Below are 107,793 nucleotides of genomic sequence, written 5' to 3'. Positions count from 1 at the left end.
GGTGTCAATGGCGTGACAGGTGATGCTTGAGCCGAGTGTGTAGCCTACTATAGGGTGCCTGTTGCCTTTCAACGTTGCCCCTCTATCTTTTGCAATTAATGCAGTGGTGGAATTTTCATGTTTTTCCTTTAATGTCCAGAGTTGCAACATGAGACTGTGTGGGCTTGCCCAGAAGTACATCTCTATTCAAGCTCGTGATTAAAATGCAAATGTAATTCTGTGTTGGCTTTCACTACACAGGCAGACATGCTGTATTTCCATTCACCACACTGTTTTATACATTTTTTGGGATTTTAGTGTTTTGAGTTTGTGCAAAAACTTTAAAACGATGTTGTGAACTTCTGAGCAAAAAATCTCAGCACCAGCAACCGTGCATTTGTAGCTGCACTCTCATGTAACACCAGGCAGGCTCCCATAGTTTTTGGCCTTTTTGCAGCCGAAACCATGGTGATCATCAGCAGGGGGACAGAGAGCAGAGAGGGCCCTCCACCAGACATCCCTGGCTGGTACCAGACATGAAAGAGAAAAAAAATAGTGTTTCTCTACAACTCCCTGTTACAGAGGTTTTGTTTTGCGTCTAGGGCGCACTCACACTAGGCAAATCATCTCTGGGCTTTTGCTGAACTCTCATTCATTCATTCAACAGCACTGCATGTTTTTTTTTCTTTTCTTTTGTTTTTCAAATCCAGACAGGGGATGGGGATTGGGATGCCAATGTAATTTATAGTCTTGTGATGTAAAAATAACTCTGGCCAATCAGTGGTAACAGCTGCGATGTGCTGTATAGACCCAGCCGGCCAAAACGCAGATTGCTCTAGTAACTCAAGTAAGTGCTTGTGTTTGGAAACGTTGCGTGACAATCTGTTCATTCGAGGAGGACATAAATGAACAGCACCGTCCACTGTGTTTCTGCTGAGCTACAGAAATAGACTTGTCATGTAAATAAAAGACTAATAAGGCTTTTTCTTTTGTTGTTGTTGCTGCTGGCCTGGGGTGCAGTTGAATATTTGGCGGACAGAAGTCCGTACAACATTGAAAGATATAGAGTGAGTCTTGACCGTGGGACCCTTTTTGGCAGTGCTCAGCCCAGACCATTCTCCATGCATGCAGTGTTAAAGGGTATATGATGATTTGCTCTTTTAAGGGCAGTTATTTTTCCTAATGCTGCCAGTGTGACGGTGCCACGGAGAAAGACTAATGTTTGCTGGGCGTGTGCCAGCAATGAGGTTTGGGGTCTGCAACTGGAGAGCCAGTAAAGCCTCTACAAGAATGTGGAGCCTTCTCATTTGTAGTTAAAGATAGAGACAGCACACAGGCTGTATCCCAGCTGACCGTTTCTAATTTCAGATGTGTCCAGTCACCTCCGTCCATTTGGAGCTGCTTTTTGTTGTGATGTTTTTTCATGTAATAGAAGTGTTTTGTCTTGCGTGCTATTGTTTCTGGAAGGAGGACTTGGCTCTGTAATAACTCGGCTCATTGCAAAGGAAAGGGAAAGGAAAGGAAAGGAAAGGAACACGACCATGGTGCTCTATGAACGGTATGTTGATCGTCTCGTTCCCCATGCCGAGGTATGACTGGCACTGGCTGTGTTGGTTTTAATATCTGCTCTTGCAAGATTGTATCAATCTCAGTTATTTTTCCGAGCAGACTGCTGAAGGTCACATAGCTGGCACTTGGGATGTGTTTGTCTGTGATGGGGGGAAAGGATACCGATGTGAATCTATAAACTAATGTGTATTTGTACACTTACATTCAATCACTGTGATGATGAAGAATGGGCTCATGCATATCCAATACTTTTAAGATGACACTGGACGACTGTGCTGAAAGTGGCCTGACATTGCTGTGTATTGCACACAAATCTAAAACTGCTGTTTATGTAGTAGGTACATTCACCCTTGCTTTGATTACTGATGTAACACTCATTTATTATTTGTGTTACGACAGGGTTGTGGTTTGCATCATCAGTTTGTAATATCATTTTAATTCTGATGTAGGGGAGAGTGGCCTAAGTTGTGCCACTTTTTACTCAAAGTGATTTTAAAATGAGGCCTTGACAGTAAAGTCTCCAATTCAAATATGTACATATATTTCAGGATGTTGTGCATCCCTGGCAATACAAACTTTGGATCTGGAATAAACTGTTTAAGAAATATAGCTTTTGGAAATAAAGTTGTCTTGTGGCACAACTTGCCGGTGTGGTGTAAATTGTGCCACAAGAGAGAATACCATGGGGCCATTGTGCCATTGATATATATCTCATGAACTGTAATGCAAGACAAATCCATAAGACAATTACTTATTTAAGGTTTATTTAAAGTAAATATTTTACAAAGATTGAAGGTCAATTTTCTTAAACAAGGCCTAGCAGATCTAGGTGGTTTTGCCTGCAAAGCTCACAGTGACAAAGTCACCATCATCATCTTTCTGGCAATCTGAACTCTTGTCAGTGGTGTCGTTAAGTGGAATGGAGATGTCAGTCTCTTCTGAGCTACTGTAGACGATCACTTTCTTTTTTGGTGACCAGAGTATACAGATAGAGATAGAGACACTGTAACAACTCTCAGAAATGAACTTTGCACTGTTGCTCCGTGCTTGTGGAACCAACTGCCACCTGACAAATGTAATTCCCGCTCCATTTCTGCCTTTACATCAAGGCTCAATACCCATATGTACAGCCTGGCTTTTCCTCCCCATTAACTAGCTTACCTCTGCACTACTATCTTTGTTTATATGTGGATGTATGGGCTTTATGTCTTTTATTTTTGTTATTGTTATTTTACCTTCATTGTTTACGTCCTGAATGCACTATGTACAGCAATTTGTATATTGCAAACTGTCATAAATGTGCTTTTATAAATATATTTTACTTACTTACTTACTTATAACTCACCTAGGCCTTTTGGCACAAATCACCCCAACCCCAGAATTTTGGATAATAAGCATGATGCAGCAGTTGTAACGGTTGGGTCTGGAGGACACAGGCGCGGAGACAGTATAAGTAAAAGAAGATTTATTTGAGGAGAAACCAGCAGGGTGTTAGGACCGTGATCCGGGGAGGGAAACTGGCTGGCATGGGGGTCCAGGGAGAGAGCAACGGAGCAAGTCCAGGGGGCTGAGTAGGAGCAGGCTAGAGCAGGCAGGCAGGAGGGGTCCGGGAAGTAGTGCTGGTGAGCGAGGGCTGGAGCTGGTGGCTGGAGTCAGGCCGGGAGAACTGTGGCAGAGGAAACAGGGGTTAGCCAGGAAAAAGTGCAAAAAAGCGGAGCTGTAAACAGGTGAGCAAGAGAGAGAACTAACTGTGTGAAAACAGAAGCTACAATCTGGCAGTGTCTGGAAGGTAGGCCCGGGTATATGTAGAGCAGTTGATGATGATTGAAGGCAGCTGTGAATGTTGGTAATTGACTCCAGCACACCTGGCTCCACCCCTGCAATTAGCTCAGCACAAAGACAAAGGTGAAAGGGAAAACACACACAAGGCCAAGGGGCCCAAGCGGGATGATGACAGCAGTTTAGGGCTGACATTGTGCTAACTGTATAGACTCAAAGTATAGCATACTAAAGCACTAAAACATGTGTCAAATGTTTTCAAACTTGTCTATAATTGTTCAGACACAATAATCAAAAAACATTGATCATGGAAATTTTACTTTGAAAGGCAAAACACCGTTTTTGTTTTAGCTTAAATGTGTTTATATCTTGTTCCTTGTGTCTCCCTTCTTTACAGGATGAGTCAAATGGATGGCTCTTCTTAAATATGTGGTCACATTTCCAATTTCTTCCACAGTTTTCTAGAAACAAGGGGTGGCACAACTTCCCCACCGTCACAACTTAGACCACTCTCCCCTACTGTAGATGTTCTATTTCATCTTGTCGTGATAATACCATTAATAATTAGCTATGATTTCTGTTGTAGCTCATACTTCTCTGCCGCGAGGTTACATTTTTGAAATACCACACTTGATTCTGTAATTCTAGGTTAATTTATTAGCTTAATCTTTTCCCTCTTAGACCGGATTTCAAAGATTCCTAGAGCTCTCCATAATTGACTGCTTATGCTGTTATTTGTTTTTTTAACACTGGTTGAATTCTAATTTACACACCATTGGTCTCGGCAGCGTAATATAATGTTTGGGTCTACCAATTACTGTCAAAGTAATTTGCAATAGCATGCCTGAGTGACTGCCTCGCTGTAAGAAGTGGTTTTCGGGGGCCCAAGTAGTGCCACTGTGCTCTGAGCTATCATCCCACACCGAGCGTTATATCATAAAATATATTTACTAGTGGAATAAACTTTTAACAACTAACTTTTCTCGCCCGCAGTGGGAGGTGTCTTGTGTGTGTGTGTGTGTGTGTGTGTGTGTGTGTGTGTGTGTGTGTGTGTGTGTGTGTGTGTGTGTGTGTGTGTGTGTGTGTGTGTGTGTGTGTGTGTGTGTGTGTGTGTGTGTGTGTGTGTGTGTGTGTGTGTGTGTGTGTGTGTGTGTGTGTGTGTGTGTGTGTGTGTGTGTGTGTGGGGAGGGAGGGAGGGAGGGAGGGAGTGAGTGAGTGAGTAGCACTATGTTTTTACGAACGGAGTAGTTGGGATCTTTACTGCCATGGCAACAAACCACATGACCAAGTGTATTAGATTGCCTCGGACAGTGTGCAGCGAGGCATGGTGTGAGCTTTCTCTCTGCTGCTCTGCCCTCTTTGAAAGTCTTGTCCTTGTCTTGCTTAAGTTCTTTTGCTCCCCCCCTCCCTTCACCACCCTCCTCCACCCATCCCCTTAACATTTCTGATAAGCACTGTAGTGTGTGCTACATTCAATTTGCAAACGTAGCCTACTCAAAAAAAAACATTTAAAAAGTGAGGTCATTGTGTTAATACCATGCAGTGCCAGATTAACCTGCTATGGTGAAATGAGCTGTGGACCCCAAACACAGGCAAATACTATTACCAAACACGTGATGTTTATTAAATTATCATAATCTGTATGATTGCTGGACTCCTTCACCTAACATCAATTGTCCAATCATATGGCTTATAATTAGGCACTGAAGGACATGTGGTGTCCCTTTTGTTGTTGAAAATATGCTCTAACTTAAGCTGCAGTCGTTACCATGTCACCATGCAAACTTGATTTAGGGAGGTTCACACTCTAGCAATCGCAGCTAGCATTTGATTAAATAATGATACATTTATCCGTTACACACATAATGCTAAAGCTAAACAATGCTGTTCTTTCAATTTCCATGTCTTCTACATGGGTCAACAATGGATGAGTATGCTAAGTTTTTCCCTGGGACATAAGATACTGTGTGCATATTCAAGACCCAGTTTTCTCGTTGTCAGATGAGCCAGCTAGTTGTCGTATCAGCCAACGAAATTGACGATTTGCAGCTAGAAATCTGCTAAAATCAGTGTCTAAAATCATTGTTTCTAGATGTACTATGGATATCGACGGGTAAAGCTGCCGCCTTTTATAGCCGTAGACCTAGTGACCACCTAGTGAATCTAATGCCTTTGGGCCCTTTGAAGGTCTGGGGCCCCTGGAAAGCTGTCAATGCTGAATATTATCTAATGTCCAATACTAGAGTTTACATATTTTAAAATGTATTATATTAAATTAAATTAATCAAAATAACTCCGAATTACATCTCACATCATCTCAAATGAGCAACTAGAATTAGGCTACAGTACAGTTGGAAAAAAAAAAGCTTTTTGAAGCTAAAGTTCACTTTAGTAGTTATTATATGCAGAATAAGGCTGATAGCGATACGGTAACTGAACAATGTTTTGAACTGTTTCTGATTAAATATGGTGCACACATGGCTCTAAAATCTCTCTCTCTCTCTCTCTGTCTCTCTCTCCTTGATCAGAATGATTGAAGACTACGAGGGGAGCGGTGACAACATGGCAGATAGAAGGCAACTGTTAGTCGAGATGAGTAAGTGCTCAGGGCCACAGCTCGGCGTGATCTATCCCAGACCGTTTTATTCACTGACCGTAAAAATGGCAAATTCTTGTCTGCAACGTTCATGTAAAGCAAATATCATGAAGATCAAGTGTCCCCACCAGTGTCAACCAGATTGATGTTAAACACTAACATACACCAATATGGCGTCATGCTATCTCACTATTTATGCAGCACAGCAAAGTATTCAATATTTTTAAAGATTAATTTGGTTATTTAATTAAATATTACAATCTATATTTGGTCTGTATTTATTCATATGACTATTTCATAGTGTCAAACAGTCTCCCTTCAGGGTCGCATACTATCTATGAAATAGTGTTGATATTTTTGATGTCATTCTTCCTCAGGGGCTCAAGATTTAGATTCCATTCGATTATCGACATACAGAACAGCCTGCAAGCTCAGATTTGTGCAGAAGAAATGCAACCGTGAGTATGATTTACGTTTGACAACATGACTACGCTCACAATCCTCCCCATCCAGATGTTTGTTTACAGTTTTTCCTGTTTGGTTTCCCAGTGCATTTGGTCGACATTTGGAATGTGATCGAGGCTTTCCGGGAGAACGGCATCAACACCATGGACCTCACAGAGGAGTTCTCCGTGGCTCGTCTAGAGGTGGTACTGTCCACCATTTTCTACCAGCTGAACAAGCGCATGCCCACCACCCACCAGATCAACGTGGAACAGTCCATCAGCCTGCTGCTCAACTTCCTGCTGGCAGCCTATGACCCGTGAGTTAAAGGGTCACATGACGGTCGGCCGGTTGTGTACTTTAACGTTTGTGGTTTTCACATGCGCTGATTTATTTTTAAAATGTGTCTCTGAATTGTCTGCCAAAGCGCAGTGAAAAAACAAAGACTATTTACCTTGATAATGTCACCACATGCTCCTGTGTAAGTTTACATATTTTATTTTAGAGATCCCAAAGGCCAAGACCAAATTTTTTTAAGGCAACGATCACTGTTTGTCTCTGAAGGTTGTGCCGTTTTAGAAAAACAGTTGAGTTCATAGGCCTTGACAGCTTTATTGAAAAGAATATATGACCATAATGTAACATTTATTTGCTCCTTTCAGGGAAGGCCATGGCAAGACATCCGTCTTTGTTGTTAAGATGGCTGCGGCAACCATCTGTGGCGGGAAAATTCTGGATAAATTAAGATGTAAGCAGCACAACAAAATCCTTATTTTCCTTTTTAATTGTGAAAAATGGAATTTGAATAAACCATTTTACCTGCAATAAATCAGGTAATTGTCTCTGTAAAGTTCATATAGATTCTAGTCCAAGTAATGTACTGCTTTGCAATTTATAAAACAAATTGCTTATTAGTGTCGGTATTATCTATACCACTGTCTGCTTAGCCTATTGCTCTTAAAAGAAGAAGCAGTACTGGCCTAGCTCTTTATGGCTGAGAGAAGACATTATTCATTTTCTGAAGGATAGAGTGTATTACATAATCTACAAAATCTGTGGGAGCAGTGTCTTGTGAATAGGGGGGAGGAGGGAGGCTTATGCTGCGGGTGTATTATAACAATTGATTTGAATAACTGCTTTACTTTGATTTGTTTTCACAAATAAGTGGGATAAGTGTATTGTGTGGTGCTGTAATTAGCCGACTGTGGTGGCAACCGACGATTAGTCTGATTCATTTGTAAAACGTCTCCCCACAATTGTTCCCAGATATTTTTTCACAGATATCAGATTCCTCTGGAGTAATGGTGCCCTCGCAGTTTGACCAATTTCTGAGGGAGGTTCTCAAATTACCCATGGCGGTTTTTGAGGGACCTTCTTTTGGTTACAGCGAACAAGCCGCAAGACAATGCTTTTCACAGCAGGTGAGGGGCTAATTAACCGCAGAGTGTAATACGACTCCATGTGATTGTTTTAGTATTGGCTCTATGCTGGATTTCCCCCTGTTGAATCTCTCTCTCTCCTCTGCACCCAACAGAAAAAGGTCTCCCTCAATACATTCCTTGATACGTTGATGTCAGACCCACCCCCTCAGTGTCTGGTGTGGTTGCCGCTCATGCACCGGCTCGCCAACGTGGAGAACGGTAGGACACCACACAGAATATTTATACACGGGAAAGCCAGCAGGGCCGGGAGCGGGAGGGAAAGTTCAGCTTTTGCATCATAATCTTTAGTCACAACACACATAAACAGTCAAGCAGACACACACACACACACACACACACACACACACACACACACACACACACACACACACACACACACACACACACACACACACACACACACACACAGTGAAAATGACCCAAAGGGACCTTACACCCTGCAAGTGAGTGTGTGTGTGTATGCGTATATTGTATATGCCATGCACTCATCATCACAAGTCACCTCCGTGCAAGCAGAATAAACACTGTCACACACTCACACATGTTCAGCATGCTGGCGTCGTACTACAGCTCTGTGTCTACTCAAACAAATGCTGCCAACAACAGCTTCAATAGCACGGTTGTATATATCATGAATAGAAATGTATATATCTTTCTATCTCTACTCTTTGCATGTGCAAAACATCTGGATTTAAACACATCTGTTTGTGTGTGTGTGTGTGTGTGTGTGTGTGTGTGTGTGTGTGTGTGTGTGTGTGTGTGTGTGTGTGTGTGTGTGTGTGTGTGTGTGTGTGTGTGTGTGTGTCTCCTCCTGTCCTCCCTGCAGTCTTTCACCCGGTCGAGTGCTCCTACTGCCATACTGAGAGTATGATGGGCTTCCGCTACCGCTGCCAGCAATGTCATAATTACCAGCTCTGTCAGGACTGCTTCTGGAGGGGGCATGCCAGCGGTTCCCATAGCAACCAGCACCAAATGAAGGAGTATACGTCATGGGTAAGGAGAGGAGAGGGGAGGGGCGGGCTGGGGGGGAGGTGTGTCTGCACTGGACCAGTCATTGTGGCTATTTACGTTCTGCCTAAGGATGCTGAGCGTTCGATGCAGGTGGCAGCACTGCTGCAATGACGCCATGTGTTTTTCGAAAAGGAATGATTGCCCTTGTGTCCTCAGGCTTGGCCCCTTTTACTCTGTGTTTTATCTTCTAGAAATCCCCCGCCAAGAAGTTATCCCATGCCCTCAGCAAGTCACTGAGCTGTGCAGCCAGCAGAGAGCCTCTTCACCCCATGTTTCCCGAAATGCCTGAGAAACCTCTCAACCTAGCTCACATTGTGTAAGTTCATCCTCTCGCTTTATCTATTTCCTTTGTCATACTGCCAGAGGAATCCAGTTCTGTTGTCCTCCTGCATCCAGAGAACTTTTTGATTTGAAATCATTGATTTAATCCCTTAACTGATTATTATCTTGTTGGTTCTGGCTTCTAAGTGATTCCAGTCAATGTCTTGGGTCAGCTGATCAATGAGGCTTAATTGTAGCCTTGGGGATGATTGTGTTCGTCAACACTGCTGCTACCTCTTCCTTGACTAGACTCATGTTCTGTTTTGTTTGTTTATGAATAATGAAACTAAAGGCAACACAAGTGCGTATAGGGGAATACAAATACCCTAAAATTGAAGGTGAAATTTCAAAATCTTCCCTCAGTTGTTGCATCTTTCCGGTCATTCCTAAGATCAGGATAATATCGTGAAGCGCAATTATTCTGACCAGGATAGCTGTGATATGAAATTCTGAATACCTAATATATAATTTATTGAAATATCTTGTTAGTTTGTGTATTTTTAAACTTAAATTTCTACATTTAATTGAGTGTTTGCACTGCTAAGCTGATTGTGATGAATTATTTCCGTTCCTTTTCTTGTTCTGTGCTTTCCTCAGAGATACGTGGTGAGTTTGCTTTGATTATTCAACCCATTTAACGGTATCCTTTGTATTGTGAAATCCCATCCACCCTAGCGTACTGACAGTCGCTATAGTTACTTTCTTTCTAAACCCTTTAGCCGTGTTTGTTAATTCATGGAATCTTCATACCACCAATCGTTGAATGTTTTCATTGTGTACCAGAACCCTTCATAAATAATCATATCCCACTTTGTTGCCACATCTTGATATATCTATGCAAAGCTGATCATCTGCCAAAATGGAAATTCAGATATTATACAGTTGGATGAAAGAGAAAACAAAAAGACAGGGGTGTTTGCTGTCTCTTTAACTCTTAAAAACAGCCTTGTCAGTTTTGAATTAAAAAAACAACAACAACATTTGTGTCCTGTCCAGGCCACCAAGACCAATGAACTTCACCAATGACTACGCACTCTCCCACTCCATGCCTACGTCAGGGAACCCTTACTCCACCAAAAAGTGAGTGCAACAGCCGCAACAATGGATGTCCTGGTTTTTACTGCAGATCTTTTCAGTTTCTTGTGTTCCCTAAAGGCCTCATTCCCCATAGACTATGTGACCCACACTGTCTTTCTTTTCTTCCCTTTAATTGTGTGTGTGTGTGTGTGTGTGTGTGTGTGTGTGTGTGTGTGTGTGTGTGTGTGTGTGTGTGTGTGTGTGTGTGTGTGTGTGTGTGTGTGTGTGTGTGTGTGGGAACATTTGTGTATCACTGCCCTTTCTTTTTTTTCCTCCTTTTGTGTTTTTTCTTGTGCCGAATGTAAATATCTTGCCTTCCAGCAAGAGTAATGATGTTGAGCAAAGAAAGCCTTTGACTGGGGCTGCTCCACATCTGTTTAAAGGGATAGGGTAAGTGCCACAGGTGTGCAAAACATGAGAATGCCTTTTTAGGTCAAACGCACTTGTGAACTAATATAGATGAAAATCATGGGGCATAAAGTAGAGTGCTTATCGTCCTGATGAAACTATTAGGGAACTAGTTTTCGTATATAGCATTTAAATAGTATAAATTCCCAGGCTCATTGTTTATGATGTATGTGAATAGGTTTACCTGGGATTACCTTGTTTTTTACGTTTCCATGTATGTTTTATTTTGGAAGACAAAGCATTGTTGATACTGGTTGGGTTTATGGTAAAAGGCCTCGAGCTCTTCTGCACCCGCACTTGATGAAGAAAGTGTTTCTTTAGGGAACACAACTCTCTTTCATAACTCAGGCTTATAGAAAAAACATACAGATGTGATGAGTGAGTGGCATTGCATATCAGAGCACCTGACACTGCAGCTGAGACGGTATTTTATTATACAGAGCTTTCAGGTGATGTGGCCTATCGAGGATGACTGGATAGCTTATGCACAACAATGACAATACCTGATTATGTCCCTAAACGCAAGTCTTGACTTTAAGGAACTGGAATAAAGAGTTAAAGGTTCACTCTGGCAATTTGGTATTATTGGGGTTGAGAGGCAAAATGGAGTAACTTACTGGACTTTCATTCATCAGGAGGAAAGAAACACGACTCCCGAGCCCATTTTTTTATTAAATGAATGGTTATTGTGAACATTCAACTAACCTCCCAAACTGTATTAACAAGCTAGTTATGGTCAGTAGATGTGTCTGTGTGTTTAGATCATATAACCTCTGCTAAACATGTTATTAATTCTGCTTGGACCCTCCATACCTTCGGCAGGAATGGTTGCTATAGGAGTTTGTGATGCAGGTGGAAAAACCTTCATAAATATATAGGAGCTACATCAAAAAGACTGCATGCTTCACATATCCTCCTGAAGGGGTAGATTGTTTGAGAAAAAAAATAATGACTTTGAATACTGAAGAGACCGTAGAGCACTGAGTGATTGATGCTCACAGAATGTAAACAGTGCATGTAGCTTGTAGAGTTTTTTTTTCTTGGCATGTCCTTAATCATACTCCTAGCCTTCATCAGTGGTGTGTCTCGCCCAAACATAATATGGCTTTGTTCCTCTCTAGTCACCCATGAATGGCTGCTTTTCAGCCCCTCTCCTCCACTCCTCTTTTGTTGCGTTTCTCCCCTTCTCTCTCTCTCTCTCCCTCTCTGCTTCCTTTTCCCTGTCGTCTCGTCCTTTCTATTGTCACCTGTCTAACCTCTTGTTTTCTTTTTATGTTTTGTGAAACCCTGCACTGTTCCAGGTTAAACTACAACCTTGATGTTGCCGATAGACTTGCTGATGAACATGCTCTGATAGGCCTCTATGTGAAACTACTCCAAAACAACCCCAAATCATGGTCAGTTGGTGTGTTGTGCTGTATTTGCATAAACACCGGTGGAAAGTATGTGCCCTGATAAACTTGCACATCTCAATGGCTTGGCTTCCCCCTATGTGTGCGTATGTGTGTTACAATCCTACCTCTGCATGCTGTCAGTTTAACTACATTCAACCTGAGTAAGCAATGGCTGTTAATGACTGATTTTCATCCAAAATGGTATCAGTTTATTTCTATCAAGTGAACAGTAGATTTGATTTGATTCCAAGAGCAAACACTACAATCATAAAATGTTAATTTATTTCAACTTAATTGTATAACTAAACATGCTTTAAGATTAACAGATTAGTTGGTTGATTGGTGCTAAATACTTTTAACACCTTTAGCTTCTGTTTTCCACAGATTTGACTGCCCTCCTTTTATAAATAAGATAATCTTTAAAATGAGGCTTGTGTGGTCCAGTAAATCTCTCCAACATTTTTCAAAAGCAAAACAAAACTTAAGTTTAAGCTTTATTTTATCACTTGGAATATGGCATTATTAAGGAAATAACTAACTCTATAAACTGCATGTGCAAGCTAAGGAAATGTATTTGTATAGCTTATATTATACATAGGCTTTACGAATTATATTATGTTTTCTTTGAAGCATTACTTCTTATTTCCTTACCTACAAGCAACTTAAAAAAAATTAATAAAAAGGGACACCTGTATTTTTCCGTTTGTGTGTGCACTAATATCCTTGTTGTTTGTGTGTTTTAATGCTTGTTGCAATTTCATCTACCACATGCCGGTACTACATTAGCAGCTCTGTCGGACCCCGAAATATTCCTGTTTGAATGCATTTGATTGCTTTTACCATATGTGTGCTTGGAAATATATAACAACCTTTATTTTTTGCAAATATTATGAGTAATCATCAGACTGTATGTAACCCCTCTGGTTTTTCTATAGAAATTATTGTTTCACCTCCACTTTCATGTAATAACCAAACTTAATTCCTGCTTTTGGTGGTTTGACATAAGTAGCTTACATGGTTACGCAGGGGCCGGAGCGGTCAGACTTTGGAAGCTTTTCCTGCAAAAGTACTAATCTGACTCTTGAACAAACTTTCTTGGATTTCTTTTGCTTTGCGTCTGTGTGGCTGCGTATAGCAACTGTTTCACGTGGTGACTCCCCGTCTCTATTTTTCCTCTTGATCAGTTTGCTGGAGAGCAGTAACCATCAAGATGATGAGCACAGTCTCATCGCCCGCTATGCTGCTAGACTGGCTGCTGATGCTGCGGTAAGATATATTGTACAGAAGACATTTATTGCACACAGTATCGTGGCATCTTTCATCTGTGTCCACTGGCGGAAAAAAAAATGTGTTCTTGATGAGAAGAAGGTTTAACAGACGCCGCTGCTCTCTGCCATTGGGGGTTGCGGTCCTTGTCAATGCTCGGATGATGAAGGGATTTACAGCTGGTGATCAATCTCTAACCCGACTTGTGTGCCTGTTTATGTTCTGATCAGGGCTTGAAGGATGGCCTCGTGACTGTACTAGTTTTCTCTGTGATATGAGATAAGGTGTGTAGTGGATGACATCATACAGAGGTAAAGCGGCCTCACGTGATGTCTCTCTCACTTGGTTTCACCGACAGGCTCACCAGCAGAGGGTCCCCACAGACCTTCCCTGCTCGCTGGACACCAATAAACTGCAGAGGCAGCTCATCGCCGAGCTCGAAAGCAAAAACAGGTTTGGGATGTTATACAGTTATCAGCCAAGGTATTACATATTATTTATTACTAAATGTTAGCACTTGTAATGAGGTAACTAACTTTATAAAATGTATGTGCAAGTCAAGTAATGTATTTGTATCGCAAATATCATTCACACACTTTACAAAATTATTGAATTGATCCTAAATAAACATTTAAATTAGTCCAATAAATAATAGTGAATCATTTTAATACCTGAGCTTCTCCAAATATCTATCTGGTAAAAGGTCTGTATTGCTGCCCTATAAGAACCCACTGTACACATACCTGCCCAGCACCCAACAGCAGAAACAAAAAAGTGACTAGCTGGAGTTTTTAACAGCTAAAGTGTCACATATTCCCCTCAGGAAGTTTTTAGAAATCAAAAAACCTCTGAGAGAGATTGAATATTGGATTCACTTTAATCAGGTGGACACACAATTTATGTCCGTAGACAGGACGTGTAAACATCCAAGCTGATATAATGTTGCCGTTCACAGTTTGTTTCCAGCGCCTCCAGGTGGAAACATCAGATATTGCAGGTTGGAGGTTTAGATTTAAAACAGATTTGCTAGATTTAGACAGTGCTTATACTACGATCACCTGGGAGGTCGTTCCAGTGTTGAAAATATGCAGCTATTTTGTGTTTACCCAGGGACATACGGACAAATATAGACTGGTTTTGTAATGGTGTATGTTTGTGCCTGTCGTAGAGAAATCCTGCAGGAAATCCAGCGGCTGCGCGTTCAGCATGAGGAGGCCTCCCTCCAGCCACCACTTGATAAGGGTCAGCAGCAGAACCCCACTCTGCTGGCTGAGCTACGACTTCTCAGGTAACTCTGCCTGCTATTATCCTGCACCATGATATCTTTTAATGTAATTATTGCTTGCCTTTTTCCCCAGACAAATTAACATGGTATGAGTCTACAGATACCTGTGTTTTTAATAATTTGTATGTATTTCTCTATTTAAAAAAAAAAAGTTATATATAATGTGTGTTCTGTTATTCTGACTATGTTTGGCTACTTGACTGTGCAGCAACCCTTGTTTTTAAATGTGCTTTATAAATTAAGGATTAGATACAGATCGTTTTTTTCTGCCCCCTTTTTCCCTTGTTTCTTCCATTAGGCAACGCAAAGATGAGCTTGAACAACGAATGTCTGCGCTGCAGGAGAGTCGCAGGGAACTCATGGTGCAGCTGGAGCAGCTAATGACGCTTCTTAAGGTAGTGCAGACGAGCCTTTTTTATATCTTTTGACTTCAAAGTACTCAAGATACAGGTTAAAATGCCTTCGTGATCACTGAACAAACACACGTTATGTTTTACTCTGGGGAACAATTCAATTGGCGTCATTTTTGTTTCAAGTTTTCTTCAAGATCACTTCTGTTGGTTGCAGGTGTTTTCATAAGACTACATGGACATGGGTACTGCGCTCTATCTTTTCTCTCTTATTTTGAGGCAGGTGGTAAGCAATATGGCCAGATGATGATTTCCCCTATTACAATTTCTCCCAGCTGTGGGCGATCACTCCAGCTAATGTAACGCAAACAGTGCACTTTGCAGATGAGGAACCGTGCGCGTGGTTACCCAACATGCCCATTAGAGGGCATACATTTTCAATAATGAAGCTCTGCTGGGGCCAATATGTAAGTTTGCATGAGATATAGTGACATATCATTTCAGCCATAGATTAACATGTGCTTTTTGCGTGTTTCTATTTAATATATATGCCTGTTTCACGATATGTTTTTTGGATATAAACAAACCTTTAACAGTATCAGAAAAATGTATTATTCAGTCAGTTTCTAATGTGAGACCTGTTTAAAGACCTGTATGTTGATTTGTCAGTGGCAGCAGGCTCCATTGCCTTGTCTTAGTTCTTCGCTCCATCACATACAAGACAATTTGTCTAACCCCTCTCCTTCTAAGGAGGATAACTTTCAGTGCGAAGATATCTAATGCAGTCGACAAGACGGGAGTTGTCTCGGAAGCCGACCTAAACTGCTTACTACACTGGCTTAAGTGGGGAGGATATCAATCTAATTAGCCTAAAAGGATCAATGTTAAGCCATTAAACTTGCATGAGGAAGCCACATGCTTGTCACTTCCCAGAGGAAGCACCGATTGGATTCTTTTCAGAAATACTCAGCGTAATGTGGTGGTTGTTCGGTGAGCCATAAAATATTTGTCTTTCAGCTGGAGGAGGAACGGATGAGAGCTGTAAGTGTGAAGAAAAAAAATAGACAGACTGCAACTTGGATGCATGTTAGAATTAAATACTTTGCTGTTTTTGGGTGAAAACTTTGTATCAAAAATATTTTTTTTAAAGACTGAAGAGGTGAACGTGCTGTAATTCTTCAGTTGATCTAATGCTTTGGAGATGCATGGTGTTCACTAGATAGGGCCAACTTGTGGTTTGGTTTGTGGGAATAATTAGAATAGCTTTTAGATCTAGAAAAAACTGGTTTAACAGCATGTTAGAGTATATTTAGAAAATGCTACTTAATGACTCAAGCACTCACATACCGTACATTTCTAGCAAGCCTGTAATGTTTGTTACTTATAAAGCTATTGTGTTGTACTATAAGGACAAATTAGTATCATCTGTTGTCTTAAAACATATTGGCTTGAATTATAGCTATTTGTTTGAGTGCTGAAAGTGAAAACATTTTTGTTGTTCATTGCTGTTGGAAGGTTTGCTTTGATAAGAAATCCTCTTTTGATCCAGACTGTACAGTATTATATTCATGTAACAGTCCTGACACTACAGCATGAGTTTCTCTGTTAACATTGCCACTTGTGAACACGGTGTGTACATGTTGCAGACTCAGGGTACTACTGGGTCTCCCCGCTCGTCCCCCAGCCACACCATTAGCCGGCCCATCCCTACACCGACCTACTCGGAGTCTGCCGGCACGACCCCGACGCACACACCTCAGGACTCTCTCATGGGGGTGGGAGGGGATGTTCAGGAGGCCTTCGCTCAGGGTAACTTACACTGAAACAAGCAATGCATTTACTCGAGGATAGAGTGTCCAAATGATATTTTGCTGGTTGTGAGGACATTTTCTTGTCGTGTTTCAAAAGGTCCACGGAGAAATTTGAGAAATGACTTACTCATTGCTGCTGACTCCATCACCAACACAATGTCATCATTGGTTAAGGAACTCAATTCAGGTAAAACAAAAAATAAAAAAAATTATGAAGAAACAAAGGCTTGTATTTTGCCTTCTGAATTTTTACAAAAATAAATTGTGGGCCCCACAGAGGGTGGAAGCGAGACTGAGAGCACTGTGGATTCAGACTTTGGACGTGGTGACCTATTGGCTGCAACCTCTTCAGATCACCTCTTCACATATAATCCAAGGTACTTCTTTTTTTTCTTGGCTAAATCATCCCTCCATCCACGCTAAAAACTCTTCCCAATTAGTGTCTCCTTCTACTCTTTACCCGCTCATCCATTGTCACTGCTTAACCTGAGAAACTGCTTTGACACAGCTTGCTGCTTCCTCCTGACAGTTGATTTGCTCTGGTGCCAGCTTTCCCCGTCACGATACTTTGTTTCATACAGACGTGCGTGTCAAAGACTTCATGGCCTAAATAAGAAAACATTTAAAAACACTGCTTTGAATAAAAAGTTAGGACTAGCTCTTGCTCTTGTTTTTCAATCTTGAAAAAAGGTGGAGTCAGGGATGCTGGAAAATGTTTGTTGTCAAAATCACACAGTGAATATCTCCTCATGATCTGCTACTTGTACGTACTGTGGTGTTAATACAGAGCATAGGCTCTGCAAGATTTGTAAAAAATCGGTATGTAAACAAAAAGAGGCCCACTGTAGCTAGCAACATTCCTGTTTACAGAGCCTGGGCTGTGTATTAAAACTGGACTTTTTTTCAACGTTCAGCCAGTACGGACAGGTAATAGATAGTGAGGAGATTTTCACTGATTTTAACAACAAGCATTCTCTTGTATTGCTGAATACAGCTTTTAATTGTGAAGGAAAAAAATATTTATATACGGTATACACACAATTCCTATTATTCTCGTCATTGGTCACAACACCTCCAGTTTCCAGAAACACCTTTGATTTGGTGTCTGGTTTTAAACTGTCATATGTCACAGCAGTGCCAACGCTGCAGAGGCCGAGAGTTTCGAGAACGATCTGGAGCAGCAGCTGGAGGACGAGCTCAAGATGGATGAGCTCATGAAGCACAGGCAGGAACCAGACAAAGCGTGCATGGTGAGTTCTAGCTTCCCAAGATCAAAGTGGTATAGGTGAAAAGGTGGCATAGTTACTTTGTTTGAGTAATCAAAATAACTAACTCGCAATATTTTATCTAACCTGCTGTGTTTGTACAGGTGAAGCTGCAGCAGTGACTTTGTCAGTCCAGGTGACTGGTAAGTATCCCAGACTTTGAGTGTTTGTATTATTACCGCTAAATTGAGCTGTCAGTCACTTACCAGTTCTGTCTTCTTAACAGGCGAGCAATACGAAAAGCAACAATAGTAGACGACACTGGAAGAGACAACACTGGGCCGACGGTACAGAGCACTGAAGATACGAAGAATCAAAGTTGGAACAAATTGCTGACTCCAACCATAGAATACATTTATGTAAAGATATATTTTTTAACCAACTACATATTTAAAAGTACTACTGTGAGCTGATGTAAAGAGATTCATTAGTGAGCTGTCTATTATACCACAGGTGCCATAAAAACCACATGACTTCGGGGGAATTACTTCTTAATTTTGAGCCTTTTTATATTAGTTGTCGTCAAACAAATGTGCAACTGCGCTGTTAGTACAGGGTGGAAAAGCTGAATCTTTCAAATGCTTGTGTTTCTGAAAACACTGAACCAGATTTACATGTTTGTTTGTCATTTGATTTAAAATATATAAACCTGACATTAAACCGGGGTTGAAGTTATAGGGGATAGAATCTGCAATATTTTGTAAATGTGTATGTGACAGATTTGACCACTATTCTATAGGTTTCTTACTGTTGCTGTCGAGTGGCTTTTGTATTGCTTTATGACTTGTTTTTGAAGCGAGCCAATCAGAAAAATTTGTTTTCGTTTGATACATAAGTAATAATAAGAATGCACACTACCTTAGCTGATTGGATGACCTCCTTTAAAAAGGAGCTCATTCAAGCTGCAGCAGTTAGCTAACAAAGAGACACGCCTGTTGAGCAGCAAGGGTGGTTGTCTTCACTGGGCAAATGAGGCTAAACTCATTCAATCTGATGGTGGGACTTTGTCTGCAGCGAGATTTGGCCTGCAAATATACACTGTCTACATAGAAATGTGAATTAAATATGATTTGGATTGGTTCCAGATTCTGAAATTCAAAAAGGTTTACAGTGGTAAGGGCAATGATCAAATTGTGTTTACTATCAATGGTTTATGAATTAAGGCTCGACCACAGATCATTTGCCATCGTTTCATTTGTTAACGTCAATGCTCCCGCTCACAAAATCCTTGCGTGACTTGCACAGCGACATACAAAGCCTCTCGGTGTGTTTTCTGAGCGAGCGGGACACGTTATTCCGTCACTCTGGGGACGGTGGCAAGCCAATCTAAAATCGTAAATGTGTGAAATATACCTAGTTTGATTTTTCAAGCAAGTTCATAGCAGTGATTTTTGCATGGTGGATGCATAATAAAGTGTTGACAGAATATCACAATTTTTGCCTATGAACTCTCCTTTCTCTTTCTTTTTCCATTCCAGAACGGCACACTTCAATTGGCTTGGTTTGGCAGTGCACATTTATTATCTGTCATAAATGCACCGTTGGCTGCCCTCAACCTATTGTCTATAATTCATCACGTAGTTCCACCACCTGAGGTAACACAAAAGCAGCAATCCAATGTATTTTACAGCCATGGGACTATTGGGAGCTCCCAGGCTCAAGCAATATCATCAGCATATGAACTTACTGACATTAGTATATATTTAGTAGTCCTTCAAAAAGACATCAATATAAGCTGGTCCTTTTCTACATTTAAAGACAGGTTTTATGAGGTAGGCCTACAGCATTCAACGCCACAGTCAAAATGAAGTCTTCCCATAATATGTTCTTTCTTTATCGGATCTGTGTTCTGTCTTCTCTATCAGCATATTTAGCAAAGCAGCAATAATAGAGAGGATTTTTGTACCAAGCCGCTTGCAGATATCTTTTGTCAAGTGCATGACTGCGCCCTAGTGTTAAAACATGAGACATGCAGTTGTGTGAGCGGCAGGACATGGGGTTTATATTAATCAGAGTTGCAAACTTTGTGCACTTCATTTCCCTCTGTGAGGAACAGTTTTGCCCATTTCTCCAAATACATTTGGATGATTAGAAACAGTTGGAGGCTTTCTTTCACAACAAATTCGACTCGCTGGCTTAGCTAGGCCCTATTGGGATAATAATATTTTCCCCGCAGTAATTTAAGGAATTAACATTTCATCTGTAAATCCTATGCATTACCAAATAACTTTCACTGTCAACTCATGTTTCTGTCAATTCATAATTTAAGTTTATGAAATGCCCATAATTAAAACTAATTAGCTGAAAAGTGGCTATCACACACAGCCCAAAACTGTTTAGAATACTATTAAAAACCAAGTCAAGCAGCAAAATGTTAAGATTTGAAAGCTGGAATCAGAGATTTGTCTTTATATTCCTCTATTTTTTGATAATTGTTTTTATACATAGTGATATTTTAGTGATTTATTAAAAATAATTCTAAATGGTCGTGAAATTCTGCGTTAAATAAAAATTTACCAGTTTACAGATGTTATGCGCCACACAGCTGAAAGACGGACAGATGTCTATGTTCTGAATGATCAACGCATCAACGAGCGATTGGTCCAACTCACGACAGATGTCACCAGCGGGCCAATCAGCTGCGGCTTCGATGATTCGTTGCCCAATCAGGTGCCAGCTCTCGGCTCCTCGATTCCTTCGTGGTGAGAAGGGGCGTTCGAGGGTGGGGTGACTCAGCCGGAAAACAGCACATTTTTAACACCTTGTAACCTGCGCGGTTCGGAGTTCACTGGTGAGTCTCATTTCATTTGCAGAACAATTCCAAGGTGTAGTTTGACTTGAAACCTACAAAATGGTGTGTAAATGTTAGAAGACAATACAAAATAAACCCGCCCCGGATCTTTGACGTGCGTGGCGCGGAGGCAGCTCGCTCTCGTTCGGTGATGTTGCCCGGGTCAGGCAGCATATGTCGGCTGTCACTATTTCTAACAAAGTGTTGGCAGGAAGAAAATTAGCTTACCGGAAACAAGACTAACTGCGGCCACTGAAAGTAACAGCCTGCACGGTGAAACACTTACATTTTCCTTTGGCGTTTGACAGTATTTATAACAGCTTTGCCTTAACCTATCAGTCGTTGTTTCTGTCAACTGTCATTCAGAGCCGAGTTCACCAGATGTAGCTGCTCGCCGGTTGACAAGGTGCGTTCAAAATCTGAGACGTGTTTTACCTTTTTACCTCCATAACCAGCGACAGTTGAGCCTATAATTATTGGCCAGAAGAGCGGAGTCGGGATGAGGGGACCAATGGGACCATGATCATCCTCGGGCTTTTGTCTTGGGTGCAAAATTGCCCCTTTTTTCAAAGTGCAAATTACAACTTTGCTTCTCTAGACCTGGTTTAGAGATTATTCATAGAAACGGCTTCAGATACCCATGTTAAAGTATGAGAGATCAGTGCTCCCTACTCTTCGGTCCTGGCTTCGGTTAGGCTTGAGGTCCCTTCCTCAAAGCGACCTGTGCACACCCCCTTCCCATGTAAAAAACAAACATTTTCTTTTCTTGAAACATCAACAGCTTTAAGCATACACTTAAACCTGTCCTACCTGCAATTCGTGGCAATGGAGACCTCCATTGGGGCTATTTCTTTTCTTTTTTTGATGTTGAGGGCTGGATCTGTAGGGTGGAGCTGCCACCCCTCACCCACCCACTTGAAGACCCATGCAAGCAGATAAAGCTTGGTGAGATGTATGAATGGAGACAGTAAAGCACTTAGGCCCAATTATTCAATAGCCTAACATACATCAGCCTGACAGAGACTGGGAGGCACCGTCCTGCAGCTGTGCATTACCAACATGTTAACCCCACCCTCACAAAATTGTAAGCAAGCGACATGACCATAAAATCTTAACAAAGCTATTGCTGTTGTAACCAATCTTACTTGCATTATGCTGTGTTTCTAGACTGTTGCCCACTTGATTATACCATCTAGCTGCCCGAACCCAGTCACCCACCACTCTCAATATCGACAAAGAAGCCTGCTACATCACACTTAAAATTCAAAACACAACCTTTGTGATGTGTGTATGCATTTAGGTCAACGTTTCCCTGAAATTAATTATTAAATACTAGATTTGGCACACAGTGCTGCTGACTTTTTTTCTTCTTTTTTCTCCCTTTACTGCTGAAGGCCTCCTGCATTGTATAGCTCAACAGACATTACCACTGTGTAAATGAGAAAAAACAACAACCAAAAAGTAAACACGGCAGCCTATTTTATTTCAGAGAGCGTTGTCTGACAAAAATGTTGAACCCTGACTCTGTGTAAACTTTCACTGCAACAAAGCCTTCTGGAAATGTGTTGGGCAGTCAAGTATGTTTAAGTGCACATTCCATTTCCTTGTAGAGTACTTTTCACAGCTGTATAATCCTTCCTCCTGCTGTAGTATAATGCGGCCATTATATCATGTTTGGCATTTTATATCACCTTCATAGTCAATACTAACTGGACTTAGAATGTATGTTATTCATTATCTCAGTGATACCATAATCTACAACACTGCGATATTTTCAGTCTTCAGATAACACATTGACATTCATTCTGTGTTGAAATATAAAAAAAAAATATATGTTTTAATGCAAGCCAAGGAGGACGACCCTCCTACAGGGGAAGGCGATAGCAAAAACAAGTCTTAGGGCATCTGTTTATCTTGTTATGGCCTCTGTGGTGAGTGACTTTGAGGCCCGTCAGACTGGGAAGTGTAGAGTTCTTTTCAATGACGGCTTGGCGATATCAGTGGCTGCCCATGAGAACAAGTACAGCATAGAGCTGATGGTGTGTGATTGTGATGAAAGGATCCGTTGTAGTTGTCACTTTCCAGTCTGGAAGCGCCTTTAGCATTACTGTAGTAAACGTAATACTATAGCAACGTAGCACTGCATGCTTTTGATTCTTCGTGGCGAGGCGTCATTTCATCGTGTCCAAAGTTAATGAGATTAGCCCTTGGGTTGTGCCTTGTGTTTGGATTTGCAGGAGTTTGTGTAAAATCCAAAGAGTGCTTTTGACCCAGTTAAAGGAAGGGGATCTTGGATATTTCTGCTTACACAAGAGATGGATATGCTGCTGTAAAGCCAACACTGTCTTGATTTATTTCTAATATATTTTCAAATATTCTAAAAACATTTCTGCACATTTCAGTACAGGGGTGAATGATTGCAGTCAGAGAAGTCAAATGTGAAATCCGTGGCACTGGCACATACAGTAAGTCCAACTTACTTTGCTGACATGTGACTTTTAAAACCGCCAATGTGATTAGTTTAAGCTGAATGAATGAGAGTGATTATGCAAATTATGGTCACAATTCTACAGAGAAACACACATTTTTATAAGTGACGTAATGTTTTCAAAGCAAGGCTTTGCACAAATCCCTGCACCAATTAATTTGAGAGACAGCAACTTTACATGTGGAGAATGAAAATCCTTTTGGATAACAAGATGGTCTTAGTGTAGTGAAAATTGGATTACTCACAACAAGATGATATGACATTAATTGATTTATACATTTATCAGATTTATCAGAGATCAAAATAAAAGAGTTAGTCCTACAGGCTATCTGTGTTTTGGTACATACTGTACATTGAAGACAAAGAATGACCTCAACTTTGGCCTCATGGTGGCACCAGAGGAACTGTTTTAAGTGAACACATGAGCTTCCAAGAGTTGTGAGACTATTTGATATCCTTAACTAAATGTTTAAAAGCATTGAAGGACAGCTTGAAAGATTATTATTAACTCAATAAGTGAGTTGAACTCTGGACTGATGGTGGAGCTTGATGGATTCTTGTATTGATCTCAAAATCTCTACCTGCATCTTTTGATTGTCTGTTTTTAGAATTTGTTTTAAACACGAAGGACCGCCACAGGATTCTCTCAAAGAAAGGGAATAAGTATTTGGCAGTATGAGTAAAACAACAGGAAAAAAAGCAAGGGCAGCAGTACTACAATCATCTGTGCTTTATGCCCTGAGCCTTTTGCTGCCACAGCGTCAGCATCCTGACTGCAATGAAATTGAACTTTTTTATTTAACCAGGCAGGTCATTAGGAAACATTCATTATTAACAAACACGGCTGGGGGGGAGGGGAGGGGGTGTAAATTTAAATATTATTAAGGGCTGTGAACATACTTCTTTCATAAAATTCCTGCATAAAACATCAGAGCACTGTTATGTTTGCCTGCGGTGCTGTCTTAGAGATGTGTCAGTTTTCCATCAAGCCTGTTAAATAGTTGACCCTAATAGTCCACATACAGTAGCTTATGATTGATCACTAACCATGTTCATATAAGGTTGGACTGAATTGGCCTTGCTGCTGACTCTCAGATATTTTGAAATTATCAATGTAAAGAGTAATGGGACATTTCGATACATTGTTGGCCTCTCAATTTGTAAAAAAAAATTAAAAACTTTGTAGCAGAATATACAACAAAAAAAACAAAAGCGGTGTTTTAAAAGCATAAAAACAACTAATGTGGTTACACCAACATGGACACAGCTTAGAAACCACAGTCAGTCCTTCATTGTTCATATTTCAAACACCATGTGTACTGAATTTAAAAAATGGCCAGATACATTATATTGGTACCCTCCTACCTATCAAGCAAAAATGCTAAATATTTTCTATTTCCAGCTTCTCAAACATGATTATATGTTGATTTTTCCATGATGGTCAATAAAATGGATTTGGGGTCTATTGGTCAGACATCAGATGACGTCACCTTGAGCTTTTGGAAACTTAGTAATGTGCATTTTTCACTATATCTTGACATTTACAAAAAACTGAAATATATTGTATGGATTATAATATTTTCTTTAATGTACATGGCAGTAATAAATAATACACTATAGATTATCAGAAAGATTGTTGCTGAGGAAGATCCTGTTGATTGACATAATGGACTACTAACCACAGTCGCTCTATGCAACTATAATAGTTGCATCCCTATAAATATTTAGGTGACAATATAGTTCGAGTAGATGAATGGAAATACTTTTATTGATTTGATTACTATATGGTGTTGGTAAGTAATCAAAACATTCCTTATCTGTTGCCATACTTCCCACTGCTTTCCTCTATCTATTATTTTTACTCTGTCTGCTTTTTCTATGTTTGAGCCATAGGTTTGAGCCACATCTGTTGGCTGCTGTAGCGCCAAGAAATAATCTAATAATCATTCTAAGTGATTTGAAGGTGAAAGTAGGTGGGCTGCTTTTTTTTTTTTTTTTATGCAGTAGGCTAAATCAGATCCATCCTCTCCGGTTTATATTGAGTTTTGTCTCGGAGCATTTGATGATTGTGCTCGTCAAAGTTGTTCTGCATTTGAAAAGCGAGAAGCATCGATCAGTCCGGTGATAATGCTTGTTTTAATCAATGTATTTTGGTGTACTGAAATAAATAGCCCACCATAAGGAACAGGCAGCCAACCCCATCGGTCACGTGATGCAGGGTGCAGCAACGTCATTAGGGCAGAGATTTGTGAAGAATAAGCAGACAGAAGGAAGGATCCCCGGAGGTGCGACTCTTTCATTGCATCGCTCCTGTTTGTTTTGTTTTGTTTCCCACTCGGCCAGACAGAGAACAGAGTATCTGTTCCACATTTTAGAGACCCAAATGCCCGGTCCCACCCAAGCCCTTTCCCCAAATGGAGAGAATAACAACGACATCGTCCCGGACAACGGAACCAACATCATTCCTTACAGGAAAAATACAGTGCGAGGAGAGCGCGCCTACAGGTAAATCAGTGTAACGTCGCATTTGATTTGATGTAAGACACAAAATATAGCCTATAATATAGGACAAGACACTGCTGCAGACCGAAACCTGCATTCTGGCCTGGTCCTCCTCCTCGTCGTGTGTTGGTTTTTGCTTTGCACCCATCCGCAATTTTTTTTTCTCTCCCTCTCTCTCGCTCCTCTCCCCTCCTGTAGTCTCCTGTCATGTTAGCTTTCCGTGACTATGGCGTAAATCGCTCTCAAGTTAGCTTAAACCCTTCCTCATCTGTTGTCATGCAGGCCTACCTAGCCTCCAAAAAAAAATAAAAAAATCATTTTCAAATCATCACTTGCAGCAGTTTAATATTGAGTGTTCTGGTGCGCAGTGGCACACGCAGAGATTTTTGGAGGAATGGATCGAAAACGGTCCGTCCGGCTTGTCAAATGACAGGAAAACACATACGCCCCTGTTGCCGCTGCTGCTCGAATATTCCTCCATCGTGACATTACACTATGCAGCTACATACTAATTCCCTTATATCACAGCGATGTGCTTCTTGGAGTGACATTTTTATGTGTGAACCCCCTCACGAGCCGCTGCGCGAGCCCGTCCCCCCTCCTCCTCCCCATATATGAATCCAGGCATCAGCCCGGCCCTGCCCGGCTAACAAAGCATGCTAGCAGCTCATACATCCGCTTTGTTGACATGAGATCGGCTGGCCAAGTTTTCCTTCCTTCCTTCCCAGAGAATCAGTCATTCCCGAGGCTCTGCTCCTAGCCTCCAATTTAAACGCTGAATCATTATTTTTTATCCTGCATACCCTGGTGTAGGCTAGTTTGACAGTGATGGTGATTTAGCCTGATTTAATATTATAACAGTCGCTGCCATACACACAGGGGGTCTTTTAATACAGCTGAGCTCTGTCAGTAGGCTATAGTAAGCTGAAATGGTTAAGCAGCAGTGTAATTGAACAGGGTTTCACACTTGATATATGATGATTATTACTGGGTAGTAAACTATACATGCTAATAATATACAGACCTTATAATGTATTCATTGGACATTTTTTTTTGCATTGCAGTTAAAAAGGATGCATGTTGACAAGAACTGATAAATATTAATAGACATACCTATAGGGCTTTTCGACAAACTCAAAGTCGCTTAGAATAAAAAATGTTTTTTTCTGCACGATTGATAACATTGCTAATATCTGGTAAAATATGTTTCTGGAATTTTTTTTGTGATGACTTGGCCTGGATGTTCAGGTATGCTCATTCTGTCAGAAACACTGGAGAGTTAAGGGTTAATAACGGAAATGTTAGGCATTGATTCATTGTGTTGTGGCCATGCTGTGTAACTTGCTTAATCTGTAGTTTAAGGATCAAAGTTTGACTTCCCTGATGAACTTTTTATCACGTGGTGCGTGGTGGTATTCTATGCTCTATATATAGACCTGAATATCCCTAATGCAAGTGGGGCAGGTACCCCCCGGGGCAAGCAGGTAAAATTGCAGCATCTTTCTCATACAATTTTGCTACGACTTTCTATTTACCATCCTGGTAAAATCCAATCATAGCATCCCCAAGGCCTGCTGCAACAAAGATAATGATATAGCACCACCATGCTCTGTAAATGTTGTCCTAACTCACTATCAAAGAAGACTTATGGCTAAATGTATTTGAATGGACTGAAAATGTTGCAGCTGTTGCCAAAGTTAGCAAACACAACAAACTCACTGTTACACTTCTTGTGATCATGGCGTGTAAGTCGTTAGTGTAAATTGTGTTATTATCTGGAGCTTTGATTACTTAGTGTAATTGTTTGCCTGACCTGACCTATGGCAGGATTTACACTCTACTCAGTGGGGCACACTTGAAGAAGATGGGGTACTTTCATGGTATTGTAGAGAATGGATAGCATACTATTGCTAACACTGGTGCAGTTCTGAATTGTGTACTTATTTGCAGGTCAGTCTTGCGGAGTGGATAAATACTAAAGATTATATCAATCATTAATTTGTCGACGTATTGACCTGATTTGCTATTTGTTTTTTGATTAAAGGCCTTGTTGAATTGGTCTTTCAAAGAACACAGTTCCAAATCCTATGTGTCTTGTATTGGGGTTTAAGTGCTAAGATACACAGCAAAAGGCTGATATATTTATTTGCCAACATTTTGAAATCTGTTCATTTGAAAAGTATGTATTTGTGAGGGGGGGAAAAACTACACAGCAATTTTTCTTCTAGATGCATTGCTTTTGTTTTTTAAGTGTTGTTGTTTTTCTCTTGCAGTTGGGGGATGGCGGTCAACGTATATTCTACCTCAATAACCCAGGAGACTATGAGCAGGCATGACATCACTGCCTGGGTTAACGATATGTTCTGCCTCAACTATACAAAAGTGGAGCAGCTTTCCTCAGGTGACATAAAATAATGAAATGAAAACAATGCCGTTTTCAGTTTTGCCTGAAAAGGGTTAAAATATTTTTTTTTGTGTAAGCTGGCAGTTGAAGCAACCTGTGGAAACTTGTCCACCTCTCCCTGGCAGAGAGCCGGCTATAAATAAACTTGTAGTCAGCCGTGTTCTTCTGCTTTGACCAAGTAATCCAATTTCAATCACTCTCTGCCTACAAAATCACCCCTCCCCTTCCTAAGGTTTAGGCTGCTTGTTAGATGTAGATTAGTCCCTCTGTTCTCCTTACTTGGGTTTTAAGGGAGCTTTATTTAACGCTCCCCAACTGCCAGGTTGAGCTGCTACAGTTAATATTAGCCATGTAACCGAGAATGTGCATTAATAGTTTTCTTTTTAAGGAAACAAGGTCAATGATAGGCATGTAAAAAAGGCTCTATGGCCTTAAAAAAAAGTTTGTTCCTGTGGACTTATTTGCCAAGATAAATTCTACAGCCTAGGGTATACTTTGAGTCACTTTTCTGTCATTTGTTGTAATCTACTACATATTCTTGAGCAAATATATTATGCACTTACATTTTTAATGAAATGTTCAGGTGCTGCCTACTGCCAGTTTATGGATCTGCTCTTCCCTGGTTGCATCAGTCTTAAGAAGGTCAAGTTCCAAGCCAAGTTGGAGCACGAATACATTCACAATTTCAAACTGCTGCAGGCATCCTTCAAAAGGATGAATGTGGATAAGGTGAGTTTGCTTACACATTCATTTATTCTTGTTCAGGTTTTCTATTTTTCTGTCCGTAGTGTAGGTGCTTTAAGGAAACTGCATCAGTTCATATTGTGATCACCTTTTCCTTTTCATCTTCCTTGATTCAGATAATTCCTGTGGAGAAACTGGTCAAGGGCCGATTTCAGGACAATCTCGATTTCATCCAGTGGTTTAAGAAGTTCTTTGACGCCAATTACGACGGTAAGGAGTATGACCCAGTTGCAGCCAGACAGGGTCAGGATGCCATTCCCCCGCCTGACCCTGGTGAGCAGATCTTTAACCTGCCAAAGAAGTCCCACCATGCAGCCAGCTCCCCTACTGCAGGTAAGCATCGGTCCACGGCAAAATATGTCTTCATGCTATTCAAGTGTAACAGGCCTGTGGTACCCGGTCAAACCCTTTGTCTGCTAATAGGAGCATCGAGGGCAAGCGCTGTGACCCCCAAGTCCTTGACACCGACATCCAGACCCTCGTCAGCCAAAAGGATCCCCACATCAACACCAACTCCTGCCAAAGGAGAGAAAGAACTGGAAGCACAGGTCACACATCTCACCGAGGAGGTATGTTTATAAAAATCTCAATTCTGACGATTGGACTTCAGATTTAACTATCATTCTGAAACCTGTGCCTGCAGTGCATTTAAGTCTGCTTTGACTTTGCTAGCTTTGTTGACTAACATTTGTGAAAGCAAATGTATGGTTGTTGACAGATAAACTAAACAGATCAATAGATTATCTAAACTATGGTTAGGTAACGAGTGAGTTCAAATCCATAGAATAATCAATTGAGCAGTGTTCTCTGGACTTCACTAGTTACATGTGATGTGTGCAGTTTATATCCGTCGTTATGACAGAGCTCAAAAAGAGGGACTATTGGACTTGCATTCACAAGGTGGACACAAGCAAGACTCCAAATGAATGAAAATGCTGCCATAATAAAATCCATAACTGTTTAATGTGTAAACAAACTACAGATTCCTAACAAATTTACCATATCATATCAAAGGTGGCGTGTCAGAGGTGTGTGATCACAACTTGTTTCCGCTACCCCAAAACAATCAGCACTTGTCTTGTCTTGTGACATTGTATCTGTTGCCTTTTGTCCGTAGCCAAAGTCCACGTCTAGTGCATTTAACTGTTGATGCTAAATAAATAAAACATTTAATTTAAATGTTTTGTTGTTGTAGGTGAACACACTAAAGTCGGCACTGGAAGGAGTGGAGAAGGAGAGGGACTATTACTTCAGCAAGCTGCGAGAGGTGGAACTGCTGTGCCAGGACCAGGGGGAAGAAAGTGCCCCGTTTGTGGACCGGCTAATGGAGGTCCTTTACTCCTCGGAGGAACAGGTCAGTACGTGACCCCTACATTGGTCAAGAAACAGATTCCGGAGAATTGGAGGCTGTTTTTTTGTTTTGTTGTCTTAGATATGTTTTTGAAGAAGTAAATACAGTAAAATGTTGGGAGTATGAATTTCCTGGTGGTAAAATCATGTGGAAGTTATTGTGCGGTTGAACAAGATAAATGTCAGTCTTTGTGTGTAATCACATGTGTCGGGCCTCGGAGCATACGTCAGCAGCACTGTTATTAAGCTGTCTGTGCCCCCACCCATCCATCCCCTCTCTTAGGAGGGAGCGGAGCTGGCTGAGGGTGACGGAGAGGAGGTGGACCAGCAGGGCCATGAGGAGGTGGCAGCAGGGGATCAGCAGGAGGAACAGGATGAATACTGACACTGCCATCATCGTAGACTGCAGAAAAACACCGCTCTTTTTTTAATATGTGAGAACTGTTACAGGATTTAAATTTTTTCCTCATTTGTCCTCTCAAAGACTGAGCACTTGAAGCAACCTCCAGAATAAAAGCACCATCACGGTTTTATTTTTAATTTTTTGTATCCTTCTACTCTTACTGTTTGATGTTTTTTGTGACTTTTTGGTGAACTGCTGTGGCATGTGTGTGGAGACGACCTCCACCAGCCAGACAAGCTCAGACCATCACAGATTTTTTTCCGAGGACTGTTTGGGTGGAAAGTCAATTCAAAACCTACAGTAGATGTTATGAAATGCTGAAGTTTTTAGACAGGTAACTGTAATCTGTCAGTGCAAGTGTTATCTTCCCAGCTTTTGTCCTTTTTCCCTCCCTCCCTTTTATTTTGTTCTTATTTTGCATATCAACAATATTAATTACATGAATGCAATAAGCAAAGCCCTGAAAGGGCTGGTAGTAGCTCTTATTTAACCTCCTTCCATATGTTGCACTGACATTGAACTCTGTATTGGACAATCTGTCCATAGACCCTCACCCTCACCGTATTTATTATTATTATTAAGCCATAGAAATAGTGCAAGATTCTGCATTGCATCCTCATGAAGGAGGACAATACAGTCAATGAGTTGTGAATAAAATGTAGTACAATGCCAATTTATGACTGTTTGATAGCTGTCCACACACATTCAAACTGTAAGATTTTAGATAATCAGTGTGCTCAACAATGTGCTATTCATACCATACACGGTGCTTTGGTGATAGTTAAGTTTGTATGCCATAAACATACGGAGGAGGAAACAAAATCGTGGATCAGTCCAATGATGCATCATTTTAAGTTTTAAACCTCAGCTGGAACTTGTGGTCTTTTCAGATTTCAACCGTTAATTTCGTTTTTTCTTTTGATTTTTTTCTTTTTAAACCACAAGTCTTAGGGAGTTGGTTCACTGCGTTATTTGCCATGCTATATTCCAGTTTGTACATCGTAAACCCCTTTCTTAGTATTGCATTCACTAATATTGAACTGGGCAGTGCACCATAATGCTTTAGTCACATATTATTGTGTAAATGAAAAAGGAATGTAAACATGTACTGTCAATAATTAATGAATGGTAAATGTTTTTTTCCATGTCCCACTCATTATGCATTCCCCCCAAAAAACGTGTTGCATGTTTTGCATTTTATTTGTGAATAACTGATCTGCTTTTTACATATTTAATAAAAAACAAGTATGTTAAGTGAGCTTTTTGTATGTTTAACCTGCTATTTGAAAGTTGTTGAGATTCGGATGGATTTGCTGTAATAAATTACATTTTGAGTCCATGGGAGTGTTGTCATGTCGCTCCAACAGCAGCAGCAAACCTTGGTCATATTTATATAAACATTATACTTAATAATACTTATTTATATTTTTAAGATCTAAATTAATTATCTACTGTAAGTATTGCCAAAATATGTCTCAGCTCAGGTTTGATGATGTTTATTGCTTCAGCTTAGAAGTCAGAAAGTTTCTCATACAGCATACAACTTCAGTTAAGAAAAGGGAGCAGGTGACATGTTCATGTGTTTACTTCATTAGATGATAATTGACTTGTTTTCATAATCAGAGATTGATTCATACCATCAGGAATTCCCGGTAGATGTACTCATATTTTTTATTTAGGTAAAAGTACTAATATTGCAGTGAGTAATTTCAGTAAAATAAGTTATATCAGTCAAATGTAGCCTTTTGAAATACAGTGGTGTAAAGTAAATGATATAATAATCAGGTTTGATTGAACAGCATACTATTTGGATTGTTTTAAATGAATTTAATAGAAAAACTGAGACAGCTTAAACAATTATACTACAAAATATTGTCTTAAATATATTGAAATATTAATAGTTTGAACGAGGGGCCCGCACACAGTGCCGCGTCCGGTCCGCGCCGGTGACTTATCGAACACACACCCCTCATTGAGCAACAGCCAAACTCCAGAGGAAGTAACCACAGGCAAACCGTAACTGCACAACGATGTTAATAAAAACATTTGACTTGATAACGTTGTGCTGACACGCATATATTCTACAACAGTTGGCTAAAATTACTTTTATGTTGTCGCCATGTCTTCCAGAAAGGTAAGAAACCTGCTTCCTAGCTGACTAACTTGCTAGCCATTTAAAGCTAACTGTAAGCTACATGCTAGTTAGCTTTGTCATCACAATGTTGTTCGCCTAGTACCCGCCCACAGCTCAGTGGAGCTAACATTTTATAATAGGTCCATAAAGCTATCTGTCCAAGGCTTCTAAAGAGTCTCACAGAGGCATTGAAAGAGAGAACTTATGGATTCATTCATTGGTATTAAATGTCTCAAATCAAGCTTTCATAGGTCTTAAAAGTGTTAAGACATGCAAAGTAGTATTTTAGCAATCTTTTAAATTAATAAACTCAAAATCTATCACTTATATTTAAAAAAAATAATTACAAATAAATGCATCTTCAAAGCAAGATCAGCATGGCATGCTCTATATGGTCACGTTGTGACATTTGTTATTATTTGCTTTTTTTTATACTTTTTTTTTATTTTGAATATTCTTCAGATCTCCTTTTACAGCAATTACTTTCACTTAGAAACAATATCCGTTACAAGGGTTCATAACATTCATACGCTCTTATGTATCTATTCAAGTCGACAGGAGAATATGTCCAGAAATACAAGAAAGAAGAAATAACAAATAATTAACAACATTGAAAATAAACAATGTAAACAGAACAAACATCAACTTAAAACAAAACATGGGTTGTATACAAGTTCACCTGGAATATACAATTGGGTCTAGTTCTAACGGTCCTCCATCACAGACATTAAAGGTGCAGTGTGTAATATGACATCATCAAGAAAGTTCTAGAATGCAATGCTCCCTGAGTAACCCCACCCCTTTCGAATAATAACAGAAGCTACAGTGGCCTTCAAGGACAAGAACAATTCTAAATTTTAAACAATGCACCTGATGACATTCCAACTATGACACTTTCAAGATGGCGGCACTAGGCTTTGGTCCAAAATATGCAGAAATATGGACATATGAGACCCTTTCTAAGGGAAAAAATAATAATTCAAAACATTTTGTTCAGCTATTATGCACTAAATGAAATGTACTTATGGATATTATAATTGCTTTCTACAAAATCTGCTAGGAAATAAAACCCAAAATTCTACACACTGCAGGTTTAATGGTGCCCATCTTTCAATGAAAAGATCCCTATATGTCATTTTTTCCATAGTGTAGATATTTCTTAAAATTGTTAGGCATTCAGCTTGGTTTGGTGACTCCTTTTTAAGCCATTTTATTGTAATTCTTTTCTTTGCTGCAACCAGTAATAAATACATATTTTTCCTACTGTGTATTACAACTGGTTTAATTCCTAGAATTGCTACCAGAGGGTCTCTTATCAATTCAACATTCAATACTTTATTGATATAGGCAAATACGGATTTCCAAAAGTTATCTAACAATGGGCATTGCCAACAAATATGTGAATGAGTAGCCATTGTCTCTCCACACTCCCTCCAACATTGACTGGGTTGATTCGGATTAATTTTAGCCAAAACTTGTGGTGTTCTAAAAAATCAGTTATTTATCTTCCATTGAAATTCCTTCCACAAATTGGCGTTCGTGACTTTGTGAGCCTGAGTACATATCTCCAACCAAACTTCCTCACTTATTTCGAGCTGTAGCTCTCTTATCCACTTGTCCTTCACATAACAAGAATTATCTTTTGTCATTGAAGCAATGATTCTATACACATTGGTTATTGGTTTCCTCATATGTTCTCCACCTTGAATCTTTAATAAATACTGTTCTAAAAGGGTGGGCTCTATTTTTGAATCCTGTGTCAAGTCTTAAGGGAAGAAAATCTCCAATGTAAATAATTGAACTCAAAACAGAGAGATCGCCTGTCAACTTAAACATTTTATGTATTTCCTTCCAAGCTACACATGTTGTGTTCGACCATTCTCCCAGAAGATCTCTGGTGGGTTTAAAGGGAATCGCTGACAAAGGCATATCAGGACTGTAACTTTTTTCTTATTATTTGCTTTTAATTTGTGTATTTTGAATAACCCGAAATAAAATTTGAGTAGATTTTCTCTTTTTAAAGGACCAAATAAATACTCGAAGAAATGAAAGGCGGGTTTCTCAACAGTTTTGGTTATTATAAAATGTGTCTTTAATTTCAGTACTAGTGCCTTGGCATTAAAAAGTCTCACATCTAACTTGACATGTTATGAACTGATTTGATTTCCAAACAGATACAGTGTTTGTAATTACAGTCAAGATAGCTGTCTGGCAACCAGAGAAGTAAAGAAAATAGAGTAAGAGTTGACTGTTTCATATAGTTATGTTTGTATAAAGTTTTTGACCTGAGTCCTTTTGCCTTTTTCTTAGCGTAGAAGATGCTTGAAGGATATAAAGTGTGTTTTCTTTCCGGATGATGTCGAACATGGTTTGAAAAAAGCGGGGAGAGAGCCTCCATCTCTGTCATCTGTATCTTCCGCCAAGAGCTGGAAGAAGTGTGGAGACAGTTTCCTGGACTCTCCAGTGATGAAGGTTGACTGAAATCCAATGAGACGCATCCTTACATTGTTGATACCAAATCACCACACAACTTTTTTGCTTTATTATTCCCCTGTTTCTCTAACTCTGTTGATGATGTTTGATAATGTTTTTTGCTGCAGAACCCCAGTTCATCAGGAAGGAAACTATCTGAACTAAGAAGGTTGGCAAAGTCACCCGCTTCAGGTAATTTTTTGTATATTTTATTTATATATATTATTATATTATATTCATAATGGGCTTTCACAGTCATTCTTGGTCCACAATTGTGTTGTTAGAATAAACCAAGCATTATAATGTATTATATCCACACTTAATTATAACATCAGATGCTACATAATATATGTTTGTCATACCTAAAAAAAACGAGAACTGTCATCAAATGTTTCAGATACATAATCTTGTTTACTCATGCTTTTTAATTTTAAACCCAAAATTTGGCCAGTTTTAACTATTTTGTTCTGACAATGTATGAGATGATCCTTATTTTGTAATAAAAAAATAAATGCATTGCGTATGAGTTTAAATGTAAGGTGTTACATTTTAAACAAATACCCACTCTTAATTTCTTCTGTTCTGAGTTTGGACAGTGGAAAAGGCAATAAAGGGACACAGAGCTTAGGTTGATGTGGACATGTCTCTCATATTTTTCTTGATCATTCATGAGTATGATATTTTCCTCTTGGGCACTCTTGTGTTTGCCCAGGGCAGACCAGCGCCGCCCACTGTAAAGAGGACACGGTGCAAATTGCGTGGAGCTCCAGTGACAGTGAACCGTCTGATGAAGAGACCCAGGAGCAGCAACAAGGTCCTCAGAGACCACTAAGACCCACGGCTCCCATTCAGTCTTACACCAGAGCGCTGCGCATGCTCAACAGTACTGATAAAGGTAAATGAAGTCTGGTGTGGCTCGCTGAGTCGGGAGTACTGGTGCATATAGGTGAAAAGGCATTCCGGACCTTGCGAACAGTTGTTTGACGAAACAAATCTTTAATCAATATTTGGTTTTATTTCCTCTCATCTGTACATTCAACCGGTAATGAATAGGAATATTTCTTCAGGGTAGGGTTGTTGTCACTGTGAGTAAGAAAATGGTCCCGCATATAACACATTTAACAACTTTAAAAAAAAAATGTGTTTGCATTAGGCAGAGACAATATACTATGGGAATTATTGAGGTTTAGTTGGTTTACAGTCCTTGAGCTAAGCTAAGCTAACTGACAGCATGCTGGTCTATGAGTTTTTCTCAGTTGTCATCCTGTGACCTACTTAAGAGTCTTTGGTCTTTTGAAAACAGCCGAGCAATCTGAAGAAAAAGCAAATAAATTGACCTTGGATTCAAATGATTATTATTATTTTTTTCATGTATTATTTGAGTTTGTTTCTTTCTTTCTTTTTAGATGATCTTCCTGTCATCGACACAGACAGTGATTTGGATGATTCTGAGGAAGACGTTGAAAAGGACGCTGGCCAACAGATATCTGACTGTGATTCAGAGTCCTTTGTTGAAAAAACAGAAGATTCACCCCTTAAAAATACAAATGTGAGTAAATTACCAAGTTCAATTTTCAAGTTTTCTTTATTTATCATATGCACGACAAATACAAGTGCAGTCCTTGTTAAGGGAGTTCTTAAATTACAGGCTCCCCCTACAACACTGCAATATATAAAGTAAATGTATTTAGAAGAACACACAAGATAATTTAAAACATAAGAAAGACAATTGGTGCCAAGAGACATAACAGTTAAAAAAAACAGATAACAAACATGTGTAAACGTAATGGATCTGCGTTGAGGTCTGAAATGTAACAGTATTATACTTATTCTAATGATCGCTAGCTTCATCAAAGCTGATCAAATTATATGAACTGCATTAGTCCATGAAACAGGCATGGAACAGTGATGCACAGCTGTCTGCTGACAGTACATTTCTTAAGGGTGTTATTAGTTTTTATGAACACTAGATGGGGCCACACAACCTCTAAAACTCTATTCAGCAATTTGAGTTCAGAGTGTGTTTCTAATAAAACATTTTTTAAAAGGCACATGCCGTTTTCTTAGAATTATGGACCTAAGTCTTGAGTCCAGTTAGACACCCCATAATATTTAGATCACGCTCTGTATTAAACCCTGATGTGCTTTAACATGACATTTCCACAAACGCACTTGTTTCAGTGTAACGTTTTTTATTGAAGTTTTCACATCAGTGCGGTTTAAGTTGTTTTGATTTTATTCGTTTTGATTTTGTGTTGAGGCATTATACCAGCAGGTGGAGTGTTGAAGCCTACTGCAGCCATGTTCTCCTGTTCTCATGCCCTGAAAGTGCCTAACAGGCTCAAACCAACTACGCACTACCTAAATTCAGGCTGCGATCCAAACTGTCAAAGTTCACAAGCTGAAGTTGCAATAAAGCAAGTGAGGGACTTAGCTGCCACTTATTCACTGATCCAAAGCTTGTATTAAAACGGGTAATGTGTGAGATTAAACTTTGCTGTTGATATTTTAAAATTCAAATATGTCGACAATTAAATAGTGTTATTTTATGGAAAACAAAATACTATAGAGCTGCAACACAGTCAATTACATTCCAACCCATTTACAGAAAGTTCACTTTATATTATTGTCTATTAAAGCTACAGTGCGTAACTTTTAAATCCATTTCGGTTACATTAAACCATCGCCAAACCGGGCCTTTCTACTGGGGTGGTACAGGAAAGAGGGCCGACCAGTAACCATGAGGTCGCTGGTTCGGTCCCCGTCACTGGACAGGAGGGTGTAATTTGTAAAACTAGTGGCTGTTATTGCCTCTACGGTGCCCACCATGTGTCCTTGAGGAAAACACTTAAGCCCAAAACTGCGAGGATGTACAACTGCATGTGTGTGTTAGAGATGTAGGAGGGGTTAGCAAATAACTCATTTTGATTACCATGTATGAGTTACCCTCTGTGACTAAGCATGTGTTAATTGAAAGATAAAGACTTAACTTAAAGTATTAACTTGCGAGTTCACAGTTGAATAAGCCTATAAGCTATTGATTAAGCCCCCCCCCCCCCAGACACTGGCCTAGCATAGAAAAATCCCAAGAAGCACCCAAGAAATGTTTCAGTTGTTGATTCTACTGCTAAGGAAAAACCTGGACATACAGCAGAATGTTTAAAATCAATGCACTATCACCAAAGGCTTACCTCCATGTAGATGCGCCAACATTGTTGTTGTAATTCCTCAGAATTCCTCATGGGGGCAACTGAAGTTACACACTAAAGCCTTACATAATTTTTCAATTAAAAATGCAAAACATTTGATGGTTCCCGTCCCGCATCCTTAATGTACAGATGTACTGCTACTACTTCTAGATTACAGTGAATTGAATATTTGGGCTGATTCAATTATGTCATCCTGAGCTCTCAGAAACTGAAAGGCTGTTTCACTGTTCCCTGTCATTTATTTTTTTGAGACAAAACTATCATCTTTGAAACTAAATCAGTAGATGAATTGTTAATCACAATAATCCCTAAAACTGTAACACCATGCAATATAATGCATTCGCTGTGGTTCACTGACCACATTTCCACTAGACAAATATGTTTGTTACTAAATTGTAGTCAATCTTTAGGCCCTCCTTTTTATGCTTTGTTGACTCGGATTGACTGTTCCTTCTTGGAAGCCATTCAGGAGCAGTGTTTGTGAAAGGCAGGGCTGTCATGGAGAGAATGTACAAGGAGTGGTGAAGGTGTTAACGCTCAGGTCTAAGACCACACACACTGCGTTTAGTCATTGCAGAAAGATGTGGCCAATAAATTGAGGTTTTGTGGTTGACTAGATAATGGTTCATGAAAATATCCTTGAACAGGATGCTGTAGGTTTAAAGGGACACTGTGTAATGTGTGACATCATCAAGAATGTTCTAGAAAGTTCTAGAATGCAACGCTCCCTGTGTAACCCCTCCCCTTTTGAATAATAACAGAAGCTACAGTGGCCTTCAAGGACAAGAACAATTCTAAATTCTAAACAATGCACCCGATGGCATTCCAAAAATATGGATTCCTCCATACGACGGCTCAATGGACAAAATGTAACATTAATATTTGTAATTCTCCGCTCAGGGGGATAATTCAGATTATTGGCAGAGGTGATTTTACACCAATGAGGACATATTTATGAATGAGGATATGGATTTTAGCTAATACATTACTTAAAAGTAATCACCTGAATCTGTGAAATACCGAGCCCGCTACTTAAAACTCAGTTATTCATACTGTAAGACACACGATGAATTGAAGAAAACCGTATCTTGAAAAGAACCTTGAGTTTGCAGGCTGTATGTTAAGAGAGGAAGCCTCTTTATAGATGAACATCACTTCTGCAGACCCAGCTACTTCCTCTTGTCACAGTTAATTTGCTGCTATCAGCTCTCTGGGGTCAAAGATTTAAGATCACCCAACAGGAGGCTTGTGGTTAGGGGCCTACAAGATAGACCTCTTCTAGGTCTTAATTTTTCAAATATAGTTGGGCTTTGTATGTGGTATTTATGACTGTTTGATTGCTCATGAGTCATTTGTGTATCCGTAGCATTTTTTTACATTTCAGTGTACATACAGTAGATTTTGATTGAAAGCTAAAGTGCTTAACCTCTGTCACCCCCATGAGAAATTCTGAGTAATTACAACATTGGCGCATCTACATGAGCTAAGCCTTCGGTGATTGCGGCGCATAATGGATTTTATACATTCTGCTATACTTCCAGGTTTTTTCTCAGCAGTAGAATCAACAACTTTCTTTGTTGCTTCTTGGGATTCTTCTTAGCTCCTGTGCCTGTGTCCAGGATGAAATCAGTTTGTAAACGCTGCCATACTGAGAAATACAGAGAGAGTTTTGTGGAGCTGATAGGCTTAATCAACTTTGTGTCAACTCATTTGGCAATGGCTGGATGTAACCGTCATTCATTTATATGAAAAAGTTACACACTATAGCTTTAAGTGGAACAGCAAATTTGTATAGCCTAGTTTAAATTCTTTGCTGGCTGGGAAGCGTGCTGATACACTGCCAATTGTAAATCAAACCGGATCGTACAGGATGCAGAGGAGAAGATACCAGTCCAAGTCCCAGTTTAATGCTCCAGATGAATGGGAGGCTGACTCACTCTGCATGTTCCTGCCAGATCTCTGTGTTATTGCACTAGCGCTGAGAGTGGACAGGCGGAGCTGTGAGGGCGACTTTGTGTTTCAAGGCCACTCGTTTGTGTTTGCTCGCTACACATCAGCCGCTCAAAGGGTCGACAACCTCCGCCACATCAGTGCTTTGCTAGATCAGGGCTGTGTCAACGGGGCAAGCCTATAAAAATCTTTTTCACTATTGTTTGTTCAGGAAAACATGAGCGCGGAGCTGTTTACTTACAATGCTTTCAGTGCCGGGTGAAAAAAATGTTGAGCCGGGGCCAGGAACATAATGTTCCTTATTCTCTGTAGCTGGTTAGAGTGTGACGTCTACTGGCACTGCGCCTAGCAGGGTCAAGTTGATTCAAATAAGAGCACTCGTTGGCTGACAGAGCCTGGTATGTTGGTCTTGTCTGCACATGACAGGAACTCAGGTTTCTTGTGGATTTTTCCATGAGAACTGATATCCCCAGGTGTAGAAGCAGTGATACAGCAGAAAAAGATTTGCTTAGTGCATCTTGTGAGTTAATCAGCATGACTGTATGTCAGTGTTGCATGTCCTACTGTAGGATTAAAGAATGGTGGAGTTTTTTATTGGATGACTCTTAACTTCCTGGCTGAAACCATTTTAAATGTATATTATCACTCATATATATTTGTGTTTTAGCTGCGATTTAACACTAAACATTTTTTTTATTTAATAAAAAAAAAATTCAATAAAAAGTGAGATTTAAAAATTCTTTCAAATATTTTCTTTTGAAATAAAACAATCATTATGAATTTATCCCTAGACGGAAGAGCTCGAGATCTCGGGCTATGTGTCTGGTGGCGAGAATAGTGGAGACACACCGGCCTTGGGAAGACTAGACTCTGAGAGCTTTCCTCTCCAAGCTGGTGATGGCAGCAAAAGGTCACTCAGTGACTGGGTCAGGTCTGCTCAGGCGATGCTGCAGACGCCTCAGAAACCATTGGAGGGGCAGGCCAAGACTCCTGAGGACTCCGCAAAAAAGAAAAGGAAATTTCAAAGGTGAATGTTTTTAAACTCCCATTTGATATGCACCAACTAATTTTTTTCTTCTTCCTTTTTAGAACATAAACACTGAATTTTATAAAAAAATATATTTCTCAACATGTAGCTGATACCTGATGCACTTTGTAAGGTGAAAAGATATGAAAGCTCACAATATAGTTTTTATCATATGTGTTGGTGTATTACTTCATAATAAGCACAAATAAAGAAACAAAACCTATTGCTAGCTGCCAGATGACAGTCAAACTTTGGGGCGGCAATGTTTCCATGGCAAAACTGATGATGAAAGGGACACCTGGTGCCGTGATGTGGGTGCTAAATGTCATTGTCATCTCCAAGCCCCCCAAATCTGACAGATGGCTATCTGTAGTCTGCGACGGCTTGAAAGAAAAAAAAGTATAAACATCAGATTTTTTTTTTCTTTGACATAAACCAATTCTACACATGATTGTGTTCATTCTGTGTGAGTTTATCAAGTAACATCATGTATTGCACGTGTGTGTGTGTGTGTGTGTGTGTGTGTGTGTGTGTGTTAATGACTCTGCTAGTGAAAGGATGGAGGTGGGGCAGAGGTTAGGAGGTTATCAAGATGACTTGTGTTCAATAAGTGTGTTTGTGTGTGTGTTTGTTTGTTGCACAGGGGGGGCCTCGCTGAGAGGCTGAATCGACTCCAGTGCAGACAGAGGTCAGCCATCAGCTTCTGGAGGCACCAGTCCGTCTCTGACACATCGGCAACAACAGGTGATTCACCCAAAACCTACTGTGCCTACACATTGATCACTCTCAAGACGTGGCACACATTGACCGTTCTGCATCGCCGCCGTTCACGTTTAACATTGAACTTTGATTTGTGTGTGGGATGAAGCCAGCCTCTAAGCGGGCGTGATTTGCTTTATGTATATGATTGTCGTAGAGGCCCCGCGAGGCAGTGCTGGCTGTAAGTTTGATCAACCCTACTCTGAAATGTGAACTCGATATGTAGGTGACAGGAAACTGCTTGTTTCTTTTTTTCCTTTCCGTGGCTTACAAAGCCCCTTGTATTCTGTCTTAAGTATTTCCTTATAATAGGACACAAGCAGTGGTTTAAAGGTGACAGTTGACTGTGGAAAAAAAGAAAACTCGCACCTGATCTAACTTTAAATTTGGGGTCATTTAATGGCTTAGTTAGTTACATTTTTAAGTTTTTGCACTTCTGTTTATGCCGAGCTTTCACACCATTGAACTCAAATGTCTCATCAGAATTATTTCAAACATGAAAACATGTAATTTTGTGCAATTCATTCATTAATATGTGTCCTGGTGCCATGTACATTCCTAACTATAACATCACTGTTACCAGATACATGTTGCTGTTTATCTTTGTTGTAGTAACTTTGGTGGGACTGAATCAGATTTGAATTATTTCCTGACATAATGCTCTCATTACCACTTAATCAGATCATTATAGGTCAAGAGGGACTTTGGCCTGCTGCTCGTGGTGGTTATTCTGATGATTTTGTAATCTGGGACCAAAATGTACAGAGCACAAGAGAAGCATCTAACTTACGTGTTTGGACAAATGCATGTAAAAACTTAACAACTCTCCAGTGATCCCTTTGATATGATTTACACTCGTCATATTGAAAATCCCCTCCTCCTGGCCACTTTCAATGTTTGCTGACGTACATAGACACTGAATGGCGTCGTTGGTGTGCTGTCACACTGCAGTTTTTACATTTCTGTGGAATCAGCTTTACACACACTAATTTACATGCCGTAGGGTACCTCTCTTATCTCCTTTCGAATGATAGTTTTCAGAGCATTGTGATTGCTCTACTTAATTATCTGCTGACTTTTTTGCTCAGGAGAAAAGCACACTCAGCAACGTGGCAAGGTTCCAAACATTTGCACCTTCACCCAGTTGGATTCACTCCGTTTTATATCATATCTAACTCGGCCTGAGTCAGAAGTAACAGCTTTACAGTACGGTAGTGCAAATTGTTCTGATGCTTAAAGTGAATTACTCTCATAATACATAACGAGTCCCATAGAGAGCAGGTTCTGTGAGAGTGGCAGTTGAGTACACACACAAAAGCACGCACAGTGAAACGACGCACGCTCAACATCTGTGTTGTTGTTGTTTTGTTCTCCAGTGGACAGGCCTGGCGTTCTGGTGCTGGAGGTGCTGGAGGTTCAGGAGGAGTCCAGCATGCAACTGGCCCACTGTGAGCAGCACCAGCCCCCCGCAGAGGGCCACCAGCACACTAACCCCGGCTCTGGGGATAGAGCTCGTATGCTGGTGTTATTCAACAGAGAGACTGCAGCCCAGTTGATTGCTGCACGCGGAGATATAATTCACATATACCCGCCATGGTGAGAGGATGCTACAAATTACTTTCCTTCATAGTCACCCCTCCACTCAAAATCATGTTTTCATTATTATTTTTACCTCACCTGAATGTTTGACCTTCACTGTGCATGAGAAGTAAGTAATAGGTTTCTCACTGGAATAATTATTTCACTCAGAACCAAAGAACCAAATAAGGCACAACTTGTTATCCAAAGCAGAGTATGTCATACAATGTGACTGGAGGGGATATTTAAATGTAAATCACATTTGTCTTGATTTGATTGATCCCTCCCAATGGAAAAGCTGAAACCAAAAACAGGAGACTTTTTTTTTTAGTAATTTGCTTATTATTATTTTTGCCAATCAATGAATCGAAAGATAGTTTCAAGTTAAATAAGAAAAAAAATATTTCGTCTTAGAACACGTTACCAATATCTGAAATAGCACTGGCAATGGGAAGGGTTAAACATTTCTGTGAAAAAAAGTGAGTACAAAACAAATGTCTTCTTTTCTTTATTTTGAAGTCACTTGTCTCTTTGCAGGGGATCAAAAATCAGACAAAGGGCATTGTTACTCATCACAAGACTGACCCACTGTGTGCAGGACAAAGAGGAACAGGATCTTAGAAAATAATGCTGAGGAGGCAAACCGAAAGAGAGAATAATGCATGTTTATATAACAATTAGATGAAAGTAGTTGTGGTTTTACATGTTAAAATGTACTGTTCTCTGCTCACCATAGTAAGCGGCCCAGATGTGAGGTCCTTCACACACAGGGCAGAGGGGCTCGGAGGTGGGAGGTGGGGCCGTGTGTGTGTGTGTTTTGGGGATTGTTTTGGAGTTGGAGCGAGGCGGCAGTTGACTCCAGCTGTTGGGAGTTTTGGGTTGAGTGTGCTCTGGAAATATCCAAGCTGGCGGAAGTGCAGGGGCCTCCTCAGCGCTCTGACGTCACAAACAGCTCCAGGGAATGCTTCACATTCCTCTTCCTGGCAGTAGTTAGGTCATTTCCAGCAAGCCGGGGAAAAAACAGTGTAGGATTATTTTCTGGAGCATTTGGGAGCAGGGAGTGAGATTGAAAACACATGGCGGTTTGAGAGTATCTCTTGCTTTAGCACCTCTCCTTCCCTGTTGTAATGCTATTCCTGAAATCCCAAGACTGAGAAGAGCCCACAGTAAAGCGAACACATGACCAATTAGTCTTTCAAAGAATGATATTTCACCTGAAAGGGCATCCTTAAATCATCTTTGTTTGTGTTAATTACTTTCAGCAGTTAAAACATTTTGTTCCACATGTAAAAACTAGTATTCTAACGCTAAATAAATCAATAAAACAAAAAAATCATAACCAAAAAAAAGTCAAGCTGAATTTTCTCATTAAGAGGTTCGAATTTATCCAAGTTGTATACCTACAGGACAGGCAAAGGTGGAAAAACACGGAATTTAAAGCATCCGTGCGTCTGCTAAAATTCCTCTTATCAGTTTCCTGTGTGACACCGGAGGGGGTTAGCCTCCCACATAGTTCCTGCATTGAGTAGGTTGGCTCCTCCCACCTCCCACGCCTCGCCCGTGAGTGGGCCGGGCGGAAATACCTGCAGGGTTTATTCACTTACGAGCTGTGACGCCAACAGCACCGGGCCACTCCTTAACCCGGCTACCTGTCTGATGATGACAGCTGCCCACTCACACCTGTTGACAATGGGGTCACACTTCCTGTACGGTCGTTGAACCTGTTTCGGTGTACAGTACGTTCTGCTCTGCTTCCATTCCTCTATGGCTCATGTTGATTACGGATCTCTGCTCAGATGCATGGACTGATAAACGCACACTATCCAGGCTTAATCATCGCATGAGTTTCATAGGTGAGCGATGTCAGTATTTACAGCAGTGGAGGAAGTATTTTTGCGTTGCTTACTTGAGTGAAAGTAGCAATACCACGCTAAGAAAATACCATACCATTTGCTTAAGTACACATCGCAGCCTTTTTTTTTATTTGTATTAACTACAAAAAGTACTTATCCAGATTCGCCCCTAGCAATGGCATAAACTTAATCAGACTTTATTAATAGATCTGTACAAGGAATTTGTTTAAGTGAAGAAAAATTAAAATGAAGATATAAAAAGCCAATAAAAATAGAAAAATAAGATCAATCTAAATTGATCATGTTTTAAGATATATTAATTAGGTAGGTCAACTTGATATCCGGTGTACCTGAGATTATTGACTGTCAGATTTACAGCTTTGTGTGTGGTTCATTGACTAATGGTTGAGTCATGCCAAGTGTCTGATCAAGCATAGTAGAGTAACTGTGCCAAGAGCGTTATGTGCAATTAAAAGCAATCAAGGATAATAACCCTGCAATAAATACTGCCTTTGTAAAGATGACACTATAATCTTCGTATCCCAGGTGTTGATGCAACTACTATCAGGGTGTAGTACCGGTGTTTGGGTAATTGTGTCCAACCTGTTTTTACTTGGTGTGCTATACATTTTTAATATCTTATCTAGAATATGTTCTTGTGAATATATAATCATTTCAATAGCTAATTATTATTAATAATGCACATGTTGGGTTTGTAAAATGAAACTATTCACAATTTAACAGACTGGCTACTAGAAAGGCCCCTGTATTATGCAAAAGATTTCAATAGAACAACAAACTAAAGCTGTCAACATGACCATAGCATTAAATAAATGCCACAAAAATGGAACTTTTTAAACTTTGCAAATATTGCGTTAGACTTCATTTTGTTTTCAAACCTAAAACTGGCAACTGATTGGAAATAATTATTTGGTTTCTTTTTTTCCTTTCTTCCTTCCCGTCTTCATTCAAAACAAATGTTATTTTTTCCCACTTTATCTGTGTCTTTGATTTCTCTGCTTTCAATATTCAAAACAGGTCTGAGACAAGCTGTGACATGTACTGCGGTTCTAGGCACCGAGTCTATTTGGTTCACACTATTATTCTTGTGACTTGGAAAAAATTAGGTCGTAACTCAAATTTACCAGAAACAACGTGCCATATATAATTACCTGGTCGTTTTCCAAGTTCTTTTTTTTTCTCAGGCTCGGCATAACTCAGGTGTGTGCCATTTATCCTTTTGAACTGAAGCACTCGACCAGGAGTGCTTCTTTTTTCCTCGGACTTAAAGGAGAAGTTAAGCATCTCCTTCTTGGCACACAGATGAGTGGAATCGTAGCAGGGGAGAATGAAAAAAAAAACTCTAGCACAAGAGCACTTCAGGACACGCATATGTAGTCTTTGCATTTGATTTGGTGTTTTCATCAGCATACTGTTGGCCTATCTTGATTGTGACGGGCGTTGAATTGTTTTTCAACAGTTGATGTCACATTTGGAAAGCGTTTTAATCAAGCTGTGAAGCGCTGTGAGGTTAAGCCTTTTAAGAACCTCGATTATGTCGTAAATGTATCTTTTACCACCAGCAAAGGAGGATAAATGCCTCCATCGTGTATTATCACAGACCTTGGAGGAGGCTTTACATATTTGAACTCATGCTCTGTGCTGAGAAGCACCCAGTGAACACAGACCTGTGGAGGTGGTTTTCACCTTATCTCAGTTTGACATTCCAACAGAGCTCTCGCCCCCTTAGGTTTGTGCAATAATCTATTCCATATAGTGTAGTGCTGTAGTGTAATGTAAGTTAGGGTTTATAATTGCCCAACACCATTTTAAATATGTCTGATATCATTGTGAACTAAAGGTCCCAAATATCAGTTATTTTGCAGCATGCAACAAGAAAGTGCAGTCAAGGTGCCCAATGCAATAAATGGCACTGCAGCAACTCCTGTATCCCCGAAATCTAAAACTCCTTAACTCCTCTTGGCAGGCAAAGTCTCTCTGTAGAAGGATTCGGCTCTGATATTATCCTCAACACACACTTCAGCCAGAAAGTCAACTCTGCCTCCCAACCAGCCAACAATTCCACCCCTGGAGGCCTGCTGTCGGCAGAAAGGTGCAGTCCGTATACTCTGTGTAAAACCTTTGGACTGCTGGAGGTATGCAGAACCACAGAGGACGCTAAACAGGTGTGTATGATTTGATATAATTCGAATCAAGTGCAATACATTAAACTCTCAGATTCAAAATGTACTGCGCTGTGAATACAAGTCCCTTGTTCCTTTTTAGTGCAAAATCAGTAGGTAACACAGAGAAATGCCATCAGTTCAGTCAATTGCCATTAAAAACAGCTGGTGTTGACAGCTACAGTATGGTAATTGGTAGTTTGGCTACTGGCCATAAAGCTTTACTCATGTTAATTTGTTTTTGTGCAAAAAATTTACAACAAAACTGAATTACCAAAAATAAGGGAGCTTGTGTCAGTAGTCCTCATAAAAGTTATATGAATTTACTCTTCATAATTTGCTCCTCTTAAATTCATATCCATAGGTTCAACTGTGTGAACAACACGTTTTGCTACAGGATTCATTGGTTTCAATTCACACTTTTTTCTAACACAGTGCATAATAAATAGGGTTCAACCCACGTCAGTCAGTACCAGGTGAATTCAGTCTCTGCTGTAGGGCCTGACCCACCACTTCATTTCCTAAATCTGAAACTTCATCAACATTGTCCACGTTTTAAAGCAGATTTATGATGCCCTGTAAAAATAAGAAAGGTGACTATGGTAAGTATGGTACTGTTGACAACAAACTTCATGACTGTGTGATGCCATGTTAGTGAAATTAGTAATGCGTCCGTATGTGGGCTTATGTTACGATGTAGAGCTTGGATTTAGGACTGTTGGTCTGACAATACCAGTCATTTGGAAATGTCCCCTTTGGCTTTTGGAAATTGATGAGCTATTATAGACTTATATTATAAGCAGCTGTATTATATTTTAGTGGGGGCGGGACCCGATAAGCCTTTGGCTTCTCCTGCTTCCCTTCGGACAATAACACAAAGTAATATGTATGAATATGCAATGAGAAAATTATGTATTATGTGTAATTGTCCGGAAGAATAATAATAATAATAAGAAAATAAATAAATTATGATATGTACATGCCATAGAAACAAAGCTAAGCTGACCCTCTGTGTTTTCAATGAAGCGTATTGCTTTAAAGGCATGCTCAGTGTAAAAAAAACCATAAAATTCTCATTTGTACATCTAAATGTTTATACTGAGAGGCTCACCAACAGCTCAGAACTTGAAAGTAGTTGTCATATTGTTGAAGCTGAAACAGGGATTTTTGCCTAGAAGGTTACATTGAACGAGTAAGGTGTCATCATCCTCTCTTTCTCCCCTTCAGGTTGCTGCCTCTGACGCTCTTTGCAGGATTGGAGGTTCAGGTTTTTTCTCCAGACATTGCCTCTCTCTATTGGAAGCCATTGAGGGGCTGGGTCAGGCAGGCTCTGTGGGGCAGGATGTAGAGGTGACGGTCCAGAGGGTTTACTCCATCCCTGTGCCCGACTGCTCTCCTGTGTCTCTGCTCAAGCCCAGAGTTCCCTCAGCTCCTCCTCCTGCAGCAAAAGGCAACACCAGGTACTGTTGGACTAGCTGATAATTGTTATCCCATTGAGGCCTTTTGTTTTTTCACTTGATCCCAGAAGAGACTTAAATAATTAGAATTAATCACATTTTATCTGCTGTTTATGCGTTTCTCCCACAATATAAATAACTCCATTTGTTAAAAAAAATGATGTTGGTCTCGGGTCCTTGCAGGCTTCTCTTGGTGCCACATTGTGTCTCAGTGGTCTAGCTGCTTTTCAGAGCGCAAACAGGCCCCACAAAGTGCTCACCCTGTCTCCAGCCATATGGCATTGTTTGACAAAGGACACAAACATTTCTAATTGGATCCAGCCCCTCTGTGAGCGATACTCAGCCAATTCTCTGGAAAGACAACATGAATATCGTGCACCGGCAAGCCAGAGTTGAATTGCTGCCCACTTGTGCTCCAGTGGGTGGAACAGGTTTTCAGCAGATTTTATTACCTCAATGCGTCTAAAGAAAACCACAAGTATATTCAATATGGGTGTGATAAATGTTAAATGTCAGGCCTTTCTCATCTCAGCATTTTACCACATGTACAGTAGTGTTTTTGGGGTCATATTAGTTTTAGCCTCAGTTACTTTATCTGAAAGTGGAGCTTGTACTTTGTTTCAATATTTAATGAAAAATAATCATTGGAGTCATTATTTAAGAAAATATACCCAAAAATGGCTGGTTCCAGCCTCTCCGTTTGCCTGATGAAGGCATAGCACCGAAACGTTGCCAGTTGCCACCGAATAAATGTCTTTGCAAGTAAGACAGTGTGCGGGAATCCACCTTTCTTTTGGAATAACTCTTTCCTCTCCTACGCTCCTAAGTTATGGATATGTGAAGTACTCTTTTGTTTTGGTTCCAGCTTCTCAAAAGTGAGATTCTTAGACTTTTCTTTGTCTTAGGGGACAATGAACTAAATATCTTTGGATATTTTACATTTATTTGACAAACCAAGACATTGAACTGTGGAAAATTGTAGAAATTATTTTCTGACATTTTATAGACAAAAATGGATAATCAAATAATTTGATGATCACGTACCCTCCTGTTTTGTATTTAAGTCTTTTTGCTAGATCACCAGGTTTTTTTAAGCAGTAGAATCAACAACTGAAACATGTTGTTGATGCTTCTTGGGGTTTTCAGCCATGCTTTCGTCTGTTACGGCATTGCTCTTTATCTCCAACTGGAACACTGCTTTTGTTCTTCCGTAAAACGCATCACTTCCTGTGTGCCTGAGCTCTTGCAATGACACCGGAATACTTCCACTGGACGTCAATGCTGCTTTTGTGTGGCAATGGTTCGAATATAGGGGACATTCATTTACTGTATATGAAAAAGTTACGCACTTCAGTTTTAAGCTCTAATTTGGTCTCCACCAACTCCTGAAGGAAATATCTGACGCCAAAGCTCCACTGAGTTCACCAGCTAATCACTACCTGTGTTTTTTATTTGGTGTAGGGTACAGGTTGTTTAACAAAAATGTCTGGCTGCCAATAGCTGCTGCATTGTGAGTTGTAATGATGCTGACTGGACAAGAGCGATGACAGTGAACCAAACCAGCTGTAAACCAAAGCACTGACAGCCTGACAGACACTATAGCATTTAGTAGAGCTGTAGTTTATGACGATGAGTGACGACATTTAAATGAGTTTTTTCCATTGTTGATGAATATTTCCATTGTTGATACATATATTGATATAGTGCAGCTTTAAAAATGTCCAATAATCAATAATAGTTTTATTTTGATAATAAGAACTGTAAAACAGGTGCATATTTGAATCCAGTAATGTACTGTTATGGAAATTCATATATATATATATACACACACACACACACACATTCACACAATATTAATTTCCATAACAGTACCCACTTTCTACAAATGTGAATCCATAGTCAACTCTTGGTTAAACACTTCCCGTGCGAGCTGTTCAAAGCATCCTGTGTTATTGAAATGACTCAGAGGTTTACTCGAGTGGTCTTGTTGTAGTTAATGAATCAGTGAATGTTCTATTTGAAGGCATATCCAGTGAAGTTTGAACTTTAGTTGCCTGGCCCTCCCCTGGCTCGTTGTTTTTGTCCTTTGCTGAGCAATAAAAGAAATGTATTGGTTGTTGTGAGTAGAGCGTCCCGATGGGGCACTCTGTGGTTAGGGGGAGGAGAGCCCTGGTCAGCTGAGACACTAAATGAGCATCAGCTGTAATCTAACACTTGCTCCTTGCCATGCTGCTTCTGCGCCTGGTAAACAAACGCCGCCCTCGAACCGGAAACACTCTTGCCCTACCCTCCGTTTCTCTCTTACTTAACCAGATTCAAAAGACTCTGTTAGTGAAAGGATAGAGGTGGGGCGGAGGTTAGGAGGTTATCAAGATGGCTTGTGTTCAATATGTGTGTGTGTGTGTTTGTGTGTTTGTGACGGATTTAAACATTTTCCTCAAAGTTGTATCTTTTTTTAAATCTAAATTCTTTATCTACATTTAATTTAATTTAATATCATCTTGTTTTTTCTAATGTAATAAGGCACTGAAGTGAATAAGTGCCTACTAGTTCTGTAATTGTCTATGTGAGGTTTCTGTTTCAATTGCTGCACGAAAAATAACAAAGTTTGGTACATTGTGTTGCTTATAGTACTTTTCCAGGATGCATGCCTGCTCAGAGGAGAGAGGAGGGCAGTTTACTTGGCAGCCCGCTGGCCCCATTCTGTGTAGAGACAAGGACAGTTTGTACGTCTGAAGTTGTGTCCCCAGCCCCTATGACTCACTCCCCTGGTCAACGTGCTTATTTGATCCTTTTGTTGTTTAGCCTCCATGTTAACACACAGAGTGGAGAGACGCCAGTATGATATTTATGCCTGAAGAAGATGTTAACTTCCCGTAAATTCAGACTAGAATAAACAAGAAGATTAACGGTTTGCAGGAAGTGGAGAGCTAGTGTTTTTTTTTCTTTTACTCTGTGGAGAGGGAACACAATGTGCTGCAGGGATCCTGTTACAACCGTGTTTATCACTCAGCCTCCACTGATTGGTGGACAACACAGAGGAAGGAATCCCGCCTGTCCGCCCCCCACCAATGAGGCCTCTCTGCTGTATTCCTAATGTGTGGGTCACTTACTTAGTGTGTTGCCAAGTAATGTGCGGGGGCTAGAATGCACACACAGTGTGTGTGTGTGTGTGTGTGTGTGTGTGTGTGTGTGTGTGTGTGTGTGTGTGTGTGTGTGTGTGTGTGTGTGTGTGTGTGTGTGTGTGTGTGTGTGTGTGTGTTCGCACAAGCTCAGTGGATCGTAGTTCCTGGAAGAAAACCTGAGTTGCTGAGAATTCTGTGATAGCTCACAATAACAAATTCTTGAAAACGTTGTAGCAGGGTTTTTGCTTTTTGGGTTGGGGGGTCGCTGGCTGAGGAAGTGGAGCCTTGAACGGCTAAAAGGAGGGACTGAATGGGTAGCTAGTTGTTTATGTGAGGCTGGTATCGCCACAATCACCCTTTTCGTTTTCTGTCAAGTATCATATCATGTTTCAGATTTTCAAGTTTTTTAGTTCAAGTTTGGGCACGCTCCACTAGAAGTTAAAGTGTGTTGATATATCCTCACCTAATTTGACTGTACCAGCTCTAGGTGTTATATACAACTCAGCTGAAAATATTTTCAAAGTTTTAAAGTTTGAGTAATGTTCGTAAACGCCATTGTGCACTGATGTTTTAATGAATAAAACTATTTTTTTTTATTTTTTATTTTTTACATACTAAAACTATTGATGCTTATTTTATTTTTAAATGTATAAATGTGCGTCTTTGGTCTGTGTATCACTTTAAAGGTCACATATTATGCTAAATGCACTTTTTAAATGTGTTCTAACATATCCATGGGTCCACGGTGTGCCTAGAGACTGCCAAAATATAAAAAAAAATAACAATATCTCCTTTTCTCACTCTCCCCCTTTCTGAAACCCCCACCCCTCCCCCCCAATATACTCCAGTCCGAATTCTCGCCGTCTATAACGTCATAGACGGCACAGCCACATCCCCATATTTTCTTTATATGTCCATGCAGACCAGAGGAACATCAGGGTATAGAGGCTTGCTACAATACATTATCTGAACGGGTTTTTCAGCAAACATTTAAAAAAAATAAGTATTAGGAACTACTTAGACCATATAAAATTGACAGCAAAGTGCATAATATGTGAGTTTTAAATGTAATGTCTTTCGATTTTCGACCTTTTTGACATTGGTTACACTAAACGGATATAAAATTAACAAATTGACGGATCAATTAAAGGTGGAGTCATCGATTGTGGAGAATGCTTGTTGTCAAAATCACTTTTTATCCAAATCAGGTAAAAATCTCCTCACAGTCCGCTAAATGTCCATACTCTGTGTGTGCTGAGGCTCTGTAAATGGGTGTGTTGCTAGCTATGGTGGGTCCTTTTGTTTACATACCCATTAAGAGAGCCTAGACTGTGTATTGGCACCAAAATAATTCAGTGTGCACACAGTACGGACAGGTAGAGGACCTTGAGGAGATATTCACTGATTTTGACAAAGTCATTTTGACAACAAGCATTCTCCAAAATAACTCAATCCACCTTTAATAATGAAAATAATTATTAGACAGGGTTCACACACCGGCACAGTGGCTTTTACTTACTCCAACCGTAGTAAGTCAAGTTTTCTTCTTTGTTTCTGCTTTCAGGAAGTACATTTTTCTTGAGGTATTTTCTTGTCTGACTGGTCAAAGTGTCCACCATGTCTTTGCCTTAATAGATGAATTGCTTGGGGCTGGTGTCTGTTCACTTTTGCCTTTGTGCCTACAACTGCATAAGCATAACACCTACAGAAAACATAATTTGTCACTGAGTTTTCATATGTTCACCATTCCTTGTTGTTTTAACAAGAGGAAGTTTAGATCTGTTTTTAGATTGTGGATGAGGCAAACAACTGAGAATAATCTTGGTTTAAATGTTGGCCTACACCACCAAATGTAACTTCAGGTCATGTTATTTAGATATCTATTTCAAGGTCTGTCAAAACAAACACACAGACCCCATGTTTACCAACAGAAGACATTAATAGGCTATCAGGTGGTTGAAAACAGTCTCAAACTTTCCCTATGTCTAGGAAAGGCGCAAGCATGCACATGCATGATTGGCATGCTGACAGTCCTCCTCCATCTTCTTTTTTCTCCCTCCTCTTCCTCCTCCTCCACTTCTTCTTCCCTGGCCGTTGCTTGTCTAACCAGTGGATATGAACTCCACTGTTTACTGTCAGGGTTGGTACAGGGCTGTGTCTGGGCTTGACTGGCTGAGATACTGGAGCCAGCAGAGAGCAGGACTGCACAGATGTTCACTACCTCCAAACTTTGTAGGCCAAAGGTCCCTTCTGTCAGCAACAGCCTGTCAATCCAGCCTCCAGCATTACTGCATCCAAATGTCAGTGCTAAGCTTCTGCTGAGTGTCATTAGTGTGTCACTGGGTGCAGTGATGTTTCATGCCTTTTTAACTGTTTAATTGTTTAAATGGTTCGTTACTTTTGTAAAACAAAAACAAAATCAGATATTTATGATTTAATTGGATAGTGTGCAAATCCATCCACAGTAGGGTAAAGTTGCAGCCAGGAGCTTTCAATACTTTGCATGCTTGAATGGACCTTTCTGGATTTTTTATTTTTATTTTTTACAATAAAAATATTCTCAACTTTCATCTGCCTGGTTTAGTTCAAAAATATTGCTTCCTGCAGTTGGGTAAGATCCACTCAGATCGCGTTTTCACTACAAACGGACCCCACCAGAGTTTGTTGGAGGCATACCGAGAACCAGTGGCGGATTCAGAACGTAATTTATGGGTGGGCCTAGGAATATTCTGGATGGGCTTTGTTTTTTTTTCAAAGATTAAACAAACACGTAGCCTATAGCCTACATAATATAAAATCATGAAGTGGAGAGAACGTGCAGATCGGTAGTAGGCCTACATGTTAATATGCCTTTTACTCATGTCAGAATATCACATAATAAAAACACAAATCCAACACTGCATAGCTCACGTTATATAGTGACTACAACCTGAACATGAACATGAAGATAGATCAAACGAATCGAATGAATTAATTTTCAGAAAAGAAAATTCAGAAACAGCAATAATGCCACGGCGGGCAAGCATACAAAAACCATATGACAAAAACCCGGTCTAACCGGAGCTTCTACACAAGGCGAGTCTTATATAGCCTACTACCTATATACAATTATGAAGTGGAGAGAACTTGCAAATCTGTAGTATTTTAATATGCCTTATAGGCTACTCATGCATAGCTCACGTTATATAGTGACTACAACCTGAACATGAACATGAAGATAGATCAAACGAATCGAATGAATTAATTTTCAGAAAAGAAAATTCAGAAACAGCAATAATGCCACGGCGGGCAAGCATACAAAAACCATATGACAAAAACCCGGTCTAACCGGAGCTTCTACACAAGGCGAGTCTTATATAGCCTACTACCTATATACAATTATGAAGTGGAGAGAACTTGCAAATCTGTAGTATTTTAATATGCCTTATAGGCTACTCATGTCATATCACATAGGCCTACCAGTCTGTCAGACTCGGATCAGATGTAGGATAATAACAAAATAAAAAAACAAATCCAACACTGCATAGCTCACGTTATATAGTGACTACAACCTGAACATGAAAATGGATCAAACGAATCGAATTAATTAATATTCAGAAAAACTTTCAGAAACGGCAATAATGCCACGGTGGGCCAGTCTTACCGGAGCTTCTACACAAGGCGGAGTCTCCCAGGCTTCGAGTTGAAAAAGTTGATTATGTCATCATAATCCGAACTGTCAATTAGTTCTCTTTCAAAAGACAAAAGTGTCAAATTGTTAATATGATATTCCTTTCGCGGACAAGTCTGCGGTCGCAACAAAGCCCACTGCCCGCTCTTTGATGACACCTCCGTGAAGGAATCGCACACACACGGCAACCGGCTCACGTTTAGCTAAGTCTTTAGCCTACTCATCTGCAAGTATGGCAAAATATTGTCCATGCAGTTCGGTCTTTATCTTGCGTAGCAGGATTGATGCTGCAGCGTCAAGCAGCTCATCCTGGATGTGGTGGCTCATCAATGTGGCATTTCGGGGTGGTATTTCTAGCTTGGCACAGAACGCAATATCAAGAACAACTTTGCTCCCGGTTTCGTTCCACAAATGACGGGGCGTCGCCGTGCAGCTGATTCAAAACTGTCCCGCGGCTTTGCGGTGTATGGCTGTCACTGTATGCTTTTAGTTTAGTTTGTGCAAAATCATGCGACTTGCTTGATTTCCTGTAACCATCTCTGATTAAAGTAAACTCTGCGTGCATATCTGTAAAATGCCTACACGCCCTGCAAAAGACTGCGTCCCGCTCTTGGCTGTATTCCATCCATTTGAATTGCTCATACCACCTGATGTTAAATGAGCGTGATTTCCAATTTATGACAGTAGCTGGAAATGTTTTCAGCTTTGGTTGAGTGGCGGGTTCCTCCAGGGCAGAGAGATCCGATGGAGTCCCGCCGACGGTTGTCTCTCTGGATGCCAGCGGCTGCGGCTTTATTCTAACATTAGCAGGACTGGTTGTGGCCATTTCCTCTGCAATCTCCGGGCAATCCTGATGCTGCGGAGTCTGCATAGCTACAACCTGGTCCAACGGTATTTCATCATAATTTTGTAGACGTCGTTTTTTTTAAAGTGACTCAAAGAGAGCAGTTTAGCCATTGCTAATTGAGGCTGCTATAGACCCCTCATCAGTCTACGTCACACAGCGTCACTCCCCGCTCTACTGCGCATGTCCGTTGCAGAAAGAGACGAGAGCGACACGAGCCACAATCATGTCTTGTTGTGCTGTTGGATGCACAAACCGTTTATTTTTTGTTTGAATGGTGATAAAGCTAGTAAATGCCCAAATGCACCGCTGTATAATTACATAAATGAGTTGTGAAATGTTTACAATAAGGACAGTGACCGGAGACGAGGCTATATCAATGGAAAGCAATGGAGGCTTATTTACAATGACCCAGACGTTATACATCTCCGTCCTCTTCCCTTGTGTTTGACTCTATGGTTTGACTAGGCAGTAGGGGTTTGCACGTGTACACGTGTAGCCGGTAAGTAGGCTAAATCATACCATTTAGGAAAAATCAATAAACAAAAACCGAGTGGGGTCGACATGTGCTAGCCTACTGTAGGCTACTAAAGCAGATAACACAACACATTATTTTGTTTGGTTATAGGCTAATATTTATTAATTTAACTATTTAACTGCTCCACCATAAGTTTCACTTTCCTTTTCATCTCCGTCTCAAACAGCTGGTCTGATAAACTGGTCGGCTCGTGAGCCCAACGCCCCGAAAGCAGGAGTCAGTCTAAAAACAGATGATCACTATAGGCTAGTTATGATCACTTTTAAATCAAAAAGCAACATTATGAAATAAAGGCATCTCTGCCTCTCTCTGTCTATCTGTCTGTCGGTCTTCACTGTCACTCTCCAACAGCAGTCCGGCCGCTGAAGTCGTCGGGGCCATTTCTTCTCATCATTTATCCACTCAACTGCCCGCAACGCGTATGGGCCATTAAGACGTTTCCTGTTCAATAGTGTTAATGTTTCCGCATAACCAATGTTATCACTCACTGATAAACTGTTAGTAAACTGACAACATCGCTATTTAACACCATGGACCTATAAAGAAACACCGCATCTGCAATACAACCAAACGGGTAACCATGGCAACCAGCCAAACAATTGTTATTTCTGCAACTATGCAGCGCGCGCATCCGCCGTGTTGATAAACAGAAAAAGGATCTATCTGATAGTGCACGAAACCGCCATCCGTTGTCTGCGTCGACCATGATTTTGCGTAAAGACGTCACTGGACAGAACTAATGAGTAGGCTACGAGAGGGGTTTCTGAATATTATTATATTTTAGTAGCTACTGTACATATTTTAAATTATAAATGTATTCAAGAAAAAAACATATATTGTATGAGAAAAGACAATTAAACATTAAAAAGATTTTTATTTTTATTTATTTTCATGAATCTGATTGGGTGGGCCCACTGTCAATCTGGGTGGGCCTGTACCAACTAGGCCCACCCGTAGATCCGCCCCTGCCGAGAACACCTCAACAAGGTTTCGGTTTGCTTTTTCGGTCCACTTTTGGTGCGCAATTGTTCAATTTCGGTGTTCTCCCCTGCGCAAACAAACCACAGCAAAGGTGGAAACAAACCCGAGTTAGTTTCATTGTAACCAAACGAGGCTGGTGTGAAAGCGCCCTTAGAGATTAAAATGGAAAATTATTATTTTGTTGCACTCTGTAAGCAACAATTTTCAAATGTTTAGATTATTGTAGTGTATCAATTGAGACCGATTTTGTCTCTACGTTTTGATATTTTTTTTTTGTTTTCCAGGCTCTGTGTCCTTGTCCAGGACAGCTACGGGATGTTCAGTGTGGTCCAGCTCCACCTCCTGCCCCACAAGGACTCCCTCCACCAGTACTGCCACATGTGGCAGGGGAGGACCTGTGTGCTGAGAGGCATTAAAGTGGTGCAGCGGGTCACTCGAGAAAGGTGAGAACCACATGGTCCTCTATACCCTTCGGTGGCCTTTCACCTGGATTTCAGTTGACAGCCATGGGTAAACTTCAACCTGTGACCGCTGCCAGTTTGTGGATTTCTGCTTTATGAAAGGTTATCTTATCTCTCTCCTTAGTCATAGTGGACAACAACCTGTGATAGACAGATCCAGATATGAAATGCTAGTTAAGTTGCCTCAGGGCCCTGTGTGCATTAGAGGCACTAAGTCTCAAGTTAACCATATGGAGATTGGTTTTAGTGCCTCTTGTGTGAATCTCCAGAATTACAAACAAACGCACTTCCCCACTTTTTATCCTCAAATAGCCCTCTCAAGCATCAACACCAACATTTACAATGCAGAGAAAGATTTATGTCTGCAGCTCATATGAACCCGATTATGCTGTTCTGCCAGCAGTGCGACTGTGTTTACATGTAAAGTGATACCGAGGTGCACACTCTGTGTTCCCTCTGAGTTTCCATAGTAAGGATCCCAGATTAGAAGCAGTTAGAAGAACTGACATAGGAACATGGAGATGGGGGGTATGTTTACATCCTTGGTATTTTCAATGCCCCCGCAGCCTATAATGCCTGTGAGGGTTTTCTGTGGTCATGACTGTGATGGATGGCTATCTCCAGTGCTCAAACACGTGGGTTGGGACAAATTGGGCAGTCACTGCCCCCCAACCGCAACCCCCCAGTTTCTTAGAAGCAGTAAATATTGGACTTCTAGGTATAATCCAACAATCTAGCCCTTAAAGGAAAAGCTTAAAATTTTGGGCTATACACTTTTTTGCATTTTCTGAGAAGATTGATACTACTCTCATCACACTCTTGCAACTAACTATGAAGCTACAGGCAGGACAATGTTAGCTAAGCTTAACGTAGCATACAGACAGGTTAGCTTGGTTTTTTCCAAAGGTACAAAACAACAACAACAACATTGCAGCTCCCCCTAAAGCTCACTAATTAACGTCACAGTGAAGACATGTGTCTAGACAAGTCACTGTGCCCATCTAAGCAATAATTTGACATAAGCGGATTAAACAAACAAGATGTGACATGTTTATCAGTGAAATTTAGGTGCAGGTAGATTGATTCTGTTACCTTTGGGGCGGAACTATGCTAGCTGTTTGCCATGCTTGCAGCCTTCATGCTGTGCTAGGCTAACTGTCTCCTCAGTTAGATGAGAAGTTTCAATCATCTCATCTAACTATCGGCAAGAAGGAGAATAAGCAAATCTCCCAAGATGTTGAACTAGTTGATTTAACATCATTAGTCAGTTAGAGGTGTGTGGTTTCTAAATAAATAATTAGAGGCCAGCCTGGTACATGTGTGAATAGTGTGTGTCCTGTCAATATCGTCTTTATGATAGGGAGATATTTTCACAAGCAAAGCTGTCCATTGGATCTATGCCAACTAAAAAGAAAATGAAAACAATCTGTACTGTGTACTGATCACTGCTTCAGCTCTTAACATAGGGAGACATTTAACCACAAACTTCAGCTGGGCTTTAAAGCATTTACCAATGTGCACTAAAGTTGTCTAAACATGAATATGTGCTCAGTGCCAAAATCACAATGTGTTGAATGAGTCCTGTTAGTTTTGTCGTTACTCATCCTTGAGCTGGCGTCGCTGGACTTGAATGGGCTGCAGAACCAGTTCCACACAAAGAAACCCTGTGATTACAGGCTGACTAACAGGTTGTTAACCACAGGCTGATACACACTGACTGGCCACTATGAACTCAACTAGTACTTCTAAGGAAAGAGACAATGATTCAAGAGATTGATGTGTACTAGTGGAACTAGTACTTGAAATGTTTTACCGTTGTACCTTTTCAATAGTTACCTCAGCATAACTTCATAAAAGCATATAACGTTTGATCTAACTTCAATCTGTGATTGTGAATGTGGTGAAAGAAGGCAGATTATATCACTTTACATATGTAGCTGTTAAAATCACTTCTACTTGCTATTCTAAACCTTGCTATTTTTGCACAACAATGATCTTGTGATTTATACAGGGTGTGAACAGTTTTCCCACGTTAAGTTTCTCAAAACGAAAGGGTTGTAAAAAAAAATTGTGTGTGTGTTTGCTCTACCAGCCCAAGCATGCTCCCAGCTTATTTGTGACGTTAAAACAAGCTCTGTCCTAGATACATGTTCAGTGGAAGTGAAACTAGCTGTGTAAGCTTTCTATCTTCAGATTAAAGTCCTGTATTCACTAGTTTCTCCTGCTTTTCCTCCCCTTTCCGTACCCCCTCTGCCTTACTCTTTTTTTCCACTTTTTTGTGTCTCACCTTCAGGCGTACCAGGCTCTTCAGCTTGATAGAGAGTCTATGGCCCCCAGTCATGCCTCTTCAAGATCATGGGAACACACCCAGTATGTCCAGTGTAAGTTCTTAGCATAACAGGAAACTTGTGAGGGCTTGGTTTGGGAATATATACTCATTTCTATGGTACAAATTGGGGCTGCAACTCAAGATTTTTTTTTTGACTTTCAATGAACTGACTAATATACCAAGTTGACAGATCCATATTCAGCATAACAGCACATGCTGCAAATGCAGAAAATGCAAAAATATCAGAAAACTGTTTTGTATGTTTTCTGTCATTGCAGTGCATTAAGCTCTCAATGCCAAAATAGAAAAAAACATATATATATTTTAATTTTTTGCGTGGACAAAATAGTCCCAGGACCCTGTGTATTTTGTTAAACATAAAACTGCCTTATAATAATAATAATAATAATAATAATAATTGATAAGATTTATATAGCGCTTTTTTGGAGGTCACTCAAAGACGCCTCGTCTTTTGTGTCTTTTTATAGGAAAATAGACCAACCGGTCCAGCTCCGAGTTTCTGCTACCTGCTGTCTGGTCAGGAGAGCTCAGTTGAACCTGTTGATAAGCAGACTGTGTCCCCCCTTTACCTTCCTCCCACACAACAAACCTTAAGAGACATACTGCAGGTAAAACGGACACACCCACAGAAAATGTACTAACAAAAAAAGCTGAAGATCTGTCTGTAGGTCGATCTCAGACCTGTTTCATTTGTGTTTTCAGAGTGAGCTTAAAACCTGCCGCTGCAGTTTTGTTGCCACTGTCCTACACAAGAGAATAGTACAGGTACTTTTTTCTGATTTCTGAAACATACTGATTAAAGGTGCACTATGCACCTGCGTGTGTTAGAGAAATGAAACATTTCTAAAGTTTATTCTCATAACTGAATAAACAAACTTTACTCACAGGAAAATTGGATCGCTTGAAGTTAGAAAGATACCTTGAAAGTTACTATTTCACCCACGTTTGTCTACAATCATATTCTAGTCTTATGCGCCTCAAAATAATTTTGATTATATGATTATAGAATTATTCAATACCAAGAGTGACATGAAGAGAAATTGTGCTTTGTAAACTAGCTGCAGGATCTGCAAATGTAAACAAAAAAAACCTCTCCTGGAACTGCATAGTGCACCTTTTAAATTTGACTTCATTCAGAAGGGCATAATGAACACTGTCCTAGAGCTCATCAGTCATTCTTTTGCGATCATTCAACCACTAAACAGATTAGATTGAGCTCTGACGACTCGAGCAGTGTTCGTATCGCTGTGTGAGGCCCAGGCGCTCTTTCCCATTGATTGGTGAGACCTTTACACTTTGGCCGAGATGAGATAGCAGCTCAGAACAAAGTGGTGGACTTTGCCGCTCACACCACTGAACACAGATACACATTCTTTTTTAAGTATTTGCACTCGTTACAAGCATTGTGTGTAGCTTGCTGACGTCAAAGCAGTTTTTTTCAGCTGATTCTTAGACAGAAAATTGTCATCTAATTTGTGCTTTGTAAGCTTTTGTTACGTTCAAGCCCTTTCTTTCTAGGTCAGTCTGTGTCTGATTCTTAGTAATTCTCTTCCCTTAACTCTTTTTGCTTCTCTGTTTTCTAATTGAGAGCAAGGATGTAGGCCAGGGTGAGGTTTGGTTGGTGCTGACAGAACCCAGTCTTCAGGAGGAACAGCCCGAGAGGCCGTGCAGGCGAACAGTGGCCCTGTGTGTGAACACTTCCTGCGTGCTCACTTCCTCTGTCCTCGAAGCACTAAAGGCCCCCACTGCCTGTTGCATGTCATTCAGAGATGCCATCAGAGAACATGGTAGAGCTTTATTAAGACCTGACATGCAGTTCAACAACTGTCTCATAGGGTGTTTTATCTTTGTAAGACAAGTCACATGACACCCTAACAGTTAATAGGTACATTTACCGTAGGACAAATCACAAATACTGAGTTTTTCCATTTTATGCTACTTTTTTTATTTTTTTTATGTATTTCAGAGGTAAATATTGTACTTTATACTGTACTTAAATTATCTGACAGTCACTATTAACTTGCGGTACCTTAGTGAAAATGCAAATACATACATCTAAAAGTACTTTTATTTATTATTACAGGTGAAAGGTTGTACTTACCTACTTGTAAGGCAGTATAAATTAAGTAAGTAGGTTAGCCTTCTGTACTAAAAGTAAAGGTAGTGGTTGTGCTAAATGCAAAAATACATTGTTGTATTGGTACTCATGGATCTGAATATTCCACCCTAACTAGTCGTATAGTTTGGGGATGAGTTCAATCAGTAGGGGACACCGGGGTAAGTAGGCACACTTTTTACTCTAGTGAGAATTGCTCATCACCTAAACATCTTTCAATAGTCATTCCTACATTAAATTGAAGCTTAAGGTGTTGGCTTGAAATGTGAACCCCTCACTTTTTCTAACTTATTGTAATAAAGAAGAAATTTACCATCAAAGACACTCTAACACATGGTGACAACCAACCCCATCAAGGGGTCGGTTGTCACACACTATGGGGTTGTTTGTCACAATGTTATGTTATCTTAATGGGAAAAATCTTAAAAAGAAGGCAAGAAAGCAGAACTACATTTGAAAGTTTAATTTCATTGTCAAGTTGAAAAATAGGTCTACATAACTTTATGCATCTTAACACAAAATGAGCAAGGAATAAACAAAAAGGAAATCCATATTAAGACCAACCTACTGTATGTAACAACATAAAGAACAAAACAAATAGGTCTAACAATAATAGCCTACTCAACCACGATACACACATTCACTATCTGAGTTGCAGTGATGGCAAATGTAGGGTCTGCTCACTAACTAAGCAGAGATTGTGCGCCCACTGGTTGCACACACAACACTTCTCCCTTACCTCCCCTGAACGGGTGCTGGAGAGAACGTTTCCATACAAACCAATCACAAACTATCCTCTTCATCTGATGAAGATTCCTCCTCCTGTCTCTTTCTCTTCTGTTTCTTCTTCCCCCGCTGGGGTGGAGTGCACTGGGGTGCAGTAGCCTTGGCAACTGGTCTAGTTTGGGATGCACTGGGTCGTTTTGACTTTGTTGCCCTTTTTCTCTTTTGCATGCTAGCTGCCTTTCCTGCTCTATTCTCTCCTTCTCTGGGGTGTCAGTGAGGATACAGCTTGACATTTTCTTTTGTTATTGGGTTCTTTTCCTGGCTGCACCCTTTGGATAACATGTGACAACCAACCCTCCAAAAAATGTGACGACCAACCCCAACTGGAATTTCTTGCTAGCATCACGGCCAACAACCATCTGACAACTCATTAGCTTGCTAAAAACAATCTAAACTATAGCCTACCCTTCACACTTTTTAGGGTAACAAGTGTTTTGTTATAAACCCAATTGTGTAAAAGCCTAGAAGAAAAATACTGAGGAGCTAAATATTTTCAATTTGACATGAAAAACTCTAACAGTCCTCTCACCTCAAATTCAGCAGTCTAACTCCAAGGAAGACTATGTAGGTGACCTCTGATCCCAGTTGTGGATATTTACATACATACCAAAATTTAACAGACAGCAACTTCTGGTTCCGAGATATAACGATTGTGGCAACCTACCCGTGTGACATATTACCCCGTTCTCCCCTACTCTAGTTTTTGGCATTTTTAAAATAACGTTTCAATTTTAACATTTCCAAATGTAGACGTTCTCCTGTGTGTGGAGCAGTCAGTTATTGAGATTTCCTCTGTGGATCCTGAGGGCTCAGCCAGGTTAGAGTCACTGTCACAGTCGACAGCCGAGCCCCAGGCAAAGACCCTGCCCCAACCTGTGAGACTGGATCCCCTGGGCCCTGAGATCACGCCCAACTCCCTCTGCTCTCTCTCAGGTTAGTTTCACCCCCCCTTCATTTCACTGGGCCCTGCGGTTTTTCCTGTAACACGCTTCATCTCTAGTGATTCCTGCGGAACTTGCCCAATGTGTTGTTTTCTTAGGGGGAAGAAAGACCACTTGTTTTCTCATATATAAATTTATTCATTGTCCTCGGGCTATCATTGTTTAGTGCTTTATGAAATAAAAACACATGACATTTTGTTGGATTTGCGTCAATTCCCATGTCATTTTGCATTAAAATGAGCATGCCTGCTTTAAATCAGTGCAACAACGTTGTTGAGGAGCATTTTTCCCCACAAATCTGTATTGCATACTTTCAGCATGCATTCTACTTTAACATTTATTTGATTCTGAGAGTATCCATTTAAAATCTTTTCTGCACCGAATTGCTTTCTTTGATTCTGTCCAGTCATGTAAATGTAGTGCAGCAACGAGCGGCCTTAATCAGATAATGATCTGCATCTGTCGACACTGTGTCACAGTCGAGGGTAAAGATCAAACTTTGAACCCTCTTGTTTCAAGCCCCTCTGGCCGTACATGTTTGGTCAGGTGGCTGAAAAAATAAATAAAACTAACGTGTTATCTTTTGCAACTCGTGCGCGAATACTATCTTCTGGAAATTACCAGTCGGTAAAAAAAGGCTCTGACAGGAATGTACGAGAGCAATTTATCAGTATCTTATTTAAGATCCTGTGTTCTGTTTGTGGGGCCGGCAGCTATGGTTGTTAAGTGAGAGGGTGTATAGTACTCTGCTGCATTTATCTCCTCAATCTCAGATAAAAATGAAAGGGATGCGTTTATCTCTTACACCCTGTCACAAACATACACACACTTTGAAACCTATGCGTAGATCATTTATCAGGGGTTTCTCTAGTTAGCCATCAATTTGAATCCTTTAGCCTCTACCAGTTGAGAATAACTTGAATAGAATGAATAATAAAGTATGCCATGTAGAGTGTACATGGATGATTCATTAGGAGGTTTTCTGTGTTAATTTTAAATGTATCTGTTTAAATTCTGCCTGCAGGTGTGATAGTTGGTGTGGATGAGAACACGGCTTATTCGTGGCCTGCTTGCAACCACTGTGCAAGTGTCAACTTAGAAACGTTGGCTGAAAGATCGTAAGTTCTCAAGTTGAATCAAACTATCTAAATGAAAAAACATCCTGGCAATTTCTAACTTAATTTTTGTTTTGGGGTTTTTCTCTCCACAGTCAAAGCTTCCGTTGTGTTTCCTGTAAGTTGGTGGTGGACAAGCCGGACATGAGGCTTCACCTGGAGGTGTTTGTGAACTCCTCATTAAGTAACTGCACTCTAAAGGTTAAGGTAAGAACAGTTTTGTGACTTTTGAATACCAGCATTTTGATCAGGCGTTTTACACTGTGCATTTAGCTTACACATACTCTTAAGAAATAGTTCAACATTTTGGAAAATAGACTCACTCACTTTCTTGCAGGGTTAGATGAGGAGATCAATACCACTCGCATGTCAGTAGGGGAGATATGAAGCTGCAGCCAGTTAGCTTAGCTTGGCACACACACTGCAGCCGGTACAAAACAGCAAACAGTCACCACCGTTTTCCCAGGCAACTTAGCCTACAGACATGAGAGTGGTATTGATATTTTCATCAAAACAAATAAGCATTTTTCCTCAAAACGTTGAACTATTTAAGAAGACCGTACAAAGAGCAGCAAGAGAGCTTGTCTTCCAAGTGTGCTGGTGTGTGGGTTTGAATCTTTGTGCAAAGAAGCATCTGTCCTGTTGAAGTGTCCTTGAGCAAGACACTGAATCTTCTCATGCTCCACAGGTGCTACTCTTTAGTGAGACTGTAAGAGATGAAATTAATATTCTGCAGCATATGTGTATCAAAGCCGCCTTGTCAATATGGAAGACGTGCTGTGACTTTGTTATCACAAAACTTAGCGAGCCAAGCTGATAAAACGATCTGTGTACTTCTTATCAGCCGACTGATATTTGAACACCCTGAGTCTATCAGACTGTTGCTCGCCAGTGAGCGCAGTATGTCAGTGTGGAATCAATTTTTTTAAGTTTACAACATTAAAGATGAACAGTAAAAACATGTAGAGGTTCCGCGCCTTTCATGCATCATCATCATCTTTCTCCAACAGTTGCAGCAAAAGACGATCACGTCCATCCTCAACACCACAGCACTGGAGGGTAATGAGGTATGTGTTTTTTTTAACTGTTACATAACATGACATGGTGCATTGATCTTATGTCAATATATCCTGAAAGCACAGTCATCTGTTCATGTCAGGGTGATACAGCCTGTACTAAACACAGAAATAATCCCTGAGTCACGCTACTCCTTGATAACAGTTGTAAGAATTTGCTGCCAAAATACTGACGTAATCTTCCACCACCTCCTGTATTTAGTTATTCTTTTAAAGTTTGCATGCTAAGAATATATCAAGTTAATTTACTCTATCACCTGCAGGGGGTGGAGATGTTCATAATCTTATCAAATCAAATGCAGTGTTATTTCAGTGTAAATTGCAGTTGTGGGCATTAATGCTCTTTATCGTTCGAAAAGTAGTATATTGATGTATTAACAGAAATCCTACAATGTGCAACAGTCATGACCTCAAGTGCACTCAAATATTCCTGCAACATCATCAGTTAAAAAAAAAAAAGAAGATGTTTGCCTTCAATTTTCACATGCAGAAATGCATTTTTTTATACTGTAGTTGCTTAAACATATAGTAAATAAAGTGGGTTTCAGTTCCCAGGTTACGATGTGGAGAATGTCCTGGGGAAAGAGGTGGGCCCCCTCGCTGTTTACGTCCGAGTCGTCACCAGGAAACCTGCCCTCTACATCGGTCTGGAAGAGATCTGCCTCTGACGCCGTCAGGGCAAGTAGCTAACGATATCAATCCTCAGCTGGCTCCAAGGATCTGCTCACTAGGCCTTGGGCAGAGCCAGTTTAGCCCCCCTCCCACTCATCCCTCCCTCCCTCTGAAGGCCTCCCTGACAGCTTGAGGCTGCGCCAAAGTGAATGAGCGACAAGAAGACAAGGTCTTGTTTGTGTTAATGATACGTGATCCTGTGGACCAGGAGTTGACAGCCCAAGGGTAGAGCAGTGGCATGCATTCTGTCAAAGCAGCCCACGTGGTTCATCAACTGCGATGGGACTTTTTGAACAGGACTTTTGGTTGTCAACTTGTATTTTTAAAGTGGCCTAAAATATATTGATATATATTTGCAACTCATCTACCTCTGTATTTAAAATGACTGACGCTGTCAATAAAAGCCATTTTTGCTGATTTTACTTTCTATTTCCTGTTGCACTTCCCGACTTCTTGCAAGCGCACCCGTCCTTCAACATGACTTGACCAATATATGCAAAGACTACTCACAGACCAGGGTGTTTCTGCACAGTTTCAGTAATTTTATTATAGATTCCATAAACAAATGTTTTCAAGGTTTTATACAAACTATATAAAAGATCATGCTCTGGGTCTTATACAAAGTTTGGAATTATAAAACATGTACCATGTCAGATATAATAACCATGTAAATGCAGTGGTAAAATAATTTAATACAGAAATAAATCCCACAAAATATGGCAGCAACATCATATTTTCCAGTGCCATTATGGTAAGCTTAAAAAACATCTGGTACAGATGGTATAAACAAAAAAAATGTCTCTTGAGGTATGTCTCCTAACACTCAGTTCATAGGATAGTGAATTTGTCACCGACTTGCTGCACTCGAGGAACTCGTGAAGGGGGAGTTGGGTATCTGCTTGAAGAAATCTCTGAGCCCCGAGAGCTCTCTGGTTAACTGATCGATGGTTTTATGAAGCCTATCGTTTTCGGAGCCCAGTTCCATCATCTTCTGTTGCATGTCCAAGTTGCGCATCTTTGCCTTGTCCCTGCTTTTCCTCACTGCAATGTTATTCCTCTCTCGCCTCTGTCGGTACTCCATGCTGTACCTGTCAACCTTCTTTCCCTTTTCCCTCCCGATCTTCCGCGGGGAGGACTTGGCCGAGCTCGCGTTGGAGACGGGCTCCGGGGTGGTGGGGGGAGTCGGCTGGCCCGTGGGGAGGCTCACGGAGGTCTGGGCGCACGTCTCGATCTGCGAGGGCAAGGACGAGGACATGTCGCTGTCACTCCAGTCGGACTCCTGCTTGATGGGCGCGTTAAAGGACCCTTTCTCCATCCCGCTGTCCGCTCTCCTCTCCGGCGTGTACGGGGCTGACAGCTGGTGCATGGTGCCCGAAAGCGACGGCGGTGGAACGGAGCTCTGCAAGGTGTACAGATCTGCCTTCTCCTGCTTCACGGTGTTGAACAGGTCGAGGAAGAGCTCGTCGTTGCATAGCTCCAGGTTGGGCACGGCCGTCATGGACTCGATGTATTGGCTGAAGTCGATGGCGCTCTCGTCGTCGTACATGGCCGGGGCGGTGCTCAGCTCCACCATGGTGCTGTCCTCTCCCGCGCCGCCGCCACTGTCGCTCCTGCTGCCCGGCTTGCAGACCCCCTGCTGCGGGCCGCCCAGCTTGTTGCACTCGTAGAAGTTAGCAGGCTCCATCGCCCAACTCATGTTGCATCGTGGAGACACGCAATGAGAATCCAGGCTGTATATGTCACACATGAACCCTGGCGACTAGTCCACGTGGGTTTTAGGAAGGAAATAAACTTGTCAAAAAGTGTAATGTTGTTGTGACAGCGCCTCGCCCACAGTCAACCTGCTGCGGTTTCACTTCCTCAGCACGCGCCTTTCTTTTTCTTATTTAATATTTGGCGTTTATCCCTGGGTGTTGCCTGTCAGAATCCTATGATCGACAAACACTCAATACACGTCTTGACACTTCTCTGAGGAATCTTTATTTTCGCGGAGTGTTTTGTATCGTCTCCCCGCTGACGTCACACGCGCCGCCCTCTCACGAGCCAGTCAAGTGAAAACAGGGGTCACGTGGTGCCCGTTAACTTCCCATTTGGGGAGAGGGGGGGCGTGTCGCTCGTGCCACCCACTTTTTACTACGATTGTATGAATGGTTCATAGTTGTTTACATGCTGTAGGCTCTGGAGGGTTTTGAGCTTTAGTTTGATGTGTCCACCACAAGGCATGCGAATGTTTTCAGATCATTTACTTAGGCTACGTTAAAATAGAAATAATACACAGGTACAAATAGCCTGGTCCATTAGAAGTAAAAATACTGTACGCCTATTTAAAAAATAGAGAAGAAAAGTGAAAATGCACAAGTTATATAAGCAAGATTACTCATAATGCAGAATGTTCCCTGTGTGTTGCATTCTTTTATTGTTGGACCATTAGCCTACTTTAATGTAGATCATTATAATTCCTTTATATATGGTTGGGTATGGTTGAGTCTAATCTGAAAACAAAACAGAATATTTTATAAACTGATCACCTGTTTTTTTTTTCGTAAAATCTACAGTCGTGAATTAAATGTTGAGTAGGCCTACAAGTACTTCACAATTGTACAAGTGGTCAAATATGCAAAATAGTTTAAGGAAAAACAGAGTTGCAGTGGAGGAAAAACTATCCACATACCCCCATCTTTTAGGCTGTTGTTACTGCATCAAGTACACATTCATAAACTATTAAAGTAAGCCCTATCATGTAGCCTACGTCATTCATAACGATAGGTGTTGATTCATAAAGGAGAAATTAAGTAGCCTAATTAAAAATATAAGTGTGCATGACAACAGTATGAGCCAGTATACAAAATCTACTAGTCTTACTCTAATAACTTCATAATAATAATATCATATTAATATCTGTACTATGTATTAAGAGTTAATATTTCACTATTTAAATAAATTCTAGTTTCTGCTATAACTTGATTTAGTAATTTTTCACATCTGAATGCTTATACATGAGGTTTAAATGTGTTATTGGTCAACAGGCCTATAAACAGCTGTCCCAAAAGTATTCCTCTGTATAAAAATAACGTGTGGTATAAGAGGTGTTGCTGTGGAGGGAAGACCACCAAAAACAATGGGCAACCCCACCCCCCATATTACATTCATAACTCAAAATGGCCAGCAGGACTCTCGTGCAGATGTTCTTCATGTGGACACCTTCCCACTCAGTTAAGTATGTGTATGTTAAATATGATTAATTGACTGAAAGGCAATACATTCTTGTCCTGTTTGTTTTTTGTGCCAAAATCTTTTTGGTATCAGCTTCTCGAGTGTTAGGATGTGTAGCTTTTTCTTTGTCATTTAAGACAGTAAGTTCAACGTGTTTGGAATGCTTGGAATGATAAAAACTAGCAACTTGTAACAATAGGAAGTACAAACAAACAAATGCATGCAGGCAATTTGCCTAATGTTCACACACACAGCACATATTTACGGAGGTTCACAAACCGGACACACATATAAACGATGATTAAAAGCCTCAAACATAAGCAGACCTATGAGCATGACACTGAGCATACAGGAAGGAATAATTGTATGATTAATAAGTGTCTATAGAGGTGGTGTATTATATGTTGAACTGTCTGTTTTACTACACTACACTAATTGGCTATATTCATCATGAAAACCCTTATTTACCTATTGTCTTCACAAGTTATTAACATAATACTTATATATCAATACTATTTGATTATACAGAAACCTACATAAATAAATGGATGAGTATATGATGACCTGTAGGTGACTGATGACTGATTAAGGTGATGAACCAAATTTCGGCTGATTATCTCTCACAAATCTTATCTTTAAAGAGCCTCCTTAAAGAACAAATGTACTGTCACTTCTCGGAAACACTCTTGTGTTTTTCCCAGTAGGAAGTGAGCTGTACTTTTCCTCTGCCTGAGCCCTTTTTGATATGGAGATTGCCCCGCATGGTGGTCAATGAACGTACCTGCAGGTTTAAAGGCACATTCGATCAAGTAAATGTACTTAGAGTTAGCCACATAGATTTGTATCACCAATTAAATTGAATACATTTTAGGTTGAATTTCCTCAATTTGTCATGTTGCAACAAAGGTATGATTGAGTGCACTACTCAGTGCCTACTATTTAGAGCTTTGATCACTTCCGGGGACATATTTCTCTACTGTTCTTCTGTGCACTGAAATAACACTGGAATTTAATTATTTCCAGTAAAATCAAACACCCGTGTCTTCCTGGAAAGTTTCGTACATAATAAAATGTATCTATAATGACCAATTGGAACTTACTGTCTTGTCCATAGGTCTTGTCTCGTGAAATTAGTTTGATCTTTATTCGCTTATTTACATATGTGTAGGAAATTATTTATTTCATAATCTCACGTGTTTGTTCTCAATTGTTTTGGTATCTGCACTTCTTTTTATCGTTAAATTTGTATTATTATTTTATTTGTTAATTTTTGAACGGTTTCAGACAACACAGTGGGAAAAATACTTTTAGGCTGGCACAAACCAAATAGACCCGGGGTATAAGTGAAAATGAGCCTACACATAGGCAAAGGCAAATAGTATTTTAAATACAACACAGAGAAAATAATGTAGGTTTAGTTGTATTGTAAACAATCCGTTTTATTTATAAAGATATTTATATGTGTGTACTTAAGGTTGTAAGGAGCGAAACTCAATATGAACACCCCTCTTCAGTGAAGGAATCGGCCGGAAAGAGCACCGTGATCCTGGCCTGCTATTGGTCCAAAGTTCCCCGCGAAAATTACGTCACCCGCAGTTTCGCGCCAGATTTGCAGCAGTCGCACGTACACACAAGAAGAGGTAAGAATAAACTTATTTTGCTTAACTCTTTTCCTAATAATGTATCGATTGTTTTCATTCGATCAAAGTGTCACGCATTAAACACGTTTATTCGATTGGATACCCCTTTATTTTAAATTGCACGCTCACTTTTTAAGTGTCAACCCGGCCCAAACGCTGCACGTTAGTTTCAGCTTATTGTTTCCTCTGCAGCCACATGTGAAATGGTGGCGAAGCAACTGTTCATTGACTAAAAGTCTTCAATGACAGTAACTGAATCACAATGTTAAGTCATGTAACAGCGTTACACCTAAAGAAGTATTATACTGATTCTGAAGTTAATTTCATGATGCTTCTACATGTATAGAGAGGCAGTATATCAACGTCGTCGAATGTCCAATGGATGCTAGATAACTTTGAAATTGTGCTTGTATGTAGTTTAAACCGTTGCTTTAAATTACAGACAAACACAAATATAAAGATATTACAGTGTATTGTATAATGTGCATGTAAAATGTTAATCTTACTGGTATCAAAGTGCGGTCCATTTTCAGCATATAATCAGAAAAATCACAGGCTCAACTCTTATTGGAAATAAAACAATAATTCCAACTCTAAAGGACACACTTTAGCATCACAGCTCTTTAATTTGACAATTCAATTGACACATTTATTAAACATGTCTGATGTTGTCAGGTATATGATTACATTACATCTAGCAGATGGTGGGAGTACGAAAGTGGACTAAAAGGCATATATGACCCCCCCCCCTCCCCTCTCTCTCTCCACCCCCCCCCCCCCCCCATTTTTACATGTATGCATCCCTGCTAGGCAGAGTGTAACAAACAGAACAATAACCTATTAAACAAAATGACAAGGATGACAGGAAAACTACGAACAGTAAGACTCTTAGGCAATCGCTGCTGTGTCAAACAAAAATGTCCTAAAACAATTCATTACATCCACCTGCAAACATCAGCCTTAAAAAAAATATAAATCAGACTAATTGAAGTGGATATCATCCTCCTTATGGCCACCAAACAAACACAATCAAACATACCTACCTGACTTAACACCTTTACTTGCAGTAATATTGTTGCACACGTTCTTGACCAGAATCCATTTGTTTTTTTTAGATATCTCAGCAAAAATGTCTTCCCCAACGTCAACACCTGGCCGCAAACGAGAGAGGATCACCAACCCATCCACACGTACGTTCACGTCTTTTTCTCTCAGTTTCCTAAATGAAATGAAACAGTCTGTTCAACAGCTCCTTTTGAACTCCAACTGCTGTGACACTGAGATGTCCACATGATTGTAAGTGGTGTGTGTGTGTCCTGTGTTTGTGTGTGTATATACTGTCATTAACTTGTCTTTGTGTCCTGTGTATCCTCAGCCAGCAGTGAGGGTCCCACCTCTCCTCCGTCTCAGCGGCGCAGAGGCCTGGACTCCTCCACCGGAGACTTAATGCCGATGCCCAACTCCCCGGCCACCGACGTGCTCAGTCCAGCAGCACCCCAGGACACCTCTCTTTTCTCCAGCCCGCGTCCCTCAGGTACTAACTACACTCAGTGAGACAAATTTAAACCACATTTTTTAAGTGTTGCAAGAATGAAACGGACACATTTTTCCTCTGATGATCATAACTGACCTGTGACAGCAAGCAAGACATAAAGCAATCAGTGAAATACCAGGCCATTTTTTTTTATAATGCTATCATTAAATGCCTTTGCTTAGCATCCAATTTCCCGGGACAAATTGATTTAAGGCAAGCAGACCGGAACAATCAGTGTTTATGAATTTTACTAAATCGAAATTTACTTTGCTTCAGCATTGTCGTTACCATTATTAATCTTACATAGTCACATATGAATAATGCAATAACTTCATTGGGATGCATCCTGCGGTTTTTACTCTCTTCCAAAACAAATGCGCACACACCACCGGCACAAGCTAGAAAAGATCTTTAGGACAGCAGGTGCTGGAGTTGTAAAAACCCTGCCACTTTTTTCAAAAGGTGCCGGTAGGATCAACTGAGTTGTTTTATCCAATGGAAATGATGGGATCTTCTTGGCTGTGACATGCATAAATTAATTCCAGTTTCCTTTTTTTCTAAAAGTCCAACCCAATGAAGTGGACATGAGCTCCCCTCTGATGTACGGGACCCCCAGCTCCAGGGTTGAAGGGACCCCACGCAGCGCAGTGCGAGGCACCCCAGCCAGACAGCGCCCTGATCTGGGGTCAGTCAGGAAGGCACCACAAGTGGATCTTCACTCTGAGCCGGTCAGTGGAAGAGTCCAGAATATTCTGAGATTTATTTTTAAATTGTGTTAGTTATTTATTGTAATTGCATGATCCAGAATAAAATGATTAACATGAAACCTGTCACAATGAAGTTAATAAAGTTGACAGAACTTCAAACAACAGTAGTTTACACTTCACGTTTTTTCGCAGCCAAGTAACGATGGTGCCGGCGCTGCAGGCAGTGAGCAGAACGCTGGCCAGAGGCTGGTGATCTGGGGGACTGATGTCAACGTTGGGACCTGCAAGGAGAAGTTTCAGGTATTAAATCTTGACATTTTAGCCTCAATAAGATATCCCCTTTTCTAATTGCAGATGGGTCCATTGTCAACACTTTGCTTCATTTCGCTTTCAGAGATTCCTGCAGAGGTTCATTGACCCAACTTCCACTGAAGATGAGAACGCTGGTTTGGACCTGAATGAACCTTTGTACATGCAGAAGCTGGAAGAGGTAAGTGAATGTGGTCTGTTGCTGTGAGTGTTCGGTGGTACTGTTAAGGTGATCTATACTTCAGATGAATTCAGACTTGTACTACGTGATCTGTATTATACAGCAAATAAGGGGGGGGGGAGAACACACCCCAAAGGAAATCTCAGATAAAAGTCTGTGTGGCTCCTAAATATTAACATTTCTGTCCCACAGATCAGTGTTGTTGGGGATCCAGTGCTGAGTGTAAATTGTCGACATATTCAGGCCTTTGATGCAGAACTTTACAGACAGCTCATCTGCTACCCACAGGTAATGTCCCTTCTGTTTAGAATACTTTATTTGTATTACCTCATGTGCATTATGAAGAATGTTTTGCTGAAATCATTACCTGCGCTACTGTTACATTGTTCTATCCATGTTTTTTTAAAGCGGTTAATCAATCTTAACTTAAAGGGACTCTTACCGATTCTGCAATTGAGAATTACAGCACTATCATATTGCATGCTCACACATCTGACTGAGGGAGAAGAGAAAGGAAACTTACTAAACAGGCTCTCTGGTCGACTGACGTCATGGCCCTAACTGACTGCTATCCACACTGAACAAAACACATCTTAACACACTGTAAGAAATAACAACACTGTAACTTATGAACGTTGGGGCCTTTTCTACAATGGTCGCTACTCGCTACTGTCTGCCGTGGAATCAAAACAAACCCTCTAGTTGAGAATGCGCAATACAGAAGCAGACGGCAAACAGACAGGTCTGTCGGCCAATCAAATCGTTCGGTCCGAATAATATCATCGGTTGAAGTTTTCACAAAATATTATGAGATTGAAATCATTGTTTGTTTTTACTCCTGGTGGGTCTGTCTTGCATTTTAGAGTGTCATTACCTTATTAATACCATTTTAAAGGTAAGGGTAGCTTTAAGGTATTTAAGTTTGAATAAATGATAAACTTAACAAGAAAAGTGCTTAAAAAGATATTGGTAAGAAATCAGATTTTAAGAAATTATACTATAATTCAGGCATGACTGACCTCACAAAACAAGACTGAGATAATTTAATAACAAGCTGTACAGTCCGAAATGCATTAGGAATTGACTGTTGGTTTTTGTGTCACATTTGATCAGCAGGATGTTCTAAGCATCTTTTTGCTGTTCTTAAAGTTTAAACAAAACGTTATCTAGTGGCTGTTTATTAATGCTAATAATGTATTTTTTGTTCAATTTTCAGGAGGTCATCCCAACCTTCGACATGGCAGTCAATGAGCTGTTCTTTGAGCGTTTCCCAGACTCCATCCTGGAGTACCAGATCCAAGTCCGCCCCTACAACGCCTTGAAAACCAGAAACATGCGGAGCCTGAACCCAGAAGGTGTGTGTGTGTGTGTGTGTGTGTGTGGATTCATTGATCCAGCACATGTCACAGAATGCATTCTAATTATCACACTTATTAGGGAGTACCACACCAATACGTTCCAAGCCATATTTAGTGTGGGATTTTTGTGAACCGTCTTTCCTGGATTTGAATAAAATGTGAGGTATCGACTTGGTGCCTAAAGCTGCTGTGTGCCTTCTGTGGTTTTTCCTCCACAGACATCGATCAGCTGATCACCATCAGCGGCATGGTGATCCGCACCTCGCAGCTGATCCCAGAGATGCAGGAGGCGTTCTTCCAGTGCCAGGTGTGCGCCTTCAGCACCCGCGTGGAGGTGGATCGCGGGCGTATCGCTGAGCCGGCTGTTTGTCGCAACTGCAACACCACCCACAGCCTGTCGCTCGTTCACAATCGCTCAGTCTTCTCAGACAAACAGATGGTAAGGGTTAGGTGATGGGAGGTTGAGGGCTTGGTTAACGTGACCAGACTGCTTACAGGCAAACGACACTTAATCTGGGAAATATTTCAAGTGGTAATTAGTAGCATCATGTAACCGTATGAGGTCATGACATCTGTTCATTTACCGATCTGTTTTTTTTTTTTTTCTTCTTCTCAGGTCAAAATTCAAGAGTCTCCTGAAGACATGCCGGCCGGTCAGACGCCTCACACAACGGTTGTCTACGCTCATAACGACCTGGTGGACAAGGTGCAGCCAGGAGACCGCATAAACATCACCGGTGAGATTCCTACATCGGCTCAGTGTTTTCATCATTGATAATAATGTATTTTTTTTTCTTTTTTTCTAATATCAATCGTTTGGTCAGCAAAATACCACAAAATAGTCAAATTGACCATCACAATATTCCAGAGCCAAAGGTGATTTTAGCTCAAAACAATCGATGAATGTGATAACATTTTGAAAACATTTAAAAAACATTCATATTTTCTGAAGAAAAAAAAATCTAGAAAATCTACAATTCCTCACACTTTGGAAGTAGAATTGTTTGATGTTTTACTTTTAACACCTATAAAAGCTGTTCGCAATCAATGTTTTGCCAAGCAGCCAATAGTTTCAACACCAATCTCCTCTCTAGTGTATGTTACAAAGACCCATCGTTCCTTACCGCTTCCCTATGGCCCCTTGCAGGTGTGTACAGAGCGGTCCCCATGCGCGTCAACCCTCGTCAGAACAACGTGAAGGCCGTGTACAAGACTCACATCGACGCCATCCACTTCCGTAAGACGGACGAGAAGCGGCTGCACGGTATGGACCAGGAGGCCGACCAGAAGCTCTTCACAGAGGACCGAGTGCAGACGCTGAAGGAGCTGGCAGCCAAGCCCGACGTCTACGAACGCCTCTCCTCTGCCCTCGCCCCAAGTATCTACGAGCACGAAGACATCAAAAAGGTGTGTCCCTGCGTTCCAAATCGCATACACTTTCTCTTTTCTATTTTACATACTACATCTGACCATACAAATAATCTAGTTAGCTTACAGTAGACAATCAATTGGGACATACTTTTACTTATTCATTTCATCAGAACATTGCGCCTTGATCTTGCCTCTTGCTTTTATATCCGTCGCATCCCCGGTTGTTTTCATACGGAGGGTTGTAGGTCAGAAACGCCCAAATAGCATGCTGATTTCAACACTAAAAATCTTGGCCGGATGTGCTAGACATCAGGTTATTTTTAAGCATAGTAAATCTGACGAGAAGAATTGGGACATCCTAAATATTTTTTCTACCATACTAAATAGCAGAACGTATGGGTATTGGAACGCAGCCTGTGTGTCAAAGTGAATTGATGCAAGCCCAAAATAGCTACAACTCAGTCTATGCATGTGTGCTAGTTTCAGACTTTTTTTTACACCAGACATTTTGACTGTTCATATTAAAATAAAGAATTACTGCATTGCATTTCGGTGAGCTTATCCCGAGTTGCTGATATTGGTAATGCTGGCGCACTGGGCACGCCTTACAGTATCACTTGATGGAACTGAGCCATTTTGAATGAAAACTCTTGGACATAGTAAGAGGAGAGGCGAGTATAATTAAAATAAAACTGATTACATCCGGCACTTTATATAATATTTTTAGGGCTGTCAAAAATTTAAAAAATTTATCTAATTAATTACAGGCTCTGTGATTAATTAATCTAAATTAATCGCATACTTATATGACACTTTTATGCCTGTTTATAAACAACTGTAGGCCTAAAGGCTACCGTTCGTCTCTCTCTCTCTCGCGCGCGCGCCGTCTCTCGTAACTTCTGTCTCTTCCCCTCAGCCAGGCTTCTACATTAAATACATTTAGGAACTAGGCTACTAGCGCTGAAAAAAAACGCTAAAAAAGGCTAAATGACGCACGCACACACACACACACACACACACACACACACAGGAGGAAAAAAGACAGGCATATGCTAGGAAGAGTGAGAGGGGGCTGGTGTCCGTTTAGACGATCGCAACTAGCAAAAAGTGAGACACGGCGGAGAATAACATAAGACGTATTCCTACCTTCATGCTTATTTGCCCGGAGCAGCCCATAACACATCCATAGAGCCCTCTCTGCTTCTTTCTTTACTCTTTAATCCCGTGCGGGTCGTGTCCGCAAGATACAGGTGCAGCTCCGCTATTGTTTCACCTCTTTTGCACCGGGTCAAAGGGCAATATAGAAGTGCGATTAATCTACGTTAATTTTTTTAATCGCGTTAATTTTTCTGTGATTAATTAATTGAAATTAAGTCGTTAATTTGACAGCCCTAAATATTTTATGTTTTTAAAGCCTTCATTAAATTTACTTGGAGTATGCAACTTGTTAATTTCCCTAAAACAGTCTGGGCAAGGCAGCACTCCTGTGGTTGGATTTTTTCCCCTTCAATTGAATAAAAAAAATATTAACGGCCTACCAAAAAGCTGACTCGTTCATATTCTCATTATAAAGGACACATCATGCAATCAACAAGAGAACAGTTGTCTCTGTTCACCTTTTCAGAATATCCACAAAACAAAGAGGAAAACAAATACGATAAACACGTTCTTTTTCTAACATTAACATTTCAAATTGTCTATATGTTTGTTTTGTTTTTTCACACTGTACTTGTTTGGAATGATTGAATGAAGTTTGATAAATGAAAGACATAGGGTATTGTTATTGCAGTCTCATGTGTTTTTAATTCCCCTCTCTGTTGGTCCCAGGGCATTTTGCTGCAGCTGTTCGGTGGCACCCGTAAGGACTTCAGTCAGACGGGCCGGGGGAACTTCCGCGCCGAGGTCAACATCCTGCTGTGCGGCGACCCGGGCACCAGTAAGTCCCAGCTGCTGCAGTACGTCTTCAACCTGGTGCCCCGCGGCCAGTACACCTCTGGGAAGGGCTCCAGCGCCGTGGGGCTCACCGCCTACGTCATGAAGGACCCCGAGACCCGGCAGCTGGTGCTGCAGACCGGAGCCCTGGTGCTCAGCGACAACGGCATCTGCTGCATCGACGAGTTCGACAAGATGAGCGACAGCACACGCTCTGTGCTCCACGAGGTCATGGAGCAGCAGACCCTCTCCATCGCCAAGGTGTGTGTTGGAGATGTTTTTTTTTGTTCTTTTTTTAAGAACCGTATAAGCAGATTTGTAATGACTTTAAATGCAAACCACTGCAGGTTAATAGGGTACAATGAAACCCTAAACTTTGCCAGAGGGTTGGTAACTTTAAAACAATTGTTTTTTTTTGTATTACAATTTTTTCAGAAAAGTAAATTTGCATCTTTAAAAAAAACTAAAATCTAGATGTTGGATAAGGCCAGTTATGTCAGTCTCTATTCCATTTTTACTACATGTGTCCCAGGGGTTTTACATAACTTCCTTTTTGTCAAATTAGCCAAAAATCTCAAACTTGACCAGTGCTTGAAAGTGCCTGCAGCGTCTTGCCTGAAGACTTAAGTCAAACATGTTTTATTTACTTACAAATGGAAATTAGTTGGTGTTTCACAATTTTTCAATATTATTTTCTATGTCTGCAGGCTGGAATTATTTGCCAGCTGAACGCCCGTACCGCCGTGTTGGCCGCCGCTAACCCCATTGAATCTCAGTGGAACCCCAAAAAGACCACGATTGAGAACATTCAGCTGCCTCACACACTGCTGTCCAGGTAAATACTACCACTGTCACTGTCTGCTCAAAACGCACTGAAACACCTGATTTAAAAAAAACTTATTTTCACTGTCTTGATTACTGTTAAAATGTTGCTGAGATGATACTTTAATGGTAATTTAGGCTTAGATTTTATTTTTCAAATATTAACGCTGCCTTACTTCCACCAGATTTGACCTCATCTTCCTGATGCTGGACCCCCAGGACGAGGCTTACGACCGCAGGCTGGCCCACCATCTGGTGGCGCTGTACTACCAGAGCGAGGAGCAGATAGAGGAAGAGTATCTGGACATGTCTGTGCTGAAGGACTACATCGCATACGCACGGACATACATCACCCCACGGCTGAGTGAAGAAGCCGGCCAGGCCCTCATTGAGGTTTGTGTGATTTCTCTCTAAAGGCGTCGAATATTTGCTGCAAGGTCTGATAAAACACGTAGTTGTGTAATATTATTAATTTGATATCGGCCCATTTCACTTACCTTGCACATGTTGCTTCCTTAGGCCTATGTGGACATGAGGAAGATAGGCAGTGGGCGGGGGATGGTGTCGGCCTACCCCAGACAACTGGAGTCTCTGATCCGCTTGGCAGAGGCTCACGCCAAGGTGCGCTTCTCCGAGAAAGTGGAGACCATCGACGTGGAGGAGGCCAAGCGGCTCCACAGGGAGGCTCTCAAACAGTCGGCCACAGACCCCAGAACGGGATTCGTAGACATCTCCATTATCACTACAGGTAAGCAGAACCTTGTGGATATTTAATTGTATTAAGAATAAAAGGCTCCTGTTACATGTCAAATACTAAAAACCACCTTGTTGGTTTAATGTGACCAACAAAAGCGAAAATGACAGACATTCACTGGTTCCAGCCTTTTCTATGCAAGTATTTCGCATTGTTTTGTGATTGTAAACTGAATAGTTATGGACTGTTGATAGGTTGACTTCTTTCTGACATTTTGTAGAAAATTCACTGAATCGAAAGAATCTGCGGTTACATTTCTTGACTATAAACCCTGAGTTTACTGCCAGCTTGTGTATTTGAGTGCATTACTTTGTGATTCCAGGGATGAGTGCCACCGCACGCAAGCGCAAGGAGGAGGTCGCCTCAGCCCTGAAGAAACTGATCCAGGCCAAGGGAAAGACCCCTGCTATGAAATACCAGCAGCTGTTGGATGACCTAAGGGGACAGTCTGAAACGGTAATCTTTTTTTATGATCACTTTCAATGTGAAATCAGATGAAAAATAACTAAATTCAAATTTAAAATTGAGACATTACAATTTGTTTAAGTTATTTTTAATTTCCACTCCATTACATTGGTGTTTAATGCAGTAATGCCTCATTGGATGTTGAACAGACAGCTTTCAGAAGTGAGTGCAGTAGAAATAAAATATATTTTTTTAAATTGTGGATCTATGTTAAGCCAATTAAAAATAAATGGCTTAATGTCAGATCAATAATAAAAGGATGCAATTTACCTGAACTACAGTTTGAGTAATGCAATTAATTTCCGCTAAAGTAAATAAAAACTTTGAAAAGTATTTGATCAACTTTTCAAAATAAAAGTTTAAAAAGAATTAACCCCCACTCCCTCCTTTGTCCCTTTCGTTTCCAGGCTATCACCAAGGAGATGTTTGACGAGGCGCTCCGTGCGCTAGCCGACGACGATTACTTGACGGTCACCGGAAAGACTGTTCGTCTACTCGCCTAAACCACACCATGCAATTATGTACAGTCCTTTTTTATTAGAAATCCTATCCTGTGTTGACCTATTTTTCTTGTGCTGTAAAAAAAAATATGTTTGTATAATTGAACCACCGTATTATTTCTGGGCGTATATGATATTTGAATACTCTTGAGATACAAAAAACATGATTTAGGAATAACCACATGATTCATTCAAACTTTGATGTCTTATTGAGAATTTAAAAAAAAGAGATAAAAAAACATGTATGCATCCAGCTTATATTTATAAGTGCCAGTATTGCATTTGTTTACCTGTTTTCAAGTAATGCTCTTGCGGTTTTTGTTCTCCCTGTTACATTGTAATTGCTGAGTGTTTCTTTTTGTCTTCTTGGGATGTATACAAGCCTCTTATAATAGGTCCATGATACAAGCCAAGTTGAGTGTGTTCATGTTGTCTAAATGATCTCGGTCTAGGAGCTTGAGTACTTAATATTTCCACAGAATTGAATGATCCTTGTGGCTTGCATCGACTACTTGTTAATAAAGGGAGAAAATAAAATGTTGCTCACTGAAAATGCTTTAAAAGTTTTTTTTATTCCAGACAGTGGTTAAGTTGAATTTCATTAAATTTGTAATTCATCACATTTTGAAATGTTTAAACCAAATATATATATTTGTTTATGCCTGCACCATGTTATCAAATGGAAATATTAAAATGTCTTGGTATACACCAGGCAGTGACTAATGATTTAGTTGTCATATTTAGTACATTTAGATCGAGATTATCCTTAAAGACTTCATATGTTTGAGGAATGCAATGTGATTTAAAGATGTCATAACTCCATAAAAGCATATACAGGTCCTTCTCATATAATTAGCATATTGTGATAAAGTTCAATATTTTCTGTAATGTACTGATAAACATTAGACTTTCATATATTTTAGATTCATTACACACAACTGAAGTAGTTCAAGCCTTTTATTGTTTTAATATTGATGATTTTGGCAAAAAAGTAAAGAAAAACCAAAAATCCTTATCTCAAAAAATTAGCATATTTCATCCGACCAATAAAAGAAAAGTGTTTTTAATACAAAAAAGTCAACCTTCAAATAATTATGTTCAGTTATGCACTCAATACTTGGTCGGGAATCCTTTCGCAGAAATGATTGCTTCAATGCGGCGTGGCATGGAGGCAATCAGCCTGTGGCACTGCTGAGGTGTTATGGAGGCCCAGGATGCTTCGATAGCGGCCTTAAGCTCATCCACAGTGTTGGGTCTGGTGTCTCTTAACTTCCTCTTCACAATATCCCACAGATTCTCTATGGGGTTCAGGTCAGGAGAGTTGGCAGGCCAATTGAGCACAGTAATACTATGGTCAGTAAACCATTTACATGACATGGCACCCCAGACCATCACTGACTGTAGGTACTTGACACTGGACTTCAGGCATTTTGGCATTTCCTTCTCCCCAGTCTTCCTCCAGACTCTGGCACCTTGATTTCCGAATGACATGCAAAATTTGCTTTCATCCGAAAAAAGTACTTTGGACCACTGAGCAACAGTCCAGTGCTGCTTCTCTGTAGCCCAGGTCAGGCGCTTCTGCCGCTGTTTCTGGTTCAAAAGTGGCTTTACCTGGGGAATGCGGCACCTGTAGCCCATTTCCTGCACACGCCTGTGCACGGTGGCTCTGGATGTTTCTACTCCAGACTCAGTCCACTGCTTCCGCAGGTCCCCCAAGGTCTGGAATCAGCCCTTCTCCACAATCCTCCTCAGGGTCCGGTCACCTCTTCTGGTTGTGCAGCGTTTTCTGCCACACTTTTTCCTTCCCACAGACTTCCCACTGAGGTGCCTTGATACAGCACTCTGGGAACAGCCTATTCGCTCAGAAATTTCTTTCTGTGTCTTACCCTCTTGCTTGAGGGTGTCAATGATGGCCTTCTGGACAGCAGTCAGGTCGGCAGTCTTACCCATGATTGCGGTTTTGAGTAATGAACCAGGCTGGGAGTTTTTAAAAACCTCAGGAATCTTTTGCAGGTGTTTAGAGTTAATTAGTTGATTCAGATGATTAGGTTAAGAGCTTGTTTAGAGTACCTTTTCATGATATGCTAATTTTTTGAGATAGGAATTTGGGGTTTCCATGAGCTGTATGCCAAAATCATCAGTATTAAAACAACAAAAGACCTGAAATATTTCAGTTGGTGTGCAATGAATCTAAAATATATGAAAGTTCAATTATTATCATTACATTATGGAAAATAATCAACTTTATCACAATATGCTAATTATATGAGAAGGACCTGTATAACAGTATAACTGCTTTATTCAGACCTTGCAAGGTCTTCTAGCTTGTCCAACATGTTTGGGCTTGTTGGCAACAAGAGAAGCATTTCTTCCTGTTGGGCTACATAACTAACTTGACAGCTAGTTTTTTGTTAATGCAGTTTAATTTATGATTTTTTATCACTTATGAATTTGTTGTCCAATACCACCAGTACATCACCATGGAGGCTACAATAGCTGTGCACCGTTTAACTCCTACTGCTTATTAATTTTCGGAATAATAATAATATATTATAATAATATATAAGAATAATTTCAAAGTGGCTTTGTACATTAGAGTTCAAGAAATTCCAGTAGGCAAATTCTCTTGCTTGCCCTTTTGTTGTTTTGGTTAATGAGTTTTTCCAGTATTGCACAAGATTTTACCCTTAGGCCTACATTAATCAAAAGTAGTCTAGATACACTTTTCTTCCATAAATAGCCTACACCTAGCACCCATGTATTTCCCTGCCAAGTGCACATCTACTCCAGCCATCGCACAAAGGAGGCTCAGAGTTAAAGTTGCTGGTGATATGATTAATTGCAGCTTTTTTTTTATTTATTTTTTTTACTTACATTGACAGAGCCGAACCAGAACAGAGATCTGCCCCTGTGGTGTCACTGCGCGCTGACGTCACACCTCTGTGCGTTTCTGGATTCGGCTGATGAAGATGGCGGGCCTCTCAGGTTTGTGTGCTTCAATAAACTAACATCCATAACTACACAAAAGGGCCGCGCTCTATGTATGAAACCAGCATACGAACCATCCGCGAACATAACATGTTTTGAGTCTGTTTAAGAAAGTGCTCTCAATTAATCCTATGCGTAAATTTCACTTCTCGATAAAGCAACGATCTCCGCGGGAGCCGTCTATCTCGTGGAGCTCGAGCTTGCAGATAGCGTGCCCCGCGAGCTAAAATAGCCAAAGCTATGAGAAATAATCGTGTTGCTAGTATTGACTCTGTGTGGTCGTACTCAAACTTCATAGCGTGTTGATATAAATCTACGATATAAATTTAATCGGGCGTGAATGCTGATGATTGTAAACAACCGCAGACAGTATTGTTTAGCCTAGCTACTAGAATATTCCATCACTGCGCGGCGCGACGGTCGATGGTGTTTTCGGCTACATTGTCATTTTATCGGGTTACACGCATTTTGTATTGACTATCCTCACTTGTCTGCTGTGCACCGAAGTAACCATACAGATGTTGTACGTTAATTTCGACGAATACAAATATGGGTTTTTGATAGTGACCCTTTGAAACGCCGCACGTTGCAACAACAGATTTGGGAGGTTTTAATGCGCCCGACAAGCTAACGAAATTATCAAATCCTAACGAAATTTCTACTTCAGAAAAAACAATACTGTAGGAGCAGATGGGGAAAGTAACCCTGCGTCCAGTCCATACACACGGTATATGACAGCTTCTAGATGTTCGCCATTGTAGGGCGGGGGTGTGTGTGGACATGATAAAACGTGCTTTTTTTCAGCAAATAGTCGGAACCCATGTCTGATAGCGCTCAGCAGGAAGTGCTGTTCTCAAACTATCATCATAAACTCTGAACTGCAGAAGAAGAAAACAATAAGTTTTTACACGGTTTAATATATTTTTTCAGCTTTAGCTTAAACAGCCTACATCACAGGAGTTGCTCTCAAAGTAGATCTTTGTGAGCACCTCCTGTGATGTAGGCTGAGCAATTATCTGGGAAACGAAAGTATCTGATCTATCTAGTTGGCTAGACCCGCCGATACATTTTTAACCGAGCAAATGACCAGTCATCGCATTTCTGGAATAAAGCAATTAACTAACCTCGTGCCTCGCGATATAGCCCACATGTGTTCAGCTTGTGTATTATCACATCTAGCACAAGAAACTGAATTAAAACCATACATTTTAGTAGGAACATAATCATATCAGTCCTATTTAAAATAATCTGAGGGCTATAGAGTAGTAGAGGTTAGGAGGACAACCACAAACGATAGAGGCTAGGGACTTTTTTTGTTCGTTTTTTGAGTCCACAGCAGTCTAGATATTTGTAAGGTTTTAAAAAATCTGACAATGTTGGGGCAGTCTGGGAAAACAACCCAGAGAAATGAAAATGATTAGTCAATTAAGAGTGAAGGTTCTAATGGTGAAAGTAATTTTTCATGCTAAAAATGTCAAACATTTAATGGTTCACCTCGAATGTAAGAATGTTCTGCGTTTCCCTTGACTTGTATTATAGAAAACTGTTTATCTTTGGGTTTTGGGTCAATGTAACGCCAAAAAAGCTATTTATGTTAATTATAAATAAAACCCTCCGCGTTGATCCATTTTTTTTATGTCAGATGGGAAGGGTTACACCCTGCATTTAGATCCGGGTCAATTGAGCCTGCAGTAGACCCGGGTGGTTCTCACCTCGCTTGGCTCGGCTTTCGGTGGGAACAAAGGTGCCATGTCAACGCGCTAATTTATGACGTATCATGCCATGTGTTTAGCAGTAGCTTAGCTATTTATTAAATCTAGGCCCATGTCTGAATGTGATGGTGTCACTATTTACACACTCGGCGCTCTCGTTCTAAACATTGGGTCGCATGCTATAGTCAGTCTTAAATAAAGTCAGTAGCCTAATGATCACTCCAAAAAGCAAAACTATAAAATAAAGCTCTCTCTGTGTTCACTGCACAGCTAGAGAAATGCGGTTGTAATGTGCGTCTCGCTGTTTGTTATTCTTCTTCTTTTTAAACAGCCCGTCATGAGACACGGTACCGGATGAATTTACACACCGATCGCTCCGTCAAGTTATCCAAGTCACAGCTTTTTGTATATTTGAGATATTGTTATTTTAAGTGTGTCTTTATATAGTTTACTGTTAAACATTAGTGTAGGCTACTGTAGGCTGTTTGCCACAGAGTGTGTTGTTTTGGCGTTCCCACCACCGTGTGTAAAGGAAGCATTATAACAGCTGACGGGAAAAAAAAGAAGAAAAAAAACGTCTAGACTAACAAGTCTTCACAGCAGGCATTTAGGCAGCGGTCAATAAAACCTTTTTGATTAGCTTTGTGCTGCTCTCACCTTTTTATCTCTCTCCCTCTTTTACTAAACCACACCTATAGGCCTACAAACACTCTTATTCTGGTGAGTCCACAGCAGTCTAGATATATGGTATAAGACCCCATTTCCACTTGTCTTTAACATGTGGTTTTTGTGATCTGATCACATGAATACAGTTCTAACTCCAGGTGAAAACACTCTCAAGATGCATTGAGATCGGATCACAAACACCACATTCGGAGGTGGTTTACGTCGCATGTGTCCGCATTCAAATGGTAGTGGAAACAGCAATGTGACTTTTGTCCACATTAGGCAGGCAGGGGGCAGCAGTTGAGTAGGAGGTCCCTAATGTGGACAAAAGTCACATTGGTGTTTCCACTACCAAATGAATGCGGACACAAGAGACGTAAACTACCTCCGAATGTGGTTTTTGTGATCCGATCTCCATGCGTCTTTGAGAGTGTTTTCACCTGTAGTTAGAGCTTTATTCATGTGATCCGATTACAAATAAAGTCAGATGCTAAAGACAAGTGGAAACGGGGTCTGAGAGCTGGCCACTTCACATCATAATCCCAGGTGGAAACAGGGCCAAAGTTTCAGCCCTAGTAGCTGGAGTGCTTCTGGGCTGCAGTGTCTTGTTACTTAGCAGCTGACAAATGCTGATATCAGCCATGCTGTGGTGAGCTAAAATTAACCGACAATACTGGTCTCTTTACCTTTTACTGTTTGCATGTTGATAATGGACTGAAATCCTTAACAACTTCTTGTGAGCAAAGGTCTTTTTATATGGGTCAGAGCTCAAATGCCACTTAACAGTCAATCCTTCATCATGGCAACTGCAAACTAGAAGTGAAATATTGATTTTTTTAAAATTAACTTGCAAGCATTGATTGTGATGAATCTTTTTGAGATGGGAGGAGGCGGAATGAAATATTGGATGAAGGGAGATTTGAATGTTTTCACCGTGTCTCTTGCCTCAGTCAGAGCGGCCATTTTTTAAACAGTGTTTTTCACTTCCCCCTTCTGTAAATTTGTCTTCTGGAGCATAATGAAACTCTGTAGTTTTACTTAGTTCTTTCCTCTCAACCGTCACCATTCCTCCAGTCATAAGTTGTTATTGGTTCATTTACACCTCTGCGATCAGGCTGTGTGAATAATGTCAATGTCTGAACCGTCCCCCAGGAACATTTTCCCACTAGCTAAACACTTTGATCGACTATATAAGTCAGCCGTTGTATTAAGGTCATAAGATGAGTGGATTTTACCCTGAGTAACTGATAAAAAAAAAACAATTGTGTTGGCACATGCGCTCTAAATCTCATGACTGTTTCCATTTCCAAACTGTTGTCTGAAGTGCAGATTCTTAATCGCCAATGCTCAGCAGCATCTGATATATTTACTAAATGTCTTGTTAACAAATCATCAAAGATGCAGTTGCCCAACAGGTAGACCAGGATGTGCTGTGGCCTCATGCATATGCACAGCTGTTGAGTCATTTATTGTATCAACTAGTGCTGTTTGCACATGTTTGGCTCTCACTCATTTCGATGCATCACTTTTTGTTGACTAAAAAGGTGAACGGTATTACCGCTTTCCCACTGACAAAAAACCCTGCGTTGACCCGAGTCGGTCCGGCTTTTTTGTGCGATGGTAAGGGTTACACCCTGTTTTTAGATCCGGGTCAATTAACCCTGCTTAAGACACGGGTGTATCTCACCCTGCCCGGCTCCACTCTGTTTATCAATCAATCCACCAGTTACTTTGACGTTACTTTTTTGTTTATAGAACATAAGAAAATAGTGATAATAAAAATAACCCATCACAATTTTCAAAAGTGTCTTTTTTTCAGTCTAAAACTGAGTGATAAGATATTTAGTTTACTGCTATTGAAGACAAGGAAAAGCAACAAATCCTCACATTGAAACTGGAACAAATATGTTGAATTGTTGCCAATGTCAAAATAATTACGGATACATTTTCTGCTGATCAGGTGATCGTTAATCAATTATCCTCCACACCAGTTGGTCTTGAGAAAAGGTGTGACTCTTTTTATTGTTACTAAATCCCATGAAAAGAAAAACATTCCTCGTCTTACAGTGCTTTTCTACTTCCGTATCCAGTCTGTTGCTCTGCGAGTTTGTTGGTTCCTACTGAAGATGTAAATCTTGAAAAACGCGTCACAAATGGTTACTTTGCTTCCTGTTAAGGAAGGCTCATCATCGATTTCCTGAAGTAGGCGAGTGCTGTAGATTTTATCAAAAGTTATTCTAAGGAGGGACAGGTGCATTTGTGGATAAATATGTAGGTTGTGTTTTAGAATATTCTCTTAAAAATCTCATTGTGATTTTATTTTTATTTAAAGGAGTAACGATGCCACGCAATTTTCGCTTGTTGGAGGAGCTTGAAGAGGGGCAGAAGGGTGACGGCGATGGCACAGTCAGCTGGGGCCTTGAGGATGACGAAGACATGACTCTCACACGGTGGACGGGCATGATCATTGGACCAGCGAGAGTAAGCAGAGCAAACCCAGCATGTCACCACTGTGCTTCCAATAAAAAAACACTGTCAACTAATGTCCATACCGTAGCTGACGTGTTTCTCAATTTCTCTGCTCCCTTTTGTGTTTTTCAGACCAATTATGAGAACAGGATATACAGTCTGAGAGTGGAATGTGGACCCAAATACCCCGAATGCTGCCCGACTGTTAAATTTGTAACAAAAATTAGCATGAATGGGATAAATAATTCCAATGGGGCGGTGAGTCATCACAAAATTAGTAGAGTATCTCTGTCACAGTTTTTGTTTAAATGTTTCGTTTTGTGATGCATTGATAACTCACTGTCGGCCGTCCTGTCACAATGACTGATTTGGTCTCTTTTCTCTTCTTTTCTCTCCTTTTTGTCTCACAGGTGGATACACGTAGCATACCAGTGTTAGCAAAATGGCAGAATTCTTATAGCATTAAAATTATTCTTCAAGAATTAAGGCGTCTAATGATGTCTAAAGATAATATGAAGCTTCCACAACCACCAGAAGGACAAAGCTACAGCAATTAATTGTAATGGATTGTTTCGACCCTCTGTCTTAAACCCTACTCTCTTTAGAAATATTGTGAAAAATCATCAAGAGGCTCACTTTGCACATCAACAGCATTGTCTGCAAGAGCAAGATTGGACTTTCTTATTACATAGCTGATTGAAAAAAAGAATGTCCCTGCAGTTAAGCACTGAATAGATAGTTTAAAGACTACAAGACCACAGTTATTTGCCTTTAACAACGTTTCTTTGACAATGACTTTTATGTTCCACATGTTCCGGCTTGAAGAGGGAAGCATGAGGCCACGCAGAGGCCGTACCAGGGGCCCCATAGTTTTAAGTTCAAACGATTGATCACTGAAGTAAACAGCAAGATGTGTGTGTGTGAAGGCATGTTCTGTAACTAATGTCTAGTCAAAGAGAAGCCACATTTTTGAGTTGATAGTCAAGTTTAGCAGGCTCATTGAAATATCATGCAGATTGCTAAATATTGAACTGTGGCTTTAGTCTAAAAGTAGTGTCACAAGGTATGAAGTTTTTTTTTTTAAATAAATATATACATCTGTATTTGACACAATACCAATATGTTCCTTTTCTGCCGCTCTTTGACATTAAACAGACGTTGAAGCCTGTTCTGTTCTGAAAAACCCTTGCGTTTAACTTCTAGGGAAAATGGCGGGTGTGTGAACTTGTGATTTTCTGAAATTAAAAATCACTTTCTGCGGAAAAAAAAATCCCCAAGATTGAAGTTTATTTGACTCCCCAGCTGCATTTACCGAATCCAGTTTTCCCACAAGGGGGCATAAGCTGACCAGTTGACTCTGTCCCAACTGAAAGCCAGAGTCATGCATTACATTGTGACCAAGCTCTCGCTGTCACTTTTGGGCCGTGTCATCGAAACAGGTTAACAAAGCTGCGCTGTCACGTTTGGGCCGTGTCATCGAAACCAGGTTAACAAAGCTGCTTGGGGCTACACAACTCAACAGTTATTAGATGTGTGATATGTAATTTGAATGAAAAAAAAAATACCATTTAGTCATTTAGTGCCACGTCGGATGAACTCTGTTTTTTTATTGACTGTTAAGCCCAGTTCAGACCAAAGATTCGCCTTGCAACTGCTTGCAACTGCAACTCCTTGCGACGAGACGGCTGAGACGTTCTAAAACTGGACCTTGCGATTTGACATGTTGAATCTTCTGCGACGCCTTGCAACGGCTTGCAACGCGCTGCAACGAGCAGTTCACACTGCTGCGATTTATCCCCCGCGACGTTCTAAAACCGTCTCGTCGCAAGCAGTTGCAAGGCGAATCTTTGGTCTGAACTGGGCTTTAGTCTATCCAAACCTTGTTAAGTTGTACACAATCTAATTGAGACTGTGAACACTGCACAGGAGTTGGAAGTAGATATCCAGTGTAGCAGTGTGAAGCAAGGCTACCGTTTCCCCTGAGAACGTGACCTTTTGTTATTTTCAGCTGTTAGATTATTCATCAAGTTTAATTAACCAAATGGGAACTTGAACGTACTGCAGATGGTGTAGCCTAGTCTTTATCCTTGGTACGCTCAGTCAGTTTAAAATAATGGTGTATCGCTCAACATGAAGTCTCAGAAGCATCCTGATTTAAAAATGCAGAAACCTATTTACCAGGAAAATTGAGTAAGACCCCACATTCTCTGTTCCAGTGAGGCCCTGGGAGAGTAGCTAGCTGCTCTGTGAGGTAAGGTTAATAGTGTGTTCTAGGGGGAATTCCAGCAATTTACATTAATGTTATCTACTGGTAACAGACTTAACTTATTTTGGAAGAATCATTATACGACGGTCCAGCCGCATTTCATATTTTCATGTTTTTTTTTTTCTTCTTGTGAAATCGACCCAATATTCGTGAATACCATCTTAATTCTAAATGTTCAGTTGTGAAATCTTCTGGGCCCCCTCTTTGTTTTCCAGTAGGCTACACTTCTTAATTAATCTGCGTCCTCAAAAGCATTGAATGATCCAAGATAGCTCGACCCTGTGTGTGTGACATTGAAAAGAATGATGAGACTTCCAAATTTGACCCTAGTGTCCTCCGGGCCGTATATCTTCCCTCGCTGCAGCAATGCCTGATTCCTGTCTCGTAGCTCGTCTTTTCTCGGCGTTGGGACGATCACACGCTTTGTTCACACACGCCGTTAACACTGTCACTGCAACATGGCTGGCGTTGGATGTAATGTTCAAAAAAGGCTCCTTGGAAAAGGAAAAATTGATTTTTACCGGGGTCACTCACTCTGTATCTGTATCTGTGTATAATCTTAAAACAGCTGACTTAAAAAATATATAGAAATACAAAGGCACTCTATTTGACTTCATATGGATGTCAATTTCATATTGTGCATGAACACAAGTGGATGACACAGCATGTAAATACACAAAGTAATCATGCTTGGTTTGTGAACTCATCAACCATATGTGCAGCATTTACATATCAAAAGTCATTTAAAAAAAAACAATTTCTATTTTCGAGCCCTATTTGCATAGGGTGAGCTTTGATGTGTATTTGGATGGCTGCTTCTCATGTCCAATCAGCTCAACTCTGTCCCCCCTAGAGGGCGCTCCACACCCGTGTATCCCCTTGGCAGGGGCTCTGATCTTCTGTTCTGCAGAGGACATGACTTGTCTGAAAAGGCAGAGCTGCTGTGATGCTCCCAGGCACCATTTGTGCACGCTGTCATTATCCTTTAGAGAAGTGACGTGTTTTGCATTGCCGCGGGACGTGCAGCCTGCCTGTTTGTAGGCCACTGTCACAAAAGGCTCTTTGCCGTGTCCCTTCTCTTGAGCTTGCACATTGATATAAAACTTAGGCAGTGTTTGCACTATGAAGCCATCATATCTTTGAACGCAAGCAAAGACTTCTTATCTCAATCTGTGCATGGGTGTGGGTGTGTGATGAGTCAGTGTTAGCTGCAGAGGATGACCTCACTCTCCCTCAGCCTCAGCTTTGACTTTGTATATGTGACAGTTTAGTGAATGGGCCTGGCTTCCACCAGTATACTCTCCTTGCTTGTTGTGTTTATTTTTCCTCCCCACACCTCCAAAGTCATGAATATAAAATCAGAAGTGGCTTGTGTTGTCCCAGAATATAAAAGCCACAGCTCCAGGTTACACTGGCTTATTCCTTTATTCGCCCCATGTATTTCCAGAGTAGACTTCTCTGAACCTTTGCTCGTGATGACTACACTTTTTTTGAGACTCTCATTTGAATGGAAGGAGGAAATCCTCTCTTGACTATTTAACCTCCAGCCCCATCAGACTAATCTGAATTTCAAACTCAGAGGCACCTGCACAATGGTACCAGCTAAAGCCGCGCTGGAAGCTCAGCCAGCTTATTACACTTGTACCACCTGGTTTATTTTGGTTCCTTTATAAGGTGCCATCCGGGCAAAAAATAAAAGAGTTATATTGCTTTGGGGGGTGGAAGGAACTGAAGGCAGAAAGCCGGCGAGAGCTGTTCAGTGATCTAAGATGGGAAGGAATGTGGGGAGAAGGACATATACGTCTCGTCTGCCGGCAGACTGTTGGAACCAGGCCTCTGCTCCCAGAGCCCTCACCTTTCCCCCCTAGGGGCCAAAAGGTCAAGTCTTGCGTCTGTGGATACTGTAAAAAGCTTTGTCTTCTTTATGGCCACTGAAAAGAGAATGTGTCCGTCTTCCTAAGAAACCCCATTTGTTTCCATTCTTTTTAGAGTCCTGTCATAACTTACATTTGGAATTTGACAGATAAGAGCCGTCGTATAACCTGTGGCTTCAGAGCAAAGATGAAAGCAAATATGACGAAGATCTATCTATCTATCTATCTATCTATCTATCTATCTATCTAACCGTCTATCTATCCGTCTATCCAGAGCCGGCCCGAGGCATAAGCGAACTAAGCAGCCGCTTAGGGCCCCCGAATGCCTGGGGGGCCCCCTCCAAAAAAAAAAAAAAAAAAAAATTCTTTTTTTTAGTTTGTGTGTTTGATATTAACATCATATTATGCAAATGTGAGTTATACAAAAAAAGAAATAAAATGTTTTGGTCTAGACAATTAATAGCCTAAAAATTTAATCAGTTCATCTGGGAGGAAATCCGAAATTATCTGATCATGTCACGTTCACATCCATGCACAGTGTGTATTGAGTTTATTTAAAAACAATTGGAAATGGGGCAGCCCTCAGTTGCCCATGCACTGTGTATAGTCTATAGCCTATTTCAGCCTTGTCTGTGGAAAAAAAGATACAGTAGCTGGACAACAGAGTTCTTCTGCTTAGTTCCTCACACTGCATTTAAATGCATTCACTATGTTACAGAGAAATATGTCCCGTAAAAGAAAAAGAGCTCCAAGCCCAACCCAGAGGACCCTCCATAATATTTTATTTTATATTAATATTTTTATGGAAAATCCATGTGTCCTTCTTCAATAGCTTCTAATTCATCTGACCCAGTGTCTCCAAATAATTTGTTCACACAAAATTCTTCAGATTTAGCCTCTTAATGTTCCTCAAAGTGCACCAGATTCATGCATTTCACTTTAAAAAGGTTAAAAAAATCTCCCGGGGGGGCATACCCCCGGACCCTCCTAGGAGGGTCTGAATCTTGGCTGTATAATATTTTCGCACAGCCGCACAGTGGAGGCACTAGCGGAAAACACTGGGTGTGTGAATGATATTTAACAAAGATCTATAGTTTCAGCAGCGCTAACATTGGAGAGGGGCCCCCAATCATATTTCGCTTAGGGCCCCCTGAAGGCTTGGGCCGGCTCTGCGTCTATCCATCTATCACATCTATTGGTGCTGAGACGAATGTGCACATTGGGTTTATAAAAGGTGTTTTGCTGAAAACATCTGTCTGCTGTAAACAGCGTTGATGAGAGCAGTGAATGTGAACCAAAGCAGTAAAGTAAAGGGATGCATAAAACCAAAACAATGTGCTGAAAGATGCTAAAATGCTCTAGAGTTGTGCCGAACTGTGAAGTCGGGAGCTGCTGAGTGACCCCATCCACTGGGATCTTAAAGGCCTACTTCACCGGTTGGAACATGAAAGTGTATTGAACTCGGAGATCCTATTTAGTATAAATGTGCAAAAAAAAATTAAATCGGATCATCTTAGCCTGAGAAAAGGCAGAAAGAGTGTTTTATGGTCTCACTGTCTAACCCTACAGTTTCCTTCTTGTGACATCACAGTAAGGGTTAGGATTAACAGGACAGCTGGGCCAAGGGAAGACTAAGGGAAGACTGAGGGAAGAAAAACCTCATTCATTATATTATAATAGTTATTTTATAAAGATAGAACGCTGGTTCCGTATGGGTGAAGTATTCCTTTAAGTGAATATAAAAATGTAGATAAGTGCAACTAAAAGTTTTTATGCACTGACCCTCAAACCACGTATCCATGACCAGTCAAAGTGACGCAAAAAAGAGACCAATCTTAAACTTATTTTACTAATAAATTAGATTTTCTAGACATTAGGTTCTGTTGTTCATCTTACCCAGTGGGGTCTTCATTGCCATGCTGTCTTCACCCACATTATTGTATAACAAACCTCCTTGATCCAATGTTAAAATCAGGGCAGAGAATGAGGTGGGCCTACTCGTATTGTTCACACAAAATAGTATTTGACCCATGTATTATTAAAAAAAAAAAAAAATTGTATCAATAACACTGTTTGCTTAAGCTAATTACCCACATGGCCAGTTTTTTTGGAGGCTTGGATAACAGTGTGTCTGCTGAGTGTTTAAGTGCTGTATTTACAGTGAGATAAATGAATGGCCTCGTCCCTCGCTGTGAGAAAAGAGGCAGATTGAAACCACATGTCCGTTGCACCGCCGGCTCTCTGGGGCTATTGACATGCACTTCACAGAGAGCCAATCCAACATTCGGATATGCATGCTGCAGTGAGCGTTTCAGGTCATTTTTATGCTCTCTGATGTTAGACTACAGACTCGCTGAATGACAGTCCCAAGTTATGAGAAAGCTTTGATTTGAATGGTCTGTCGGCGCATGATGTATGGATGGAGGTATCTGGAACATGAATTTAAAGAAAGGCAGCTTGTCTCTGGTAGCTGCACAACCTTGTCTCGGGTCATGGTGACACAGAACAGGGCTTCTTACAAAATGTTGCAAAAAGCAGGAAGAAGAAGAAGGGAAAAAAAGAGAGACCAAATCGTCTGTCTGTGTACTCACTGCATTCCAGGTTATTTATACAGAGTGAAAAAACTGTGTAGACTTCATGTCTCTAGTTAGTGAGAACTATTAAATTACTGGTGGATGTTTTTAATTACTTCACATAAATGTTGGAACACAACACTTCTCCAGTATTTTGAGGAGGAGGGGGGTCTATAATGTCTCACATGTTTAGGGAAGCACTGGCTTGCACTTAATCATGGTGGTCCCTGTGTGATTCTGGCGTTGGAAATGTGGCTTTGTGAGAGAAAAGTGAGCATTCCTTCTGCTGGCGCAAGGGAGAGGAAATGGGTAATAAAACCAAAGGGGGAAAAAAAGCCTCGGCGGCGTGCTGGAGCCAGTGAATCTGGGATCCACTTAATTGCTCTTAAATGAAAAAGATTTTTGGCTTCCCATTTGCTGTGTTTAAAGAAAAGTCAAGTCAAATCCCACATGTATACCAGCCAAGCGGGGACGTCTCATTCAGCACTATGAGCACTAATCCCTCTCTTTCAGTGGTGCCATCGGTAATATTATTATTAATATTGAGAAAGCTGCTGTTTGCAGTCTACAAACGCCAGAAGAGCAGGAATTCAGCTCGTTTGATCATTTACCGAGGCCAGAAGAAGTCACTGGGGAAAGAGGATATCAATACTACTTTGTTGAATATTGAATCTGCGGGTTTTCTCCCTGTCAAATAGCACGACCAAAAAACTAAACTAAAGTTGCTTCGAAATTAGAACTGGCAATGCTGTTTCTCTTTGCTGTTATATGATATTTGGGTTTAGCCTACTCTGCAGTTACATCAAAGACACTGAGGTAAATTGTCCTAATTAGCCATGAGCTTTGGTGGAAGAACTATTCACATCTCATTTAAGTAGAAGTACATAAATATTAGCAGAAACGTGCAAAGAACTTATAAGGCAGCAGAATGGCCTTTCTGAAAGTGAGAATTACAGTATAACATTAGATTATCATCATTTATACATTACTGGTGAACGCAGTATTCTTTGTTAGGTCATGGTGAAGTATGTAAAATCAAAATCTGCAAAGTAACTATATAGCTGTCACATAAAAACAGTGGAGTAAAACGTTGAGTATCTGTAGCTGAAATGTGGTAGAGTTGAAGAATAAAATACCATGAAATGCAAATACTCAAGTAACCTCAAATTGAACCATAGAAGTTGTAGGCTATAGGCTAACATTTAGCCTATTTCCATCACTTAACATTAGTTTTGATAACAACAAAAGTGTGACCTGTTGTGTTGAATTATAGATTCTAGCAAGTCTTTTCCGTATTGCCATCATTGGGACATTTTTGTTTCAGAGTGTGATGGCCTGGTGTGAGGATGCCACTCGGCGAAGCCATTAAGACCTGAAGTGCCATGCTACGCTGTCATGTTGCGTCAGCCTGCTCCTTTTGTACTCATTAATTGTTGAGAGAAGTGTGTCACATCCTGTCAGGCTGACTGCCGGTGTCCCTCTGGTCACCCCTCGGTGCCCACTGCCCGCTGATGCTATTGTGGCAGCGATGGCCGCAGAGGAGAGAGCCGGGCCCTGCAGGATGTGGGACAATACTGGGAAGGAAGAGGAGGGAATCCCGGAGCTGTGTGCAGAAGCCCGGTCAGCCGAGTGTCTCTGAGAGCTTTCCCCTGTGACCTCTCCCCCCCCCCCCCACCACACACACACACCCATACACACACACACACACACACACACACACACACACACACACACACACACACACACACACACACACACACACACACACACACACACACACACACCGCTTACCCCCCTTGGGTAGGCCTATATACTTTGTCATCCTCTCACCTTTGTATGTGGAGAAAATAAAGATCAGGCTTCTTGTCTACTACTAGGCCTGCACAGGTTTTTTCTGACCCTTTATTTAAAGCTGCAGTGCGTAACTTTGCCATGTAACTGAATGTCGGTTACATTCAAGCCTTTCCCAAATTAGTTGAAATCTCATTAAACCTTTCAGCTCCACAAAAATCTCTCTGTATTTCTTATTATAGCGGCATTTACAAACTGGTGTCACCGCCGGACACTGGCGCAGGAGCTAAGAAAAATCCCAAGAAGAGCCCAAAGAAATCTGTTGTTTCTACCGCTTTTGATTCTACTGCTAAGAAAAAACCTGGGCATACAGCAGAAGGTATTAAATGCATGCGTGATCACAGAAGGCTTAACTTATGTAGATGCAACGACAGTGTTATTGTCATTACTCAGAATTCTTCATGTGGGCTACATAAGTTACGCACTAAAGCTTTTAAAGCCAATATCTTAATTTGGCTTCAACAGGATTCACAGTAGCACTTTAATTTAAACCCTTATTTAATATTCATAAGCAGCTTATAAACGCTGAATACATTATTTATAACATGCTGTGAATGGTTGCAGTTCCAGGGTGATATATGGACATTATGTGGGTCCAAAATGACCAGAATCAGTGTTAGACCTATTTTTTGCCATACTTTCACTCAAAATATGTATCTGAATCCACACCTTTGATTTAATGTAATTTGTCATTTTCATCACTGACTTATCATATCATATCATATAATATACTATCTAAAAAGCTCTTAGTTATGCTACTAGCTTCTTAGCTAACTAAGCTACAGCACTATTAGCTTGTACGCAAGTTTTAGCTATGAACAAGAGTTATTATCTAGCCCATTCTGAATGTTATGTAAAGCAACATTTTAGGAATATAAATTTTGCAAAATGTTTACATTTCTGTAATAATGTGAAATAATGCGGCTTTCTTGTACTCAGAAATCAGGACTTTCCAATTGTGCAGCACACCCAGTGTGCAGAATTACTGTTTTATCAATTTTGAACATGCGGGACAAAGGGTGTTCAAAAATAAAACTTACTTACTTACTTATGCCTCTTCTTCCCCCATGGGAAATAAGGCCGATACAGTGTGTACAAAATAAAACTTGCCCAGGAACATATACAGGTCGGTACTCGGTACTATGGAGTCGGATGTTTCCGTGTTCCAGAGTAGCCTACAATGGAACGCAGAGCCGGCCCAAGCCTTCATGGGGCCCTAAGCGGAATATGATCAGGGGGCCCCTCTCCAATGATAGTCAGCCCAAATTACCCAGTGTTTTCTGTTTAGTGCCTCAAATCTGCATCTTGGTGAAAAGAGTGTAGATAAATAGAAAATAATAGATGAATGGTAGTAAATAGCCGAGATCCAGGCCCTCCTAGGGGGATCCGGGGGTATGCCCCCCCCCGGGAGCTTTTTAAAGAGAAATGCATGAATCTGGTGCACTTTGAGAGGAAAATTAAGAGGCTAAATCTGAGGAATTTTGTGTGAACAAATAATTTGGAGACACTAGGTTGGATGAATTAGAAGTTATTGAAGAAAGACACATGGATTTTCCATAAAAATATGAATTTAAAATGAAATATTATGGAGGGTCCTCTGGGATGGACTTGGAGCTGTTTTTCTTTTACGGGACATATTTCTCTGTAATATAATGAATGCATTTAAATGCAGTGAGAGGAACGAAGCAGAATAACTCTGTTGTCCACCTATCTCTTTTTTCACAGACAAGGCTGAAATAGGCTATAGACTATACACAGTGCATGGGCAACTGGAACAGCCCCATTTCCAAATGTTTTTAAATAAACTCAATACACAATGTGCATGCCATGGATGTGAACGTGACGTGATCAGTTAACCTTGGATTACCTCCCAGATGAACTGATTCAATTATTAGGCTATTCATTTTCTAGACCAAAACATTGTAGTCCTTGCTTTGTATGATGACTTACATTTGCATAATATGATGTTAATATCAAACACACAAACTAAAAAAAAATGGCTATACATTTTTTTATAGCTGTTTATAGCTTCATAACAGTGTAATACACCAGTAAGCAATACTTAATAATACTGCTTATTAATGCCAAATAAGGGTGAAATACAGTGTTATAATTAACCTGTTAAGTTTTAAAGCCAAGACTTGAACCTCTTAAGGGTTGAAATATAATCCAAATTAAATGTTTAATGACACCTCAGTGAGCACAGTAAGCTGCCTGACTGCAGAAACCCTGTGTGCAAATGTTAAAGCAAACGGAATTACATAAGATTTCCACAAGCAGTTCCACCATATAACATTGCTTCAGGATACTAGCAGCAGTGACCATTTCTGACTGAACTGAAAACAGGCCACAGTGGGCATGCTATTATGGACCACTGCGCATGAATCAATACTTGAGCAGTGATAGACTACATGGCACGGATGGAGAATTAATGAAGAAGAATCTGCGGTGTTGGGTTGCGGTCACAATTTGCTCCTGCTGAGTGGCTGAAATGCAGTCACACAATAAAAGAAAAATGCAAAGACCAACCTTTCAAGATTCTGCCTCAGGCCACTTGAAAACGTGTCTCTCAACCACAAAAGATGATGCACTGGATTGCACTACAGACAAGTGGGGGAGCAAAATAGATGTCCAAACATTTCCATGGCTCCTGTGGCCTTCTGCTTGCATAGTCCTGGCATGAGCTCATCGGTGTGCGGCCAGTTTGTGCTCCCTCAGCACTGTTCTTTCCCACTCTGTAAGTATCAATGTCGAAGCTAACTAGGCATTGACAAAGTCCTTTGAGCTCCCTTTCCCACTACCACTAGACTGTGGCTCCACTTGGTATGGAGGATAGGGTTTTCAGAACAGCAGATTATATCTTTATGTCACTTAATAGCAAAAAAGTGCAGGTCATGCTCTCCGGTTTGACCTAATATCTGGAACACTTCAGTCTATACAGTGGTCATAACATCATGGAACAGGAGTCAGGATGGTAGCATCATCGATCATCAGTTGCAAAAAGGTTTGCATTGCTCTGTGGTATGTATGTCGTTCTTCAGTGAGCTCGCCGTATGAAACATTTATTTATTTGATTCCCCTTATGTAGTTATTTTTGTAAGTCTGGATAAAAAAAAATGGAAAAAAAAACCCGTTAAGAAGACACTCTTTTAGGGGATAAGCCTTCTTTTCAACTGCAGTTCAAATCTCCTAAAGAATATCTCTTGTGGTGTGTTTAACCAATGCATAACTTGACATGAATTGTATTCCCTGATAATGCAAAGTTTGGGAACAGAGGAGCCAGAAATAACTCTCGCAGGCAAGATGTGGAAGAGATTAGGGTTTAACCAAAGAAATAAGTGAGTGGAGGCTGGAAAATGCGACAGGGGAGGAGGGGAACGAGGAGAGGTAAAGGGAGGTGAGGAGATGGTGTCTGCAGGAGCGAAGTGTGCATGTGTGTGGGGAATCCACCCAGTGTGAGAGCAAGAGAGGGGGTGGGGTGGGGGTTGGGGGGGGGGTGTTTGGGGGGGAGTCAGTCCTGTGAAAAGGAACTCATAAAAGTCACATTTGTTGGTGATGCATGAGGAAGTGAAGCCAGCTTTGGCACATGTGTCTGTGGTGCTAAATTAACTGTTAACACAAATAATCAAAGTGCAGGGCCCATTGAGCGCTGGCGCCAGTGAAATGAGGGGGAGAGGCTGGCCCGCTGCTCTCCTCTCTGAGAAGTTGCAGCAGACTAGTATAGTGAGCTAGCAGGTGGAGGTCTACCAGGGGGCTTTCACAGGATGGAAGTGCTTACAAAACAGGCCGACCAGCCCACTGACAAGAGGAAAGCACCGCCGCACTCCTGCTTTCCAGCTATTGTGTGGGAGCGTGCTTCTCCTTTTAGATGTTTCTTTGTACAGCCTGACATCTCAAGAGTACAGAAGTACATGGCTCCAGCAATTACCTCCACGACTGGCTGATGGTAATTAAAAATGCCACTGTTGTGACCTTGAGTGTTTGTTTTTTTGGCTTTCTGGGGCTAAGCACTGGCCGCCCAAACAACTGACCTTCTACTTGTCTTTGAGTAGTCTTTGCTGCTATGGCGAAGAAGATGAGGAGTACTGTTTTCTACATTGTACACACTTTCCACATTTCCTTTTTTAATTTCCGTTTGCCTCCATTTGCTCTTGTCAAATGTTCAATGTCTTTATGTATTTAACTTATCAATTATATATTACAATATTTTCCCGGTTTTCAAGATTAAAGTTTAGGTACAGTCAATGGAGGTGGTAGACTTTCACTGCACACTCTACATTGTACTATGATGTACAGTATCTCACAAAAGTGAGTACACCCCTCACATTTCTTCACATTTTTCTTTATATCTTTCCATGGGACAACACTGAATAAATGACACTTTGATACAATGTAAAGTAGTCAGTGTACAGCTTGTATAACAGTGTAAATTTAGTGTCCCCTCAAAATAACTCGACACACAGCCATTAATGTCTAAACTGCTGGCAACAAAAGTGAGTACACCCCTTAGAAAAAGTTTACAAATTGGGCCCAAAGTGTAAATATTTTGTGTGGCCACCATTATTTTCCAGCACTGCCTTAACCCTCTTGGGCATGGAGTTCACTAGAGCTTCACAGGTTGCAACTGGAACCCTCTTCCACCCATTTATGACAGCATCACAGAGCTGGTGGATATTAAAGACCTTGCGCTCCTCCACCTTCCGTTTGAGGATGCCCCAAAGATGCTCAATAGGGTTTAGGTTTGGAGACATGCTTGGCCAGGCCATAACCTTTACCCTCAGCTTTTTTAGCAAGCCACTGGTCCTCTTGGAGGTGTGTTTGGGGTCGTTATCATGTTGCAATACCACCCTGCGGCCCAGTTTACGAAGGTTGAGTGCACATGGTCAGCGTCGTACACAGAGGTTGGCTTTGGAAAATAGACGTATGAGTGCTGCCAGCATTGCTGAAGGGCTTGAAGGGGTGGGGGGTCAACCTGTCAGTGCTCAGACCATACGCCACACTCTGCATCATACTGGTCTGCATGGCTCATCATACCAGAAGGAAGCCTATTCTAAAGATGATGCACAAGAAACCCCACAAAAAGTTTGCTGAAGACAAACAGACTACGGACATGGATTACTGCAACCATGTCCTGTGGTCTGATGAGACCAAAATAAATGTATTTGGTTCAGATGGTGTTAAGAGTGTGGAGCGGCAACCAGGTGAGGAGTACAAAGACAAGTGTGTCTTGCCTAGAGTCAAGCATGGTGGTTGGAGTGTCATGGTCTGGGGCTGCATGAGTGCTGCCAGCACTGGGGATCTACAGTTCATTGAATTCTAACATGTACTGTGACATACTGAAGCAGAGCATGATCCCCTCCCTTCATAAACTGGGCCGCAGGGCAGTACTGCAACATGATAACGACCCCAAACACCCCTCCGAACGACCACTGGCTTGCTAAAGAAGCTGAGGGTACAGGTTATGGACTGGCCAAGCATGTCTCCAGTCTTAAACCCTATTGAGCATCTTTGGGGCATCCTAAAACGGGAGATGGAGGAGCGCAAGGACTCTAATATCCACCAGCTCCTTGATGTCGTCATGAATGGGTAGAAGAGGGTTCCAGTTGCAACCTGTGAAGCTCTAGTGAACTACATGCCCAAGAGGGTTAAGGCAGTGCTAGAAAATAATGATGGCAAAACAAAATATTGACACTTTGGGCCCAATTTGGACATTTTTTCTTAGGGGTGTACTCACTTTTGTTGCCAGCAGTTTAGACATTAATGGCTGTGTGTCGAGTTATTTTGAGGGGACAGTAAATTTACACTGTTATACAAGCTGTACATTGACTACTTGACATTGTATCAAAGTGTCATTTATTCAGTGTTGTCGCATGGAAAGATATAAAGAAAAATGTGAAGAAATGTTAGGGGTGTACTCACTTTTGTGAGATACTGTATGTGACAAATAAACGTTTTAATCTCAAAGTATGACAGCAATTGCTTTGAGATTAAACTGTATTAAACAAGAATCAGTTGGCAAAAAAGTAGAGGGGAAAGGAACAAAATCAATATGAAGTGATTTTCTTTTTCCAATACATTATACCAGCCCCATGAACCAAATAAGGCTGAATCGTGTTAAAAAGTAAATAGATCAAGATGCTGCTGCATTTGCAGAGCTGGAGTCACACATGATACCTTTGATGCCTGTATGCAAGATTAAACAAATGAGATGCATTTAAATTTGCGATCATAAGAGTAATCTTTGTCTTTACAAGAACAATTTGAGCTCTAGTTTTCCCCTGCCAAAAACAGTCAAGTCGTGAGGGGAAAATAAATACAACAATTTGGAAAAAGTAATACCCTGCAGCTTTGTGACATCAGCACAAAAGAAGCACGGCCCCTGATGCTCTCCACTTCCCATGCAGCCCACAACTGGGCTGTAGACCTAGGTTGCCTGGCGCCACAGTCATCATGTGTGTCAGTCACTTGCAAAACTCACTGTTTTCCTTAGAGGATGAGCTAAGCTCCTCCTTTAGCCCTAACGATTTATTTTAGACTCCGGCGTCCAGAGACCCCCTTTCTTGAAATCCCAGTTTATCTTGGCCATGTTGTTTCAATATGAACCAATCAGCTTAGCCTCCAGTGGAATGTCCCCTGAGACTTGCCTTGGTTTCCCAATAGGCCCATTCATTTTGAGGACACAAGTTTAACATCTGGTTTGTATTAACGCTCCCTACAATAGCTCTCATCTTGGGCTAAGTCTCACATGAAGGACTATCAGCCCCCACAGAAACATTATTAGATACTGAGACATTTGAAGAAATGATCAGCCACCTTTTGATTAACTTGACTATGAGATAAAATTACTGATTTTTTTTTTTACGTTTTTGGGGAATGTGGTTAAATAATAGCTTTTTGACAAAAGTTAGATAAGAAGTTTGAGAGCACTTTCTCCATCCAACCCTCCATCTGTACGATAAATAGGCTACTGCATGTACCAGAAGTTAGTTAGCGTATAAGGACTGGAAAGGGGGACGCAACTAACCTGGCCCTGTGGACAGGTTAAAAAAATCAGTTAAAGACACATCTGAAGTTGTTCATGTTTAGAAAAGCAAAAATGGAAAGGGTAAGACAACGTGCATTACTGAGCTAGCGGTGATGGTTTTGCTGAGTTTGTGTCTATTCCCTTCACAAAACCATTATTGCCCTTTAGTAAAGTGTGCGTGCGATTTAGTTAAGCGCGGTTTATAAAAAAAAATAGTTTTAAGTTTTTTTATGCTAAGCTAAGCTTAGCTGGTGGTGACCGTAGGCCTACATCGAGCTATTATTGTCGTCTAACCCGGAAAAGGAAGGAAATTCATGTATTTCAAACAAACTGTTTAACCGTTGGGCTAATTATTTTCTTTGTTAATGCATCAAAAACCAAAGTGTGCAAATGTCAATTTGAGTTATGCTACTCATGGTCTACAAAAAGTCTGGCACATAATGCTCTAGTCAATAAAATAACTTTTATAACCTGATAAATATCAATTAGCCTAGATATTTCTTTATAAAAAGGAGAGGAAGAAGAAAAAAGTGTGCAACTGAAGAGCGAGAAGTCAATGGCATAGAGCGAATTGGTTGAGAGATTGACTGTGTAAATTACAGACTGCTGTTTTTATATTGTTATTTCATTTGCACTGGGCTGCAAGCTTTTGGTCGGTTACCCCACACTTTAGTGCGTGAGTAGGCCTATGCTGTAGACAGAACGTGTGTTTTTTCGCATCGTCAAGTCACAAGTGAGTTAGCTGAATTAGCTTATGCTGTCATCGTGGGCGAGACGTCGTCTGTGCTTTTCCTAGATGTCGGAGCCGAAATCGCGGGAGTGTGCCAGTTGCTGAGGACGGACTTTCAAGCTTTTGGTGAGGCCAGTTTCAAAGAAAACGTCAGCTTCTAAGTATTCTAGAGAGTGAGTAGTAACCGATAGACAGTTTATCTACATTGAGATGTCTCTTCTACCATATGCCTTTTTGAGTTTTAGTGAATTCATGTTTTATTCATTGTCACATAAAGTAATTCCATACTTTACCAGCCGAAGGCTTCACAACAAATAGTTTTTTCCACTTCGGTTTTGTATGGCTCAAAGAAAGGAGATATGTATAATGCATACATTGGTGAGATTTAGAGGTGCTGGTATGAGATTTATTTCACCTTTGGAGTGAGCTAAGCTAGCTGTTTTCCCATTTCCAGGCGTATACTACAATATGCTAACCAGCTACTTGCTCCATAAGTTAGAATGGTTTCGTTTTTCTAATGGTAAGAACTGGGGAAATGAGTATTTCCCGAAAAACTATTGTAATAATTTGCTATTGTATCTCTCCATAGTTGTCTCATCGCACGTGTAGCTGGGGGACTCATGCTAAGTTTGGTTGACCTCCAAATGTGTGAAAATTAGGCTTTGTGCCGAGTGCTGTGCGTACAAATGTCTGTGATACCTGACAAGAAACACGTTAATACTCCAGTAATTAGCCTCCGTGTTCCAAGTGTATCCAGATGTAGCGATGTTGGGGTATATGCCCTCTGTGTGAGAACACAGTGAACCAGCAGGTGTACGTCTCAGGTAAGAAGGCTGCTGTTCCCGGCTCCTGATAACAGACCACTTTCCCCTCCCTCT

The 107,793-nt window shown here is 40.7% G+C and overlaps 6 protein-coding genes across 9 annotated transcripts; 5 read left to right on the top strand and 1 right to left on the bottom strand.

The window, feature by feature from the left end:
* Positions 1–7,649: 7,649 nt before the first annotated feature.
* dtna (dystrobrevin, alpha) lies at positions 7,650–19,337 on the top strand. 2 transcript variants are annotated; one of them, XM_080033724.1, is made up of 18 exons: positions 7,650–7,788; positions 7,902–8,007; positions 8,636–8,802; positions 9,012–9,136; positions 10,138–10,221; positions 10,540–10,608; positions 11,928–12,023; positions 13,205–13,286; positions 13,645–13,739; positions 14,455–14,574; positions 14,870–14,966; positions 15,939–15,962; positions 16,568–16,730; positions 16,830–16,919; positions 17,010–17,109; positions 17,865–17,982; positions 18,102–18,140; positions 18,224–19,337. In XM_080033724.1, exons 1-17 carry the CDS (start codon positions 7,669–7,671, stop codon positions 18,117–18,119), a joined length of 1,674 nt encoding a protein of 557 aa, XP_079889850.1. In that variant the 5' UTR covers positions 7,650–7,668; the 3' UTR covers positions 18,120–18,140; positions 18,224–19,337. The 2 variants fall into 2 exon arrangements, with proteins under 2 accessions (XP_079889850.1, XP_079889851.1); XM_080033725.1 differs by lacking the exon at positions 15,939–15,962.
* A 1,410-nt stretch (positions 19,338–20,747) lies between these two features.
* On the top strand, positions 20,748–32,016 carry mapre2 (microtubule-associated protein, RP/EB family, member 2). Of its 2 annotated transcripts, none has more exons than XM_080033802.1 (7): positions 20,748–20,788; positions 28,052–28,179; positions 28,766–28,911; positions 29,043–29,259; positions 29,350–29,495; positions 30,122–30,280; positions 30,560–32,016. In XM_080033802.1, the coding sequence occupies exons 2-7, from the start codon at positions 28,059–28,061 to the stop codon at positions 30,659–30,661; spliced, it is 891 nt and encodes a 296-aa protein (XP_079889928.1). In that variant the 5' UTR covers positions 20,748–20,788; positions 28,052–28,058; the 3' UTR covers positions 30,662–32,016. The 2 variants fall into 2 exon arrangements, with proteins under 2 accessions (XP_079889928.1, XP_079889927.1); XM_080033801.1 differs by lacking the exon at positions 20,748–20,788 and adding an exon at positions 25,526–25,781.
* A 659-nt stretch (positions 32,017–32,675) lies between these two features.
* spidr (scaffold protein involved in DNA repair) lies at positions 32,676–68,405 on the top strand. Of its 2 annotated transcripts, none has more exons than XM_080034838.1 (20): positions 32,676–32,813; positions 35,124–35,285; positions 35,414–35,477; positions 35,998–36,180; positions 36,692–36,834; positions 41,236–41,471; positions 42,115–42,215; positions 43,607–43,826; positions 47,649–47,847; positions 49,072–49,304; positions 58,744–58,902; positions 61,214–61,301; positions 61,738–61,878; positions 61,973–62,035; positions 62,859–63,057; positions 64,923–65,105; positions 66,138–66,231; positions 66,324–66,435; positions 67,239–67,295; positions 67,853–68,405. In XM_080034838.1, exons 1-20 carry the CDS (start codon positions 32,799–32,801, stop codon positions 67,970–67,972), a joined length of 2,772 nt encoding a protein of 923 aa, XP_079890964.1. In that variant the 5' UTR covers positions 32,676–32,798; the 3' UTR covers positions 67,973–68,405. The 2 variants fall into 2 exon arrangements, with proteins under 2 accessions (XP_079890964.1, XP_079890963.1); XM_080034837.1 differs by having other exon boundaries at positions 32,687–32,813; positions 35,129–35,285.
* A 98-nt stretch (positions 68,406–68,503) lies between these two features.
* Positions 68,504–69,932, bottom strand: cebpd (CCAAT enhancer binding protein delta). The gene has a single exon (XM_080034839.1). It carries the CDS (start codon positions 69,721–69,723, stop codon positions 68,824–68,826), a length of 900 nt encoding a protein of 299 aa, XP_079890965.1. The 5' UTR covers positions 69,724–69,932; the 3' UTR covers positions 68,504–68,823.
* A 2,840-nt stretch (positions 69,933–72,772) lies between these two features.
* On the top strand, positions 72,773–83,303 carry mcm4 (minichromosome maintenance complex component 4). The gene is made up of 17 exons (XM_080034878.1): positions 72,773–72,829; positions 73,945–74,019; positions 74,205–74,363; positions 74,928–75,091; positions 75,263–75,370; positions 75,465–75,560; positions 75,753–75,848; positions 76,777–76,915; positions 77,137–77,357; positions 77,535–77,655; positions 78,066–78,325; positions 80,117–80,482; positions 80,929–81,056; positions 81,229–81,436; positions 81,563–81,791; positions 82,120–82,253; positions 82,670–83,303. The coding sequence occupies exons 2-17, from the start codon at positions 73,959–73,961 to the stop codon at positions 82,763–82,765; spliced, it is 2,586 nt and encodes an 861-aa protein (XP_079891004.1). The 5' UTR covers positions 72,773–72,829; positions 73,945–73,958; the 3' UTR covers positions 82,766–83,303.
* Positions 83,304–85,646: 2,343 nt separating this feature from the next.
* On the top strand, positions 85,647–91,765 carry ube2v2 (ubiquitin-conjugating enzyme E2 variant 2). Its single transcript, XM_080034882.1, has 4 exons — positions 85,647–85,747; positions 90,461–90,609; positions 90,730–90,855; positions 91,008–91,765. Exons 1-4 carry the CDS (start codon positions 85,726–85,728, stop codon positions 91,152–91,154), a joined length of 444 nt encoding a protein of 147 aa, XP_079891008.1. The 5' UTR covers positions 85,647–85,725; the 3' UTR covers positions 91,155–91,765.
* Positions 91,766–107,793: the final 16,028 nt, after the last annotated feature.

This window comes from Ammodytes marinus (assembly GCF_949987685.1).
Source record: "Ammodytes marinus genome assembly, chromosome: 9".
NCBI classification, from domain to species: domain Eukaryota; kingdom Metazoa; phylum Chordata; class Actinopteri; order Uranoscopiformes; family Ammodytidae; genus Ammodytes; species Ammodytes marinus.
Note: the sequence above shows the minus strand (reverse complement) of the source record. Positions and strands in the feature narration are given on the sequence as shown.

What these genes read in the sequence shown, in the direction of transcription:
- dtna (XM_080033724.1), top strand. Translation starts at nt 7,669, where the DNA reads ATGGTGCCCTCGCAGTTTGACCAATTTCTGAGGGAGGTTCTCAAATTA. An exon ending in GCTCGCCAACGTGGAGAACG is followed by an intron (nt 8,008 to 8,635) that starts GTAGGACACCAC and finishes TCCTCCCTGCAG; the next exon opens with TCTTTCACCCGGTCGAGTGC. An exon ending in TGAAGGAGTATACGTCATGG is followed by an intron (nt 8,803 to 9,011) that starts GTAAGGAGAGGA and finishes TTTATCTTCTAG; the next exon opens with AAATCCCCCGCCAAGAAGTT.
- mapre2 (XM_080033801.1), top strand. Translation starts at nt 25,660, where the DNA reads ATGCCCGGTCCCACCCAAGCCCTTTCCCCAAATGGAGAGAATAACAAC. An exon ending in CGAGGAGAGCGCGCCTACAG is followed by an intron (nt 25,782 to 28,051) that starts GTAAATCAGTGT and finishes TTTCTCTTGCAG; the next exon opens with TTGGGGGATGGCGGTCAACG. An exon ending in TCACACATCTCACCGAGGAG is followed by an intron (nt 29,496 to 30,121) that starts GTATGTTTATAA and finishes TTGTTGTTGTAG; the next exon opens with GTGAACACACTAAAGTCGGC.
- spidr (XM_080034837.1), top strand. Translation starts at nt 32,788, where the DNA reads ATGTTGTCGCCATGTCTTCCAGAAAG. An exon ending in TCGCCATGTCTTCCAGAAAG is followed by an intron (nt 32,814 to 35,128) that starts GTAAGAAACCTG and finishes TTCTTAGCGTAG; the next exon opens with AAGATGCTTGAAGGATATAA. An exon ending in AGATGCCATCAGAGAACATG is followed by an intron (nt 63,058 to 64,922) that starts GTAGAGCTTTAT and finishes TTCCAAATGTAG; the next exon opens with ACGTTCTCCTGTGTGTGGAG.
- cebpd (XM_080034839.1), bottom strand. Translation starts at nt 69,723, where the DNA reads ATGTGTGACATATACAGCCTGGATTCTCATTGCGTGTCTCCACGATGC.
- mcm4 (XM_080034878.1), top strand. Translation starts at nt 73,959, where the DNA reads ATGTCTTCCCCAACGTCAACACCTGGCCGCAAACGAGAGAGGATCACC. An exon ending in GATCACCAACCCATCCACAC is followed by an intron (nt 74,020 to 74,204) that starts GTACGTTCACGT and finishes GTGTATCCTCAG; the next exon opens with CCAGCAGTGAGGGTCCCACC. An exon ending in TAAGGGGACAGTCTGAAACG is followed by an intron (nt 82,254 to 82,669) that starts GTAATCTTTTTT and finishes TTTCGTTTCCAG; the next exon opens with GCTATCACCAAGGAGATGTT.
- ube2v2 (XM_080034882.1), top strand. Translation starts at nt 85,726, where the DNA reads ATGAAGATGGCGGGCCTCTCAG. An exon ending in GAAGATGGCGGGCCTCTCAG is followed by an intron (nt 85,748 to 90,460) that starts GTTTGTGTGCTT and finishes TTTTATTTAAAG; the next exon opens with GAGTAACGATGCCACGCAAT. An exon ending in TGATCATTGGACCAGCGAGA is followed by an intron (nt 90,610 to 90,729) that starts GTAAGCAGAGCA and finishes TGTGTTTTTCAG; the next exon opens with ACCAATTATGAGAACAGGAT.